General features: G+C 41.0%; 11 protein-coding genes and 1 pseudogene across 19 annotated transcripts in view; 5 read left to right on the forward strand and 7 right to left on the reverse strand.

Annotated features, from left to right (window-relative positions):
- layna (layilin a) overlaps positions 1 to 2,327 on the reverse strand; it is a 4,971-nt gene extending 2,644 nt beyond the window's left edge. For 2 of the 3 annotated variants that reach the window (XM_030437244.1, XM_030437242.1), the window contains exons 1-3: positions 1,349 to 1,660; positions 1,204 to 1,224; positions 771 to 1,068 (exon numbers count right to left, since the gene is read on the reverse strand). In XM_030437244.1, the coding sequence (XP_030293104.1) occupies positions 771 to 1,068; positions 1,204 to 1,224; positions 1,349 to 1,427 (398 nt within the window). In that variant the 5' untranslated portion in view covers positions 1,428 to 1,660. Of the gene's footprint in view, positions 1 to 770; positions 1,069 to 1,203; positions 1,225 to 1,348; positions 1,661 to 2,137 lie in introns of those variants that run through there. The other variant, XM_030437243.1, reaches the window with a different exon arrangement.
- A 6,475-nt stretch (positions 2,328 to 8,802) lies between these two features.
- On the reverse strand, positions 8,803 to 19,445 carry LOC115594248 (complement factor B-like). The gene is made up of 18 exons (XM_030438189.1): positions 19,308 to 19,445; positions 17,987 to 18,193; positions 17,714 to 17,899; positions 17,431 to 17,607; positions 15,786 to 15,872; positions 15,392 to 15,531; positions 14,201 to 14,345; positions 13,950 to 14,078; positions 13,516 to 13,608; positions 13,219 to 13,353; positions 12,173 to 12,279; positions 11,791 to 11,923; positions 11,542 to 11,680; positions 11,250 to 11,326; positions 9,961 to 10,061; positions 9,713 to 9,842; positions 9,216 to 9,265; positions 8,803 to 9,138 (listed from the first exon to the last, which is right to left on the reverse strand). The coding sequence occupies exons 1-18, from the start codon at positions 19,363 to 19,365 to the stop codon at positions 8,962 to 8,964; spliced, it is 2,271 nt and encodes a 756-aa protein (XP_030294049.1). The 5' UTR covers positions 19,366 to 19,445; the 3' UTR covers positions 8,803 to 8,961.
- Positions 19,446 to 21,831: 2,386 nt separating this feature from the next.
- On the forward strand, positions 21,832 to 29,078 carry chek1 (checkpoint kinase 1). The gene is made up of 14 exons (XM_030438190.1): positions 21,832 to 21,992; positions 22,278 to 22,343; positions 22,776 to 22,890; positions 23,751 to 23,859; positions 24,369 to 24,433; positions 24,513 to 24,582; positions 24,676 to 24,864; positions 26,106 to 26,210; positions 26,298 to 26,381; positions 26,465 to 26,543; positions 26,638 to 26,806; positions 26,981 to 27,112; positions 27,199 to 27,300; positions 28,641 to 29,078. Exons 2-14 carry the CDS (start codon positions 22,279 to 22,281, stop codon positions 28,722 to 28,724), a joined length of 1,368 nt encoding a protein of 455 aa, XP_030294050.1. The 5' UTR covers positions 21,832 to 21,992; position 22,278; the 3' UTR covers positions 28,725 to 29,078.
- Positions 29,079 to 29,924: 846 nt separating this feature from the next.
- LOC115594247 (complement factor B-like) lies at positions 29,925 to 39,346 on the reverse strand (annotated as a pseudogene). The gene is made up of 18 exons (XR_003986444.1): positions 39,225 to 39,346; positions 38,567 to 38,773; positions 38,294 to 38,479; positions 38,011 to 38,187; positions 37,331 to 37,417; positions 36,690 to 36,829; positions 35,235 to 35,379; positions 34,982 to 35,112; positions 34,180 to 34,287; positions 33,869 to 34,003; positions 33,018 to 33,124; positions 32,634 to 32,766; positions 32,385 to 32,523; positions 32,103 to 32,179; positions 31,055 to 31,155; positions 30,811 to 30,940; positions 30,440 to 30,489; positions 29,925 to 30,291 (listed from the first exon to the last, which is right to left on the reverse strand). The product of XR_003986444.1 is annotated as a complement factor B-like (transcript).
- Positions 39,347 to 41,606: 2,260 nt separating this feature from the next.
- On the reverse strand, positions 41,607 to 52,009 carry vsig10l2 (V-set and immunoglobulin domain containing 10 like 2). The gene is made up of 12 exons (XM_030437301.1): positions 51,928 to 52,009; positions 50,243 to 50,596; positions 49,136 to 49,411; positions 48,134 to 48,409; positions 46,774 to 47,061; positions 46,439 to 46,696; positions 46,071 to 46,361; positions 44,673 to 45,023; positions 43,831 to 43,953; positions 43,720 to 43,744; positions 43,511 to 43,611; positions 41,607 to 42,311 (listed from the first exon to the last, which is right to left on the reverse strand). Exons 1-12 carry the CDS (start codon positions 51,995 to 51,997, stop codon positions 42,166 to 42,168), a joined length of 2,559 nt encoding a protein of 852 aa, XP_030293161.1. The 5' UTR covers positions 51,998 to 52,009; the 3' UTR covers positions 41,607 to 42,165.
- A 2,234-nt stretch (positions 52,010 to 54,243) lies between these two features.
- On the reverse strand, positions 54,244 to 71,363 carry nectin1a (nectin cell adhesion molecule 1a). Its single transcript, XM_030437227.1, has 10 exons — positions 70,810 to 71,363; positions 59,771 to 59,883; positions 58,231 to 58,489; positions 57,787 to 57,904; positions 57,509 to 57,690; positions 57,277 to 57,394; positions 56,719 to 56,870; positions 56,464 to 56,596; positions 56,094 to 56,154; positions 54,244 to 55,389 (listed from the first exon to the last, which is right to left on the reverse strand). The coding sequence occupies exons 1-10, from the start codon at positions 70,859 to 70,861 to the stop codon at positions 55,081 to 55,083; spliced, it is 1,497 nt and encodes a 498-aa protein (XP_030293087.1). The 5' UTR covers positions 70,862 to 71,363; the 3' UTR covers positions 54,244 to 55,080.
- Positions 71,364 to 75,036: 3,673 nt separating this feature from the next.
- On the forward strand, positions 75,037 to 76,844 carry LOC115593539 (uncharacterized). The gene is made up of 4 exons (XM_030437080.1): positions 75,037 to 75,188; positions 75,789 to 75,846; positions 75,952 to 76,278; positions 76,390 to 76,844. Exons 2-4 carry the CDS (start codon positions 75,810 to 75,812, stop codon positions 76,488 to 76,490), a joined length of 465 nt encoding a protein of 154 aa, XP_030292940.1. The 5' UTR covers positions 75,037 to 75,188; positions 75,789 to 75,809; the 3' UTR covers positions 76,491 to 76,844.
- A 1,243-nt stretch (positions 76,845 to 78,087) lies between these two features.
- Positions 78,088 to 81,856, forward strand: bud13 (BUD13 homolog). Its single transcript, XM_030436937.1, has 10 exons — positions 78,088 to 78,282; positions 78,451 to 78,538; positions 79,039 to 79,123; positions 79,212 to 79,577; positions 79,933 to 80,228; positions 80,342 to 80,450; positions 80,615 to 80,753; positions 80,865 to 81,046; positions 81,148 to 81,229; positions 81,477 to 81,856. Exons 1-10 carry the CDS (start codon positions 78,143 to 78,145, stop codon positions 81,568 to 81,570), a joined length of 1,581 nt encoding a protein of 526 aa, XP_030292797.1. The 5' UTR covers positions 78,088 to 78,142; the 3' UTR covers positions 81,571 to 81,856.
- Positions 81,857 to 82,815: 959 nt separating this feature from the next.
- Positions 82,816 to 84,526, forward strand: snrnp35 (small nuclear ribonucleoprotein 35 (U11/U12)). The gene has a single exon (XM_030438475.1). The coding sequence runs from the start codon at positions 82,984 to 82,986 to the stop codon at positions 83,734 to 83,736; it is 753 nt and encodes a 250-aa protein (XP_030294335.1). The 5' UTR covers positions 82,816 to 82,983; the 3' UTR covers positions 83,737 to 84,526.
- Positions 84,527 to 85,617: 1,091 nt separating this feature from the next.
- Positions 85,618 to 87,991, reverse strand: LOC115594410 (uncharacterized). 3 transcript variants are annotated; one of them, XM_030438478.1, is made up of 5 exons: positions 87,168 to 87,985; positions 86,899 to 87,042; positions 86,583 to 86,678; positions 85,945 to 86,227; positions 85,618 to 85,862 (listed from the first exon to the last, which is right to left on the reverse strand). In XM_030438478.1, the coding sequence occupies exons 2-5, from the start codon at positions 86,993 to 86,995 to the stop codon at positions 85,745 to 85,747; spliced, it is 594 nt and encodes a 197-aa protein (XP_030294338.1). In that variant the 5' UTR covers positions 86,996 to 87,042; positions 87,168 to 87,985; the 3' UTR covers positions 85,618 to 85,744. The 3 variants fall into 3 exon arrangements, with proteins under 3 accessions (XP_030294338.1, XP_030294336.1, XP_030294337.1); XM_030438476.1 differs by having other exon boundaries at positions 85,618 to 86,227; positions 87,168 to 87,991; XM_030438477.1 differs by having other exon boundaries at positions 85,618 to 86,227; positions 86,899 to 87,057; positions 87,168 to 87,991.
- A 1,019-nt stretch (positions 87,992 to 89,010) lies between these two features.
- Positions 89,011 to 107,388, forward strand: arhgap42a (Rho GTPase activating protein 42a). Its single transcript, XM_030438474.1, has 24 exons — positions 89,011 to 89,604; positions 92,468 to 92,563; positions 92,672 to 92,733; positions 96,163 to 96,234; positions 98,721 to 98,822; positions 98,917 to 99,027; positions 99,630 to 99,734; positions 100,937 to 101,066; positions 101,176 to 101,276; positions 101,612 to 101,721; positions 101,805 to 101,883; positions 102,022 to 102,061; positions 102,148 to 102,210; positions 102,314 to 102,388; positions 102,522 to 102,606; positions 102,686 to 102,744; positions 102,880 to 102,985; positions 103,492 to 103,651; positions 103,745 to 103,895; positions 104,191 to 104,883; positions 104,963 to 105,119; positions 105,328 to 105,399; positions 105,489 to 105,568; positions 106,796 to 107,388. The coding sequence occupies exons 1-24, from the start codon at positions 89,451 to 89,453 to the stop codon at positions 106,882 to 106,884; spliced, it is 2,952 nt and encodes a 983-aa protein (XP_030294334.1). The 5' UTR covers positions 89,011 to 89,450; the 3' UTR covers positions 106,885 to 107,388.
- A 503-nt stretch (positions 107,389 to 107,891) lies between these two features.
- trpc6a (transient receptor potential cation channel, subfamily C, member 6a) lies at positions 107,892 to 120,745 on the reverse strand. 4 transcript variants are annotated; one of them, XM_030436960.1, is made up of 14 exons: positions 120,475 to 120,703; positions 117,343 to 117,671; positions 115,635 to 115,767; positions 114,946 to 115,246; positions 113,615 to 113,800; positions 113,047 to 113,211; positions 112,717 to 112,954; positions 112,412 to 112,639; positions 111,891 to 112,155; positions 110,291 to 110,486; positions 108,945 to 109,145; positions 108,686 to 108,745; positions 108,309 to 108,381; positions 107,892 to 108,182 (listed from the first exon to the last, which is right to left on the reverse strand). In XM_030436960.1, exons 1-14 carry the CDS (start codon positions 120,597 to 120,599, stop codon positions 108,055 to 108,057), a joined length of 2,628 nt encoding a protein of 875 aa, XP_030292820.1. In that variant the 5' UTR covers positions 120,600 to 120,703; the 3' UTR covers positions 107,892 to 108,054. The 4 variants fall into 4 exon arrangements, 2 of the variants coding, with proteins under 2 accessions (XP_030292820.1, XP_030292819.1); XM_030436959.1 differs by having other exon boundaries at positions 108,309 to 108,384; positions 120,475 to 120,700; XR_003986314.1 differs by having other exon boundaries at positions 108,164 to 108,182; positions 108,309 to 108,422; positions 120,475 to 120,730.
- Between the last annotated feature and the right edge of the window lie 1,151 nt (positions 120,746 to 121,896).

The following is a 121,896-nucleotide window of genomic DNA, read 5'->3' on the forward strand; positions in this document are numbered from 1 at the left end:
AGAAAATATCACAGCATACAATATTATGTAATTATTATTTTTTTCAGTTACAGGTGTTTGATTTTGGTTGAACAAACACTTGAATAAATATTTGGTCCTGACAGACATGAAACTTAATATAAACTTGCGATTTTTCACATATACATTTAAAGGGGCTCTATATGACCATCTGAAGCAGTGCACATGTATTAATCACTTTTTTTATTGGACACGTGTGAGCGGATTGTAATGTGATGTGTTTGATTAGACCTTCCCCGTCTCTCTTATTCAAGCCTGTGGACGATTTATTTAGGTTGTTTAATGCTGCTGGATTGTGGATTTCTTTGTGAAGGATTTTTTCCAAAGGATGTGACTTTTATCCATGTCCCGAGGGCCTCTTCTCAAAGTCTCTCTCGGAGTCTGCTAACATGAACTCACGACCGACTTTGAGCACGTCACAGAAGTTTCACGGGCCCTTTTAATAGAAGGATACTTTTGGTGGCACCTTTGGTTTCCCCTTCAGGAAATGTCCTTCAGAATCTTTTCTGATTATTGTCTCGCAAAAATCCACCCTCGCAATAAGTAATTAGGAAGTGCGTTAGAGATTAAAAAAAAAAAAAAAATGACGGAAGAAAAGACACCCGATATATCATGAATTTCTTTTTGAACTCACTTAATCAGTGTTATAGGCTGATGTTCATAGCATTTTTCTCAACAGAATTCTCTTTGTTGGTGAAACTGCTCGAAAATACTAATTTGACCTCTTGACCTTCTGAATAACTCCCACCCACCTGAATGTGGACCTGCTGCCGTCCAGCCAGTAGTACTGTGGGGAGCAGTCCGAGCTGCTGTCCTCGTTTCCATGGTTCCGGCGGAGACCGATCCAGAAGTCTCCATCGGTTGGGCGGAGCTCCGTGATGAGCTGCTCTATGATCTTCTGCTCCGAAGCCGACTCCACGCTCAGCAGCTGACCTCCGTCCCGTCTGCAGGCAAGCTCTGCCTCGGCGAAGTTCAGCCTCCGCCGCAGCTCAGAGAAGTAGGCAAGCTTGTAGCACGGCTTCCCTTTTCCTGCCTTGCACACACGTTGACCTGCAACCACACACACACACACACACACACACACACAAACACATCACAAGTGCCAGATATGCACTGATCACCTTCAGATGCCCCTTCACATGAGTAATTGTGGAAGACTTTTATAAAGCTGTAAGTGTTGCCTACCTCTGGCTTCGAATATATCCGCTTCAAGAGCCAAGCATCCAGCATAGAATCGGGAAGGCAGACCGTGAGGAAACCAAAGATGGATCCACAATTGAAACAAGAGTTCATGTCATTGTGCTGTTGGGCTTTCTGTGTGTCAGCTTACCTGTAATGAGGCTTGTGGCTGCAGACGGATCAAGACATAAAAGCAGAAGTAGGACTGTGAGCAGGTCCATCGTTGTCATCCGTGGTCAGTTCCTCACCGCCCCTTGTGTTTCAGTTTACTCTCGCATTCCGCTCATCTGCTCATCAGGGGAGCTCAGGTGGCATCAGATCAACTCTGAGCTGTTGCTTCAGGTGGAAGTGCTCTAAAAGGGTCCTAAAGAGCGGAATCTCCTGCTTTGTCTGCTGAAAGAGAGAGTGTGTGAGACATGAAGGAGGAGCAGGAAGAGGAGGAGGAGAAAAGGCTGTGCGTGTTTGGGAGGGGGCTGTAATCTGTTAAGAGCAGTCTTAATGATTGGGAGAAGAGGCTGCATCGATTGCAAGACATCTAATCATGCAAGTGCTTCTCATCGTAAACGCTGACAAGAGGCAGATTTCACTCCTTCCTTTATTACTTAAGCTTCGGTATTATCATTACAAAAGTGTTACATGAAAATGATCTCCTCTAACTCGATCAGGGATATTTCACAATATTCGGATTGCAGCGTTTCTCCCTCATTGTGTTTCAATACAAAACAAAGTAGATGGCCAACACAGCTGACATCTCCAAGAGGAGGAGGGAGGTGTTCTCTTTCCTCTATCACATAAAGCCTCTGAAAACTTGGTTTCAAAAGGAATAAATATACCTTTCACTGAAGAACTCAGCTTAACTGCCCCTATCAGGCCTGCTGGGTGTGGTTTGATTTGATTGAAAGTGGCCTGGCTACACAAGCAAACGACCCCATGACCTCACCTTCTTCCAGTTGAGCCCTGCCAACATCAAACCAGCGTAATAAATTCTCGTGTGTTCACGTAGTGCTCTGTAACAAGGTTTTGGAGATGAGGATGTAAAAATTCTGTGAATGAAGGAGTCAACATGTTTTTTGTGAACACACAAAAACTCACTGCCATTTCTACAGTGCACAAGACAACCATGCAACATCCCTATAGTTTTTAAAAAAAACATTTATTGTTTGTTTTTAATCAATATAAAGCTACAGAAAGCAACTGGTGAGCTTAGCACAAAGACTGGAAGTGGGAAATCAACTAATAGCAGTTAGCTAGCTAGATAATAAGTAACACCTTTGAGTTGCTGGTAGGTGGATTTTCATACCTTTCTTACCAAGCCTGCTAACTGTCTCTTGCTGCTCCTAGTTTTTGAGCTAATCTAAGCTAATTGTCTGCTCACTGTAGATTCATACTACTAGCTATGAAGACATACAGATAGAGGTGTTGTTCCGCTCATCTAACTCTTGTCAAGAAAGTGTATAAGCTTACTCCCGTGCTAAAATACTTATTTAACTGTTAAACGAGCTCATTCACAAACAATCTACATCGAACTATGAGGCAGGTAATCTTTGTCTGTTTGTCTGTCTGTTACTCGCATATCTCCAGAACCTTTCATCTGATCTACTTCACAATCTGATGGTGTGTTGCTGAGGACAGTGGCTTTTTTGGTGCAATTTGGACATTTTGCTCTAGTTTCAAGGCTCTGCAGACTGAAGCTGGGCTCACACTATACAGGACTTCTGAAATCCAAACTGATTTTGAAATCAGGATGTGTCACACACAGAAGGAGAAATGCCACAGATTTTCTTCTCTCTACTCCTCACTTCACACAATCCCTCTCACATGATCTCATGGGGAAGCAGACATACACAAAATGGACATTAGTGTTGTTTCAACAACTTGCTGTGGTTATGCGTTGCAGTGTGAAAAGAGAACAGGAGAAGGTGAAACGCATATAACTGAGTGGGGAGAGGAGGTCAACATGCTTTAACTATTCTTCAGCGAGAACTGGAGGTGGGACTTTAAATTTCTGTCACAGTAGTATGCTAGCTAACGTAAGCCTCAAGGGCTAGGGATGCCTATATTATTGGTTGCTGTGGTCTGGCACACAAACTACTGATGTAATCATCTAGGTTCTAAACTGAAAATACTTGATATTTCTAAGAAGACAATGTAGTTCCACTGATGTTATTTTGTCATAAAGGCTGTGAAATCTAAGCTTCTAGAGGAGAGGAAGCTCTACCAAGGACGAGTATAATTTGATTCACGTTCCATGAATATACTTCCTTGGGAAGAACTCAGAACAACAAAACCGGAAGGACATTTGTTTATATTTTCACCACAGTGGTATGCCGATGTTTTACATGTCCATCCCAAATAAAGATTTAATAAAAAAAAAAAGAAAAGAAAAAATACTTGATATTATTATTTGGGGGTCCAATAAGTCTGTGTGCACTTCAGGAGCTTAACACTGGATCTGTAAACCCCTCACCTTTAGAGACAATCTGCACTGAATAGCGTGTTTTGAATGGGCAAGGCACTTGTACTTATCATTAACAGAAGGCAAAACAGCAGAGAGGAAGTTGGTTAGCAGGCTACACTTAGCATGGCTCTGTCCAGTGTAACAAAATCTGCCTACCAGCACCTCTAAAGTGCAATGATAATGATAACATGATAACACAGCTTGTTATTTACTGAGCGTGAGAGATGTTGGAGGCTTTTTTCTTTCTTCTTTTTTTTACATTTGGATAACTTTTTGCTTGTGATGGCTTCATATTTATCTACAAACATAGTAATGGTATCAGCCTTCTGTTGGGACCCACAGATGAAGTCATTCATTGTGGATTTCAAAATGGACTCTGAAATGAACTCAGTGTCCCAGAATTCCCCATTCTTCACACCTAGGTGCAGAATTCAGGTATGAGCTACTATTGGTCAGGGTGACAGACCCCCTGCTGATCAGGTAGTCAAAACCCCAGAGCATTCAATGTTCTCTCTCTCACTCAACGCGCTCTACTCCTTTAACTTTGGATCTTCAAGGGCTCCTCTCCACCTCCCCCCACGGGGCTGCCTGCCTTCTAGATCCCTTCTTCTGGGCCCAACAAGCTGTGGAGAGCTGCAAGCTGCATTGGCAGCAGGCCCAAAGAACTTCTCCTCACTGCAGCGACACGAGGTCCTGCCAATCTGAGGATCTAAGGAACACCAAGCAGGTTAGCACCGAGCTGCTATCCTTACAAAGTAAAGGAGCGACCAGTTTCCTCCTCTGCCGACTTTCATCAAACCTTGCACAGCAAGAGCAGCTTGTTCAACCTTGGAGCCCCAACTTTCTCCTGCAACCACCAGCACCTTCTCCTCAAAGACTGGTAACGTTGAACTGGGCTTAGATAGCAAACCATAGCACGGCTAAGCACAGGACTTTAAACTCTGGTTGATGTAATGTGTTCAATTGATGTGTTTGTTCAATGTTTTGGTGTTATGGTGACCTCGAGTCAAGTTATTGGTAGTTTGCTTTCCTAGACGGCTAATTCGACATTAGTTGAATTATGCTTCACACAGACTCAGGGTCTCTGCATGCAACTAACCATCTTCTATAACCTGGCACCACGTCACACGCACATACATACTCACAGACACACACATTCCTTGAGGCTAGAGCATATCACACCCACATGTGATATCATTGACCGCCATTGTTCCTTTGTTCTGCCAGGCACTCGCACACACACACACACACACACACACACACACACACACACACACACACACACACACACTGGTATAGTACATGTTAGTTAGATTGTGTGTTTCCATTTTGTGTTAAATAAAAGATCTTGAACCTTCTTGCTGTCTATTTAATATTGTACATGAGTGAATGTTGCCAACCTCTACACTGTCAAGAACTCCAAAATCCTTCAACCATTACTAGCTGTTATGGTGAATTTGGTTGTAGTCATTAAGTTAATTATTAACCAGAGTTATAAACAGTTCAGTACGTTTTTATGAGACTGATTTAGTAAAATTGCTATCTTTTTCCCTTCTTCAAGGGTGGTGCCCCGAGGTGATCTAATGCAAATTGGATCATATTATTTATCATAATTAATAATTATCCCAAATAATCATTAATTATTATTGATAGCCAAATTTAACCTAAATCCCCCTTTTATTGTTGTTAAACACACCTTAACCGGGCCTTGTGTAAGGTGAGGCCCAACACTTCTAATTAACTATCTGTAAGAAATTGAATAAACATAGCTAGTCCTGTTTCATATAAGTTAGAACTTTTCCTTCAAAGGTGCACTATGTAGTTTTGGGGAAGAAATTTTAATCAGAAGAGAAAGATCTGCATTGACTGACTTTTATTTTTACTGATTTTTATGCCTAAACAAACCAAATAAACAAAGTCTCTCCATTTTCATGACTTTCATGACCACCTTTCTAGCTTCAGACAGTGTTCTGGGGACCTTATTTTCCACTGAGAACAGCTTGTCTATTCAGTTATGGAAACAATTATATTTCTGTATATTTGTTTCATTACCTCTTAAAATTGAAAATAGAGTTTGAATCTCTACTCCAATATTACATACTGCCCCTTTAAGGTTTCTTGTCTAGATTCTGGAAAAGACTGGGATATTCCTGTGTCCTTGCAAGTATCCTCAATTCTGAAAATCCAAAACCACATAGTGGCCCTTTGAGATCGGTAAATATGAGTTAACAGAACTAACAGACTTTGGTAAGGGGAATTTTTGAAACTCAGCTTGTCAAATTATTCTGATGAATATGTGACATTACAGGTTAATAGCAAGGGAGCGTTACATAATTACATCTATAAAAAAAAAAAAATCATATTGATGCCTCAGCACCAGCAGAAGCCATGGATGCATGTGAGCATGACCCGCTTTTCTTAGCACAAATGGCAGAAAAGTGTATGCATGCAGTTCTTAATGGTAGTAATTTCTAAAATGGCCTATAAGGTTGATTTAGGGCTCGCAGAGAGACAGATCAGCCAGAGTTTAAACAGCAGGATGCTTCATCAGGAATATGCTGTGTGTGTGTGTGTGTGTGTGTGTGTGTGCTGGCGTTGAATGGGGGAGTGTGGGTGAGAGGGTGGGGGTGAGACTTCCCTGAATACAATGTCCGCTTGCATGCTGCTCTCTCCAAGCCCTGCTAATCAGTTTAGGTGTACCAGATGGATTTCGGGCAAAGGGCTTCTGCTTCGTTTAAACTGGAGGCAGGGTACAGGACGTTGGCATTAGCAGGTGATGTTCTGAAAAGACGAGACAGAGATGTAACTGACTCTTCCTGAGGGACTGAATAAGGGATGGTCCTTGTTTTAAATTTCCTTCTTGTTTACAGCCTCTGAGAGGGTTTCATTCAATTAAGCCGCTCCCATTCGTCCCTCCTCTCACGCAGTCTGTCTCCCTCCATCCCTGCCTCCTCCTCTCATCCCACTGACCTCCTCCCTCTCTCCCAATTAGTTAAAGGGAAACCAGATGAATGTTCCCATGGGAGGCCAGTACATCACTGGCCACACACACACACACACACACACACACACACACACACACACACACACACAGAAGGTAGGCGTTTCACCATGTCAGAGATACCTTATGTTGATGCTGAGAATTCACCACTGTTCTTTCATGTTTGGACATTTGACCAGTATGCATTAATAAAGAGAACTGCTTAATGTTTATTTTCACCGAGGCAATGCCTGACAGCATAATGGTCTACAGATCATAGTTACACAGTAAAACAGCCTGACTTGAAGCCATAAACTCGATCTGACCACAACAAATTAATCGTAATGCAATGGCTCTGTTTGTTTGTGGGCTGTAAAGACACAGCAATGGATGACAAACTCAATACATTTCCATTTTAAAGCCAGAAAGAGAGGGAAACAAATTCAATTACTCACCAAAAAAAAAAATAACTTAACTTTCCACTAAATTCAATTTGAATGATCCCAGTTGGAATGGTGCCAGACTGAGAGTCCGCATTGCGTAGGCCTGCACAGAGAGCTGGAAACGAGCCCTGAGTCACTGACCTGAGAGGGAAGCTGGACGGCTAAATCAGCAGAGCTGATCCATAAAAGACTTTTGATGAAACCTTTTAAGTGCTCTAGTAATTCTTTAAGTCATTTCTCTTTTAAGCAGTTTTGGAAAAGGCCTGAGAGCAGGAAATTGTTAACAGCCTCTGATTGCAATTGCATAAACCTGTAATGCAACATTTTTCTTCGAATTATATAAGAAATCACTTTTCTATCTGAATTAAAGGTCCTTCTTCCTGTCCTGCAGCTCACAAAATAGATAGGTCTTTATTAGTCTGTTATAGGAGACCTATTATGAGACCTTTCCTCATATGTTTTATATATCGGTTCTTGTGCATGTAAAAGATCTTGCACCAGCAGAACCCCCTTTCTCCCACAGAAAACTCCTGAAACGCCTCTCCAGCAGGAAAGAATTGATTTAGCACAGCTGCTCTGTTGTTGTTAGCGGAGCTGGCATAGGTGTGTGTGAGCTCACCAATCAGAGCAGACTGGATATTTGGGGTATACTGGGTAATATACAATATACTTATATTATATTGTATATTGATTTGATTTCACTTTGGCAGAATCTGCCTCTAAAATATGTCTTTCATCCCAAAGACATACATTATTTCACATAAATAACAAAACACGTTTAACCTGGCAACACACACAACATGAAAACAACCAAGAAACAAGACATTTAACCAAACAACAAGACCAACACTACAACATATACAGTCTCATTACTAAAAACTGGTTGCAATGCAATCATTGTAATCTCTTCATCCAAGTTATTTGCTTTATAAAGCCAAGCTAGCAATGGAGCAGCTCCAATAGGGGACACCACACCGCACTCACCTATCAGCACCATATATTTTCGCACTGACTCATACCCAAACATGTGCAAGTTCTTGTGAGAATTGTGACATCGGTGGGCATCATTTACAGGAGCTGATGTTTGGTTTGTTTGTTTGGCCAAGTTGTGAAATGTGCTTTGGTCACAATGATACATTAAATCTGTCTGAATGCTGTTCAGCTTTAACCATGCATTTTGAGAAGGTAAGTGCGTGTGTGTGAGAGGAAAATGTATCCGGAAATTGTTTCCTTTAGGATTGAAACTCATAGTCTGAGTTTCGACCGAGTTCCCAGTAGTTCGATGCTGTTGTGAAGTAGCGTTAGATCATGAGAGTTGCTTTTTTTTTGTTCAGTCACAGCTGCTATTGCTGATGAAAATCAGTCTAACATGACTCAGGCAGAGATGTTTGTGGATGGGGTGCCCTGGTATCTCAGCTGGTAGACCTTACGCCCCATATTTAGAGGCTGGGTCCTCAGCAGTGGCCTGTTGTATATTATCCCCAGTCTCTCTCCCCTATTTCATGCCAGTGTTTTAACTGTCCTATCTGACTACAGGCTAAAAGCTTAAAATAAATAATCACGACAAAAAACAAAACAAAGAAAATAGGTTACGACTTTTAATCTTTCGTCTTCATGTATCTTCTGTTGTTTTTTAGTGCAAAAGTCAACAAAATCAATATGTTTAGTATTTTTCTGGGTTTGTGCCTTTTGGGATGATGTAAGTACACAACTCAACGCAAACATTTATACGACAAGAGCCTTGTCATCTTCAGACATTTTAATGTGGAAATGTTACAAATCGTATCTTTAATGAGTGATCGGATGAATTCAGTAATACAACATACAGCATACAAAAATCACACACCTGAAATTGCAAAACATAGTACAGTATGTAAATGAATTTAGCTCTCCAAAAACTCAAGCGGCGCGTAATCGTTATTGTCGTTTCCAAGGATCAATTTGAGAAAAGGGACAACTTTGAAAAGATTAATATGGAAATCTCTGGAGGTGTCATCTGACTCGACGAGACCTGAACTTGTTTTGCACAGATCCTTGTTTCCCCAGCTGACCAGTGCGACCTGCGAAAGGAATCATTGCTTATACTCACAGGGAATACTCTATTATAATGCACTGTTGGATGAGAATGGCTGTTTACCTGTATTGTGCGACTCTCATAGTTCTTGAACACAGCACCTCCAGAGTCACCTGTCCCAACACACACGCACATTTAAATCAGATTGGGTCACTTTATTTGACATGGTGTGAATAAGACTGACATGACCTTACATTATCTCCATAACATCACACCATTGAGAGTAAACGCTTCAGACTGGTGTCATTAAAGGTGCACTACGTAGTTTTGGGAATACATTTTGATCAGAGGAGAATAGATCTTCACTGACAGATTTATTCATTTTTTTGCAGCAAACTGTATAAACGCCCTCGCTTCTGTTGAATTAGCCGAATAAACAAACCAACCTTAAAGGACATACCGTTGTTAGTTTAGTTTGTATTTAAGTCCAGTCTTACATTCAATGTTGCTGTGTTTTGGTAAAATTAGTTTAGCTTAATTCAGGGATGTTTATGTGAGAACCAGTAGCTCCTCTAGAAGTTGTGTGTTCAACTTGTATACACATATTACAGGGACCATACCTTTACATGCTATATGATCTCTTTGAGGATTTCGACCACCAGTGCACAGGAAGTTTTCAGTCACAGCGACCTCTGGGTTATCCGTATCTACGCCTTCTGCATCTAGTGCGTGTCTGATGCATTCACCTCTCTGCATAAGTAAGTAAGAAGACCCATAGATCAAAGTACCTTTATACAAGGAAAAAAAAAATCAATAAAGCAGGCACAAAAACACAAGGCACAACATAGTTCGATAATTTAAGACTCACATTATCGCCAAGCTTAGCTTGGACAGTTTTTTCATCTACCAAGTTGGACGTTCTGGTCAGGAAACTGAGGCTTTCGAGATGATTCTTTAGCAGAAGCTTCTCTGTATTGAGAGAACACAAACATACAGTAAATGATGTGTGAGGGTGTGGGGATATTTTATTCAAATTGCGGGCCACTAAATTGACAGAGGAAAATTTGGTATCGGCTTCCTCATTATGCATTTATAAGCAACATCAACAATTAATACATGGTTTAAAACTCACAGAGACCCTCTTTAAAGTAATTATGAGTGGACATGAGTGAAGTGTTTATGTATCTGTCACTATAACGCATCAGTAAGCATCTGTAACAGATAGTGAATGATTGACAATATGACAGTTGACATTTCATGAATATGATACATTATGCATTTATGTCTTATTTTGTGAATTGTCTTGTTAATTTTTTATTATATGTGTTAATGATGCACTGATTAAAACATAATTATTGAAGAAATTAGTATTTATTGTTTTTTTAATCTTGTGGCAAACTTAACTGATATAGGTCACATGGTATGCAGCAAAATGCTCTGGAAACCCGCCAGTGTATGATTTTCTTATATCTATAAACAACTAATAAATGTTCTATGGTTTATGACAATCTTTGAGAATTTGTTTATGGATATGATTCCCTGCTGTCATCGTTAATGAATGAATGAATTAAATACATATTTTTTTTATACACAGTTAAGAATGTTCATACTAGAAGTTATAATTGTTGACAAATACATAAACACCAAAAGGTATTTTGTATACACATTATAAAATGTTCTAAACAATATAAAGTGATAATATAGTGCTTATAAAGGCTTAACAGTGGGAATCAAAGTGTTTCTGTTTAAATCTGACAATACACTAATTACTGAGACTGTCAAAAGATATTTACACTCAAGAAATGTCAAAATAAAAGTCCAGAAAAATATTTGGCTGTTCATTAATGGGCACTTGGATTTCTCCACGTATTAAAACAGTGTGTGTGACAGGCCCAGCGCCAGGATTTCATTTCTGGATGGGCCGAAATAACTTTGGCTGGGTCTTATAATTGCAGACGTTACCACTCCTTGCCTTCTTATGACTGTTTTCCAATGTCCCATGCTCTTGAAGGTAATTAGAGTTGCCAAGAACGTTTATTATCTAAACATGAAAGTTTATATTTCCAATGAGTGGCAAACTTGGGAATATTGCTGTATGCATATATATGTATAATATATTATGTCATGTATGTTTTCAGCTAGGACTACATCACCCACCTTGTTGCTCGCAGGTGGAAGCGCCAACCAGTTTTAGAGCCTGACTGGTCTCCTTGGTGCAAGGTATGCAAATAGGTCTGTATGAGACACCAAAAACAATGGAGCCGATGATGTTTCAAGTAAATAACTTTAAACACAGCATATCTATTTATAAAAATGCAGTATTACAAATATAACATTGTCCCATGGACACATGAGTTTGTAACAAATCTAATGTATCCATTTATGGCTTTTAGCATGTCTGTGTGTGTGTGTGTGTGTGTGTGTGTGTGTGTGTGTGTGTGTTTCTCACCGAGCGGCAGCAGAAATTTCAACAGGTTTCGCCAGTTGAATGAGGGCAACATCATAGTCGTAGAACTCACTGACTTTTTCGTGAACTTTAGCGGTGACATTGTACCGTTCGTGTATTTTGAACATTTTAACTTTTTTCACTGTGAAACACAATGGGAAGTGTTAGTGCTGTTGCTGTTGGATAGCCGAAAAATAAAGCTTAACTAATGTTTGAGGCATAAGAAAGCACTGAATACATTTTTGTAAATACCTTTGCCCTGTCCATCATCAATCTCAACTGTGACGTGCTCATGTAAAGTTCCAAACGGAAGGCAGTGAGCGGCAGTCAAGACGAAGTCGGGGCTCACCAGAGAGCCGAGGCATTTCTTTGAGATTCCGTCTTTCTGAAGTTTGAAATGGTTAATACATTTATAATACAGTGTAGTAGTTACACTATAATACACAGAAGCAGGGCACAATTGGCTGTTTTCACATTTACATCATGTGACTCATTTGGCACCAATTAAAAGAAAGAAAATGTTTTTTTAACCATTCTCGTGCCTGAATCATCATATAAAGCATTGCAAGAATCAGATTGTCAGTTCACAACTTTCTCACAGATATATTATCAAGTTAAATAATGAAACCTTCACCTGGACGATAACGAATGCCACCCATGGATACTTTTTCTGCCTGCTATCTTTGGTACCCGTGTCATAGTCCTTGTGAAGACCGCACAGACCCTTAACATCTTCCTCATCTGCACAAAAAATCCAACAAGTTCAATGTTGCTCATGTTCATTATGGCAAATCCATTCATTGTAATATCAGTATAGCGTGATAGCTCAATGTCTAGCTAAACATTATAATAATTTTGTTAAATGCTTTTTTCAAAAGGCTTGGGAACAATGTTGGGTTTTGTGTTGTGAACCTATAACATTATAGAAAACTATTGAAACCTGATTTAGCAGACCTTTTTTTAAATTTATCTATTCATTTATTTATTTTTATCCAAATCAACACACAAGTTAGGTGCATTAAACCTAAATCAGTACATGAGCTAGATGTCATCAAAAACGTTAAGTGCAATATATATTGTCAGATATAATTTAAAGCTGGGAATGTTTTGTTAAATTCTTTTTATTTCCACTTTTTCTACTTTGCTAGCATGCTAGCTGATGTGTGACGTCGCACTTATGCCCAGCTGGGCTTTGAACTAAATGTAACGTTAGCATGGCAAAGAACAGTGGAAATGCTAACAAGCAGATGTTTAGCAGATACGATGTTTGACATGTTCACCATCATAGTGTGGCATGACAACATTTGCTTTAAAGCATTAAAAGTAAATGTACTTATAGTCAAGTACATTTACATATAAATATATTCAATCCCTGGTCAAAATACTGGACAAATCCTAATCCTAAAGTGGCAATGTCTGAACCAAATCTCAATAATCAGCGGGTAATCTCAGAAAAACCATTATCCTCTGGGAACATTAATATCTGTGTACATTCTTGTTACAATCCATTGAAGCAGATGCAGAGATATTTTGGTGGGATTCATCCTCTGGGAACTATGAACATCTGTACAAAATTTCATGGCAACGTTTTTTCAAAACATTTCAGATTGCAGCTTTTTCTGTTAAAATGTTTTTTCAGTACTTCCTAATGGTCTGTTCTCTTAGGAAAGATTTACTTACTTATTATGTCATCAAAAGTCTCTTGTAAATTTGTAATGTCCTTCATCCTGAAGTAGTGCTTGCCATCCTCCCCTGCTGTGAGGGGCTTCAGATCATCATCAAAGAGTTCTTCTCCGATGGCAAAAATATAAATATCTATAACAGAGCGAATTGTAGATATGATATATTTGTCTCTCTTTTGCGTTAAAAACATTCTTTTGCCCAAGCATGCAAATCTGACAGCAACAAGGCGGAACTATGGAAAATCAGGATAGCAACAGAAATTTGCACAACAAATAGATAGTAGGTAAAACTAACCAAGATATTCATCTCTTAATGGGTCATTGTTGTATACCATGTCCTTTATTCTTTTCACAGCGAAAGCAGGTGAACCGCCCATGTTATAAGCGCCTACAATGAAAGAAACATGCCTTGAAATAATGTACAACATACACATTTGATTGCGCATGATGAGTAAATCAAGCAGTAATAGGAACACAGTTAAAGAGTGAAATGATGCCTTCATATGTTGAACGAATTTGGGAAATGTATTCATTTCCTTTCTTGCTGAGAAGGTAGGAAAGGTATCAATCTTTCTTATTTAAGTCCATGAGAAAAGCAAATTAGCGCATTTTCAAAATGTCATCCTATTTCTTCAATTAGTTGCTGCATGAATAGTCTGAGCCACAATTTCCCAGCAGTGAATGAAACTGGCAGTGAGTCTGTTGAATATACCAAGTGGCTTGAGTTACCGTCCGTAAAAACGATGATGACGTGACGATGTTCCTTGAAAGCCTCATCTCCTACTCGTCTTTTTATAAGACCCATGCGCTCTTCGAAGGTCTTAAAGACGAGGTTCAGATTTGTTCCTGTGTTTTTGTCTTTTGAGTGCAAACACACACACACACACACACACACACACACACATGCACAGAGTTAAACATAAATCAAGCAGTACATTTAAGCAGTATTTCCAAAAGTTTCTCTGACCTGCTCGACTCACCGCCTACTACAAAATTTTTCACTCCATTCGTGACATTCATTAGTTTCACTTCCTTATCCCAAAAATCCATAATGTTGACAACTTCATACAATTCAGAGGAAAAAAAGAGGATTTCATAGTTTGGAGTCACGGTAAAGCTTGAAATCTGTGGAAACAGGAAGCAAATCAGTTAAATACAGGGTGGATGGTCTTCAGTGTTGTATGAACTTTGACACAACTTTTGTAAACATGTGCAAACTCCTGCGAAAATATTTTGTTAATGCAACACCTCCTTATGCATCAGTCTGCTTATGGTTGTTATTTTGTTGAGTAATTGATTCATTTATCAGCAGAAAGAGAATCCCGTAGTGTGCATTGACAACAAGCCAAAGGACTCGTGCCAAGACGGATCGGTCAAGATTATGATTCATAATGAAATTTACGTCTAATGGGCCGTTGTGCCGGCAGCCAAGTGGGATGGAGATATGCTTGTACATGTTACGTGCACAGCCTGCCAAATGTGCTTCTAAAAGTGTGTCAAACAACATTAAAGTCTTCACATGTCAGCCCGCACCAAATATGTATGAGTGAAATCAACTACTCCCACTGGGATTAATATTTTCACAGTTACCTTACAGCCATATTTGATAGCTGCCTCAAGGGGTGACATGTTTTAGAAATTAATTATTCTGCAAGAATAAATGGTAACAAGTTGTGAGCTGGCTGACATTCAGTGGCTTTACTCTCCAGATGTCACCTGCTTCAAGTGTCTCAATATCGACATTGCATTACTGACCCGCACGTTATTCTGTGGCTTCTGACGCCCAATAAAACTCTAAACATGTCATTTCATTCCTTACGCAGAAAGATCAGTTGATTGATCAAGTGTCCAGACGAGTCACACCAGCTACTTTATTTGATCTTTTTTATGTGCTATGCAGCATATTTATTGCCAGCATCCATCCACCATAGTCTGTACTTTCATCCCCATGTGCATCCTTTCAACTGACCCCACAATCAGCAAAAAAACAATCTCAGATCTCCAGTACCGGCACGATGTTGCTGACTCTTTGCAAACTCAGCATCTCTCCATAAAAAAGAAAAAACACGCTGTAAAACTTGTACCATATATACTGTTCTATCATTTTGGATGACTTGCCTTCGGTGTTATAAATCCCTTTTTAATCAGGAGGAAAGGTGTGTGTTTCTTACCTTGTTGATAAGTGTTGTGATAGCATTCTTTGAGCTGTTGATGTGATGCTCCTCAATGCTCTCAGAAATATCCACTGCGATGTAGATGTTAAGTGTCCCATTTTTTGAAACCCTGATTTTCCTCCCCTCTTGTATGTCACCTGAGCAATCAACAACAAATACTGTTAGTGTCGGACACATTGCAGGCTGTATTCCTATTTTTCTATAAAGTGAAGTACAATGAAAGAGAATAGGGTCCTCTGAACACACCAGCGCATTTTCCTTTGAGATAAATACATAAAGAACCAAGGTGTTATGTCATTTTGCGGAGGAGGGAGTCATCTGAAAACTAGGTTGAATTGAGCAGCATGGCTGTTAAATAATGCTAATAATCAGATCAGTTGCAGGAACTTACCAACTGGCTCTAAAGTGGTGAGGCTGCTTTTTATCGCGCTGCCAAATTCCTCTGAAACCTCCAAGGAAGTGTCGTAGGTATGTTTGTCTGCAAGAAGCAAAAAGCCACATGAACAAAGGTTTTTAATCAGTGTGACAAGGTGGTGTGATACTATAGAGACAGCGACCATCACCACAGAGACTATGGTTCAATTCTCAGTAGACTCGTGCAGCGTTCTCAGGTGGGAAGCTGGTGAGGGATCCTATCTCTGTCCCCGGAATAGTGACTCTCACCGCTTGTTTCCACTACTTCATATCCCGCTGGGAGTGTTTCTGAAGCCGAGCATCAAGCCTGCCTGATATTGCTGACTTGCTCAGACTGTTTTTATCATGTTTTTTCTCCTATATGTTGGTGCTTCTACTGTGGTTGAGTAGGCTAAGTGGTTAAATCCTTTCTAAGTATGTTTAATATTGATATTTCTGACTCTGTTGTGATGCAGATTGGGTGCACAGGGTGTTTATTTATTTATTTTTTTTGCCATTTCATTATCTGATTTCCTGTCTGGCTTGATTCGTTTTGTGTGGCGAAATGCAATCGCAGTCCGCTTCTGTCAAAACTGACTCACTTGTATTCTCCGCATAGAATCCCAGAGCGGAGAGCCGCAACTGGAAAAACAAACGAGCAGTTGTCTCATACTTAAAGGACACTGTGATGAAGGTGGACCTGGTGAAATCCGGGGGGGTTACTAGTAGTATGATCCCTTACTGGCTTCCCACAGGTGGCTGCATTTTTGAAAGGGCAAAGCAACCATCACAAAGTCAGAACTTGTTGGAAAGGTTTATACCACTGGTAAGATAACCCAGCGCCATGTCATATATTACAACCTTGACGGAAATCAAGTATTTAAATCAATTGTTTCCGAAATTGCGAAACTTGAAAGCGGACTGAAAAGCTGGCTGTCGGACAGAGGAGAGACACGATATCATTCAGGGAGATCAATGCACGTTTTCCAGTCTCTGACGGACGACATTCATAGTGTTGCACTCTGTTATTTATATGATAAGTGACAGAAATTTAGAGTGCTCTACCATCAGGGACTGGGGCCGTTTGACTGGTGGTGTACTGTACTCGGGCATGGTTCCTGATCTGTACCCGAGTCCGCATGAGACGGTGGTCTCCAGAACAGTTTAAGTGTACCGGGGTATGTTTGCATTAAGGGCGAAAAGCAACTGTATCAAAACATGGAAGTGGAAGGTTATGCTTCGAGTTGATGACGCAAGTGTTCGCCTCTTCTTTAGGGATATTGGCTGATTGCAAACCAGCTTGTATACATACGCAAGTATACTCGAGTAGGGAGCGATATATTTAAATGATCTGTCACCTGGTCCACCACAGACTCATCCGTGTCAGTCACACTGACGTTTTCTGACTTACTGATAAAGGGGTTACATAAAAACTGATGGATTAGTGGATGAAAAGAAAAATGAACGTTGCTGGACATTAGTTCTGGTGGTGGAGAAGTAGTAAGTTCATTTCTCATTGCTTCTGAATGTGGCAGCATCCAGCATTCCAGGGTTTAAATACTGAGCACTGTTTATCATTATATCAGCAGAGCTCTGGTCATATGGCACAGGACGTAATCAGGATTTGTAGGTATCAGTCTTACAGTAGCACGCTGGCTCATTGCCACTCCACTGGCCGTTCTCCTGACACACCCTTTCCTTCGACCCCACCAAAATGAGGTTGCCATTGCAGCTGTATCTCACTGTGTCGTCAATTCCAAAAATGTTTCCCGTTCTCGAGGCACCAGCTGGGATACCAGGATCAGCACAATGATCTCCTGCTGCGGTAATAAAAAGGACAAAAGTCATGAAACAGCCATGAGTGAGGGTGTATCGCCAAAGGGACAGAGGAGGGAGAGAGGGGGTAAATTGCTGTTCAGGACTTACAGTCGCGGCTACAGATGGGAGTGGAGCCGCTCCACTTTCCACTTGGTAAGCAAACACGACTGGTTGAGCCTCGCATTGTGTACCCAGAGTAGCACTCATACGTGGTCTCATTATCCACAAAGTACTTCTCCTGAGGAGGGGAGACGTTGCCGTACTCCAGCACACTTGGGTCAGGGCATTCAACAACTGCAAAGCAAAACAAAAGGATCTGAGTTACAGTGTGGAGCAGGCAGCCTGAGGCAAAGTGAGAAACATCAGCTTCATATTACTCACGCCTGCATCTCTGAGGTAAAAATCTTTTGGGTGCCGGTTTCCATGTGCCATTGGGCTGGCACAGGCGGATCATAGCCGGGTATGGGTAGTAGCTCTCGGGACAGTTGTAGACCAACATGCTGCCTGCCCTCAGCTGCTTGGTCAATTTGTAATGACCTCCTTCAATTTGGATATTTGTCTCTGTGCAATTACAGCGCACTTCCCCTCCTGAAAAAAAGAACAGTTTGGAGTCATGGAGGTTTAGTAATGCACACAGAGTTTAGAGAGCTTTTCTACAGGGTCAAAGAAGGGCATTAGCGTAATGAATTAACACATATCATCATCATTAGAAACAAATCATAGAGTGCCCCTTTAAAACAGCAACCCAGTTGCTAAATTGTTCAAAAGTTAGTATACGTTTTGTATTTATTAATTTCATCATGCTAGTCATATCTAACAATGATGATGTGTCAGTTAAAACACAATTTATAGTGTTGACGCTGGAAGTCAGTCACACTTGGGGGTGCAGAGCGGTCAGTCTATATAATGGCGCCACAGTAAATGGTGTGCCGGATTAAATGTTTTTGAATCAATTTGGATGGCCAGGATTCAAGCATGTTTTGCACTACAGGAGACCGAAACAAGGACAGAGAAATTCCCCGGACTCCGTTATAAAATCGCTCAATTTTGTGAGTTGTTGAGTTCGGAGAAATTTTATGAACTTTGTGAAATGTCATCTATGACAAACTATTCATTCTTTGACCCTTCTCGTCAGTTTGGAATCTGTTCTACATTTATTTCATTCTTTCCTTGAGTAAAAATCCTTGACTTAGTGAGTAGTTTTAGTTTAGTATGTATTTATTCGCATATGGTGCAGGGGAGTTTGATCCGATCACAAGTGGTATCTCAAGACACATGTGAGGATGCATTTTATGTGAATATAGTTGTGAACGGATGGACTTTGAGCTGCACATTGTCATTAGATCACCAAAGATGCATTTTAATGCCAGGGATAAACAGCCTCATAGTTGGGATGCTGTAGCCTCCGTAGCACCCTAAACCCCGCAGCCGCTGCAGTGTCCATAAAGTCCCACCTCCTCCACTAGTAAATTAACTTAGATGCCTTTTTGCTTAACACAAAGTTCACAAGCCTTGTTATATTTCTCTTTTTATATATATATCTGAAATTATATGCCCCCAATATTGTACCATTTTCCGTCTGTGGTTTCAAATATCGACATTGACTTATGCAGTAAATGTAAACAGGTAGAGAAATACATGACAGTTAGTGTGAAAGTCAAAATTACAAAAATAATACACCATCAAAATAAAAGTAGCTTACCCATGCAGAGGAGACATGAAAGTACAGCAAGCCAACTCCAGTGGACAGTAAACCCCATGTTGAACCTTAAACTGAGGAGAAAAAAAATGTGTGGATTGTGCAGGAACACTTATTTCAAAGTGATGTTCAGAAGGAGGGACATGATGACCACAGGCTAACCTGGTACTCATTAACTTTAAGACAAATATAAAGAGATCAATAATGTGTGTCAACATGCAAACAATTTATTTTTTCTTTATAATTCAGTGATGATCATCTTGACTAATGTAGTAGTCCCATAAAACAAAGTCTACTTCCTACTCCCAATACTTGACCCCTTTCCCGTTTAAATACATTTAAACATTTAAATAAACTCAATACACTACCAAACAGTAGCTTTTCATTTTGACCGACTCTGTTTCTTGTGTTTTGACCTTGATTAGGAAACAGCTTCTCCTTTTTAGGTTCCTGGATTTTCCCGTCATGGGTACACACACGGTCACATGTCACGTATAAAAAAGTAGATATTGTGACACCAAGACAAATAACAAACATTTGCTGCATCATTTCCCAAAACCTGTTGCCACTGTTGAACGTTACTTATTGACATGTTGATACAAGTATTGATTGAACAGCCAGACATAGCAGGCTGGTCCCGCTGTAGCTTTCTCTGATCCTCACAGTCATTGGACTGACTCAGTCTTCCAAAATGTTTAAAATGTTTTCATCTGCAGACTTTGCAAATACTCTTTAAGTTTCATTAAAATTTGCAAAAGACTGAATTCCAAAGATTTCTTTGACGTTAGTCAAGAGGACACCATGTACGAAGTTCTTCGCAGTTGTTTTGTGTGTCTTTGTAATCATTTTGTGACTCATCTTGTCGTTCATTTGCTTCTCATTATTGTCATTTGGTGTCTCTTTGAAACTGTTCTGTGTCCCTGTCTGTTCTGTGTTTGTTTATCATCTCTTTATGGATGTTTTGTGTCTCTTCATATTTGCTTAGTGCCACTAAGAGGTCATTTTCTGTCTCTTTGTAGTAATTATTCGACTTTTTACAGTCCGTAGATTAACTTGTTAGAAATTATAACAGTAATTCATCCACAACTGAACTTAATGACAATTATTCGTGACCGTTAACTTCTGATTCTAATGCTTGAGTTGTCAGTTCAGTTTTGAATCATGGATTGCATAATTGTTTTATTAAATGTATTTTAATTCATAACTTATTGAGTACACTCACTTCTAGAGGAAAACATTTGTTTTCACTTTGAACAATTGCATTTAATAGACTGACTACTATGGCATTTACTGAACATAGGCATAGCTTCCAACCCATTGATCACATTGCCTCTCCTTTAGCGACACCCTCTGGAGAAACTATACTACTGGTCAGGCTTTATTCAAAGTCGACAGTATTTGTATTTTAACAGATTTCAATATATACTGTAGAGGCAATAATAGACCATAGATTTTTTTTTCTTGTCATTACAAGACCGGACAAGTTTGTGCATATGAATCATTGCACTCATTTAAAGGGGGAGAAAGAAAAAATCCAAAGCTTGCATTGTAATTCCATCAGCTGCTATAGTTTCTGATCCTGACAGTGATGGACTCAAAAAGAAGCAGCTACTGAGAGACCAGCTACCCTGGATAGACTGAGATTGTTTTATATTACGACTCAGAGTTTAAATATTACGTGTCTAATAAACACACATTGGAAACTATGAACTATTGAACCATCAGAGGTGCATAAAGGATATACAATTTTTTCTATCTAGCACAGGGGTCGTCAGTGTTTTTCAGGCCTAGGTTCCTTTAGCAGATACAGAGACAGAGCAGGGACCTATTACTACATAAATTGGAAAGAAAATCAACAATAACATGCAGTGGTGGAGGATATTTCAGAGTCTCTTGCTCAGTAAGTTACAAAACAATTCACAATGGGTCCCAAGAACGTCCATACACTTGGGAGAATAAAACAGCCGGCCAACCTTGTAAGCACACAGGTTCACCATTATCTGTTTTGTGTAAATTAAATGTTTGTTTTTCTTGTTTGTTTGTTTTTTATAAACTAATAAGTCTTTGCTGATAATATGTTAGAATTATGTACATGTATACATTCAGACACATTTAAATTTTGAAAAACAAAAATAAAAACCAGCCGACATATGTAAGGATTCGAAAAACATTTTAAAAAATCTACTGAAATTATAAACATAATGCGAAGAAATTGCATTTTTGACATGACTCACAACACTCCCCTTTATTTGAGTATAAATTTGACATTTGGACAAGAGCATTTTTCTATTTTATTATGATTACAAATTTGAAAAACTGAGTTTGTATTTATTAGTATTCGATTTGTATTCCATTATGTATACTAGTGAGGCACCATTAGATCATGCATTTCTATTATATGGTGAGCATTCATTATGATTAAAATGTGGCTAGGAGGAGTAAACAGCTGTAAGATAAAGGCTATGTGGAGCATGTTTGGTAGGAGGTCGTTGCACACAAACAACGGGTGGCCGGGCGACGCCAGTAAAACACACGAAGAAGAAGTGGAGGCGGAAGTGACGACCAAGGCGGAAGTTGTCGCTGGAGAAAACAACAACGCGCCAAATTTGTGGCAAATTCAGTGCAGTGACACATGGAGAAGTTGGTCTAAACGTTGCGGAAACATTTGACAACAGGAGGTCTGTGCAGGTAAGAAAGCCGTTTAACTACGAGTTGATAACAGTTTTCTTTTCAACGTGTTTATCCGGTGTCGTTTAGCAACTGAGTGCGTCATGTTAGACATTTAACAGCTACTGCGTCATCCTCCAACATTACAGAGTCATGATAACGTTTTACAAAAAAACTGTAACTGTAATTATCCACCGAGCAGACATCGCGTAGAAGAAGCAGCGTTTGCCTGGAGTTAAGTACGAGAATAAACATGGAAAAAATATGAGTTATAAGTAAATGCGTGGTGTGTGTTTCTGTTTTTAGCATGGCTGTGCCTTTCGTGCAGGACTGGGACCTCGTTCAGACACTGGGGGAAGGAGCCTATGGAGAGTATGATTCCTCCTCTATTTTTACCATTAACAACCATTTTCACACACACAAGGGTCCAGTATCCACTCTAAACCACACGATCCCGAGTTGATGTGCCAGCAATGTTCATGTTTGGAGCAAAAGGACTAGTCACAATAGACAGCATATTTCTGCAACTTGCTCACAACAGGACTGTCTGGGAGAGATAGAGTAGGAAAACTAGTAAAGCAAACTTTTGGTTTGAATGCATCAAAGGCTAAGAAGGGATAAATATAAACATTATAAACAGGGGATAAAGATGAGACATTCAACTGAATTTATTTACCGTAAACATCCTGGTTTTGTTTATTAGCGAAGTCGGCCCTGATCTTCTTCACAGCCTCAATTCTTCCTTTCACTTTCCTCCGAAGTGTGCTCTCTTTCATCCATATTTGGGGGGGTTTGTGGATGCAGGGTGAGGCTGCTGGTGAACAGACAGACGGAGGAGGCGGTGGCAGTGAAGGTGATTGATACCTCTCAGGCTAAAGAGTGTGCTGAAAATGTCAAGAAGGAGATCTGCGTGCACAAGGTAGGCCAGTCACCCACAGTACAGTCAGTATGAGTTGAAGTGTGAAAGGGGTAACGAGCTATAATCTATTAATGACTAACGGCTACATTCAGTATGTTAGGACTCACAGAATTTTTCCTTTTTAGTTTTTAAAATACATTTTTGTGTCAAACTATATTTATCCAATAGTCACATGGGGTTGCTCATTTCATCATTAAAAAAAAAGAAAAAATGAGTGAAATTACAGGTCCCTGTAATCCGTTCTGACTGTCAATTGATATGTGCTGAGCTTAGCTAGTACTTTAAAGGTGCACTAGGTAGTTTGGAGAAAACATTTTAATCACAAGAGATCAGTCTTCATTGACTGATTTCCATATAAACAAACTCTTTTTGTTTTCATGACTGAATAAGCAAACTGAACTTGAAGGACAATTTCATACGTTTTTACTTTGTTTATATGTGGCGGACCCTGCCATCTTTCTAGCTTCAAACAGTGTTCTGGGGACCTTATTTTACTCTGAGAATAGTTTGTTTATTAATGGTGAAAAAATGATCATGAGTTTGTATTATTACCTAATTAATACTGTAAAAATGAGAAATCTGAGTTTGAGTTTCTTCTCCAAAAATACCCAGTGCCCTTTTTAAGTACAGTAAAGGAAGTAAAATTTCACTCTGGACATTAATTGGTTAATGGCACAGGATTTGCATTTGTTACTAAGGCTAGTAAATCTTAAACATAACAGTTTTTTCTCAGCCTGCCAGTGCAACAAACAATATATGATGTATGTTTTCACATGTCAGATGTAGATTGTGTTCAGCTGCAGGTATGAGAAACTAAAATAATTTAAGCTTTAAAAGTGACATTTTCTTTTGTTTGGTAGACACTCAATCATACCAACATCGTGCGCTTCTTTGGCCATCGGAAGGAAGGTCCGACTGTCTACCTCTTCCTGGAGTACTGCACCGGAGGAGAGCTGTTCGACCGAATTGGTGAGGCAGATTAATGCAGGATGCACATATAGTGCTATTTTGGAGGGTGTGCCCAATTATGGTTTAAAAATTGATGATTCGAGTGTTAGATTGAACCAATTTATTTACAACTTCATCATTCACTCATACGATTCATCTGTCCTAGGAAGAAGTATTAACTTGAGACTGTCAAAAATACTGCAACTCTCCGGTGATTTTATTTACTTGGTTTAATTTGAAGGTGAATTTGAGGGGGCAGACAGCCCTAATAATTATTTTTAGATGTTTTTTCTCTTGTTTTTATCATGAACAAAAGGAAATGCATTTTGAGGTAACACTTTAAATGGATATTCCGGTGTAAGTTGAATCCATGTTCTAACACACCGTGACACCGAGTAGGAACCCCCCTCGAGAGATAAAGTTTGCGGCCTCCTGTGTATTTCTGTTCAAATGCTTCATATTTATATGTTGCTGTTTATTTCAATGGTGGCAGTTCACATTCTTAAATTGTTCTCTTACTTGTCTTTCAGAGCCTGATGTGGGGATGGCAGAGAAAGATGCTCACAGATTTTTCCTGCAGCTAATAGCAGCAGTGGTGAGTGAAGCAAACTTGTGTGTTGATGTTACCTTCTGCACGTGTTTCTTTTGTTAATTTCACAGTTGCACTTTTGCAGGAATACCTCCACAGTGTTGGCATCACCCACAGGGATATAAAGCCAGAGAACATTTTGCTGGATGACAAAGGTGAGGAAAATCTAATTTGTATCGATGTGTTGCTGGAATAACTTTGGTCCGCATATATTAAAACCAGCATCTACTGTTCTCCTTTGCCTTTAGACAACCTGAAGCTGACAGATTTTGGACTGGCCACCATGTTTCGCTTCAAAGGACGAGAGCGTCTTCTGAATCGACTGTGTGGGACTCTTCCTTACGTGGCTCCGGAGCTTCTCAGCCAAACAGAGTACAAAGCTCAGCCTGCAGATATTTGGGCCTGTGGTATAGTCCTCACTGCCATGCTGGCAGGAGGTAAGATCTCAAAATCTGTTTTTACAGGGAGAGATGACGGTGACTGTCTTGCAAGATTTCTGCAGAAATTTGATTGGATTAAGATCCAGGCTTTGTTTATCGTTCTACATTATTGATATAGTTAATATACAGTAAAACAACCCAGTTTCAAATCATCTCCATGCCATTTCACTACAATGCTGCAACTAACAATCATTTTCACTGTCGATTAATCTGTCAGTTATTTTGCTCTGGTGCATTATGTAAGAATTGACCACCTTCATGAACCCAAAACAAAAAGAGGGCTGCAGTGCAGCTACAATCCTATTAGCTGACTCGGGTCTGGACACTCAGACCGCTGGAGGATTGATGGTGTTTATACCACTAGTACAGGAGCTTTGGACCTCCAGAAGGAAGAGGTTTTCAGGCCGAGAGCTGGTTAGCATGCTTAGTTCATAGACTTCCTTGAAAATAAACTTCATATTCCATTGATCATTTTAGATAACTTTTGAACGTTTTAAACTAAATTTCGAACATATTGCACCTTTCAATCAAGAAAGCTGTTTGCTTCATAATATGTCAGAAAATGGTGAAAAATATCCGTCAGGGTTGCCACAAGCCCAAGATGGTGATGATTCACAACCCAAAGATATTCCATTTCATGTCAGAGAGGAGGAATGAAAACAGAACATTTTCTCTTTTTAGAATCTGGAATCAGAAAAGTTCCTGCTCGACCTTTGGTCTTTAGACTTTGTCTAAGGTTGGGTTTTCACTGTCAGTAACGTAACGTAACACAACTCATGAAACAGATGCAGGCGAACATGATGCAGGTACAGCTCAGGACACTGTAGAGAAACTAAAGAGATTCAATTAGAAGCCACAAAATAACGAAGAATGAACTCGCAGCATCTTTTAATATTGCTTTCCTCTCAGGTTTCCTGCGTAGACATGAGTTAAGCATATTAACACAGGCTTGTTTGAGGACAGTCAGGGAGTCGTCACAGGTTGGCTGCGGTTGTTAGACGGCAATGCAGCCCGCTTGGAGGCAGGATCGGCATGCTTTGGCCCCACTCTAGAGAAAGTCCAACCTTGGCGCGGCTTGGCTCATCTAGGTGCGATTACACGAATTTCTAGCTGCAGTACAACAGGTTGCCACTGGGCAAAATTGCCATTTGTTCTCCCTGCGCCTTCAGCAGCATTGTCTGTATGCAGTAAAAGTGCAGAAGCCTTTTGTCACTCTCTTTGTGTTGCTTCTTTTTCAGAGTTGCCTTGGGATCAGCCCACTGAGAGCTGTCAGGAGTATTCAGATTGGCTTCAAAAGAAAACATACCTACCTCCTTGGAAGAAAATACAGCCAGTACCTCTAAGTGAGTCCCAAGTTGTAAGAGTTTAAATAGTACATGTATAGAATACTCTTGGAAATGTATGTCATTCACAATAAATTTTTCCTTCAGGTTTGTTGTCCAAATTACTGCTGGCCAGTCCAGATGCACGCATCACCATTGCAGATATACAGAAAGACCGGTGGTTTACTCAAGGTAAGTCTCAATATCAGCATGACCGAATCAAATTGACTTTAAATGTAATGTTCACTTTTACTAATGTCTGTGTGTCTGTACAGGTGTAAAGCAGCCACCTCTGAGCTCAGGAGGAAACAAACGTCCTCGGTCAGATACAGGACTGATATCCCGGGCCAACAGGTCAGAGCTTTGTGTCTTTTATTTTTATGTTAACTCAAAGGTGTATTTTTTTCTGTGACTTTCATTTTTTAGAATGCACTCTGTCCTCTGGTAGTGATGACAGGATGCAGTTTTCCAGCTCTCAGCCTGATTTTGCACCAGGTGGCTGGGAGGCCATGTTGCTAATCAGCCAAACCGAAGGTCAAGTCAGTTTCTCTCAGCCGACCAAGCCAGAGCACATGTTGCTGGGTAGTCAGCTGCTGGGCACACCAGGAGCCAGTCAGGTAATTCTTATACTCGGTTCTGCATCATTTCATTTCTTAACACAGACTCGCCTTTTTCACAGAAGAGCAGACATGTTTTTTTGGTTTTTGTCCTTTTCCTCTTTTCAATAATTTCACATTTACTGATACATTAATGCTCACGTGTCCTGACTTCTCCTCACTGTCTGTATGTAGTCGCAATGGCAGAGATTAGTGCGGAGAATGACGCGTTTCTTCACCACCGTGAGTGCTGACGCCTCCATCACAGCCCTGAACGTTGCCTGCGACGGCCTGGCACTTGGCTTCAAACTTACCTGCAACAAACAGGTACATCTGCGCTCAAATATACAGGATTGAAAAATGTACAGAGGTTAAATGCTCTCTTTGATCCTGAACCTCTCTCTGCTTTTCAGGTGACGGTAAGTACGCTGGACAAACGCAATAACAAACTGATCTTCAAAGTCCATTTGCTTGAGATGAATCAGAGAGTTCTGCTGGACTTCAGACTGTCTAAGGTGGGTTTTAGCATTTCAAAATTGTTGATTCTAGTCTTTCAAACATGGATCATCTACTACCACATTCAAGTTAAGACAGTCTGACCTGACACAGTCACTTTCTGTCTAGTGGGATAAATAAAGATGCAGCAACATCCTGTTTTTGAGAAAAAAACTACAGGGTTAACCATCCATTCATACTTCCTATTATTGTGAACGCATTATCTCAAACGCCTTGAATTTCTTCAAATTTGGCATAAATGTCTACTTGGAGTCAAGTATGAACTGATTAGCTTTGGTGGGCAGTTATGACAAAATTCCATATCAATGTATGATAAGATTAAATGGTGAAGTGGTGACATTTTATATCCAAAAGGTCATATTGTTTGCTAATTATTCTATGCTTATAACTCAGGAACAGAACCGTAGATTGTGACCACATTTGGTCACATACTGAATTGGTGACAGTAATGTTGGGCACCCACCTCAAAACTGTGATGATTGTAGAGATCCTCTGCGCTGCTGGGTTGATTTAAAAAACAGTTAACAGTTTATATTTTCCTAATCCAGGTTTCTGGCCTTCCTATGTATGTGAACACATACAAGGAAGTTGACTGTTTTTTATGTCACTAAACTTTTACACTAAAACACATAATATAGTAGTACTCTGCTAAAGGGGCACTGTGTAGTTTTGGTGAAGGAATTCAAACTCAGAATTTTAATATTTACAATATTAGTAAGGTAATAAACAAGTTTTTCTTTCCAAGGAATATAAGGTCCCAAGAACTGTGATTGATCTAGAAATGTGGCAGAATCCCCAAATTATAGGCAAAGTAAAACAGTATGACATTGTGTTGTCCTTTAAGGTCAGTTTGTTTATGTAGTTTATTCAATTATGAAAACGAAGAATGTTTATTAAGCTTAAAAAAGGCATTAAAAAAATAAAAAAAATCTTTCTCTTCTGATCAAAATATTTTCCACAAAACTACATAATGCACCTTTTAAGGCAATTGAATTATATTTATAGAAGATAAAATAGCTGTACAAAAAGACGATCTCCGAAGCAGCAGAAGTATGCTTTTATATTTTCAAATCCCTCTTTTGAATTTTTTCCTGTAGTTCCTTGTAGTGGTACCAACACTGCACAGTCAATGATTTACCTGTCAGTACATATGAGTTCATGTTTACAACACTTGGTTCATATGGGTTCACAGCAACCAAATACATTTTCTTTTCTTTCGACCAAAATAAAATAAATAAATTTCCTTTGGTCGAAACCAACTGAAGTAAACTAAGCTCAGGTAGACAGAAACAACCGGGATCTAATCAGCTGACGAGTGTTTGTGTCTTTGTGTTTCCAGGGCGACGGTCTGGAGTTTAAACGTCTCTTTGTGAAAATAAAACAGAAGCTCGGCGACATCATCAGCACGCAGAAGATAGCATAAGCAGCCTCTAAAAACAAGTGCACACTGCCGTGGACATGCTGTGCTGAGGACCTGTATATATTTAGCTGTTCTACTGATATTTTAAATGTATTCTTCTGTTCTCTTCAAGTGTGTTTGTTTGTTTTCTTGCACTTCTTTTCTTGTGGGAACCAGTTCAGTGTTCGATGTCAGGAGGGCGGACATTTTATAAAAACTCTCAGTCGTCGCTTTTATAAGGGGTTAGTTATTAGGTTTGTCTGTTATGTAGAGAAATTGTGTGTGTCTGTCCTTGTTCAGCCTTTGAGAAGACTAATTTGTTCTGATTATGTTTACCATGATACAGTCTGAAGTCTTGAATAAATTATTAAAAGAGCAGCTTTGTCAGATAAATGATCACTGACTCAGAAACAAATACATTTAGGGTTCGCTGTGAGGTGAGCCCAGTTTTGGATGGTATCAATCAGACCGAGCAATGAAGGGGTAGATAATGTTTTATCAAATCAATGTGGGTCCTCAGGGGCTTCTGGAGACTTGGATTACGCCGCAAAAGCTGTATGGAGCCATTTTATGTACTATTTTCAGCTTATTATTTTTTTTTAACATTTTAAAACGGGTCCCCATCTACTTCAGTTGTTTAGGAAAAGGTGAGGTGCTCAATATAGATTGTTTATAATCATCCCGACACAATTGGTAGTCACAGATCACAGCAAGTTTCTTTTTATCATGAAGCCCATCGGATGCTCTTTCTTCCTGTTTGGCAGTTTGGACCAATGACCAGCACGTAGTATGGATAGGAGTCCATTAATGAACATTTTGGTTACTTCTACTTGACCTATAAACACCACATGAAATTGCATGAAATGAAAATGAGATTTGTTTGTTGAGCAAGATTCATCTGCCTCATTGTGTTGTAATGAGCCGAGATCGTGATGTGTATAGCTGCGATTTGAATTTATTGCATTCAAATGTGGATAGTTGAGTTTCAACTATCTGACATATGCATCCACTTGTGCGTCGATAAAGCACGCTTTCCTATTTTTGTGTGTTTAATGTGAGCGGCCATTTAAATGCTTGGGGTGTGTGAGAGTGAGGCTAGGTCCTCCCTTTGACAATGCGTGACTGATTCTGTGATTGTGTTCGACAAAGCGACGGTCATGCAGCGAGACGACGGACACAGACGTATAATGAAAAACCTAGAATGTATGATACATGAACATATGATGTGGTATATGTATGTATACTTTAATGACAGCATTTTGTGTGAAAACTTTTTTTTTCTAGCTTTTTTCATCGTCAACTCATCATTCATTGTTTATCAATCTGCAAATAATTAGCTGATGTTTTAAAACACTGTATATATCAATCATATAACTGAAACACCAAAGCAAAGTACAGTATGTAAATGAATTTAGCTCTCCAAAAACTGAAGTGGTGCATACTCATCCTGGTTGTCGTTTCCAAGGACAGATTTCAGAAAAGGGACAACTTTGAAAAGATTAATATGGAAATCTCTGGAGGTGTCATCTGACTCGACGAGACCTGAAGTTGTTTTGCACAGATCCTTGTTTCCCCAGCTGACCAGTGCGACCTGTGAAAGGAATATTTTTTGAATTTACAACGTCGACAAGAACTTCAAAATGCCTACATGTGTTTCAAAAACATGTTATTTTCCTGTGGAGAGATATTTACCACAACTCTTTTGAGGTATACTGTTGAATACGTAATCCGCTGTTTACCTGTATTGTGCGTAGCGCGTAGTTCTTGAACACAGCACCTCCAGCATCACCTGTCCCAAGAAATACATACACAGACATGGTGTCCACCCAAAATAATGGCCCTCAATTACTTATCTGAATAAAAAAATTCAAAAACACTGAAATTGAAAAAGAAGAAAACAGAAGAAGACACATATTTGTGTATTTGCACAGTTGTTTTACCATTTTCCTCACTTGCCTCCGATCGGACAAAGATACGGATGCCTCTCTCTTTGTTTCAAGTTACTGTGTGTTGGTGTAATTACCCTTATTCAAGCATGTTCATGGGAGAACTAGCTGCTCCTTTTGAAAGTATAGGATTCATGTTTATACATATATTACAGGGACCATACCTCTACATGCTATATGATCTCTTTGAGGATTTCGACCACCAGTGCACAGGAAGTTTTCAGTCACAGCGACCTCTGGGTCATCCGTATCTATGCCTTCTGCATCTAGTGCGTGGCTGATGCATTCACCTCTCTGCATTAGTAAGTAAGAAGAAGAACCATAGATCAAAGTATATATACTCAAGAAAAGAAAATAAATAAAGCAGGCGCAAAAACACAAGGCACAACATAGTAATTTAAGACTCACATTATCGCCAAGCTTAGCAAGGACAGTTTTTTCATCTACCAAGTTGGACGTTCTGGTCAGGAAACTGAGGCTTTCGAGATGATTCTTTAGCAGAAGCTTCTCTGTATTAAGAGAACACAAACATACAGTAAATGGTGTGTGAGAGTACATCAACAATTAATACATGGTTTAAAACTCACAGAGACCCTCTTTAATGTAATTAAGGACATTTTAAGTGTTATTGTATCTGTCACAACTATAACTCATCAGTAAGCCTCTGTAACAGATAGTGAATGATTGACAATATGACACAGTTGACATTTCATATGAATATGACCTGTCATGCATTTGTGTTTTATTTTGTGATGTATTGTTTATTTTTTACAACATGTATTAATGATGCACCAATTAAAATTATTATATATATTATTGAAGAAATGTGTATGTATTCTACTTTTGTGACAAATATAGGTCACAAGGTATGCAGCAGAAAGCTCTGGAAACCTGCCTGTGTATGATTTTCTTATAGCTGTAAACAATTAATACATGTTGTATGTTTTATGAAAAACTGAGAATTTGTTTGTGGATATGATTCCCTGCAGTCGCCATTAATAAATGAATGAATTAAAAACATATTTTTTATACACAGTTAAGAATGTTTCATATGAGAGGAATTGTTGACAAATACAAAAACATGCAAAAGTACCTTGTATACACATTATAATATGTTCTTAACAATATAAAGTGATAATATAGTGCTTATAAAGGCTTAATAGTGGGAATCAAAGTTTTCTGTTTAAATCTTTAATATTTGGCTGTTCATTGATGGGCACTAGGATTTCTCCACATATTAGAACAGTGAGTGTGACAGGCCCGGTGCCAGGATTTCATTTCTGGATGGGCCAAAATAACTTTGGCAGGGTCTCATAATTGCAGACGTTATTACTTCTTGCCTTCTTTTCCAATCTCCCATGCTCTTGGAGGTAACTAGCGTCGCCAAGAACATTTATTATTTACACTTATTATTTATTATGCCACGTATGTTTTCAGCTAGGACTACATCACCCACCTTGTTGCTCGCAGGTGGAAGCACCAACCAGTTTTAGAGCCTGACTGGTCTCCTTGGTGCAAGGTATGCAAATAGGTCTGCATGAGACACCAAAAACAATGGAGCCGATGATGTTTCAAGTTAATAACTTTGAACACAGCATATCTATTTATAAAAATGCAGTATTACAAATATAACATTGTTCCATGGGCACATGAGTTTGTAACAAATCTAATTTATCCATTTATAGCTTTTAGCATGTGTGTGTGTGTGTGTGTGTGTGTGTGTGTGTGTGTTTCTCACCGAGCGGCAGCAGAGATTTCAACAGGTTTCGCCAGTTGAATGAGGGCAACATCATAGTCGTAGAACTCACTGACTCTTTCGTGAACTTTAGCGTTGACATTGTACCGTTCGTGTATTTTGAACATTTTAACTTTTTTCACTGTGAAACACAATGGGAAGTGTTAGTGCTGTTGCTGTTGGATAGCCGAAAAATAAAGCTTACCTAATGTTTGAGGCATAAGAACGCACTGAATACATTTTTGTAAATACCTCTGCCCTGTCCATCATCAATCTCAACTGTGACGTGCTCAGGTATAGTTCCAAACGGAAGGCAGTGAGCGGCAGTCAAGACGAAGTCGGGGCTCACCAGAGAGCCGAGGCATTTCTTTGAGATTCCGTCTTTCTGAAGTTTGAAATGGTTAATACATTTATAATACAGTGTAGTAGTGACACTATAATACACAGAAGCAGGGCACAATTGGTTGTTTTCACATTTACATCATGTTACTCATTTGGCACCAATTAAAAGAAAGTAAATGTTTTTTAACCATTCTTGTGCCTGAATCATCATATAAAGCATTGCAAGAATCAGATTGTCAGTTGTTCAAAACTCTCTCACAGATATATTATCAAGTTAAATAATGAAACCTTCACCTGGACGATAACGAATGCCACCCATGGATACCTTTTCCGCTTGCTGTCTTTGGTACCCATGTCATAGTCCTTGTGAAGACCACACAGACCCTTAACATCTTCCTCATCTGCGTAAAAAAAAAAAGTAAAAATCAATGTGAGCACATGGCTATAAATGCGGAAAACTCTGTTGCATGTGGTTACGGGTCAGTATAGGGAACAAGCTCAATGATTAAACTGAGCATTATAATAATCTTTTAAATTCTTTTTCCAAAGTGACTCAGTTTTTCCAAACACAGTTGGAGCAATTTGGAGTTCAGTGTCTTTAAGCAGTTACCAGAATCAGAATCAGAATTCCTGTATTTGTCCCGCAAACGGGGAACCTTCTTTGTCACAGCAGCCGAAGGACAGTAATATTGCAATACACATTAACATTAGTTAAAAATAAACCAAATAATAAAAAAAAAAGTAAAAGATAGAAATGTAATGCATTAAATGAAATTACTCTTAAGTCAGCAGTTGTTGTTTTTTAGGTGTCATCAACATTATAAGTGCAAGACATACTTTCAGACATATTGTAAAGCTGTTAATGATTTGTGCCATGTATTTTGTTTGTTCGTGTTGTTCATCATCGAAAATGTTGAAATCTCACTTGAAGAGAAAACAACAGGGTAACATGACTCAGCCTTTATGCCACATTGTGCTAAAAGTACGAATGTCGCATACAGTGTGCAGTATGCAAACAGCGGCTAGATCTGCAGAAGGCCTAAAATACCGGCGACTGCAGGGTTAGCTAGCCAGCCAGCCAATCCCAGCCAATCCTGATGAATGCTAAGTTAGATACTAGCACACAAATGCAAAGATTGACTTACTAATTATGTCATCAAAAGTCTCATGTAAATCTGTAATGTCCTTCATCCTGAAGTAGTGCTTGCCATCCTCCCCTGCTGTGAGGGGCCTCAGATCTTCATCAAAGATTTCTTCTCCGATGGCAAAAATATAAATGTCTGTAAAATAAATGTGGCATGACAAATTATTCTCTTTTTGTTGTGTTAAAAAACATTACATTGCCCCGGCTGGTGACTAGGTGAGAATTAAATCTCAATTACAAAAGATGTAGCTGGAAGGTGGATGTCAACAACAAAACAACTCACACACACAACAAATCGAAAATAACACTCACCAAGATATTCTTCTCTTGACTGAGTCTCCGCTCCACCAGTGCCACCATGGTATACAATATCCTTTATTTTTGCCACTGTAGGTGCAGGTTCGCCCATATTATAAGCACCTAAAAATGAAAGAAAGCAGTGTGTTACAGTAAAATGTGAAGGAAGGGAAGGGTTGGCTCATGGAGATACCGACCATACCATTGCGCTTTTATCGATACACCAACGCTTCCACCTCAACCAATCGTCAAAGGATTTGTGCAATATTTTATCTTTTTATTTTCCCTCAGGTCATTTTTGTGTGCAAATCTAAAATATGCCTATCAAACAAGTGGATGGAAACGCACCTTCTGGCAACTTTATTGACAAATATTCGCACAGCGGTCATTTTCCACTGACATCACACTGAGGGTGGAAAGCTTTTAAACACCAGGATAATGTTATACTGCTGGTCTTGTTGTCATTTCACCATTCCAGGTTGACCAGCAACAAAAAGGATGATGGACAGTGAAAGTCTGGAGGAACAATGGGCTACTTATTTCAAGGTAAAACAACATATTTGATAACCAATTAGCTAAGGTTAGCATCCAACCGCTTCCTAGCTAGTCACAGGTTCACATAAATGTGTCCATCAGGAAGCAGTGACATGACAACAACAACGTGTCATGACATGACTTGCAACCTGGAACAGCAGTACGACATTTGAGCTTCCCACCCTGACCGTGACGTAAGAGGAAAATGGCCGCTGTGTGAGTGTGGTCTATTGCTAGATTAAGTTAAAAAAATATGAAATATGTACAGAATGACTTCAATTACCATCTGTAAAAACGATAAGGACGTGACGATGTTCCTTAAAATCCTCCTCTCCAACCCGCATCTTTATCATCGTCATTCTCTCCAAGAAGGTCTCAAATCAAGGTTCAGATCCGATCCAACAGTTGTTTTGTCTGTGAGTCAAAACACACACACACACACATACACACACACACACACACACACACAGAGTAAAACATAAATCACACTGTAAACTAAAAAAGTATTTCCACATCTCTGATTCCGTTTGACTCACCGCCTACTGCAAAGTTTTCCAGAACACGCACGACGCTGCTCAGTGGCACTGTGCCATCCCAAAAATCAAGAATGTTGACGACTTCATATATGTCGCAGTTGTAAAAGAGGATTTCATAGTTTGGAGCCACGGTGAAGCTTGAAATCTGAGGAAACATAAAATGTCACATTTTGCCCCTTCTGTCCCTCCCTCAGCCATTATCTTCACATCCTCAGGCCATTCTCTGCCCGTCCACCCTGTTCCCTCAGACTTCTCCACCTGTTTCCATGTTCCTTCATCAGCCCTTCGCTACCCTGAAACGTGTTCCTGCCTGCCTGCGTGACCCTCTGCCTGATCCACTAATTGATTATTTTATGCCTTACTGATTTGCATGTTGTTTGCCTCATCAGGCTGCCTTCCCTGAAAGTCTGGCTGTATGTAAGCCTATGAGAAAAATTATGATGTTGTGTTGCTGTGTGCTAGGTTGTATGAACGTTGGGAATCTGACAAAATCATTACAATTTCACAACTGCCCGCAACTGAAAAGATAATAGTGTGTGAAAATGTGGAGGGACATGGGGCCATATTTCACGGTCAAATAACAAAATCGATTGTAGTTAGCTAGCATTAGCATTCAACCACTTTCTATCAACCATCACCATCAACACTTTTTGAAGATAACAGGTTATCAAAGACCTTGAAATATGGCCTAGTTACCCGCTGGATGTTCACTATCCACTGTCTTTGACTTGCTGATCGATCAGGTTGTGGGAAATGATAACAATTTGTCAGATTATCTATGTTTATGGGACTTGAAACCTGGAACAGTTGTCTTTACAGTTGTCTGATCATTTGAGCTTGCAAATCCATCTTTTCAGGCACACAATGGTTGAATCAATCAATGTCCTTCTAAGAACTACTGGCAGCTTGAGGTAGCAGCTATGATTCTCGTGGTTTAAATGTGTCAATGAGCAAGAGAATCAACAGTGGTACAACCTGCTTCACTGCGTCACCTATGATGAACTCTTTGGATGACAGCTCTGTGAGCAACCCAGCAGGAGAGATGGTCTTTGGTGCACTGGAATTTTATAACACTGACTTCCTTTGACTGTGTGGGAAGCTGATGTTTTCACACCATCGATGACTAAGAAAGGCATTCAAATGAGCACGAGACTTGGGAAGGCTGATATTGATTGGCAGATAGTCGAGGCCTTTACGGAAAAAACTAAAAACGAAAACAGAGCAAATAGTCGAATCTTGTATCAAACGGCCACAAAGTGATTGATCTAATTTCCAGACTAGACACACTGACTAAGGATCCATCAACCGCAGTCTATACTTTCATCCAATGTGCAACCTTTAAAATTACCCCACAATCAGCACAACACAACTTCACATCTCCAGTCCCACTCCAGGGTGGCTGTTTGCAAACTCAGCATTCCTTTTTAATGAAGAAGAAAGTTGTTTGTTTCTTACCTTTGTAATAAGTGTTTTAATAGCCGCTCTTGAGGAATTGATGTGGTGCTCTTCAATGCTCTCAGAAATATCCACTGCGATATAGATGTTAAGTGACCCATTTTTTGAGACAGCAATTTTCCTTCCCGCTTCTATGCCGCCTGAACAGTCAACAACAAACACTATCAATTGCATGTACATTAAAAATCATCACAGCGAGTACAGAAACTCATATACTCACCAGTCCGTTTCTTAAAGGCAAAATTTTGTTAGGTATATTCATACTCTAGAACTTGTAGATTGATCAGTTAATAGAAACCGTGTATTGTAGTAGACACTTAGTGGTGGTGACGTCGAGGTCACGCGACTGCAGCGTAGCTTGTTTATAGCCTCACATTAGCCAGTTACTGCTGGTGATTTAATTTTCACTCTAAAAATCATTCATGTTCACCTGTGTTTGCCGCTGATATTATTGTATGTTCTGCAATAATCCACAATACAATGGAAAATCCCATGGGCATTTTGACAAGGGGACCAGGGCAATGGTAGCCTATGGTTTAGCCTACAAAAACATGTCATCCCTACACCAGTGCATAGCCAAAATTATCATAAATCATCGCTGTTAAATGATACGTATAATCAGACCAGTTACAAGAACTTACCAGTTGGCTCTAAAATGGTGAGGGTGTTTTTTATTGAGCTGCCGAATTCCTCTGAAACCTCCAAGGAAGTGTCGTAGGTGTGTTTGTCTGCAAGAAGCAAAGCCACATGAACAGAAGTCTTCAACTGTGTTAAGTGATATTAAAGAGAAAGCAAGTAAGATTATTCGACCTTCACCACAAAGACTATTGTTGAATTCACAGTGGTCCTGTAAACTGATGTGACCGGAAGCTGGATGGCTAACTAGTGAAGCAACAAGTCGCGCTAAGTCGCCTGTCAACCAGGAACATATGTAGCTTAATCTCCAAGTAATTTCTTCTGTACAGTGTGATCAACCAAAATCAGAGGTTATATTCATAAATATGTGTTGCTCGAGTTAAGATGTGAAGCTATACAGTTGTATGTTGTGCAGTAATCAGTGAGTTGATAACACACGCTTCGCTAACTGGTAGTAGTCGAACAGTCATGATCTCTCTCAGGCCTCCCAACAATGAAGGATTAATAAATACAAATGAAGCAGTATTGCAAATTAATTGTCCCTTTTAAGAGTTACGCTAACAATGACTCCTGTTAATTAACATCCCATTATTCAGCACTGTTTCAGTTACGCTCCCAGCAGGCTTTATCACAGCAGAGCTCTGATCACATGGCACAGGACGTAATTTGTCAGTATCAGTCTTACAGTAGCATGCTGGCTCATTGCCACTCCACTGGCCGTTCTCCTGACACACCCTTTCCTTCGACCCCATCAAAAACAGGTTGCCATTGCAGCTGTATCTCACTGTGCCGCCATTTCCAAACATGTTTCCCGTTCTCGAGGCACCAGCTGGGATACCAGGATCAGCACAATGATCTCCTGCTGAGGTAATAAAAAGAACAAAAGACAAGAAACAGCCATGAGTGAGGGTGTATCGCCAAAGGGACAGAGGAGGGAGAGAGGAGGTAGATTGCTGTTCAGGACTTACAGTCGCGACTACAGATGGGAGTGGAGCCACTCCACTTTCCACTTGGTAAGCAAATACGTTTGGTTGAGCCTCGCATTGTGTACCCAGAGTAGCACTCATATGTGGTCTCATTATCCACAAAGTACTTCTCCTGAGGAGGGGAGACGTTGCCGTACTCCAGCACACTTGGGTCAGGGCATTCAACAACTGCAAAGCAAAACAAAAGGATCTGAGTTACAGTGTGGAGCAGGAAGCCTGAGGCAAAGTGAGAAACATCTGTCTCATTTCACTCACGCCTGCATCTTTGAGGTGAAAATCTTTTGGGTGCCGGTTTCCAGCTGCCATTGGGCTGGCACAGGCTGGTCATAGCCGGGTGTGGGTAGTAACCCACGGGACAGTTGTAGACCAACATGCTGCCTGCCCTCAGCTGCTTGGTCAATTTGTAATGACCTCCTTCAATTTGCATATTTGTCTCTGTGCAATCACAGCGCACTTCCCCTCCTGAAAAAGAACAGTCATGGAGGTTTAGTAATGCACTCAGAGTTTAGAAAGCTTTCCTACAGGGTCAAAGAAGACATTATATAATATTTTCACAAGCTGATTAGTGGGACTCTGTAGGTTTTATGATTTGTTGCTACGTTGTTTACAAAGCTTATACCCATGTTGTGTGTTTCATATTTGATGGCACTATTCATAATGACGATGTAGATGTGTTAGTTAAAACAAAATTGAAATGGTTGGCAGCAGAGTCTCTTTTCAAGCCGAGAAAACAAATATTCAGACTGTATGTAAAATATTGGATGATTTCATAACTTTTTCAGCAGCAGAAAGTCACTAATGAATTTTCTTTTGTGGATTTTTTTCTATCAACAAGTCTAACAATTTCAGAAAAACTCAAATACAGTAAATATGTGGACATTTGAAAAAAAAAAGTCAAGTAAATATAGCTCACCCATACAGAGGAGGAATGAAAGTGCAATAAGCCAACTCCAGGGGACAGAAAATCCCATGTTGAACCTTTCACTGAGGAACAACATCAAAATGAGAGGATTGAGCAGGAACACTTATTTCAAAAGGTACAGTGATGGACAGAAAGAGGGACTGGGTGGGCATAGACCAACCTGGAACTTATTAACTTTAAGACAAATAAAAGGGGATCTTTACTACTGCATTGGTTCCAAATAACGAGGAGAAGCGAATAACCCACCTCCGATCGAGCTGGTCTTTTGATTGTCTGTGTTTTGTAATTAAATAACGATAACTGGTCATACTTTTTAAGTATCATAAGAAAAAGTCTTACGTTCCTACACCCAATACTTCAATTAGATACAATCCATGTTACCTGCTCATTTTGACTGTTGTGACCACATTTGTGTGTTCTGACCTTAAAGGGCGACTTCACCAGTTTTACACCCTTAATGTGTGTTTACAGGACTCGGGGAGCATTACTGCATATGTGAAAAAAGTAGTACAAAGCCTTTTGTGGCTCAAGAGGAAGCTGCATGTAATCTGATCAACTGCGTCTAGTGATGTCACTTGATGGCTAAGTTGCATTGTGGGTAATGTAGGTTTTAAAAAGCTGTCAGCATTCTTCTTCCTTCTCAAGACCAGGCATCTACATTACACATAATGCAACTTACAGCACGGTCAAACAAGCACATTTGACCCACAGAGTCCACTTTGTTCAACTAGTAGGAGCGCTCCATACCGTGCTCAAGCGTGGTACACTTTGTTGGCCCTGGCGCAGTTGGAGGAGGTGTGCTTTGGCACGGTTCCAGCGGCTCATGCACGAGCACAAGCATGGGTGCACAACGTGGACATGAAGTGTAATCATGCTATAACGCTGCCTTGCAAAATCAAGAAATCCAGGAATGTGAGAGGCTGGGGAGGAGGGACATGGTACGGAGCAACTGGGCCAAGTGTGAGTGTGCCCTTACTTAGTTACTGAGTATCATTACTGGGGGCAGTATTCAGATTACATGCAGCTTCCTTTTGGAGCCACAGAAGGCTTTACAATCCTTTTACAGGTCTTTGGGAGTAGTACTCCCAAATACGTAGGCCATAGCGTTCCTTTTTTTGGCCGTCGATTTCGCACCATGTGTACACAGACAGTCACATGTTGCATAAAAAAACAAAGTAATTGTGAAACGAAGACAAAGTACACACATGCTGCATCATTTCCCAAAAACTGTAGGTACTGGTGAGCATTGCTTATTGACATGGTGATGCAGTTACTGATTGAACGGCCAGTAAATACCAGCCTGGTTTGACTGTAACTGTCTGCGACCCTTCAGCAGAATTATTTGCTAATAGTCTTTACGACCTGGTCTGTGACAGATGCTAAAACCACTGAGGAGTAAAAAAATAAATATGTTTTAAAACTGAAGGGCCAGCAAATTGTGCATATGTTTTTTTTTTTTATTGTTGTTTTGTGTCTGTTTAGTCTTTCTCTTTACTTTTCCTTTCAGAGCCTGATGTAGGGATGGCGGAGAAGGATTCTTATAGATTTTTCCAGCAGCTAAAAGCAGCTGTGGTGAATGAAGCAAATCTGTGTTGATGTGACCTTTTGCACCCGTTTCTGTTGTTATGAAATTCTCTGTTGCACTTTTGAAGAAATAACTCCACAGTGTTGGCATCATCCACAGAGATAAAAAGCCAGAGAATATTTGCATGGATGACAGAGGTGAGGAAACATATATAATAGTGTTGAAGAAATAACTTTGTCTTGCATTAATTATAACCATCATCTGCTGTTCTCCAGCCCCAGAAAGGCCTATTATTATCTTTTCGCGACTTTACAGGTTCGGTACCTTTGCCCTTAGTTAACCTGGAGCTGACAGATTTTTGACAACCCAGCATGTTTCATTTTAAAGGAGCTTCTCAGGAGTCTGATTCGTCCCTGTGGAACGTCAGTCAGCAGATGCAGCTGTGACACACGGCTCATGGAGGCCAATAAGGTACCTTAAATCCACAATGACATAGTCCCACAAGTGTTTTTTAGATTCTGCGAGACCTACACCTCAAGGCGTCGCCTGGGAATCTTCAAGTTTTTTAGTTTTCATCAGTATCAAGGTAATCCAGTAATAGTTGTCTGTATATTCACGTGTACATTGGCAAAACAAGCTGGGAAAAGCAAACTTTTAATGGTACCATTTTGCCCACATGTAAACATAACTCGGCTATAAAACAAGGGGCGCAATTGTCCCAGCTGTTTCCAAGGGGCGAAACTTGGAGACCTTGAGATCCCCTTAATCAATGAAGGAGAAATAATTTTCCTAAAAAGGCAATTTCAGAATTGAGAGAAGAAAAGCAATCAATGCCAGTTCACTACAACTTCCTGTGAGTCAGCAGAAATGTACTTCCACTTTATAATATTCTTTATTTTATTTTCCTTTGGTGGATTCATGTAGTGCTGAAGATGCAGGTTCAGTCACCAAAGCTGTACAGTCAATGATTTACCATCATCAGTCCATATGAGCTCTTGTTTACACCACTTAGCTCATGTGTAAAAAGTATTAGTTTCAACACAAAATGTACCAAGTGTAGTAAACTAAACAAAAAAAAAACTGTATAAATCATCTGGACCTAATCATCTGCTGGGTACTTACTAAGAGCATATTAGGTTGTTGTGAAGGTAGCCTGCTAAAACAAAAGGTTTTTCATGTTCAAAAAACGGTATACATGCATATCATTTTGTCTAGAAATGAATTGATCCCTTGTGTCTGTGCTTTACATTACTTTATGCCAAAGTTTTGCAGAGAAAGTTGGGACAGGATTGTAACTGCTAATGTAGTCGAGATATGATCCAAGTCAGTGACTGCACAAACTGTCCGCTGTCTACAAAAACATTATTTCCACGTTCATCTACAACCGAAGGAGTCTGTGACATGTGACTATGAGCCTGTAGCCTTGACGGTGATGGTGACGCTGACAGGTTCGTTGTCGTCTCCAGGGGGAGGCGCTTGGCTCGTGGTGGGGGTGGCACTCAGGGGTGAGGTGGTGAGGGGTGAAGACGCCCGGGGTAGAGCCAAGGTTGGACCTGGAAGAAGCCCGGAGCAAAGGTTCAGCATCAGTTAGACACAGACTTCTGAGACACAGATGGTAATGAATTCAAAGTAAGATTATATATGCAGAGCTGGCTAGTAATGAGTTACGTTTACTCCAGTTTACTCGATTACATGTACTTGAGCAACTTTTTTGAGTGAATTGTACTTTTCATAGTAATTAAACGAAGCATTTTTCTTACCCAGTAAGATCTTTCAAGAAGGATTTTTACTTTTACTGTTTTACATTTAGATACATTCATCGCGCTACTTGTATTTATTATTCTATTGCATTCATGCACATTATGTTAACAGGCAGGTAGTCAGTGAACAGTTCTTTGCATTTCAAAAGCCAAAGAACGGGCTCTTAGCCAGGAAAACTGGTTCCAGAGTGGCACCAACACTGTGCTGGTAAAAATCACTTCCATCAGGGGCTGGGTGCTGGGTTATTGTGACCAAGGGCCAACTGAAACCGCTTATGACCGCCATTTTTAACAAACCAGAGCTAGTATAGTGTGTTCTGACTTATCCACAGGAGAATCAACACAGTCTTTTCGCTATCGACAACAAATTGAAGCAGCAGTGCTCAGAGGACCAGTCATGTTTGGATGCCAGTGTAGGCATTCAAAGCCAGGAGCAGCACTTGTAAAGAGTCAGTGTAGTCTGCCACAGTTGCTTCTAGCAATGCTGGGGAATTTGGCGATGTATACAGTGACTGAATGATGTGACTCTCATGGCCGTTGAAAAGCAAACAGGTGCTTATAAGGGTCCCGGATTAGGGTTTCACTTTGGTCGAAAAGGGGTACGTGAGGCCGAAGATATACCTGCTTTTGACAACGCGTTGGTGTATGCATGGCAGCTGCCTTTCGTATTCTGCTTCTGTTTGGAGCGTTGGCAGTGCACATCCTCTGAAATTAACACTACTCATCTAATGAAATACGTACATAAACAGTGGGGCCAGTAAGGGGATGTGACAGAGTCAAGGATCAGTAAGCAAAGCACAGTGGTTTTAACATCTGACCTTTTGGTTATGAAATGTAAGAACTTCACCTTCATAAGCATGGGATGGACTGTCACTGGCATAAACCTTGGATTTCTTCTTCTATATTGTTTTACAAATGCATGTGGTAACCCTGACATGTACAGTCTAGCTTTAGCTTTGCTTCAGAATGTGTTTGATGTGGGTTCATCTTGCCTGGACTGGCTAATCCACCGATCTCCTCTATTCCTCCCTCAGACCCGCCAACCACTTCATCCTCCGGCAAGTTGATGTTTTCCCTTGACTGGCTGTGCTGCCTGGAGACACCAGAGGACAAAACAGTTTTAATTGCATATCTTGGCATAGATAACTGCACATTGTTAAATGCTGGTAGTATTTCTTTAGACAGAAACACAGGTACTTACGACCCAAACAGCATATCATGTAGTCCTGGGGGAAGGAACATAGAACATTAATGAAACATGGCAGGGCATTGATTATATTAAGGGATGTTCGTGCTTGGGTACGTGACTCACGAGGATTGTTGTTGCGGTTGCGGATTATGAACAGGAGCAGCAGCGCCGTGACGATGGCTGCGAAGAGCATCCCACCTATAGCTGCTCCAATCACAGCAGGGTACACGTTGTAGCGTGGTTCCGCTGCAACACATCACAGTTACACATTGCAAAATAGTACACCTCTGACAGTTGCTGCAATAGGTGTCTGACATTGTTTTTTCTATCGTGTTTCATCTCCCCCTAGTGGTTCTCAACCCATGTCAGAGTTGTTTTTGTACCGTGAAATAAACCAAATGTATGACTGTTTAGAAAACATTGCTTCACTTTAAAAAAGCAGGGGTTGAAAACCACTGGCCTAACCTACCCTGACACCTGAACTACAAGCCTTCCTATCACTAAACAATCACCAGGGCATGGTTAGAGCAGTCAGAGCCTACTTTACATGATACAATAAACACAAACAATTTACAAGAGGCACACAGAGACAGTTAGAGGAAAGGTAAAGAGCAGGGCAGGGAAGGAGTCAAGGAGGGAGTGTGTAGAAGGTGTATAGACATGAGGTGTGTGTTATTGTCTGTATGTGTGTCTTGTTTGTGTTTTCACCTAAGTGGGTAACAACAAAAAAAAAAAAAGAAAAAAAATGTTAGACTGTCATTGAAACAGCAATCACAGCAAGACACCAGCATCGACAATGTTCAAATAATCACCTAACTCACCTGTCAACTTTTAAATGTTCACATTTATACTTGTTTTGCTCTTGTTTTCATGACAGCCCTAACTCAAGCCCCTGCCTTTGCTCAGTGCTGTGCCAACATCCCTACAACTGACCACACCTTCCTCAATCTGATCACCTCATATACCTGGAGTCTTTGGTGCAGAAGGGTGTCCTAGGGTGCGGTGGTTGACAGGTGTGATGCGGAACTGGTAGGTAACGGTTGGCGTCAGTCTTCCTACTGTATGACTCCTGACTTCTGGGTCCTGGATGATGCTAGGGTACCAGACTGGGGGGCCGATTCTATCATCTGTGTCCTCCTTTGTATCATTCCTGCCTCTCCTTCCTGGTCGCTCTGGCACCCAGATGTGCTCCAGGATGAAACCCGTCCAACCTCTTTCTTCTTCGCTCTCTACCTGCCACTCAAGCTCCACCTCGTTCCGCTTTCGGCTGTTGTACATCACTTTGACTAGGGTCGCATTGGGCGGCATGGGGTGCCCTGACAGAGACACAAAATGCAGTTAGTTGATTGATGCACTACTTTGGTCGACACTGAAATATCTCAACAGGATGGATTGCTATTGAATTTTGTAGGTATTTGTCGTCCAAATATGATGAATCCTTCCTATAGTACTGCCATGAAGTTCACATTAAAGGTTCAATACATGTGTAAGTTAAATTATAAACAGAATGTCTGCAACTAACAATATCAATATTGTGTCAAAGATGTGTACTGTGAGGCAGAGATAGCTAGTGAAGTTCGCATGCTAACCAGCTAGCCAGACTTGTTCCATATCCTAATACCACTTTCAGAAGGTGAATTTCCAATAGTATAGCTCAGACGACCATCGGTGTTGTAAACACCAACAAGACCCATGTTCCCAGTTCACTAGTCCAGACAGGTCACAACATGCTATTTATTGTTTGTTCGATCTGTTCAAAAAACACTTTTTATATGTGGTTATACAGATAATATATATTATACTTTGATTCTCATCAGCCTCATCTGTACATTGAGTCTAAGCTAAAAAAGCTATTTTTAGCATGTTAACGCATGTCACAAAGACACTAGCATAGCTTCAGACTCTTGGCATCGTTGGGAAATATGCACATCCACGTTCTTGCTTAGAGTTAGATGAGAGGATTGACGCCACCTTCAGCTTTATGCAGTAAATATGAAAACTAATGCTAGCAGCCGGTTAGCTTAGTTAGTAGGGGAAACAGCTAGCCTGTCTAGCTCACCATATGCTCGCTACTTAGCATGTTACTTCTTGTTTGGTTGATAAGTACGAAAAAAAAAGTGCAAGTCCAGGTTTTACAGATGGTTATGTCTCAGACTAAAACTACCACTTGGTCTTTCTACATTTTTGTTTTGTACACCAGACTGGTTTCAAGTCTTTAATGCGAAGGTAAGCTACCTGCTGACTGTAACTTCATATTTTCCCATACAGATATACGTGTATCATTTAATTAGCCTTTTTCACACAATTTTTGACTATTCAATTAAAATGTGTACAGATCAAAGCAACAGAAAAGAATGTCTTACTCTTGACCAGTAAGGTGACATTGACTTCCGTTCCTCCCACTGCGTTGGAGGTGGTGCACCTGTACTCGCCGCTGTCTTGAGCCTCATGTGTGTCTCTCACAGTCAGATTGGCCCATGCAGATGTTCGCAGCAGTGTGTACTTCGATGTGCCTTTGACGTCCAAGCCACGATTGTTAAACCAGGTGATTTGATTGGTGGGAAGGTAGTTGGATCTCAGGTTGCAGGTGAGCTGGACATCACTTCCCTCATACACAGACACAACTCTGCGCTGTGTCAGCAACACAGGAGCCTCTACAGGTGACAGTATACACATGAATTAATACACAAATCCTACCTGCTCCTTGTTGTAAGGTGTGTCTGATACTGACCCAGAGTGAGCCTGCAGGTTTTGGTTTGGATCAGAAGGGGATGCTTAGCGTGGCAGGTGTAGGGTTTCCCACCGCGGGCGGTGCCGTAACGAAGGACTAGGACGTTGGAGCTTTCTTTCCCAACTTTGCCCTGGTCACCCGGGCCCTCCCACCACACCAAGGCGTTTGGAGATCCTCCATCCCAGGAGCAGGACAGCATCAGATACTGTTTGTTGTTAGTCACATAGGCTAAACACACTGGTTCGGCAGGGGGGATATCTGGTGGAAGAGAAGAGGTTTAAGTGAAACTTGAGAGGTTTGAAGAGCTGTTAAGAAAACAGTTTGTTTTCCCTTACATGTTCGCGTGCTGCACACTCTTGATTGTGTCAGTGCCAGGTGTGAGCCCATGCATGAAAACGAGCTGTCGTTGGAGGCCATGCCTTCAGTCGACAGCAAGACAGTAGTGTTGGTTAGTTGATTTGTCTGCGTCCCTGTGTCAGCCTCCGTGTGTCCCAATGTTTTCAGGTCTCCGGTCCAGTGGAGGGAGGGGGAGGGGAATCCACCGGTCCAGGAGCAGAGCAGTTTCAGAGAGGTGTGATTCAGAGCCGGCTCCACAGAACAGGAGGGGGAACCATCAGGTGGGTCTGTGGGGATAGGATACAGCGTAACGAGGCAGGGATGTGCAAAGTGGGGGTTACATGAGGTCATCAGGGCCAGGGAAAGTGCCTGTGGGGCTACAGTATTCAGGATGTACGGTAGGGGTGTCACGATCCAATGATCTGGATTGATATATATCGATTCAGTGATCAACAATCCAATATAATCGATGCAAATTCGCGAAAGGGAAAACATCGATTCTATCATTCGCCTTTATTTTCACATTCCCATGGCATGTCTAAATCACCAGTCCAAGCCATTTAATTTCTATGACCGCTGCTCAGCGTCACTTGAGGCCAAAAAAAAAAACTGTTGTTACTGGACATAACCGGTCAACCATATTTATGTGTTTTGTTAATTTATGAACAAAAATAGAAAAGAAAGTGGTGGCAGCTTCTGTTACTGTGTTCAAACGACATATGATATATATAGTATCATCGATTTTGATCATCAAATATCGTATCGTTGTCCACAGAATCGATATAATATGGTATCATGATGAACTCTAAAAGCAAAACCAAACAGAGGAGCAGAATGACAAGCACCCGGGCTTCCAGCCAACCAACACTTGCCATGGCTGTGACATCACAGCGAGGTACCTGCCAGAGTGTCCCGTCAACTTCCCTGACGTTCCTGAACGGGAGAAACGGGTCGCAGCACTTCCACACTCTGCCGTGGTGTGTTGGCGTGTAAGTGTATTCATAATAAAGAGCTTGAAAAGTGAAAGGTGATGTGGTGAATGGAGGGAGAAGAAGTGAAGAAGGTTTGTGTGTAACATTGAAAACAGGAGAGGTTTAGCTGGAAGTGAAACAGTGACGGAGTTGTATCTAAGAAGGACGTTGAGGCCTGATAAAGATGGAAATCAGAGGGGATTCAGACCCTGATTTGAGTTCTTTTAGTCTTGTGCTATGAATGTAAAATCTGGGTGATTTAATCACATCTCAGTCTTTAACAATCATTTGCAGCAACAAGATAGAAGAACACGTTGCACTGAGTGGAGAGGTTCACAGAGGAGCAGGGGGACTGATGGGATGGTCCGAGGTCAGAGGTCAGACTCACAGTAGACAGTCAGGCTGATGGTTTTTTTGGAGCGGGTGTTGAGGTAGGTGTTCTGCGCCAAGCAGGCATAGTCGCCAGTGTGCATGCGGAGGATCTTGGTGATGGTGAACTGCGGCCCCGTGTAGACCTGGGAGTTGTTGTAGAACCAGACGTACTGACTTGCCGGGTTGGACTGGGCTTGACACAGTAAAGAAACAGTCTCTCTCTCCAGGGCTGAATATCCTCGCTCTGTTATACTGAACGGAGTCACGTCTATCTGAGGAATGTCCGGGCCAACTGAAGAGAGAGGACACCAAGATGCTTAAGGTATGAAGGACATTAACCACAGCTGAGCAACATCGTGTTACACTGTTCAGAACTAAAATTCAAAGTGAGACACCTTCTGTTTCGTCTTTAAACTGCAATAATTAATAATATTGTCAGTTAATGCTCTACAGTTCAGTCACACCCATAAAAAACTGTATTGTATTGTCAGTAAATCTTTATGTACACATCCAGCTGTCAAACATCATCATTTGGAGTTGTGTTTCTGGCCATCTGATGAATATAAGTCTGGTATTCACTTTCTTTTCACTCCATTTTTGGTCTCCACCAACTTGAGCTTTTAAAGGAGACATAATATTCTCATTTCCAGGTTAATGATTTTATATTTTCGGTATTTTGGATGACTACTAGAATAGCTTTATTTGCTTTAATGGTCAAAAAATGCGGTTGTGATGTTTTCTCATGCTGTCCAGTGTAGCAGGGCTCTGAAACGCTCTGTTTTTGCCCCTGTCTCTTTTCTTTTTTAACATACAAGCTAAAGAAGAAACAACACATGTTCTTAAAATACCAAGAGAAAAGAAAAGAATGAATATAAGTAACACAACAGTTGTAAGTGTAATAATGATTTATTAAACAAATGCTGAAGATTCATGTCCTCTCAATGTAAAAGAAAAGAAAAGACGCCAAAGCAGAAAGAATCATGTATGCTTATGGCCAAAACACCCTCAAAATACTCACAGATAGTGTCTAGCCATAGCCGGTTAGAGCTCTCGCTGTTGACGGCGTTGCTGGCCACACAGCGGTACCAGCCGGTGTGGTTGCGGTTAACATCAGTCACATTGATAATGCTGCTGGTGCCCTGTGCAACTACTGAGATGGTGCCGTTACGGGTTTCATGTTTCCACACATACTGGATTGGCCCAGTCCCATTATCCAAGTTGCAGCGCATCCACATCGTAGATCCTTCCACCGGAGATGCATCGCTCATGAGGAGGTAAGGCTTAGTGACGGGAACTGCATTCAAGATAAAGTCACACATGTAGATATGTTTACTGTATCTAAAGCATGGAAATTATTGTTCAGTAAGTATATACATGTATTATATATCTATCATAAAACATTTAAAGACACTTTTTTAGCACACAGTTGTTGTTGTTGTTGTTGTTGTTGTTGTAAAATACAAGATGGCCAACAAAAAGTAAAGATATCATGTTAAGATATTCAGTAAAAGTGAAGTGAAAGTCACCCATACAGATTGTACAACGTGTATATATGTGTGTATTTATAAGTAAAAGTAACTAAAACGTGTAGTCATGATTGTACATATTGTATACTGTATGTCATCTGATTTTTGATTATTGTATCAGAAAATCAGCATTTTTCTGATTATTGCCATGTGTGTTTTTTTCGGCAATAAAATACACTATTTAGGAATTTAGTACTTAATGAGTAAAAAGTAAAATAGTTGCATCCAAATTGCAGAGGAGTGGAGGTATAAAGTAGCAGAAAATTGAAATACTCAAGTAAAGTAGGAGTACCTCTAAAATGTACTTACAGTACAGCTGTAAGTAAGTTGTTGCTCAAAGCAACTGAAAACCATCGTTCAGGCACTTAGACTGCTCAATTAGAGAGCGTTGAGTAGAGCAACCGATACATTGGTGAGTCAGTGTTACCGTCCAGGTTGAGGTCATCGCAGATATATCAGTATTGGCGTATGTTAGTTTTGCGCACTAGAGAGCACTGGCATTGTTTGATCTTTACTCTTTAGGTGCGTTTGAGTAGCATGTGGATGAACCATCGTGGTATTCAAGAGAAAAGATGGATCCAGTGTGCATGAAGTCTTACCTCGGACAGTGAGGTGCACGTAGTAGTAGTACACTTTGGGATCTTTGTCTATGTCATAGAAGGCCTGGCAGGTAAACAGGCCGTGTGCAGCCAGAGGCAGTTTCTCGATGCTTACAGATGCACTGTTTGAGATGACCGTCAGCTGTCCGAGCGTCTCGGCCAGCTTCTGGATCCTCGTTCCTTTCCCCAAATTGTACACCACAGCTTTTATAGCCTCAGTGCCGGGCTTGGTGAAGCTCCATATGTACATGTCAGGTATGGTGGGACCGCACTCAAGGATCACCGCTTTGCCCACCACCCCGTACACACGGGTGTCCCGGTAAACCACCTCCCAGTTGGGATTGATCTCAACCGCTGGAGGAGGGAGAGGATACATGGACATGCATTAAAGGTGTGTGTATGTGTGTGTGTGTGTGTGTGTGGAGGAAAAGGAGATGGCCGTGTCATGTGCTCTCCCAGTGTTCAGTTACGGGATTGATTACGCGGTAATTTTCAGACACACTGTAATAGTTTGATAAGGGATTAACCCGATTAGTGCATAATGGGCAGACAGAAGGAAAAAAGGTTAAACCTGCCATTTAATTTCTCTTCTTGCGCTGACTCTGAGAGAGTATAACTACAGCTTCAGTTAGAAACATGTCACTAATCTGGACACTTGGACTGATGTACTATAAAGCCCTGGTTTGGTGAGCAACTGCTCAAGTAACTTTGTTTGTGTTTGGCCCGTTACATATAGTTTAACTCTCATTTAAATTAATTCTTTATCTCTACTCTCCTTCCTTCAGCCAGTCAAAGCAGATGGCCACCCAACATGAGTTTGGGTCTGCTTCGAGGTTTCTGCCCATTTAAAGGCCGTTTTTTCTCATCACTGTCACCAAGTGGTTGCTCATAGGGGAATGTTGTCTCTGTAAATTAATTGAGTAAAGAATATAATCTGGACCTGCTCAACCTGAAAAGTGTCATGACACATCTTTGTTGTGAATAGAGTGGTGTAGCCATGACGTATCTTTGTAGAATAAGCCGGAAGTTAGCATCACCCTGCTTTCCTCAACAAAAAGAGAGTTGCAACTAACGTCGGCTTGTAAAGACGGAGTAGTGAATTCATGAGTCTTTGTGTTTGGCGCGATTAAGTTTAATGTCCCTGACAACTTCCTTCGTCTCATTTAGCCATTTCTAAGTTCCTCCTTATTAGGACAGGGCATATGAAAAGTTTAACGTCAGATTCTTAACTGGCAACTACGTGACAATGCATCTCAGGAAACATTGAGGAGTAAAAAAATCTTTGAGTGGTGTACTGTATCACTTTTCCGAGGGAGTAAATAAGTAAAGTAATAAGTAATACAATACTTTTTTTTTTTAGTGATGACACTGTGTCGACCGGAGACCACCGGAGACCAAATTGTTGCATGTTGTGGTCCTAAATTTTAAATATCCATATCAACCATTTTTGTTATGTGTTTTTTATATACATACACTTATACAGTTTGAACATACAGTATCAAATATCAATATCAGCTTCCAGTATCGAGCATCTGTCGTGCTAAACTCGAAGTCTGAACTCTACGCTGAAAACTAGAATCACAACAAAATATGATGATATATCAAACAATTCAAATCCTGTGACATAGATATATATTTACCACAACTCAGATAATTGTAAGTGAATCCAAAGACACTGGACTCACCATGTGTGGTAGAGGTGACCAGACTGGTTGGTAGAAACAGAAAGGCCAGCCCTAGCAGTTGGGCCACCATGGTATCATGATGATCCTGAGTCCAACAGCCTCTTTACTCCAAAAAGTAAAGTGGCAGAGCGGATCAAAAGGCAAAGCTCTCGGACCACGAATTACACGGCTGTCATCGGCTTCCCTCAGACGCCCGCGTTCCTTTCGTCTCCCCGATCCAGAAGTTTCTCGGAGAATCCAGTTGCAGGCACTGACTTCATTAGACTGAGAGTAGGAAGGGACGGACGGTCACTAAACTGATTTGGGCTCAATTATTCATGTGTTTTTCCTTTCTCTGTATCCCTCTATCCCTCTTTCTTTCTCATGCAGGGTTAGAATGACATGGTGATACGGAGCTCATCTATTATACACAACAGATGCACGGGTGGACAGGTTAGACTCCCTCACACACACACACACACACACACCATACACATTAACTACATCCAGGGGTCTTAACAGGAACATTCCTCCACACTGGCGTTTCATGATAATCTGCGCTTAAATCAGCAGTTAACATTGAAAATAATATAGTTTTTAATACAAGTGGAAAAGGCACATAGAAGCGGTCATCGTTTCAGCCAGCCCTCCACTAAACACACACAAAAAAGATGGATGGTGAACAGGGATTTGACAGGATTTATGGCTTCTTAGATTTCCTTTGCCCTTTGTACGTTGCAGTGCAAGCCTCAGAACAAAAAGTTCTCAGGGGCCAAACAAACAACAAGGGTTTTAAGTAGATTTCCGGAGGCGATGAGCTCAGCAAAAACGTTCCTTTATTGCTTGCAGTAAGATCGGACTGCATTTCTCCCTCTGTTTCTGGTCATCTCGGGCAAGTTGTATCATTAAAGGCCCCGAAATTGTAATTTCAGAGGTCACACGAGGACCAGGGAGCAGAGTAAACTCTGCTGATGGGATTAGGATTAGAATAGATTTAGAGATCCGACATGTCACAACGATGGTCTACGTCTCCCGCTGTGCTTGACTCCAAAATTCAAGAATGTCACGTCCGGCCGAATGAGCTGCTGATCAATTATCCCTTATTTGTTGTTTTTAAAGAATGTTAATGTGTTTACAAAAGACAAAGAGAAGGGGAGAAAATGTTAAGTGGAACCACGAGCGTGTAATGCGAGACATCTGTGTCATGAATGAATGCAGGACGGAGATCGGTTTACCGCGCTTGGCAGAGACTGAGAGGCAGCAGAACTGAAACAGACAGTGAGGGAGCCACAGTGCAAGAAAGAGTTTAGTTCATCAGCTATAACCAAATAAAGAATAACGCGTAAAGTCAAATATCATAAAAGGTTGGAAGATCAATGTGGTTTATTTGTATTTATTTCACTTTTATAACCAATATTTCACACACATGAATGCACCCATTTACACTGGACTCTCTTGCTTGTGCTCTCTACTTCTACTCTCTGTTTTTTTTGAATGTCAGAAAATGTAGTGAACTAAACGTTACGATGAAAAAGACAATAAGATGCTGAGAGAAATTAAAGCTCCGGCTTGCTGAGCCATGCAGCTCGAGCCAAAGCTGAACATCAAGGCCGGATGGTCTGTGAAGGCCCCATGAGAGCCGGACACAGTGGATCTGTGGCTGTTAGTCTGCTCGGGGAGCTGGGAATTCTTTGTTCGGGGTTTTCATCAGCACACAAAAGGCAGCTTTAGAAACTCTGAGAGACACTATAAATGAGCACACGTGATAGATACCATGTCATATTTCTATGTGTGGATGCGGAAATGGGTGCTAAACAGAACCCAAAACGAACACGCTACATGTTACCCGGGTTTGTGGAAATGCAGTCGCTGCCGGATCTCTTAATAAAACTCACTGTCATTTTAAACCTGCAGTAACTGATTTTATTTTTTCCACTTAGGGGCTGTAGAAGTAAGCTGACATTTAACAGCCCAGGATAAATGAAAACTTTTGACTTCTGCAATTGCTAGATGAAAAGTTAGGGCCTGTCTTCTGATCCCTCTGCCGATCATGAACATAAGTAGAGAGGGGCATATTCACTCCTCTTCCGATATCTATCTAATGGACGAAAAATGTTAAAAACACTATATACAAAAATGAACAGTAAAATGTTAACAGTATATACAAAGCGAAATGTGAAAAGTGAAGTATTTTAATTAAGTCCGGGGATGAAAAACCCCTGTAGAGTATACTGTAGTGTTGGCACCGAAGGCAATATAACGTGCTGTTCGTGAAGCAGATATACGTCACAGTACATCGTGCAGGTTTGAGAATAACTCAGTATTGAGAGGAGTGCGCAGGCTTGAAGATTTTTATTGAAATGCTAAAAATTCAAGGCTCATCCAACAACCAGTGTCAATGAATACTAAAACCCACAGATACCACGAATAAAAACATCGACAGTTTCATAAATCGACAAAATGTCTTCAGTAGATAAAAATTTTCTCTTTTTTTTCCTTTGCAAAGAAAAACACAAACGATAGAAAATACACGCACGGTAAAAGTCTTACATCAGATCAGGAGGTAAACTCAAAAGGTCAGATCCGCTGTTCCTCAGTAAAGGGATTGTCAGTGCGGACGACACGGGATAAAGAGAGTGGGCATTGCTGATACAGTAGCACAGTACAATACTTTTTTTGTTTTCTCTCTCTTTTTTTTTTTTTTTTTTTTACAAAATTATAACATAGAGGATAAAGTAAGGGGTCAACCACATTGGACATCAAGAGATAATCCTATCCATTCAGTAGGAAGCATTTTTCCAATCAAATGTAATACATCCATGCAATACAAATATTTCCTATGACAGTCAAATCATCTTTAACTTGACCTTCCTCCATCCTAAAACTAAAACTCGCTGGCAAACATCTGAAATGTGGTTCAACAATTTTCCCTTTTTTTTCAAAGAACAGATAACACAATTAAAGACCGGACACAAGAGAGAAAGTGTTTTTAAAAACTGGACATCAAGTCCAAAAACAAGAGCTGCATGTCCTTTGACTTCCAGAGTCGTCCACAACGGTGCAGACAGTGCAGAGACACCGCCTGATAGTCCACGGTTTAACAACAACCTCCTCTTGGGTAAGGGTTCTGGTTCGAATTGGGTTCTGAGTTCACTGGAGAGTTTGTAACAAGGTTCAGACGTACTGCTCTTTGGGAAAAGTGTACGCCGCCACTCCTGGGGGAGGAGAAGACAGGCCCTGTACCGATGGGTATTTAAAGATGGCCGTGGTGTGTGACGGAGGAGAGAAGGTGTTTTTTGACGTGGTGGTGGTGCTGCTGCCGCTGGTTGGCTGTGAGGAGGGGTATGGGTGTTGGGGCAGAAATGAGAGAGGAGGGTTGATGGGAGGGGAGTAGGGCTCCGGGTAGTCCTCCTTGTTGCAGGCCAGTCTGTAGCTCACGTAGTCCGCTGTGTTCGGAAGCTCTTCGTAAAAGCGTCCTGAATGCTGTGGAGAAATGAGAGACATATATCAGAGTCCATGTGTGTATGAGGTTTTTATGAGGGGGTCCTTGCGCACAACCATGAGGAAGCACATTATTCCACCGATCAACAGGTGGCAGTAATGTGCCAAGAAAGGCAGCATTGCATCAAATAGAATGAGAAGAAGACGGCTATAAGGAAATACATTTTTATGACCTCAAAGATACAATAAACACAATGGACTTTTGTGAGTAACAATGAATGTAGAGCTGTACCAATTAGCCTATTTTGATAATGGATGAATCAGTCTGAAGAATTCTTTATGAAGCAAACATTAAAAACTCTGGCAGTAAACTGAATATCACTGGGTTGTGGACAAAACAAGACATCTGAGGACAAGATCACCCGACTGACCACCATTTTCTGACATTTCATACACTAAACGAAGCCTCGTGTGGCTCCAGAGGAAGCTGCACGTAATCTGATGAATTGCCATTCTGCCCCAAGTCACTGCCCCACTCGGGCCACCCTGGTCAAAGAACTCTGAACACGCCATTGACTAAACATTCCTTAAGCATTTTCTCTTAAGAGCTACTCAAAGCTGCAAAGAACTGTTAGCAAGTAAAACAGAGAACTGACCTGAATCAACTGAGACCATCGACCACTAAATCTGAGGAAAACCCCTTTGAACATGTCATATGTAAAAGTACAAGCACGTCAATATGTTACCTGGATATCATCTCCTGGTCTTTTCCTTACGGGCTGGGACAGTTTTCTGGACGGAGAGTCACTTCGGATCAGAGAGGATAAAAATGGTCAAAACAAGCAGTTCTCAGATGAAAATAAGGTCCCCAGAAGACTGTTTGCAGCTAGAAAGGTGGCAGGGTCCGCCACATATAAACAAAGTAAACGGTATGAAAATGTCTTTATTCAATTTATTCATTCATGAGACTGAAGAGAGTTTGTTTATTTAGTTTGTTTAGGCATTAAAAAAATCAGTCAATGAAGATATTAATAGTCTTCCCCCAAAACTACATTGTGCACCTTTAACAAGCACAGCAAACAAAAGAGAAGGAGGGATACTGGACTGTTTACGTACGAGGAGTCGTCTTTTCTGCTTCTTATTTTGAGCACCAGGACCGTGATAGTGATGCCCATGAGCACTCCAGCAGCAAGCAGTAAGGCAACTACGCTGATGACATCACCTGTTGCGATCTGTGGTAGTGGCTTTTCTAGAGGGAAAATACACACATGCACGCACACACAATCAATAAGAAATTCCAGCCCAATCGTTCCTTTCCTTCCACTTTGCGCTTATTCTCATGAAATGAGGCCAGACTCCAGGTAGACGTACCTATAATGCTGACCTCCACAGAGGCTGACCGTGTCCCGATGCTGTTGGTTGCATCACACACATAGGTGCCCTGCACGTCATATGTGACCGGCCCTTTGAAGGTAAGGACGTTGTCTCGGATCTCAGCGCTGTTTGGTATGGAGCCATTAACCCTGCAGCATGAACATAAAATGAAAGTTAGCTTGTTGACTTGTCTGAGGGACAATCTCCACAAAAAAGAAACTTTAGTTGTATTTGTTTTGGGAGAAATTCTCTGAATTTAGGATGACCTGGGTTACACCAGCATTGTGTTTTCACCCCATCTTCTTCAGTTGTTTAATGCTGCAACGCTGTTTTGCTGTGAAACTCCATGTTTTGTGGACTTTGAAACATCAGCCAACTTTCCCTTTATTAGTTGTTTGGTGAATTTATCCCTTGATACAATGATGTGTTGTGTAAAGATATATGTGTATGTTGGAAAGGATAGACTCTCCACATAATTCATGAGCAGAAACCAGATGTTGTCCGATTTTGTGACGTGAATCACACAAGGCGAAACACACGCAGAGTTGCACTCACAGTTTCCACTGATACAGAGAGACGGCCGGGTTGGCATCAGCTTGGCAGCTCAGCTGGACGTTCTCTCGGTTCAGGTACCAGTTTCCATCAAACCCATCCACAGAAACATCTGGCTCATCTGGTGCACACACGGGCAAGTAGAAAAAAAATAACATAAAAATTAGCTTCCAATTGAACTTATTTACCTTATTTTACATTTATAGTTATGTACTTGCGTGTGAGACAGACTTACACTGAATATCGAGGGTGACACTGTCAGTGAAGACTTCCTCATTGTAGCTGGTGACACAGGTGAGTGTCTCCTTGTGTGTGTCTTTGTTGGGAACCAAAATGTAGTCACTCTGAACGGTGAACGTCCCGTCTGAGTTTCTGTATTCTCGAGTGGTCACTTCTCCCGGCACCCTCGTCTCCCACCTGCGCACATCAAACGAGGAATCAGTCTCGCGGCAAAGAGATGCATCGGCTGATTTGTGGTTAAGCACATATAAAACCGCACACACACATACACACCTGATGGTGCCGGGTGGTTTTCCATTAGCAGAGATGCAGGTGGCCACCGGTGTTTTCAGATTGGATGAACGAGCCACCAGCGTTGGCGTGGACAGGCTCATCTGAGTCGTCGGGCGAACTGAGAGAGTGAAAATTGAAAATCAAAAGCACTGAGTTGATCTGGAGTTGTTTTTAAAGGCGCACTCTGTAATTTCACTCAGCAGGGGGTGCTCAATCAAAATGAGATACAGGTAGTGTAGTGATGCAAATCTTTCAATGTCACTCAAGCACAAATGTTAAAGTTCAAAGGTACAAAATGTGCCATCAGACACTTCTCAAGCTCATTAATGACGCTGTTATATCACTTTTGTTTCATTTGCATTAAAATTAAAATGTAAACACTCAGAGCTTTTGGTTATGTGTGTGGCTCACAGCTGCAACTTCACATTCACACATCTGTCTTACCGTAGACAGTGAGGTTTACGGTGTTTTCCCGGTTCCCTGCGGGGAACGTGGTGTATTCGCAGATGTAGGTGGACTCGTCAGACAGGCGGAGGGAGGAGAAGGTGATGGTGGTGTCCTCAAGAGTCGGAGTCCGTCGCCTCACTGCTGCATTCTTGAAAGTGACACGGTCCCTGTAGGGCGGGGCCACGGACACACCGAGGGAGGGATTGGCGATCGCCACGTTCTGCTTTGTGCCGTTAACCAGTTTCTGCCATGTTACCTTGAGAAAGAATGATGTATCTGAGTATCTGTCATAAGTGATTCATGGTTGTAGAAGTCCTAAATGTGAAATGTAGATGTCAGGTTAAGGCAGAATATGTTAATATGCTCTGAAATAACTTTCAGAACCCAAGCTTGATTCTAATGACTGTTTTAATGACGCTGACACAACTTCAGTGTTTTAAGTTTACACATCCAGGAGTCACAAAGCGACATATATTTATTTTGGAGTTGTGTTAGTGATCAATTGGCGAACGCAGGTCCATTCACTCTCTTTTAGCTCTGTTTTTGGTCTCAACCAGCTCCTGTGGGAAATGTCTGCTGTTTTAGCATTGATGGTTCTTGTGCCTGGCGATGGACTCTGAGGTGAGGCAACAAATGTGTGGTGTTGCCCTGTTTAGTTTATTGCTTAGTGCAAAGATGACATCACCTCATTCGACGCCCTCGCTCTGTTTCAGCTCAACAACGAGCTGAAACTCACAATAAAGCTTAGTAAAGAGATGAGATTTGGTTGATAATTCTCTTTACCTTCATCACCACGAGCAACTCTTTCACATGTGTCAAATTGGAAAGAGTCATTAGATACATTATCATGATTAAAACATTAGCTATAGCTGCTTTGCATTTTAGTGCGGCTTTGGATTGGATATAGACACATTGAGTAATTGTCCCTTCATTCCTCCTCATTGCATTGCTTATTCTATTAGAAACCCACGTCACACATGTAAAGGCGAATCTGGTTTCTCCTGCAAATATCTGCTGGTGTTCTCTTGGTTTCTCCTACTTTGTAAAAAGTGCGAACACTTTCTTTATTTGGCCAGCTGGGGGCAGCAGAAACAAGTTCAGTATTCACTCTCATCTAAAAAAAAATATTTTGTCTCTGCGTTTTGATCTCCACAGACTCCTGAGGGAAATATCCGTCTCTTTAGCTGCTTAATGCTCCAGTATGCTCACCAGCTCTTTGCTAACTGTCTCTCTGCTTTTTGGTGCTGAGCAGGTGGTGTACGCAGAGTTTTAGAGCTTTTTTAACCTGAAAATAGCCGCCTGCTGTGGCCAAAAAATGATCCTAAAGCTCTGGCAAGCCGAGGGGAGCTGCAGATTTGGGTGATAATTCTGTTGCCCCCTCCTTCCGTCTCAGATTGTTTTTCATCTTTTAGAAGACTTGGTTCATCGTTGGTTGTTTGATATCATCTACCTTGTATTTGGAAGATGGGTTTTGGGTATGAACGGTATTTGCTTTTGCAATTTTGATGTATTTCATGTTTGGCGGACGACTGAATACCTGGGAGATTTTGACAGGCGGGGAGCTGTTGATGAACCGACAGCGGAGATCCACCTTTGAGCCAACATAACCCGACTTCCCGTCATCCATTTCCACCGTCTGGCCATTTATACCTGGAGGAGAAACACAAGACATTGAAAAAAAAAAAGATGTTACTACATATTCAGCTATCCTGGGCGGGCACGCACACACCCACAAATTCGCACTTGTTGGCAGCGTCAGACTGGCATAGTCTAAGCGGTTCACAGTCAGCACAGCATGCTGAGCTGATAAAGTGAGCTGAGCTGTCAAAGGTATTTGAGCAGCGTGAGAGGTGAGCAGGGGTCAAAGGTTTGGATTAGAGTGAGGTATAAATAAGCACGATTTGTTTGGTTACTGTTCCCACTGACTTACTGATCCCCTTTAACAAATCCACAGCAGACACACACCCACTTCCAAGTCACGTTTGTTTCCTTGTGTGTGTCAGACAGACAGAAGTTTACATTCACTACTTGTGCTGTCCCTTTATTCTTACTTACTTACTAACTTACTTTCTTGAACAGTTATTTGACAGCTTTAGTTACTTGTTTACAAGTTAAGACATTTGAATAAAAAAACATACAAACTTTTACAATTCAGCTGAAATAATTAGTTCATTAAATTGCTGCTTTTTCTGTTGTATTATTTTAAATAGTTTTTTCTTTTTATAATTTTGAGGTCTGGACTAATGGCTGGACAAAAACGAGCATTGTGAAGATGCCTTGTTGGGTTCAGTGTTATTGTGACTGCACATCGATTGATGGAAGTAATAATCAAATAGGGTTGTTAAAGTTACCAAAAAGTCATACTTGAGTAAAAGTAAACATATTGTGATAAGAATCTAATGTTATTTTCAAGCATTAAATGTACTCAATGAAATGAAGTTACTAAAAAGTAACTAGTAACTAAAGTTATGAAATAAATGTAGTTGAGTATTTGCCTCCAAAATGTACTGGAGTGGAAGCAAAGTACAAATACCACAAAACTGTTCATAAGCACAGTACTTGAGTAAATGTACTTCAATACACTCCCTCATTCAATTAGATTAGATTAATCATTAGCTGCAGTCCAAAATAGTACATATATTTTGGAGGCAAATTATGTACTTTTAATCCACAACGTTTCAGTTAATCTTTGAATCTTAGTTTCTTTTTATTTTGCAAATTACTGGCTGAATTAAAGCCAAAGTAGCACATTTGAAAAAAAATCATTTTATTGGCAAAAATGCATTCTAATAATCAGAAAATTCATATTATTTGATCCAAGTATCGTCCGACCTTTAAAGTACACTACATAGATACAAATAAGAGATTTGCATTTATGTGTATTTTTATTAAAGTACTACTCATATGGGTGACTTTCACTTTCACTAAAGTTATATCCTAACACGGTATCTTTACTTTTACTCAAATATGATTTTAAGGTACCTTTTTTGTGATGTGACATGTATCTGCGTGAATACTTTTACTTTTAATATGTAAAGACATTTCCCTACTCAAACCTGCATACTTTAACTTAAAGGTGCGATATGTAACGATTTTAATTCAAAGCATTACAAAATTAACACAAATGATCAACAGAAAGTGAAGAAGGAACGGTGTTGACGTTGTATAAAAAAAACATCTATGTGAGAAGAGATATCTACTGCAGTTAGCATGCTAACCAGCTAGCCTCTGGACCAAAGAGATTTTTACCCCAGCACACCAAAGCTTGTGTGCAAGTGGTGGAAATACCGACACTACCCTGGTAGTCCCGCTAGCTGCACAGTGAAATGAGCTAACAAGCTAAAAATAGCTGCAGGCATGGAGTTATATACAGAATACAGTTAGCAGCAGTTTTCAGTTACTCTGGTGATATACTGCCCCCATGGGAGTACGAAATCAAGGAGGCCAATTCTTATGTATTGCACCTTTAAGTAAGATTTTCAAGGCAGGACTTTTACTGTTAATTTTTTTACAGCGTGTTATTAGCACTTAAGTAAAGGATCTGAATACGTTACTCCCACTATATTTGGCAGGTTCCTGAAGAGTGAAACCTCTCATTGTTCTTTATTCATGATGCAGAATAAAGAACAATGATGCTACGCTAAACAAAACAGCTCAAACAATGGCTGCTCTCATTCTCATGCACACATAGTTACACACACGCAAAACACACCTCATTCTACCTCAGTCAGTATCTATCAGCCATCCTTGATTAAAATGTCAAATGACTTACCATCAAAATTTCTTTATCACTGCAAACTTGAATGAATCAATCCTTTTATATTTTACCGGTAACCCCTTTAAAATCCTTTCTTCCTCTTACCGTGGCAGAAGTTCAATAGCGTAAGTGCTGAAGAGATGGAAATGCACTCAAACATTCCATCCATTGCCAAATATCCCTTTTAATGATGCTTTTTCCACAGGACTTTAACTTGAAACCTTGTAAATACGCCCTCGTGATGCCAAAATAAAAGCTTTGCTGCATACAATCGACTTTACACGTTAGCCTCACAAACAAAATGCAGCTTCCTCTTTAACTAAAAATTGTCAGGTCACACAAAAAGAGCTTCGTATCTGTTGCAAATATAGAGTTATATGTGTGTGACAAAGAACCAAACCTTTCTAATGAAATGTCATAATGCAAACAGCCATATCAGACACTACTAAAGTCATCATCAGCTGGTTATCTTTAACTCTTTCAAACACTGAAGGCCAAATTGAAATTTTTTTAAATATGAATATGATGCTGAATTGCAGTGTGACTGTAACCCATGCATAACCAGGGGGGATTTCCATCCATTACATATTGTATTGTATTTTTTTTTAAAAAAAGAGATGTTATGAGGTGACATCGTTCATGGTTCATCATGTTCTCCAATATTTCCACGTTATTAATGGAGAAATATTGATCGGTCCATCTGTGTTCTGGTTTAGTCTCCATCACAGAGGCAACAAATGAAAAGCACCCTGGGCTGACAGCGCTGACTCCATGAAGTAATGCTTTGACCCACAGTGTTTGAGCGTCTGAAAATGTCCGCCGCAGCTGTGTAAGAGCTTCCCCGGGCAAACATGACGTTTCCTGCAGGGTTACAATAACAACACTGGACAATAGCTTCCAGTTGTGCCATTTGAATAGGTCTGACAGAACTGTTTCAGGGCAGGATGTGTGATAAATATTGCAATGTATGGTGATATGTCACACACTGATGTTTCACTAAAAATGAACTGAAAACTAAACTCTGACAGGAGAGATCGCTGGTCAGAGTTTTGGTTTCATTTTAACCAAAACCGTTACTGAACTGTCAAAGGTCGTGTTACATTGTGGGTAATGTAGGCGCCAGGAGGGAAGAGCAATGCGTGAAATAAAAAATATGCTTTTAAAATAGGCTTGTATGTTTTGTTCTGGAGGGAATTACAAATGATGATATTTTTAACACCATCAGCCCTCCTTTAACAAGTTATCTATATCGAACTAGACTATCCATAAGAACTGTCTGTACATCCTATAGCTGCTTTACTGATAGGCTTAGACAAAGCTTAATGTGCGGTGCCCACGGGGGTAAATGTCAGGTCCAATCCTCTTTTTTGCATAGCTGTTATCCCTGGATCAATTGTTACCTGTTGGGTTTAAGTCCATTGGATTGTCTATGCGTTGGTTGGTTGGTTTGAACGAAACATTCGAAGTGTTTCCACGATGGAGGAGACTCAGGGCCTCCGCCCAGAATTGACCCCACTAAGTTTTGGTGTGGATCCAGATGAAGGGACGGATTCAGGAATTCGTTTCTGACAGAATCATCCAAACTTGATTTGTCCCCTCACTCAAAATTATAAATCTACTGATAAAGAAACTTACCATAACATTAGTATTTTGAACATGATGGGACGTCATTGCTTAATCCCAGCTTCTTTTAAGCCAATTAACGTCAAAAGACAAAACATTTTCAAACTAGATCTTTGAAGAGAGCCAACCATGCTGTAGCCACAGCTTGACTGCAGTAACACCTGGTTCACCTGCTGGTCGACTCCAACAGAGCTCTGCAGCAAGTCTTCTAACAGAGCTAAGACATATATCTTCTTTTGCAGGAGACGTCTGCTAAAAAGTTGGACAATTCAACAACAGACCAATATTAGAGATACAACAGTTTTCTATAACTTTACGCTCAATCAAATTTATTTAGATTCTGATCTGTAGAGCTCGGGAGGGCGGGAGGAGAGACTTGGTTCTCATGTGAGAATCTTTAAAGAGTGAGCCGAATAAAGGTCAACCACAGGCTTAGCCTGTCCGAGAACTGAAGGCCAAACAGTTCTCAAACACAGTGAAGAATCAAGGTCTCTGCAAATTCTCAAATCTCTCTAAGCACTGAGCAAGCAGATGTGTTCATATGCTCATCCCATAAATCAGACTAAGACTGTTCTTATAAATGAGATACAGACGGAACACTTGAGACAGGACTGTGAATTCTGACAATTTTTAAAAAATATGTTGAGCTTCTGATCCTCACCAAGAAGAAGAACTCACAAGAATTCAAATTCAACAGATGGCAGACTGAGTCTTATGAGACACAGAAAAAAGACACAGCCTGTTAGTGTTGATGAAGGTTCTCAGTCATCCAGCTCATGGTAAAACTGTATTGGAGGCAACTGGACGTGTTTCAGTTTCTCGAAGAAGCCTCTTGGACAAGAGGTGAAACGTCTTCAAGAAGCTAAAACACGTCCAGTTGCCTACGATAGAGCACTTAGCCTGTTAGCGCTTACCATAACCGGAAAGATTGGAAAACAAGGCCTCGATCAAATTATGATGATGAGAGAGTGCACTAATTCCCTACTTAAACAGATTTGTTTGGTCTTGCCTTTTCATATAAATGTACATAAAAGCAATTTAATATGTATATGGCACATTTGTGCATGTCCCCTGCACGCAAACATGCACAGAACAGCTTGGAAATACGGACAGATCTGCCCCGCTGACATCAGTCATCAAAAATATGACCAACATCCTCACATGATGTCACTAAGACCTGGGCCATATGTGTGTTTTGTTATATTATTGAGTTTAATAGATTTGTATAGGGGCACGAGTTCAGTGTGCCTCAACGCCCACTTTTATAAATCATGTGTGTGTGTGTGTGTGTGTGGTGGTGGTGGGGTGTGTCCGTGGGGGCGGGTCATTGGGAGGGAAGAAGGCCAGCAGAGCGAGGAGATTACAGCATTTAGGATATTAAAGTGCATCCGCATCAGATCAGTCATGGTTCATTTCCGGTGCTGATGTATGGGCAGCTCACAATTACAACCTGTTTTCGCTGAATTATTGTGGATTCAGTCCTTACAAATGTGTGTGTGCATGTCTATTTTGAACCTCAGTGCCTATGAGAAAGTAGGAAGGTGCAGAGAAAAATGTCCTTTTCTTGTGATGGTGTATAATTTTAGACCAACATAATTATTTTGTTTATCTCTGTGTAAGGTTGCTGATGGTTAAATTTAATCCATGGTCTAACACACCGTGAAACTTTGTTAGACTCCCTCTCCAGAGATCAAGTTAGCAGACCGCTAATTTACGGAGTTTTATCAACCTCAGAAACGACCGCACGACAACAATACACTGCAATAAACGGATCCAAATAGAAACTGCCACCAAAAAGCCACAAATAATGCTCAGAGCACCAGCACCAAACTTCAGCAACAGTACAACTAGGGTCTCAGCACATAGTCCGGGGCATTAAAACTCTGCTAGCTTTGCTGGATTTCTACTGAAAAGCTGACAAAATGTACCACTCTTCTGCAGCAGCTTCCTGTTGACGGGAAGTCCCGACGAGTCGATTACCGAGTGCAGTAGAGTTCCGCGGCTCATGGATGAAAATGTATGATTATGACTCCATGGAAAAGCAATCAAAGTTTATATGTGTCTTACCTGCCAGTTTGTAACAGTTATTATCGAGAGCGGACAGGGAAAAGAACGGAATTGAGCATTTCTAACCGCCCTCGGTAATCGTCGCGTTGGGACTTCCCCGACCCGGAAGCTGATGGAGGAGAGTTGAAATCTGTTTTGTAGCTTCCCAATAGCTTCCCTAGCTAATCTAGCAGAGGTTAGATGCCCCGGACTATGTGCTGAGACCCTATTTGTACTGTTGCTGAAGTTTGGTGCTGTTCTGAGCATTATTTGTGGCTTTTTGGTGGCGGTTTATATTTGGATCCATTTACTGCAGTGTATTGTTGTCGTGCGGTCGTTTCTGATCCCGTATACCATCCCAACCCTTAAAAAACAAGTCGTAAAGGAAAAGTTTACCCAAACATGAACATTCAGTCATTATCTACTCACCTCCCCACGCTGATGGAAAGTCAAGTGAAGTTTTGTAATACACAAAACATTTCTGGAGCTTCATCGGGCAATTTCACTTGTTTTATTACATTTTAAAACAAATCCCCATTTACTTCTACTTGCTGTTCATGAGAATGCTGCAACGCTGTTTTGCTTGCGAAGCTCCAGAAATGTTTTGTGGACAACCAACTTCACCTGACTTCCAATCGACATAGGGGCGAGTGGATACTGACGGAATTCACACTTTTGGATGAACTGTTCCTTTAAACCTCAAACAGCCCTTTGAAGTTAAGAGGATCGGCCAATTTGTCCTCACTCACCAAAAATGTTTTGTTTGGTAAAAAAAAAAATTCTGGTTCCTCACTGTGTAATAATTACAAAGAAACACACACACACACACCCCCGAGCTCTGTGGCTGAACTGATTAGTGGCTTTAGGTGTGTGTAAAAGAAAAAAAAAAGAGTGCCTACCTCTCTGCTACAAACACACACACACACACACACACACACACACACTTTCACATCGCGTCAGCTCCACATCTTTCCCACCATGTGTCCATTCACATTCTTCTTTTGTTCAAACTATGGGAAATGACCTCACCAGTCCACATGACAATGATCCATAAACAGCAGCAGCACACAGGCAAGAGAGGACCATGGGAATGTTATAAAAACAATAGAAATATCGTTTCACACTTCAATGAACAGCAAGAGCATGGCAGTGTGGTGTGGGGCTTTTTCTTTATATCCTGTGAGGATATCCTCCTTCTTTCTGCCTCATACTCATTATGTGACAAGCCGCTTTTTTTTTCTTTCTTTTTTTTACTTTTCCCGTGTGTGTTCGTCAGAGAGACGGTGGAAGGTTTGGCTGCAATCCAGAAAAGAGACGGGAGAATTTACAGAAGGCATCATTATATGATCAAATCCCTTTTGATAAAGAGTTTACAGATTTTTTTTTGGTCATATGCTAAAACAAATAGAAATTATCATTTTATTTATTTTAACCTTTATTTAAACAGGGATGCCTTTTGAATTGTGTCCACTGTAATGCAGTCATGTAAACGCTTTCATCCTCGGAACAACCTCCTTGAATGGCACCTTATAATATATCAAGAGCTGTGTAACAGCTATCTAGTTGCTCTGTGAAGCTGTACGAGCTTTTAGCTAAATGCTCATACTGTCATATTAACATGCCTACAATGATAATGCCAACACGCTTTTGGCTGCCATGTTCAGCAGGTATAAGCAAGCCTCCAGGAAGAGTGCTAGGCCTCGAGGCCAATTTGAATTTGAATTTAGTCCCCTATAGGCTTCCATAAAAAGTCCAAACCTTTATTTATAAAGTCCCTGCTTCGCCACACTTTTATAGAAAATTGGAAAAGAAAGCAGAGAAAAGATCAAAGAGCGGTCCTCCATATTGGCACATAGTCAGTATTTCAGGTATTTATAAGCCTGTGTCTAAGATTAAAAACACGAGGCTGACTTCATTATGTGCAGTGGTGCTGTTAGGAACGATCATCACATTGAACTGCAACATCTCAAGGCTGAACAAACTATGTCTACCTTCAGCCTCGCTCACTTAGCTACCAGAAGGCCACAGGCACAAAAAAAAACAAACTGAAGTACTGCGACAGATGAGAAAATGAAGCACAGAGAGAGGGAGAGAAAGAGGAGTGGACAGATTAACTGTTTAATCTTTAGGCCATCAAATCTGTGATTGATCGGGGATTACACACTGTGTTTGTGTCTTTGGCCTTGTGACTTACAATGCAGGGGGCACCAGAGTTAAGACCAACTGACACACGCGCAAAAAACACACACAATGCTCAAACTAAAGCTTAACCACATGTTGCCTGAAAGTGACAGAGGTTTGTGAAACGATTATATACCCGACTAGGCTGTTATTTCACATTGAATCGCTCAGAATCAAAAGATTGTAGTGCGTGACAGCAAAGAACAACTTCACCAACAACAGAAACAGACATTAGGACATCCACTTTGCCAGATTATGTGCGCTCCTTTCCGTTTCTGCCTGATTGAAATGGAGAAGACACTTCACCTCTTCTCATTTCCCCCCTGAATCAATTGTAATCTCTCATTGTTGCTGATTGAGATCTGTGCGCACACACACTCGGGTACAAGTGTGCGTGTTTGTGTGGGTGTGTAATCTCTGTTGCACTGCAGGAACGTGGAGTGTGCACTTGGCCGGTGTTCAGCGGGCAGCTCACAGGATTATGATGACTGTCGCTGCTGCATCTGTGTTTTGGGGACATGAGAGGAGACCGAAAAAACCCCAAGAGAGAGAGAGACAGGAGACGGAGAGAAATTAAGAAAATGTCCGTGGAGGAAGATGAACGGACTGAGAGACAAACAAAAATGCTTCCGGGGGGTTGGGGGGGCTGACTCTGAAGAGGTGGGTGCAGAAAGAGCAACAAACAAAAGAGGGAGAGGACAGAAGGGCTGTGTGTTTGTGCTGGATTATTTCTGTGGGGTCGTGTCTGTGTGTTCCAGCTGTGGACTGTGGATTATGCAAAAATTCAAGAGAACGCCGGCCTGTCTGTCGGTCTCTGTCAGCCTTTTTAGTGTCTTTCGGCAGTGGTGGATGGCAAACTTTTATTTGTGTGAGGTGGGGAAAAAAATGACATCAGTGGCTTCCAGTGACAGCACTGCTGGGGCAGACCGGCAGAGGCTGACAGACCTGCGGAGGCTGTCTGAGTCTACACCAGCCAGGAGAAGACAGATACACTGCAACAACAGGCAGCAGACTGGGACTTGGCAGCGATCATGTTGTTGCACCCTTCCTGCTCCCTGTGCAGCTCTAATCCACTGCCCTGTCCTTCAACATGACAATCCTACACACATGGCATGGCCTCACACTCGGCAATAACACATACACACATGTATGTACACCAGGAAATTAATGCTCAACATGCGGGGGGGGGGGAGGGCGGGTGGGGTTATCACTCACCGAGTGAAAAAAGCAATCACAGCAGATGTCACAGCGGCTCAACACATCCATATGTTGCCACAATCGCTTTTGTCATTACGTAGTATGAACACCATCAACACCCCCCACCCCCCTTACCAGGCATAAAGCTGATGCCAGCTGTACGTATGGCGGCAGCTTAGTGTGATCACACAGCTGCACCTGTTACAATGAGGCAAGAGTTATGCCATTCATTCAAACACACACACACACACACACACACACACACACACACACAATCCCCCACACACACACACGCAAGACTGTAAGATGCGGGGATGCCATCTGCAAGAGGCAGCCACATCTTAGCGTGATTACACTGATGCACCTGCTGAAAACAGGCGAGTTTAGTTCCACACTCTGAATGAAATTCATCTGATCTGAGTTCTGCTCTGATGAGAAGTAAAGTAGTGTAGTTTCAGAGATTTAATCATTTGGATATGAAGATGAGAGGAGTTTGACGCTCTAAGCTGCACTGAATAGGCAAAACTTGCACTGATGCCCAATACGCTTTCCCCATCCGTACAAATGTGCAAGGGTCAGTGCAGGGTCAGTTTGTTAGAATTGGCCACCGGTCAAATTCAAAACAAACCACCAGAGTAACCGCTCACTGCTAACTGCTGTTAACCAGAGTAACCGCTAACCAGAGTAATCACTAACTGCTGCTAACTTGCACAGTTAGCCGTGCAGCTAGCAGTTTGATCTGGGAGCTTGGGGCACCGAGGAAGTGCCGCTAGCACAGGAACATTGGACCGGGTCGGAATAGGGATAGCAGGTTAGCATTCTAACTTCAGTAGATATCTCTACAACCCAATACATGGACGTCATAATGTCAAAACTGCTAAAATTCGTATATAATGCACCTTCACGATGTTTATTCTAACATCAACAGGAGGACAATTAATGAACCAACAGACTACAGTACATTGAGAATCAACTTAATTTTGATCAATTACTGATGCTTCATATTGGTTAGCTGCTATTATCGGCCGATATTGGCCTATCACATGCATATCAGTATCTCTATTTAGGCTGTCCGATATTTTCGACGTGAAAATCTTTAGTGGTAGTCAGCCAGAAAAAGATGCTTGAGCTAACTTAGTAAAGTTTACCATTTCACTGGTGTCATTTTAGACAATTAAGTTAATTGTTAAACTATACAAAATCCTGCCACCACTAAATATCCTTGTCACAAGTGTTTGATAGCCACATTCCGCTTCATTGATCAGTTGTAAACGTGTTCTAAGTAAAAACTCTTGGGTTGCCAGGTTGTGAAAAAAAATTAGACTATACTTATATCACAACCTGGCAACTCGAAATTCTATAACAGATATACACAATGATGCACATTATTTTTTCATCAATAACAATAACTACTAAACCACCTCAAGTGGTAAACCTTTAATAAGTGTATTATTATGATAATTAATTAGGGTCATTTAAATGAACACTTATATGACACTAAAATGTAAAAATGGAGTGAAGAACATCCGTCTGTTTATTTGTATGACGCAAAATCATTTATGTCAGACTGAGTTTAGATCAGTTTAATCTGTACACTTAATGTGCAATGCATATGCCACAATATTGTTCTTTTTGCACCCTCCTCCTTTGTGACTGGCATAGATTTCCCACAGAGAAATCAATCATGTCTTTCCTCTGGATTCATGTCACCCAGTGTCTCATCACCATCACGACTATTGAACCAGGTGCTAAAATAAAGCAGAGCAGCCTACCTGGAAAGAGACAAGTTGTTATCAGGAATATCCAAAATCCAGTGTTGTCCATGCCCAGACCTCCAGTGCCAGCTTCTCGCTGTGGTGAAATTCCCGGTGTGCACTTTGTTCTGTGGCTCCTGCCTCCCACACTGAACGCACGGCGGCAGGTTGGGCTTCAGGTTTGCGCGTCAGGGTCCAGTCAGGTCTCCATGCGTGCTGCACACCGAGCGCGCGCTAACACACACACACACACACACACACACGCACACACACTCCCCCTCGCCCTGAAAAGATTTCTCAAACTTGTCCCCCGCAGCCTGTTTCACTTTTTCTCTCTCCCACTGTGATGCCGACCTCAGTCTGAGCTGTAGCGGAGCTGCAGCAGTGTCTGTCCGGCAGAGGCTTGGCGGGGATAAAGCAGCTTAACGCGTGGGCAGATTATTTCGGAGATAGCCTACCCCCAGTCCGACAGCTCTCTGACAGTGTGTGAGGGCTGAGCTGAGCACTGCGCCCTGGGTGCACAGTTAGAAAAAAAACAAGGTGCAGTCTGGCTATTTTAAATAAGCAGACTCAATAGACGCAATTAGGGGCCCCAGACAGGGGCGTGGCTACAGGAATCAGCTCCCGTGATTGCCACCCACCCACCAACCCACACACACACACACACACACACACACACTGCGCCTGATGCCTGATGCCAATACCTGCTAATTGCAGTGGTGGAGGAAGTATTCAGATATAATGTCATAATGAGAATATTTTTTTATGTAGACGATTCATTCAAAAAAACTATTCATCCCTATAAACTACCCCGATCTGCCGTGTCGAGGGGCCCATAGAGCGTGCGCACTGGAGACTTCCGCCGACTAAACTTCCAGTTTAGCGGCGGGCTAACTTGAATGAAATGATTTAGTCTTGCGTCTCATCTAGACTTCGCAAATTTTATCGGACCGAATGAGTCAAACGAGTCATTTCGCGAAGATAGATAGATGTCCCCTGTGACTGTCGGACTGTTATGTATCATCAGATTAAAGAGTGCCGCAGGAATTAGTCCCAAAACCCAGAAATAACTTCCATTCCATTTGGCTAGAAGTCAATGACGGCCGCTAAGATGTGGCTAAATGAGACCACAGAGGGACATTACAGTACACAAGTCCATCTTTACACGCAGACTATTCCAACTCTGACTTTTCAACTTTTAGAGTGACACATCTTTAAGTCATTTTCAATCATTTGTAAGGGAATAATGCATGGATCTTGATGGGAAAAAAACCAAATCGAGTTTATTCAGGTGACTGGGTACAGTTCGATATCTGTCTGATTTAAATATGTTTTTATAGTCGTGTCTATACGGTAACAAACAGGAAAATGTAGCCGAGACAATGGGGATTCAGAGAGGTACTAACAGTTTTAATGCATCTCTCGCAGATTTAAAGTGTATCCAAACAGCTGTGACAGATTTTGGTGGGATCCAAAAACAAGACTATGCTCAGCACTTAATTTCTCCTTACCAAGCTATTATTCTGCCACAGCACTATGGAGGTATGATTCCACTTGCATTGTTTTGTTATCCCACCTCTATAGTGGTTGGCTGGCACAGATCTGAGGAGTTTAAATCATGGTTAAGCAGTTCTGGGCGGTTTAAACCCTAGAGTGATACAGCAGGGCTGTCGATTTTGATATTGGAGTAGGCTTTGTTGAATTAAAGGGCACTGTTGGTAAGCGCTCTGCATACCATTCTGGTTATTACTCGCATTAATCTATAAGAAGGATTGTATTGTTTTCGTTTATGTCTAACTATAAGGACTGCAACTGATGATTATGGACTAATCTGCTGATTTTTTTTTTCTCCACTGATAAGTTTACTGATTGGTTTGTAACTGACACCTTCACAAAGATTCCAGATTATATAATAAACCAGATAATAAAGACCAGATAATAAACACAATTAAACCTGTAGCCCTGTATGGCCTAATTGGTGAAATATGTTGAGATATCCACCACGGTTGCATACAGACTTACATGTTCGTCTGACAGTTAAGTGCAGATAAGAGTTTGATCTCCACACACTGAAAGCCACTGGAGATAAGACGCGTTGTGCAAAACAAGGAGAGAAGTTCAGTGGAGGCATCCACTGTAGGCGGGCGAGAAAAAACGACAGAAACTGAAACTGGAAAATTGTGTGACACACGGGGAGAAGGAAGAAAGAGCCTGGTGGCGTCAGAATGTGCCTGAAGATGAGAGAGAAGGGAAGATGTAGGAGGCATCATGGCACATCTGAAAAGCTTCAAAGAAAAGTTCCCCCGGAAATGAAAATACTGTCATTATATACTCATTTCCATGCCGATGGAGAGTCGGGTGAGGTTTTCGTAGTCCAAAAAAACTTTTCTGGATTTTCACAGCAAAGCAGTGTTGCAGCATTCTCCCAACCGAAGTAGATGTGGCTCCATAAAACTTGTCTGGCATAATCCTAGATTGATTTGAAAAGGATTTTATTTGTGCCCTCGATGCGCATTTAGGCTCTTTGTACCCACTTCAGAGGCTTTCAGCTCAGCAGCTACAGTGAAGATTTCGTCTCACTAGAAAGGGTGTGAATAAAGTCTTTTCAAAAAATCTTCAGGTGGACGAGCTGTATGGAGCCATTTCATTTATTTTATTTCCCCATCCCCAAGTCCCCGTCTACTTCAGCTGTTGAGGAGAATGCTGCAACACTGTTTTGCTGTGAAGCCCCAGAAATATTTCGTGGACCATAAAACTTTAAACCCCTCTCTGCCATGAGGGTGAGAAACCAAAACAGAGAAAACGTGATAAAGTGTCCCCTAGGGTGCCCTTCCATTAAGGCCTTCATCGGGATAAGTACCCTGATGGAGGCCTTAATGGTTCCTCCTTCCTGCTGACATTCCTATTATGATTCAATAGCATGATGAGTGTCGGGGTAAGTGGTGTTATTTTAGGAAGCCACACAAAATCTCAATAATTAACATCTTTGTAATTAATATTTTAGCTATATTTTGTTTGCCCCACATTTTCAAGAGAAATTGGAATAGCCATTTGTTCACTCTTCTTGCAAAAAAACTCCTTATTCATGTGTTTCTATAGTGTCTACTTAGTGTGAAGTACTTTGAGCTCACGCGGTCTACGCTCCTTCAGGCCAAAAGTCAGGTCGACCCGAAACTCTAGCAGTATGAATGTTATCCTCCAGATGCAAGTGTAACCTGTCCAGGTGTTTTCCTGTCTCTATGATCGTAAAGAGGGTAATAGGAGTGAATAGAAGCGTTGTAGTACTCAAAAAACAGTCTCGGTCTCAAGACCACTTTTTGAGGTAACGCTTAGAATCTATTTCGAGACCAGTCGAGAGTGCCTTTATCTGCTTCATCCACATTTTATTGTGAGTGTCTCGTCGCAGTGTGGGACTCACACTGGTCTTGGTCTTGACTTGGTCTCAACCCCTCAAAGTCTTGAGGTGTCTCTCTCTCGATACACTCCGGTCCTTTGTCATCACTTGATCTCGGTCTAGGCGGTCTTGACTGCAACACTGGTGAACATGTAATGTTGAACTCGACTGAGACGGTTTGTAGATTTATAAATTTTTTTCATCTGTGTTGTCGAAGCATTTCCTTGCGGTGGAGGCTGTGAATCTGCATCCAAGTTACTATGTGAACTTCCTGCTACTGGCCATGGGGTGGAGACGGTGAGCCGATGTGCATGAGTCTGTTGGTATGACGGTGCTAGAAATTTCTAGGGGCTCACAAATCCACCCTGAGATGATGATGAGGTTGGTCAGCATTTATACTGTGCAGACTTGATGTCAGTAACACAAAAATGAGAATAAAATGAATCATCTATGGATTTTCTCTTAAAAAATCATTCAAGCTACACGTTTTTACATAAGAGCACAGCTATATGCTTGTGATAGATTGCAAGAATCACTCTGAGCTCTGCGACAGGCATTTATAATACATAAGAGTAGCTTTTAAAGTGGAAATCAGTGGAAGTGGAGTGCCACATAGAGGGACATGAAGGACAAACTAGGACAGGAGTGGAACCCAGGAAACGAGACAGAGGTGAGGAGAGGGCCAGAGAGGGAAGGAGACAAGGTCATAACGGGACAAAAACAATGATGCTGACCGAGTTTCGCCCCAGCCCTGCCTGCCAACCTTCCCGCCCCGTGTCCTCCGTCAGGCACTGCAGAGGAGACAGACCAATCAGCGCTCTCTGGTTCACCCTTGTCCCTCCCACTCTCTCCCCACCTCTCTGTATCACTCCCACCTCACCTCAGAAGTGTGATGCTTTGCAGTGCTGCACACTGAGGAGACTACAAGCCAGCAGCTGCTCATTCCTCAGCCAGACAAGAGCACGCAGGCAGGAGCTGCTACATCATCCGGCCCTGACAGGAGGTAAGACTGCTCAGAGATGTTCAGCTGCAGCTCAGGGGGATCGACGCGGGGACTACGGTCACATCATGGACAAGTGAAAGATGCTAGAAGGTGTAGGTATGTAGGTATGTAGGGAATGATGACAGAAAATACCTACATGCAGAGATATGTAAACATCAGACATTTATCACATGATAGGTGCAAACGTGTGTCAAACACATTGGAAAAATGTGAGGAATAGTGTAACAAACAGGCGTTGAAACAGAAGAGAGAAAACATTTGTGTCATCCCTCGCTCTGAATTATTATCTATTATCTAATTATTATCATTAGATTTGGCCACAGGCGGGAAAGTTATGGAGGCAACTAGAGGACATTTACAGTCATTTAGATCGTCCAAAACTAGAACATCGTGTTTGTTTATCAGAGGATTGATTACAGGCTTCCTTGAGTTTGTTTCCTGTGCTGTGACCTCACCCAAAAAAATGACCTCATCATCGCGTCGAGAGCCAACGTTTGAGAGGACTTGATTCAAACGGATCATAACTCAGTTCGCCGAGTGTTCGCGTCTTGATTGTTCCAGATTTACTTTCTCACATTCCCTCTTTTTTTCTCTTCAAAGTTGGATGGGTGCTTTTCCATCATGCTCAAGTCTCTGTTTGTGTATGGAGTGCTGGGAGGTGAGACTTTTTTGTAAAGTATATTTTTTCTACACTGGTCTGCTCTTCATTTGCCCTCATCCCCTCTGTGCTCCTCTCACGTCCTTCTGTGCGCTTTCTCCCCAGTGTTGCTGATCCCAGCAGAGTGCAATCAGATCACCGTGTGCATTGAGGAAGACAATGACCTGAGGGTGGACTGCCTGATCGAGTCCCAGCCGAACAAGATCAACAGCTATGAGTTCTCTTGGTCCTCCGGAACCAAAGAGTCCCTCATTAACACCAATGTGTCCGGTTCCGCAGCCGAGGCCAAGTTCAGAGACAAAAGTGAAGTACAGGAGCTGGAGCCTCATGGCTACAGAATGACCCTGAGCGACTTCACAGACAAACTCCCACACAACACCACCTACATGTGCAAAATAACTGGGGTGGGTGCCAGTGTCAATGTGGAGAAAGGTAGGCGTATCAGCTGCGTGTGAGGGAGTGAGCATGAGAATAAGTGAGTGGGAGACCAACTGAAGAGGATTTTGTTCAGCTCTTTTCATCCCACTTTTTCTTCCTCTGCAGATCAACTTGCCACGTGTTCAGCTGTGAGCGTGTTTCTGAAGACCTCCTGTTCATGGATCGCTTGCCTTCTGCTCTTCGTCTTCTATCAAACTCATCGCTAAAAGCAAAAAAACCCCCAAAAAACCCCAAAACAAACATGCAGGCTTGTTCTGGCACACACACACACACACATCTAACCACACCCACGCTTCTGTCCGCATTCCCACAATAACACCCACATGTTAAGATGTTGTCAATCGCTTGCAAATGTCTCTCCTTCCTTTGTGCATGGAAATGTTTTCACAAGTGTGACACCACAGATTCAAGATGATCCTGAAGAAAGGTTCATAGACGTGCTTTTTTTTTGCTGCAGAGGCACACACAGCTGCGTAACTAGACTGAGTAACTTGCCTTGTAAATATTACTCTGGAAGGTGTCTGTTTTCAATAAAGGGATGCTCTTGAAAGCCGGATAAAGATTTGTGTGTCAATTCACTGCTCATAGCTTCGGAATAGAAAGGGGTGAAAAATACAAGGTTGTTTTTGAAGCCGTGTCATGCACATAAGCTCTATCGTGTTGGTGAAAAGTGATGACAGCGAATGTTTATATCATTATAATGACAAAATATGTATTTGAAGTTTACATGTAGGGGGGTCTACCGTGCATGTAAAAAGTATACACACTATACAACACGTGCGAATGTTGTTGTTTTTTGACATTGAAACAGAGTAGATTTATTCGACCTTTTCTGACACAGATCAACGGAATAGGACCCACTAATGTCCAAAATGTGACTAAAAAGTGCCAGTCAGGGGGAGGATGCATTTCCAGATCACTGAATGTCCTTTGGCGTATAGTTACATCAATCATGACCGTGACACAGCACTAAAACTGAGTGAGAGACAGACAAACAGACTGCAGGCTGAAACTGTTCCCAAATGTCCATCCACTAACTGCTGATTTGAGTACTTACGCAATATAGTATATTGCATTTTATATTTGTATTCAATTCAGATCACTTTGCATATATTTGTTTTTAGCTTGAAATTAAAGGGAATTTTTCCCGTTGAGCTTCATCCAAAAAAGGAACATTAGATGTACTTTGATTCAATGCTTTAAAACAGTAAGGTGGGGAAAGAAATAAACTTCCAAAAGAAAGTGAATACTTTTTTTTTTCTTTTTTTTTTTTTTACAGGCTTTCAATTTGACTTCAAACTAACTTCGAATTTGACTTTGGCTTCAAAAGTCTGAAGAGCCAGACAGTCCACCAAGACATATTAATATCGGTGCCCCACAAACAGACCAGCCTGTAATCTAATTAGTTTTGTGTTGGACCTCATGGTATCCCAAGTGTTCGGCATTTAATATAAATAAGACGTTTAGGAATATACTGTGTATATTCATGTACTGTGAATATAAATAAAATGGGTTCAGAAACTTATTCATACTAGCACAGTAGTAAAATATGAATCGTTAAAATCATCACAATCAATAAAAGGCAACACAAGCAATGCCAATAATGATCAAAATAAAATTATGAAATACTCATGAAATGTATTATAATAAACAATGCTTATAAAATACATAATATTAATAACAATGATGATAAACAGTAAAATGTTGACAAAACGCCTGTCTGTCGCAGATATTCTCATAACCTTCAATGCTGTATGGTGACGTGAGACTGTCAGCAGAGTTTCTCACATGCATCTGTGGTTTCGCCTACGGGCGCTCTTGACCCTCGGTGCTTTCCGTAGTTTCCGACAACAACACGATGGCCGCTACAACTGATTGCAGCAAGAAACCAGAGCTATCTAAAGCTGAGTACCTTAAACGTTATTTATCCGCTGACGAAGATGTCAAGAAGTCCAAGGGGAAGCTTAAAAAGAAAAGGCGAAAAGTTGCCGAGAAAGGGTGAGTCTGTGGGAGCGTTTTAATTCAGCTGTCCGTCATGTTGTGTGTGCGTGTTAGCCGTTAAGCTATCTGAGGTCGCTATTGCTGTTTATCGACGTTAAACTTGTTGGTTTTTGATGGAAAGTTTATATATCTTAACACAACTCAATTTTACCTCTCCTATTCAAGGCTTAAAATAGTAGACGACGACATAGACTGGAAACAGATGGTCATAGAGGAGGAGGAGAATGATGAGGACGAAGAGGAGGCTCCAGTGGTAAGTATTTGCTAGCTAGCTAAGCTAACGTGTGTCAATTCATTTACCTGAAGCGATTAGCCCGCCGACTTCATCATTTACAGCGCACTTTAAAACACCATTCATTGGATGAGTATATGTTTTGAAATGAAGCAGTGATTTGGTTGTTTCATATTGTTTTAGGTATAGAGAACTATCACGGTATCAAAAATATGCCACACAAAAATTTATTTAGAATCACGTGAATAAAGTAGAACAGCAAATCTCAATATTTGTCAATTTATCAATATATTTGTTATTGTTACTCGTCTAGCAAGTATGGTCATCATCATTTGAATCCAAAAAAACAAAAAGCAGTCCTGCTCATTGATAGACTGTAATACTGTAATGCTCTAATGCAAGCGGAGGTATTAAGGAGACAGCTACCATGCTAGAATTATCACAGAAAATCTGTTTTCAAATATTTTGTCATATTGTTCAGTCATTTCATGAAACTTAATCTCTTGTGTTTGTTTACTAAGATTGCAGAGTTTATTGATGAGAGACCAGATGATGTGAAACAGCTGGAAGCCTTCAGAACCAGCAATAGATGGAAAGTGATCGGAGGTAATTGATTTTTGTGGACAAAGTAAAAAGAAGCTTTTTCTGTGTAATGAAATTAAGTGTATTTATACCTAGTCTCCTCTTCCAATAGCTGATGAAATGGAAGACGCAGAAGAGGGTGAAGTAAGAGAAGATCAACCTCTGGAGCCGGTGGCATCAAACAGGAATCGCCATGATTCGCCAGAGCTGTCATCAGAGAGAGGGAGACATGATTCCCCTGTTAGAAAGACCCGACATGACTCCCCAGATGTATCCCCTCCCAGAGGAGGTCGCCATGGTTCTCCAGACGTATCCCCCCCAAAAAAAGGTCGCCATGACTCTCCCGACATATCCCCCAAAAGACGAGGTCGCCATGATTCTCCAGACATATCCCCTCCCAGAAGAAGCCGCCATGACTCTCCAGACTTGTCCCAACCAAGGCAACATTCAGGGAAATCAGGGAAGGCACAAAGTAAAGGTGAGTGATCAGGAGTAATTATATAGGCTGAATCCAAACAAGAAACAGCACAGCAAACAAAAGATCTCCCAACATCAGCGAAGGGAAACGCTGTTTATGTAAATTACACAAAAAACGAGACAAAAAACATTGTCTTAATTTTGCTTAAACCCTTTTAAAATCGAATAGTTTTACTCTGAAATGTCATGAATGATAAATCAATATATATCCATGTACTGAGTGGCCTTATCCCTTCCCTAGGTTTTTCACTTTCATCCCCTCTCAGTCCAGCTGGTCTAATGACTCCTTGCACATGAGCACTTTGTTGAAGTGTTAAGTTATATAAACAAGTCACTTAACAGTTATTTTTTGTTAGATTCATCCCCCACCAGAAGAAAGCCCGGCTCATCATCAAATAAAAATTCTGATCGTCATCGATCACCACTGGCAAAGAGGGCTCAGAACAGGCATGATTCAGAATCTGACCAGTCACCTCCTCGGAAAAAGACGCTAAAGGGAGGCGCTTCAGATTCTGACCAATCACCTCCACGGATGCGCTCAAAAACAAGACAAGGCTCTGATTCTGACCAGTCACCACCCAGGAGGCGGCAGCATGGCGGAAAGGACTCAGATGAAGACCTGTCACCGCCTCGTAGGCCTGGCCAATCACAGGTGAGCAAATTAAAAGTTTATGCAGTATTATATGATTTTATGTGCTTCACACTGCTATATATGTGCTGTGTGAAATCAATCAGACACATGCAGTTTTTTTTTTTTCTTCTCAGGGTCCAAGGATGCTTTCTGGTGGGAAAGCAGGTCTAGTTCCTTTAGATATTTTAAGGAAGGAGCAGGAGGAGAACCGTCGCAGAGACAGAAACAACCAGCCATTAGAAGGTTGGCTCATCTTCCCCCTTTTAAGATACTCGTCTTTCACAGTTAGAACTCACAGGATTTTCTATCTCATATCAGATATCAGATATCTTTGGTCAGTTGTGATTAGTTGAATGATGCAGTCCTCACTTAGGTGACATTTTTAACCTATTTTCTCGTCATTAAAGATGAATCCCGCAACGCCCAGACGGTGTTCCGAGACAAGAGTGGTAAAAGGAGGGACTTGGAGTCAGAGAGAGAAGAACAGAAGAGGAAAGCTGGAGAAAAAGCAGCAAAGGATGAGAAATATGCTCAGTGGGGGAGAGGGTAGGTCTGCATACAAGTTTCACACATGAGAAAGTGAGATTATGATTACACAAAGAAGTAGAATGTTTGATGTGATGACTGCTGTTGGTTAAAGTCAGCTCATGTTTATAGGTTGGCCCAAGGCCAGATGCAACAGCAGAAACTTGAGGATGCGGTGCATGAGGCCCAGAAGCCGCTGGCACGTCGCTGCGATGATGAGGATCTGGACCGTATGTTGAGAGAGCAGGAAAGGGAGGGAGATCCAATGGCGGCGATGCTCAGGCGGAAGAAGGAACGCAATCCAAAGACAAAAGGTTTTAAAAGACATATTTGTACCTTGATCTAAGTTGACTGGTGTAAATGTTTGTTTACCACTCATAGAATACATTGTAAACAGTCTTATTTTTGTTTGCAGAGAAACCTCGATATAAAGGCCCAGCCCCACCACCAAACCGTTTCAATCTTCTACCAGGCTATCGCTGGGATGGAGTTGACAGGTACAGTGTAGTGTAATGTAATGACAATGAATGGGACTTTACATCCTTCTTTATCAAATGTAACACGTCTTTAGTTATTCTGTTTCTTCACATACATCTATCCGCACAGTCATCGCAATCTCAGTTTTGGCTCTTTTTTTTTTACCTGATGGGGAGCTTTATCAACTCAACGATTAAATTAAACGCAGAATTAACAGTTTGATTGTTAGAATTTGATTGAATTTGATTTGTGTCCTTGTCTCTTTAGGTCAAATGGTTTTGAGAAGAAACGCTACATGCGGATGGCAGATAAAAAAGCCGTCCAGGAGGCAGCATATAAATGGAGCGTGGAGGACATGTAGTGACAGCTGGACTCTGATGGATCAGGGGACAGGATATCTAATTCATGCTGTTAAAACCAGATTAGAAACATCTACTCAACAGTACCGACATTTTGAGTATAAAGATTCAAAGCAGTTTGATACTGTACAAGGGACATTGTATTATTACAAACTGATGATCTACAAACAAAACTGTACATAGCAGTGAAGTGACAGCATCTTTATTATTTTGTAATAAGTGAATCAATGTAGAGCCAAAAAAAGGATGTGTTTTTCACTGTTTTATTAAATAATGTTTTTTGTAAAATGTTGTGTCACAAGTGTTTACACAGCTATGGACTTTGATCTCACATGAATGGAGGTGATGGTTAGTTATTTAAATTATAGAGTTGTATTTTACTGAAACAAATATACTATTATTGTGATATTTTGTAAGTATTTTGTGTTTTTAGGGCCATTTAATTATGTTCTTGTTTTACTTGAAGGGGCAGCACTGATTTTAACTTTGTGAAGTACAGATGTTAGGACCTTTAAAAAAAACCAAAAAAAAAACCAACAACAGTTGGTTGACATTTAGGTGCTCCAGAGCCAAGAGGTGCATGCCAGATCACAGGTGTGGCTTACTGGCACACCTAAAAAATAGGAAAACGCCTATCATTAATGTTATTGGCTTCATTTGTGTCTTCTCATGAAAAGGAGGTATTCTTTGGACATTTCATTTTTATTGCCTTCTTGTGACGTCTGAATGGCCATTCATTCCCAACAGAAAGCTATCGGGCTCCCACTGTCATCACGAATGAGACAGAAAATGCGGCTTTTGTATACACATTTTTCTCACAGGACATTTTTACATGCCATTGTATGAAAAGCACAGATATAGTTAATGACATTGATGATGGCCATTTAAGTGTCTTTGCCAACATTGAGTAACAACAAGTTTAACAGTATGAAAGTGTGCTGTCTTTTAGGGTCAGTTTGTTTTGACTACCGTTTCTTCAGTCATGAAAATGAGTAGAATTTGTTTATTTAGTTTGTTTAGGCATAAAATATCAAGTCAATGAAGATCTTCTAATTAACATTTCTTCCTTTCTTTTAAGCGATTTTTCAAATCCGAGTACATTAACCGACATTATCAGTAACTATAGCTGTCTTTATATACATAGAAAAAAATATGATCTCGAGGGCACTAGTTTCCGTCCTGTAAATATAGCCGTGTAAGTAGGAACCTTTAAATTGACATAGTATTACTCGTTTCACTACGGAATGTTTTTTGTTGATGCACGGGTCTCTATGAGTGCATTAAGTTGGAGTAAGTCGAAGGAGCTGAAGCTTTTAATAGAAATGAAGGGCTTCTGTAGCTACTGACGATTTGTGTAGCGAAAAACACGGCACAGAATACTGAAGGAGACCTCCGTGGCCTCGTTTTGGATAAAAATGGTTGACTGGAGTCCGATAGCGAAGGTGTACGACCCGCTGAAAGCTGGCAGCATCGACGGCACGGACGTGGAGCCCCATGACCGGGCGGTGTGGAGGGCTATGGGTGCCCGCTATAAGCCCAACAAAGGTGTTGTGGGAGACCCACTGCTGACCCTATTTGTGTCCCGTCTGAACCCCCAGACAACAGAGGAAAAACTCCACCTAGTCTTCTCCAAGTACGGAGACATCCAGCGGCTGAGGCTGGTCCGGGACATCGTCACTGGCTTCTCCAAAAGATACGCCTTCATTGAATACAAGGAGGAGCGGTCTGTTGTCCGGGCCCGCCGGGACGCCAACAAGCTGGTGGTGGACCAACAGGAGGTGTTTGTGGACTTTGAACAGGAGAGGACCCTCAAAGGATGGGTCCCCCGGCGGCTCGGCGGAGGGCAGGGAGGGAAGAAAGAGTCCGGACAGCTGCGGTTCGGTGGCAGGGACAGGCCTTTCCGGAAGCCCATTAACCTCGGGGTCGGTCCGGTACAAGAACGCGGAGGAGGAGGAGGTGGTGGTGGAGGAGGAGGCGGAGGAAGGGAGTGGGAGAGACAAGGTGGGAGAGACAGGGAGGACCGGGACCGACACAGAGAGCCCGAGTGGGGCAGCAGGGGGTGGAGAGACGACCGGGACAGAGGCAGAGAGAGGGATGACCGCAGGCACGGAGACAGGAGCAGACACCGGGACAGGAGTCGAAGCCCGCGATCACAGAACTGGAGATGAATCCAAAGAACTGAGCTCACCGGTCAGGAGGAAGTCTGTGACAGATGTTTAGATACACAGTCCAGCTGTTTGCCTCAAGTGGAGGAGTTGGGCAGTGAAGGGGAGTGTGACTGTAAGGGGAATGATGAGCATTTCAATGAACAGATCACCTTCTTATAGTATCTTGATATCGTCCTGAGTGTGAAATGGCAAGTTTTCTGGTCGATGTCTCATCAAACTTGTTGTATGGTGATGTGATGTCAGTCTGGAGCAGCCACTTTAGGACTGGCACTCTAGAGTATTTCAGTATTTCTCAGGGGGATCTGGCATACACATGCTTTTGTAATGTGCATAGATCAGGAAAAGCAGTGTAATAATTCATCACATTAAGACCATATTAATTGGACATTACGGTGATGGACAGTTTTTACATTATTGATGTTGTCCAGCGCAAGAAGTCAGTAACACGAGCTTTAAAAGCACCACCTGCAGCTAACTGGACAAAATGCCTTTAACATTTGTTATTATACAGCCACATATAAAGCACATGTCCGATTGCGCCAGTTACATGTTTTCTGTCATAAGTGAGACAATTCATCACCTGTTCTGAAATCTGAGACGTGTATGTAGTGTTGAAACGCTAGTACTGTATGTAGCCTCTACATGTCATCCTTGTTTCCATTTTTTTTTTTTACTGGTAAAGATTTTTGGGGTCATACTTGGTCAAAAAGAGACTGATGACGCTTTGTGCAACATTCACTCGATAAATTGGGGAAGAAAACCAAATAAACCAAAAACGACTATAACACAATGGCAATGGTGTCATTTTCCTCCTTTCTTGTGCAGAAGTTAGAAAGATTTTTCTCTATTGTTGTTTTGGGTTGCATTTTGCTAGTGGAAGAGACATTTTTTTTTTCAATGTCATATGCATCTCTCCCACTTGCAAGTTTGCCCTGTAATTGTAATAGATAGAAAATACAGCTTCGACTAAATGTAAAGTTCACCAAACGCTGCATTAGTCACCAACAAAACGTTGTATGTTTTTGTTGTTGTTGGAAGTCAATAGAGTTGGATTCTTGATATTTTAATGCTGTGTTTAAAATAAAAACGGTGCAAAATGCACAAAATCATATGGACGAGCATAGGAATTAGAACGCGCAGCAAGTGGTCTTTTAAAGCAAAAAAAAAAAAAATAAGTGACATAATGTGGCTTCACTATGCATAGTTTGATTGAACAGTTATCCAGCTGTTAGAGCCCTTGTCCTGCTCGTCGAAGCAGATGATGTTTTAGTAATGAGTCACAGGGTGGAATGTTTTCTCTCAAGCTGACCGCATGTCTGATGTCAGCATTATTAAATGTTAATGGTCTGGTGTTAGCATCAGTCTGTTGAGCCCATGTGCTGCACACATCATCAGTCCATTAGCTCATCACGTTGGTCTGCTGCTGGGATATTCATCACTTCTCACCAGAGGATAGGCTAAAACTGAGAAAAAAAAGCTTTTGGTGCGGCTGAAAAACAACTGCAAACAAACGCAATGAAAGAACGCTGATCAAAACACTTGTGTGCCATTAAGTGGTCCACACTGGATTAAAGAATTTCCAGCACACAGACACACTTTGTGTTGGGTGTGGTCGGAGAAGGAGAATTCATCACCACCTCTGACGCAAACGTCTTTTTCACTGCAATTCTGTGTAAACTGAAGAGTCAGATTAAAAATCGTGTGCAGTTTGAAAGACGATGTCATCCATAAAAGCCTACAAAAATAGCATATTTTACCATAGTTTATCAGATTATGTTCATTAATGTCATTGTATTGTATGATTATAGCAAACTAGGACTGACAGACATAATGGAATTAGTCATTTGGGCAGACAAAATATTTTGACCATTACTTTGACAATTTCTTTTATATTTCTTTATTTATAATGTTATTAAATTGCCAAGTTTTACAGATAAAGGTGAACCGTGTTACAACAGTCAAAACACTTTTTTCTGGTAAGAGCACATGCTGATTTTTTTTTGGAGCATCACTCAGACGCCATGTGTGGTTGTCTGGACGAGGCCGCTCTCAGCCGGCCGGCATACCTGGGATTCATGATGGGCCATCCAGGGTAAGTCTCTCTCTGGACTGTGCAGAACTCGAACCTGTGAATCAAAAAGACAGAGACACTGGTGAGCTGCTCTACGTCGATCTACAGCAGAGAGACACTGACAAACTGGCTCTAACCCGAAGGCAGGGTTGATGCCGATGTTGTCTGGCTGTGGGTGGGCAGGTGTTCGCCTCCTGCGGCAGGAGGACGGAGGAGGGAAGTCCTTCTGATACTGGGACTTCATTTCTGTTGTGCCATGTTCATTTTCCCCCGCTGTCGACCCCGTCCGATCACGCTGGCTTTCTATCCCGACCTCGTCTGCTTCTCTGTCCCTGCTGCTGATTCCTCTTCCTGTTTGTCTCGAGGATGTGAGATGAGAGCAGTGGGACTCCTGCTGTGTGTTCTCGGCGACATGGCCTCCTGAAGGTAAAACAGAATTTATAATAACTTACGGCATTTTTTATATTGTAACTACATCTGGATGTCCTTTCTTTTCTATGTGGAGTGTTAATGACTGCATTCGTACTTCAGTCTGATGCATTTATCTGAATAAATGAATAAATGACATTAAAAAAATCATAAATCTCTTGTCTTATCTCAGCCCTAACACACACACACACACACACACACACACACACAGACACACACACATCCATTCAGTAAACACAACACAGCCTGGCACTAAACACTCACATGTCCACACTAACACAACTCATGGCTTATCTTCAAAACAGATAAGATGAGTTTACTCTCTGGGTTAGATAAGACTGCAGACCTTTGCCTCTGTCTGGTTGTGGGACGGGTCGAAAGCAGAAAGCTTCTCGTGACGTGGTCTCCATCTTAGCAGGAGTGTCTGGGTAGAGGAGAAATCCTGTGGAAGTCAAACAGGGTGAAAAGTGATCTTTAAAATAGCCAAATATTGGACAAACAAAGACCTTTCCCTTTAAATATATGTAGTATGTACTTTAAAAAGTTTCACTACTCGGAGTAGCTTCTTTGGAGCAATTCCAGTTAAAATATCACAGCTGGACTAAGTGCACTTAACATCTCATCAAGCAACTCTAACTCTGTCTGATGCTGACAACCTGTACCTGCCACTGACGGCGGCTCTCCCCTGAAAGGTCGACTGGGCAGAAACAGTTCAGCGTGACGCCTGGGGTGTCGTAGGTTGGTATTTTTGATGAACATATCGTCTGTCTGCTCACTGGCATCACCGGCAAAGCCACCCTGTCTCTCTGGTACAACAAATACTATTAAAATTAGCACAACTTTCTGTTAGTAGATATTAGAAACTGTTTTTGCAAGCCTTAAAACAACAGCCATGAAGTTCGTGAAGAGAGTAATTTACTGTATTGCTCACCTTGTATGTAGAAAAAAAAAGCACAAGATGTGAAAAAAATGCTGCAGTGTTTCCCCTATACAGACCACAATTCTCTGTTCTGTGTATGTGTGTGTGTTATAAGGCTATACGCAGAGCTACTTAAAGCTTGTTTACTGCAGTAGTCATGGTGCTGTATTCTTCTCCAGTGATTGACAGATACAGTAGTTACCAACTGAGACAATAAAGCTGCTGGAACTTTGCAGTGGCAGTATGAAGTAGGGACGATTTGACACATAGACAGCTAGAAGTGTCTGAAATGTCAAGTCGTGCTTCAGCAACTCATGCATAAAGATGATAAGATACATTTGAGTGAAGTTGTGTTACGACACACACTATGCTGTCGAAAAAAAAGAAAAACAGAAAACATGTTGTCTTTTCAGTGGTTGCCCTGGAGCATTTGGCCAGCACTCAGCAATGCACTGTGCCTCCCAGTGTTCAGCTGGCATAAACCCCAACTGTATTTCTCTCACATTAGAGGGCCTGTTCCAGCCTGTAACTTTTCAGGAGGGAACATTATACTTGTACATAAATCATTTTACCTAATGCATTTTACAGGTATTCTGCGGTGGCTATGTTCCTGCAAACTCTGCAAATCCCCTTTCATTCATAATTTAGTCTATAGTTTCATTGTGTTGTGGGCTGGAGGAGGTAAGTCGTCATATTGATCTTATCTGTGATGTACTTTCAGTATTGTGTCTGCTTTTTTCACTTGAGTATCTACAATGAACTCATAACAAGATAACAGATAAGATTCATATCTTTTAAAAACACAATTTAAGTATCCCATATAAAAGATCTCTACACAAGACGCTGGTCTCGAGTGAACACACACATTGTGTATCGAGATTATTGAGATGTATTGAGATGTATTGAGAATTTCTCTTCTTTTTGTAGTTTTGATTGTTGGAAATGTTGTTGTTTTCATTATAGTGTATATTGTAATTTTGATTAGTGTACATGTAGTTTTGATTGCAGTGTATTATGTAGTTTTGATTACAGTGTATTTTGTAGTTCTCATTATAGTGTATATTGTAATTTTGGCCAGCGTATTTTGTAGTTTTGATTAATGTACTTTATAGTTTTGACAACAGTATATTTTGTAATTTTGATTAGTGTATTTCATAGCTTTGATTACCATGTATTTCATAGATTTGATTAAAGTGTATTTGTAGTTTTGATTACAGTGTATTCTGTAGTTTTGATTAGTGTATTTTGTTGCATTCATTACATTGTAGTTGGTTTAAATAAAGTGTAGTTATACACATCACAGTCTTTCATAATTTTCTCATGTCCTTTCTTGTATATTTTATTTATTTTATTTATTTCTGAGGTAATCCAAAAGTAACACAGAGCACTTTAACATTGTGATACCTGGATTAAATTGCAAACAACATGGTAATTACTAGTAGCTAGAAGCCTAACTGTATTGGAATACATATTTAAACACTTCAATTGCCTTCAGCTCTCATTTTGTGCTCTAGCTAATTCTTGAGCTTCGGTCTGACACGTCCTGCTTCTTTTACCACTCACAAGTCAACTGGTATTTCAGTTATTTCCAGTTTTTGAGAATCACTTCCTTTCAGCACTTTCACCTCAACCACACTTTCATGCAAAACTAGCACTCGCACTTTGACTGAAAAGCTGCCACTTAGGCCCCTCTCGGTGCTGCCACTTCAGCCTCCCCAGTGCCTCAACTTCATTTCCCTCAGTACCTTCCCCATCAACTCTTACTGCCGTCTGAAGACATTTCAAGAGCTCCACAGACATTTTTTTGGCCAACTTTGCACTGATTTCAGCACGCGCCAGCAGGAGTCTCTCGTTCCCATAGTAACAAGCCTTCATTCAGAGTAGTATGTAGACAGAGTTAGCAACACAGCCTCCGCCGACAACTTTCACACGTCCAACATTGAGCTCTTCGGCGGTGTTTTCGCGACCGGTAGTGTTTCCTGAGACAATTAGAAAGCCGCTAAGAGTTGCAGTCGAATAGTTAGTTTTAAAAAGGCGAGAGAAGCAGCGTAGAGCTCGTCGTGTAGCCTAGCTAAACTCTCTGTGTCAGAAACTCTGCTGTGCTCCAGTGTCCGGAAGTTCTGAGGGAAAAAAGCAAGAGAAAGGCATGAAAAAGGGGGAGCTGGGAGAAACTTCTGAAGAAACTTTCTCCGAGGACGTTGAAACGCTATTTTCTCACTTGAATTTCACTGTTTTGGAGCGATAAAGACTCTTACTTTAGTTTTCTAACAATCGACTGTGTGCATTCATTTATCGATGGGTCTGCCGACGCTGGAATTTAGTGATTCTTTCCTGGACAGTCCGGAGTTCAGAGAGCGACTGCAGTGCCATGAGATAGAGCTGGAGCGCACCAACAGGTTTATAAAAGACCTCATCAAAGATGGAAACATGCTCGTATCTGCACTCAGAAGTAAGTACACGCTGATCAATAACTTGTTTTGACTGTGAAAGTGCGTGTTTCATTAAGCTACTCAGCTGGTTGCACGGTCTGCTGCCTGATAAAAGAGGGCAGCCAAAGGCCATCAGTTAAGAAAGAGCCAGTGTTTTATCAGAATCAGAAATACTTTAATAATTTGTTAAGCCTACATTAATAGCTTATTACATTGGATTGTGTTTGGATGATATGAGCAGCACAGTTAGGTAGGTAGATACAGTGTTGTGTAAAGGCTATTGTGTATAATACAAATATAGATATTTCACCCATCTTCATAGGTTAGACCTTACATGTCTTTGTCTGGTTTTGCATTCTTTTTTGCAGTTTTTCAACTGCATTGTATCCAACAGGGCTGCAAGTAACAGTGATTTTCATTACGAATTAATCCGTAAGTTATTTTTCTGTAGGCTTTATGTCAAAAACAATTCACCAAGGTCACTCAGATTGCTTATTTTGTCTGACTGATACCCCAAAACCCAAATATACTCCATTCACAATTATGTAACATGGACAGAAGTGACATGTGATCATTTTAGCCCGATTGTCCTCTGACATGATAAGCTCCATAGAGAGGTTAGGCTTTATCGCCTGATATTGAGTGCCTGTCCAGACTATCTTTCTACACCTAACTGCCTAACTTTTACATGTAGGCACCCAAGCACATAATTTAGGTGCACCCATTTATGCATTTTAATCTAATTTCTTAACGTATTATGTAAATGATTGTTAACAGCAATACATGTGCAGATACATATTTTTCTCGATTTGAATCACAGCACACGCAAGAAGAAACAGTAGCCTAATTGTTTAAAGAAGTGCTGATATTCAAAGTGCTTGGCAAACTGAAATAAAAAGCTAAATCAAACTCAAATGTTGTTGGGATTTTATAAAAACCCTTAAAAGATGTAAACATTTACAAAATAATCTAAAGGAAATATGTTTATAGGCTAATGTTTGTTTAAAGGCAACCGTTTACACACCCAGTCGTTTTTTTTTAAAATAATATACTCAATTTTTTTATTTGACCTGCCGGATATCAGGCCCACCAGTGTGATCAGTGAAAATGTTTCACCGTATTTGACAGATTTTTGGGTGCATGTGTCACCAAAACAGTCACACTGTGTAGCCTTGCCCCACATCCTCCTTTGAACACACTAACCATGAATAGAGTTGAGCTAATAGATGATAAGGAACAGATCTGGACATTAAAGGTTCACAGCATTGTAATGACTATACTACGAATGGAGACTGACATTTGATTTACCCCTATAAAACCAAAAAAAGGGTAAAACAGGCACACAATAAACAAACATTTGGATGACAGGTAATCTTTCATATTTTGTGTGTTAGTTAGAAAGTTGTACGTTTAACATGGTTTGATGGTGGCTGTAATATTCACATTCAATATTCATGTAATATTCACATGTTATCAGCTGATCAAGATTTTCTTAAAGCAGGTACCCCAGCTGGTTTGAGTTTATTTTAATCACTGTAGACACACCTACGCTTAGTGGCTGCCTGTGGTTGACTCACCTGCTGGTTGAGGTCACTGGTATAAATCCTGCTACAGCCTGCCATAAACACATCAGATGCTGAGTATGTTCGACTGTTCTGAGACCACACGACATGATCACTGCATTGTTTACAATACCAGGTTTACAGAACTGCTTACAGGGCACTGGCATGTCAGCCACCAGAACCACCACAATATGATATGACCATCATACAATGCTGTTGCTATTTGTGACATGCTAACATTTATAACCTGTACTAACAGGAAAGTCTCTTTTCAAGAGATATCCTTTTGAAATGCATCACACATCAGTCTTTTTAATGTAGCAAAGAGCATTTTTCAATAAGACTGAATGTCATAAGTAAGAAAAAAATGTTTTGCCAGCATATGACCACAAACTGTGTGCACTGACATCACTAAACAGAAACATACACATTTTTAAAAGTTGAGAATTATGCACTCAATTAGTGATGCACAATATGGATTTTTTTTTCCAGCTGATATAGATAACCAACAATTATCTGCTTCTCCTGGCTGATGCCAATAAGATAACTGATAATTTCATATGTTTATATTTAATAAGAAGTGTATGACCTGTATTTTATTCACACATGATGGTAGGAAATGCTTAGATGTAGTGAGCAAAGATGGATTTTTTTGTGTTAAACCAAACTTTTTTCCTTCTCTCAGAACCTTTGTGGAACATGTATGCCAAATTGCAATCGTGTCTTGGTCTTTATTGAACCTCGCAGTTCCTTTTGCATATCTCCATGCAGTAATGCCATAAACTGCTACTGAAGGACATTTTAATGGTTTTACTCTCCATGTGTAAGGCAGTGGTGAGATTAAAGTAATGCCTTACAATGCCAGTCATGCAGAGCATTGCTATGGGTGTGTGAGTGAGAGAATGCAGTTATGTCGCGCTCGAGTGTTCATGCAACCCTCGAGACTCAAAGGTGGTATTAAACTCTGTTATTGGTGCGTTGTTTGGACATGTAAACACTGTCGTCTGAGGCTAAGGGTGTAAAGTAGAGTTTGTTGCAGGGTGTGGCGGTTTGTTTACATCAGACTTTGACAGCAAAGTTGATGATGGCAGTGGATGATATGCAAGTCTCATGGAAAATACATTATTAGTTTATTACATGAGAGAATAAATTATGCTTGTAGGGGAATGGCTGATTTTATATTGTGTTGGACCGATAACAGGCAGTATGCAAACTCATGCCAAGAGCAATCTTGTGCATCTTGTGAAAAAAATTGAATTCTATTATAAATAAGAGCTGATAATAATGACATTATTAAATGAACTTCTCTCTCTTTCCTCAGGTCTTTCTCTTGCTGTTCAGCGGTTCTCTCAGTCCCTACAGGAGTTCCAGTTTGAATGTATCGGAGACGCAGAGACTGATGATGAAATCAGTATTGGTGAGATGACAGTGTCCCTAATGATTTACAAAACTAAGAGAGTTTAAACTGCAGCATGTGTAAGATATGAGTGTTTCCACATCAGAGGTGTGTGATTTATTTTTACAGCTCAGTCTTTAAAGGAGTTCTCTCAGCTGTTGAGCACCATGGAGGAGGAGAGAAAACGACTGGTAAGAAAATATGTTTTCTGTATGTGTATGTGTGAGATTTCCGCCTTACTGGGGCAGATGGCAAAATGTTGTTAGGAAGTCAATTATTCTGATAACCATATATTCTGATATCCATATATATATGTGATATCTGATATATATATATATATATATATATATTCACACATAGATATACACATTTTAAGGGATGATCAAATGTAAATATCAGACGCTTGTGACAAACATATGTCATGGAGACATATCTTACAGTATTACAATTATTTTATTGTCTTAAATGACATCAGTGCACTGACAGTAAACTTCACTATAATTTAACAAATGGAAATTATCCTACACATCTTTTTCTGCATTCCATTCTTTAACAAACTTTCATATTTCTTATTGGCTCATACTGGGCAGCATAAACACAGATACCACATATCTGTGACAGGCAACATTTTGTCCAATGTGACCTTGAAAAGAAGACATTTTAAGAAGTGAAGCACAGATTAAGAGCTAGTGGTTTACAGTAAATAGGTCAACTACTCTAAGTATTTAGAATTACATTGTAATTCCCACTTAATTACATTTAGGGGTTAACTTATTAAACCTATTTAAAAGACAACAACTTTGAATTCGATATAAAATTTGGCCTTTCACAGATGTAACAGTATCAACGTATGTATTGTCTGATATGCGCATAAATGAAAACTTTATATTTTTTTATAGCACATGACTCAGAAAAAGATGCTTGGGATAATTTATTATCATTCAGTTCTCAGTGAAGTTCATCATTTCAGTGCCCTTGTGTTATTTTGGACAATCCAGTTGAAACTATAAAATATGCTGCCTCCATTATATACTTACCTTTGACACAAGTGTTCGGCCAGACATATCGATACTGACATTTCTTTACTCTCTAAAGTCAATTTTGGCATTGGCCCTAAAGATCCAGTATCAGTTGAGCTGTATTTTGAATAGATATTGAAAAACGTTGTTTTTCTATGTACTGTATACATTTTTAACATATTCAAACTTTTCCTTGTCCTTTGACACCTTCCTTCTCTTTTAATTGACACAAATGAAACAGTTAAGAATCATATATATTTATACTATCACGAACTGGAAACCAAAACAATTCCCCTTGTTCAGGGCATGTTGCTCTGAATTACATTGTTGATCTGATTATGCCATTAGACCAATGGCCACTTCTTAACCAAAGTCGGAACAGTTTCTTTTTGTCTGCTGTCCACCAGTTGTGTTGCAACTCTATTCTCTATTTCTTTGTCAATTCACATGTGCATCAGACTTAGCAGATGTCAACAAGGTTTCAGATCGAAACTTAGACTCTTTGTCTAGGGACTTGATTCATCACTTTGACGTCCTCAAGCTCTTGCCCTAATCTGGTTTTCCCGCAAGCCTGATTCACACAATTGTTGTGAAAACGTAGTCGCAGTGGCAGTAAGTGCTCCATGGCGATTTGGAAAAGTGTCTCTGACTCACAGTCAGACCCTCCATCAACTGGAGGCCTTTGTGTTGGAGTGACTGGAATCTGTGTGTAGGCAAACCTCTGCGCATGTGCAATGTATGTGCAGAGTAAGTTACCTGACACATAGCCCTCTCTGTGCACGCGTGTTTGTGTGTGTGTGTGTGTGTGTGTGCCCTTGTGGCTGTGTGCATGGTCTGGTTACAGAGGAACCATGTGGAACCTATTCTGCCAATTCCCCCGTGAGACTGTGAGCAGAGCCCTGACTGCCTGGGAAAGTCCATAAAAGGGTCCTGTGTGTGTATTTGTCTGCTTTCGTTCTCTTTCTTTTTCCCGTGTGTGTGTGTGTGTGTGTGTGTGTGTGTGTGTGTGTGAGCGGATTTTGTGTGCTTTTCCACTGCAACACTGCTCATAGTTCTGAACCTCTAATAATACCATCATTATTGAGTTGAAGGGCAATTCCAGCAAATGGGAAATACCACCGGTACCTGTTAAACCTGAAAGAACTACTATTGTGATCTGGCAATGCCCTTTAGCCTTTTTGTGTTTTGTTTCATCCTGCACGTTGTTGTATGGTGGAAAAAAGCAGGGTACAAAGAAAGCAGACCTTTTTTTGGGCACTTGCTTGGTAGTGAGCTGAAGTGAGCCCTGATAACCTCCCTGTAGCTCTCTCTACTGCTTGACTCAAGTCTCCGCCACAAGTTTGTCATAATGCTGTACGGTCTGCTGCAAAAACATTCCCACAATTGTACTGTAATAAATTTAGGGTTAGAGGTTTTCTAGCAGCGTGATTTCACAGAGAGCACATTCTACAATAGTCCTGGCTAATGCCTCAGTCTTACTGAAATGCTTTGCATCAGCTCTACCTAGTATGTAGCCTTGAACTCACGGCATAGGAGCTGCAACAATTAGTTAAGTTATTGTTCATAAGTTTAATAGAAAATTAATTGCCAAGTATTTGATAATAAATTAATCGTTTTACAAAATGACAAACTTTTGCCAATTGAAGCTTCTTAGATTTGAGTATTTGCCACTTTTATTTGTAATTAATGGTAGTAAATGAGGAGTCATTTAGAGTTAATTAGTAATGAATTAACCACCAAAATAAGCTTAGGTTGTTAGAAATTTCCATAGCCCAAACAAAGATGTCCACATGGTTGACAAACCTTCTCAACATAAGCATGTCAGCATTTTCAATGTGAGCCTGTTAGCCTTTAGCTCTTAGGTACATGAAAACAAGCTGTGCTGTTCCTCAGTACAGCCTCACAGAGTACCTGTCATGGCTGTAAACTCTTTATCTTTTTTTTTTTTCTTTTTTACTGCAGCTTGAATTGGAACTACGAGCAATTACCATAAAACGATCATCGTGCTCATGTTGGATAAGAGCCATAAATTCATAAACTGACTGACTGTTACCAGTTATTTGCATAACTGGACAGTTCTATAAGGTGTTCAAGCTGGAGCTGTTTTTGGTTAGAAACAGGAAGTGAATAAATCACAAGGTGAGAGATATATTTATTCCTGAGGTCAGCTGTTTCAGTTTGGACCCTGTTCTCTTCCTGCACAAACATTTAAATACTTTGACTGCTCCATTCTAATCAATGAATAATCTTGGCTTCCAGTCAAGCAGAATACTCGATGAGATCATCATCCAAAAGATAGATCAAATCTTAGCCTTACATTTGCTCTCATATCACATGTTTGAGAAGCTTTTTCTAAGCGTCCAATGTCTAATAACATATGCTGCCAAAAGAAGCAATAATATCAATAATTTTCTATCTTTAAGACATAATTGTTAGGAAAATAAAAGACAAGCATCTATTGATTAATCAGATTTGACAAAAAACTGTTTTAACAGGCAGCAGCAGCCCTCATGGAGCAATGACTGAGCTGTTTTTGTTGCCGGTCTTGCCATTTACCGTTATGACGCACTGAGCTGACTGCTGTGTTTTTTCCTCTCTCAGATCCAGAACGCCGATGACGTGTTGATCTCACCGCTTGAGAGGTTTCGAAAGGAGCAGATTGGAGCTGTTAAGGTATATCTGAGTTAAATTTTGAGCACAAACTAGCTCAGCAGTTTACTTTTACTTAACTTTACACATAGAAGAACAACAAGTTATATTCAAAACATCACAGCCTTTGCGCAGGCCAGCAGAGTTTAGTTCATTAAGCTTGATGTTGAAGCTACAGCTTTCGGACACTGTGGGTGGTGAATCAGACAGATTGTCCTGCTCTGCTCTGGTCTCAGTCGGTCCCTTGGTCAGTGGTCAGAGAATTCAATTTGTTCAGATAAACGATGGATCACAGTCCAGTGTCAGTAACAAGGTCATGGGAACGGACGCTGAGAGGGAAGACAGGGAGCGCGTCACAGACAGCGAGATATTTGAACTCAGTGAGGCAGTATAAATACGAAGTGAGTCTGGTGTCTGGTTTCAGCAGCTGTCTCAAGTCTTATAATTCTATCTGCTTTGTCTTAAAATATATTTCCCCCCTCTGGAAATGACTGAAATAACAGCACAGATAGCAGTTCCGTGCAATAGGTGAAAAAAAAAAGAACTGGTCGTCACTCTTGTGACTAACCCTGAAAGTGAAATCACAGCTCACTTCTCGGTGTTGAACGAAGCAACTTCTCAGCCTGTAGAATGTAGCAGGAGTGTGTGAGCAGAACATCCTCACACTGGTGTTGTTGAGCCAGAAAATGTGGCTCGACATGTGGAGTTTGGAGCTGCAGCTGCTTTGGAAAATAGCTGTTGTACAAAATATTTTGGCAGTGTCTCTTCATTTAGATTATTAATGGTCCCACTGCACTTCCTCGTAGCTTTTTCATCCCCCAAGGCTTGTTAACTCATCCCAAAAGCCATCTCAGCTTGTATCACTTGAGATCAGATATAGAGACACTGTGCAGGTATTTATAGAGTTGCAGCAGCTTCAGTGTAGATTTCTGGCATTTCGTTATTCGCAACAGTAGCAGCAGGGCTCTAGAGAGGGAGTCGGTCAGACCATCAATTTGGTCCCCACATGATAAATCATACTTACTTTGGTGAAGGGATGTTAATGATTAATGATTAATCACCATTAAGAATGTAACTGATTAAAAATGTATTCATTGACGACAAACAAATACATCTACAAGAACTTTGAATAAATTAATGAATGAATAAATGCGAATTTATTTGGGACTGTTGAAAACAAAAAAAAACGGGGGGGAAAAGTTAGATTAGTTCCACAAACAAGCATAATCAAATGAAAAGCACGTTACAAAGTATATTCCATTACAAGCACTGACATGGCTGAAAAGGAGTAGGAAGAAATATACACTTATATATATATATATATAATTCTTCACTTTCTCCACAACTCATTAGTTAATCATAATCAATTTACTTCCATTTTTGAACCTGTGTACCTTCGTATGCTCCCATCTAACTATATACAATTTGATATGCTATATGTTAGCAATTAATAAATCACATATAATACATATATTTACATACACACCTATATATGCATATATACATATGTGCTGAACACACATACATATACATACATACACGCATAGCATGGTCTGATTTTACGTCAACATTTTTTTTTTATGGAAAAAAACATCCAACATATTTGATCTATTATTAGTGATTAACTGACTAGCGATTAAAGAGATTGACAAATATTTGCATCCCTTGTTTGGTGATACCTTAGAGTTAGAAGTCCTAACAATTACTGGATGGATATCTGGGATTTTTGCTACGTATATTCAAGGTCAAGTTACTTTGGTTTATGACCAACCTGCAAAACAAATGACATCAGCTTCAGTTGTACTTTGTGTATACTAACAGACAAAACTAAGATGGTAAACATGAGGAATACTTGCTTAATACCAGCTTTTTAGAAAAGCTTTAGTGAACGTTAGCATACATTACTGATAACAATGGAAGTACAGCCTAAAACAGATGCTAGTAAAGGGTAAAATAAAGGCTGGGCTGTTTCATATTAGATTTTTCCAAAAAGACACAAAACAGTTTTACTCTTTTTTTTTATCTATTTTCTCTGTACATATTTATGTTTGTCTTTATTTGATTTGTAAAAATAACTCAGGGACTTCAGACACTTAAGAATTTCCAGTGTTTCCCACACATTGACTAATTTGTAGCATTGCTCAACAGAATAAACACCAACCGCCACATATTGCATTTCGTTTTGTTTTAAACGCTACTTCAAAACGCAGCGTATTCATTTGGCTGCATTTCCTTTCTCCACTCTCCCTCCGTCTCACTGTCACTAAAGCGTGTCACATACACAGCCCCTCCCCTCAGTGCACATTGCGTGGGAAACACTGAATTTCACTATACCTTGTGACAATAAAACTTGGTTTGATTTGTTTGAAATTAAGATATATTCAAGTAGTGTTATGTGATAATCTAGCTTTGTTATGATAGAAAAATGATTTTACACACCTTTATAGGCTGATATAAAAGTTCCGTTTGCTTTTATTAATCACTCATTTCCACATCCCCGTTTTCCTTAGGAGGGAAAGAAGCAGTTTGACAAGGAGACGGAGAGGTACTACTCTGTCCTGGAGAAACACCTCAGCGTCTCGTCCAAAAAGAAGGAATCACAGCTACATGAGGTAGTCCGGTCAATAAAAATGCACACAAGCCTTCCTCCCACATATGATAGGTAACTTAAAGAACTGTATGTGTGTGTTGTTGTTTTTGATGTAGGCTGATTCACAGATGAGTAAGGACAGGCAGGTGTTTTATGATGCATCGCTGCAGTATGTCTTCAAGATCCAAGAAGTGCAGGAGAGAAAGAAGTTTGAATTTGTGGAGCCGGTGAGTTCATACACATACATTATGATCATGTTTATGTGCAACTTTAGCATGATTCAGGTGTGTATTTTGTGGCTGGGACACACCTTTTGAGTTGTCATTAGATTTTTCTGAGCTGCTAAGCTTTTACGGGGAAAACACAGTCACCAGTACACAACGACTAACCACCGGAAAATATGACGGACAAGTCTGTTTTGTAAACAGTGATGTAAACATAGAGTCATAACTCCAGCCAAGCAAGTAATGACCATGTGTGTACATGTAGACATGATCATGGAAAGACAGCTAAGCCCGGTTCTGGAAAAAACACATTACACACACTGTTTGGCTGTTGATAAAAATGTTTTAATGATGGATATCAGTAGAGCCCACTTCCTGTTGCTGTAGCAGCGCTTCCTGCATGGATATCTCTTCCGCCTGACAGAGAGGGAAACCCTTTGTTGTAAAGTAAACAAGGGCAGCAAAGTTCGGGGATTTTTGTCCTATAGAGGCTATTTTGATTGATTGAGCAGACGACTGATGATCATTCTTTTGTAATCCTCTCATTACACTCACAAGCCCCTGAGCTGACATGTTTCCAACATTTTTCCCCCTCTGCTCTTCAGTTATTAGCCTTCCTGCAGGGGTTGTTTACATTCTACCATGAAGGCTACGAGCTGGCCAGCGAGTTTGAACCCTACAAGCAGCAGCTTCAGTTCAATCTGCAGAATGTAAGTGTTTATATTTACTGGAAAATCTGGACCTGATATCACTTATGAATAGTTTGTTCTACTGCTCTACTTGCCTATTAAGCCATGAAGAAAATAATTTCAAAGTCAGTGTCAGCTGGAAACCTCACTCACCTGACACTCCTGGCATGTTGAAACACACAATGTGAGCTGCCTCCGGCCGCAGTTTGAAGAAGTCCTCGTCTAGTACAGAAGTCAGTGTATGTTACTTAAAGGAGTCAGCACCCGGAAATCGCAATTTCTCTCGTTAAATCAAGCATATTGGTGTTGGACCTCTGTTGAAACTTGCCTGAAAAGCTGGAGTTTGAAAGTGGCTTATTTTTTTCGCTTTGGCTCTTTTTCCGAACAGGAATAGCGCACAGTAGTGCGCGTTCCTAAAGCACGAGATTTTGACTCTGCTCCTGTGGTGACGTTACCACAGGAGGCTACTTGCATAAACATCAGCTCACAGCCGTCCTCAGCCAGACTTTCTGAGTGAGCACGCCGAATCTGCTTATTTCTCTGTCATTTTCACGCCATACATCGTGACCGCCAGCATTAAAACTCAGGTCTTACATGTAAAACACGAGTGTGAAAAGTAAGAAGGAAAAAAAAAGAATTTACCATTCGGAGACATCCTGCTGTAAACGTGTCTCTTCCACCGTCTCTGCCTCTTCACTCTACCGTTCGGTTTCCGACTCCGGCTCGTACATAAATGCCTGAATTCCGTAAGGTTCGTCATTTAGTGTGTGCGCCATGACAGGGGGCTGTTTATGTTTTGGAGTCTGTGTGTGCATTCAGGCTCGCCCCCCATTCCGGCTCTGTCCTTCCTGCGGCCAATCAACGCGCGCCTCATTACATATTAATACAATGCACATCCAGACCGGTCAAAACCTCGCGCATAATCTCGCATGAGAAAGTCGCGGTATGAAAAAGTGTCAGAACAAGCTCTATGTTTGATTTTTTTTAATTTATTTTTTTTCTAATAAGTTTTAAGAATTGATCCAAAGCGATCCAAGAGGGACTGGATATGTAAAAAACCAGGTGATGACTCCTTTAAACAAAAAGAGGGCTCTGATAAGCTTTATTGCAAAAACTACCTGCATTTTGTATTTTATTTGGTAGCTATAGTTAGTTACTTTTCAAACACATCGTATGTTTCATATAAATAATAGTAGTTCCTAACACTTGTGTACGTTGATAAGGCTCGCAACAACTTTGAAAGTACGCGTGCTGAGGTTGAGAGGCTGATGAAGAGGATCCGCTCTGCAGAGGAAGACTTCAAAGCCCCCAGTTGCTTTACAATGGAGGGATATCTGTACATACAGGAGAAACGTGAGACGCACAAAGAAACACTCTCTCTCACATATACTGTGAGAAAAATCAAAATGCCAGATTTACACTGGCAGAAATAAGAAATGAAAATGCCTGTCATGTATTACAGGTCCACTGGGCAGTGTGTGGACAAGATACTACTGTACTTATCAAAAAAGCTCCAAGATGTTCACCATGAGCAACACAGAGTCCAGACCAGCCAGCAGACAGGTGAGCTGGTAGCACAGATGAGCAACCACAAAGATTTTTGACGCGTTTCATCAGTGCTAACCATTTTCATATTCAGGCCAGACATTTGTTTCTGTTTTAGTATTAAGCAGAAATATTATTATCACACAGTTGATTAGGTTTAAGCAGGGGCTTTATTTTGTTGATGGTTTTGATGCTAATTGAAAAGTAAGAGGTGTTTCCTTGAGGGGCCAAAACTAAATATTTTGAGCAGCACTTCTCCCTTGCTACAATAACAGAAGCTCAGATTTTGTGAAAATACTCGCCAAAACCCTAAATGTTGAGTGCATATTGCAAACACATCTCTGTGTTGCCAGAACGGCGTGGTGAATGGCACTCCTGAGATGTTCAGGCTGCGCTCATGTGTCAGAAGGAAGAGGGATTCAATCGACAAACGCTTCTGCTTCGACATCGAGGTGGTGGAGAGGTGAGGGACATCTTAATTACCAAACGTGAGATATGGCTCATTTTGGATTGTACTCGGGTAAAATGATCTCTCTTTCTCTGCAGACATGGCGTCATCACCCTGCAGGCGCTCTCTGAGGCCAACAGGCGGCTGTGGATGGAGGCAATGGATGGAAAAGAACCTGTATGAATATATCCTCCGTTAAATAAAAACTACCACAGAGTAGCAAGGCTAGCCTGTACATATTGTTGTCCTACAGTATATTAGATGTTATTATTATCAGAAATCATACTAAAACTACATTTTTCTTTCTTTATTCAGATTTACACTCTGCCTTCTTTGCTCAGTAAAAAGGAGGAGAGTAAGTATAATGATTAATGCTAATTGATCATTATGTCTTGCTATGTAGAAGGAATTTAATTAAAAGTGTGGCTTTTTGTTTAACAGCATTTCTCAACGAAGCTGGCCTCAACTTTGTTAAGAAGTGTATCGAGCTGGTTGAAACAAGAGGTATTACTCCTCCTTGAATTGCTCATCTGGGAAAAATGATTCTTATATATATTTAATTGTTGATTTGTAACATTTGGTAAAACATGTCTGCATGTTTGTGTAGGCCTCACTACGCTGGGACTGTACAGAACTGGAGGAGTCAACTCCAAAGTGCAGCGGTTGATGACGAGTGTGTTTGGTAAGAAACGCCCTGCTTTCCTCTGTGCGGCGTTATTTTTCCGCATCAGGAAGTTTTATTCCAGCTCACTGACTATGGTGCATTTATAAATCCATCAGTGCGGTTAAATCATTTGTTATCTATTTTACTGTAGCATCCACAGCTCCGGCTGACATGCAGCTGGACGCAGACATCTGGGACAACAAGACAATCACCAGTGGCTTAAAGAACTATTTCAGGTAACAAACAGTACAAAGTGTTCCTTTTGAATAACACTTTTCACGAGTTATGAACTAATGATTTGTAATGTGCATACAGGTGTCTGGCAGAACCACTACTGACCTACAGACTACATAAAGAATTCATCAGGGCTGCAAGTAAGATATAGTCACAATCTGTGGTTATTTCGACACTGTTTGGACTGAATTAATTTTATGCCTCATGTCGTACAAACAGAGGCACATTCTCTCACCACTGAATCCCTGCCTCTGTACTCTTTCCTTATTCCACAGAGTATGATGACCAGACGTATAGAGTGAGAGCTATCCACGCTCTTGTACACAAACTACCAGAAAAGAACAGATCAATGCTAGACCTCTTAACCAACCACCTTCACAAGTATGCACACTTTAGCACACACAGTGGTTTTATTGTGCCTTGAGGATTTCTGTTTTGCTTTGAGAATTCTCCAACCAGGGACATTTTTCTAGATTTGTGCGAGTACTGTTTTTGCAGAGGGGTATCTGCAGTGAGATCTTCTTGTTTACAACTTTATGACAGGAACTTCAGCCTCACAACATAAAACCTTTGCTGGCTTCTTTATAGAGGTCTGGCAGCCGATTTGTCTGACAGGAAGTCAAATTAAAAAAAAATAAATAAATAAATGAAAATTGTAGACTAAAACATGCTATGAAGCGATGTAGATTAAAATCTATACACTGGATGATTGCAAAGCTGAAAACTGAATACTACAAATTGACAACTATTTTCACCCTTGCCTCTTATTTCTCTGTTAGATTATATTAAAAATGCATCTCTAATTGTGTGTGTGTGTGTGTGTGTGTGTGTGTGTGTGTGTGTGTGTGTGTGTGTGTGTGTGTGTGTGTGTGTGTGTGTGCGTGCAGGGTGTCCTCTCACAGTGACCAGAACCTGATGACCGTGTCCAACCTCGGAATGATCTTTGGCCCCACGCTGATGAGGTCACAGGAAGAGACGGTGGCTGCCATGATGAACATCAAGTTTCAGAACATTGTGGTGGAGATCATCATTGAAAACCACCACAAGGTGTGTTTACTAGTACACACACACACACACACACACACATACATCCACATAAACACACGCCTAACAGATGTGTACATTGTTTGTCCCTGGCAGATTTTCGGTGAAGCCCCTGACCTGTCCGTGCCGCTACCTCAGGCTCCGTCCACGCGGTCGACTCCTCGGAGGAGCAAGGCCATTTGTCTTTCGTCTGGAAAGAGGAAAGCCCGTCTCTACCCTCCTGCTCTCTGCCTGGCAGACAACGACAGTGAGTCTTTCTGCAGTTTGCCGCTCCGTGAATATGGTTTTACTCAACAACAGTTATTTGACAGCTATAGTTAGTTTCATTTAGTTATTGAAACCCAAAGATAATAAAAGATAATATTATAATAATACAGATTACACATATAATGCAATATAGTCTCACGACACCTCAGATTTATCTTGAGACCCTTTGGATGGCCGCCCACCACGGTAGGGAATAACTAGGCTGTTAAACCTTCGATGCTGTCATTGTCATTCAGTCTCTTTATCATCTGACTTGCTTCCATTTCTCCTTCCAGGTGACACATTCAGTAGCAGCCCTGGCACTACTCCAATGGGCAGCCAGGAGTCTTTGTCCTCACACTCGTCCGAAAAGAACGGATTGTCTCTGACCTCTCCTCCGTCCTCTCCTGCCAAGGAGCCCAGCTCGTCTTCGACTGCACAGGTGTCTCCTCCTGAAGCTCCCTCCTGCTCCCCGTCCCACAACTCCTCAAACGGGAATAATCAAAGCCACCGGACAGACACCGCTGCCTCTCCTAACCTCACTCCTTCCTCTTCCTGGACTTCCTCCCAGCTCACTCCGGCCCAGCAGCCTTCCTCTGTGTCCTCCTCCACGTCCTCTTTACTCTCTTCAGAGAGGACTCTGTCTGCTAAAGGAAACTCCACCGCCTCCCTGTCATCTGTAAAAGAGTCAAGATCTCCCTCCATAGCCTCCTCATCCATCCTCTCTTCAGTGGAGCGCGCCTGCTCGCTCAGGGAGACTCGACCTGTTCAGAGAGTGTCGTCTGTCTCCTCTCTGAAGAGCACTCAGTCAGTGGATCAAAAAACCGCATCGTCCACTGTCACAGACACCAGAGTGATGGACTCTACCTCTCCTCAGCAACACAGAAAAACTTACAGGACTGCCTCCTCCTCCTCTTCCTCCTCCTCTTCATTGTTTCCCTACCATCTTTCTGAATCTTCCTCACTCACCTCCCTACACATCTCCGAGGGTGCGTACATTTCTATAGGGTAATTATCTGTCACTTGGCTTTTTCATGTCCAGTTCTGATTTCTTGTGTTCTATCACAGATTACAAAAGCTGTCATGGATCGGTACAGAGTCTCATGTCGCTGGACCCACATGAAGCAACCCACGTGCGGAAACACGTCCGCTGTGGCTCTGATCTGACCACCAGACACTCTGCAGCCACCGCATCCAGCAACGGTTACCAGAAGCCTGGATCAGTGTGAGTGTCTGTGAAGTCTCTGTGCATAGTTTAGTCCAGGAGTTTGTGCATAGTTTAGTCCAAACAACGAGCACATGGCGGACTAAAGAAAGTGCCCTTCGCTCGGGTTTTCTCTTGGCCTCATCGAGACATGAATGAAATAATTCAACTTTGAATACCACTTGTTCAGAAATGCATTAAAAGTAAATTTTGTGTCTGCGTGTTACAGATTACCAGTCCGACTACCACATCGTGAGAGCTCAGTATTCTCCTCAGCATTAGACATCTGCTCTTCAGGAAAGTAAGTTCAGTTTGAGGTTTACTGTGACACAATCCTCCTTCATTAACCTCATAAGTCATTTTACTGATGGTTTCTCTTCTTTCTCTCAGGGACGCAAAAGCTCTTTACTCCTGTGAGGCAGAGCACAGCCATGAGCTCAGTTTTCCACAGGGTGCACTGTTCTCAAATGGTAAGAAAACTATTCACAGTGCAATTTTTCATTTCCCTACTTAACGCCTCTTAATGACACATGATCTGTATCTGGACACATTATGTGGACAGTGACATCTGATCCATGGGTCTTTGCATTTACACCTGCTATTGAGGTGTTTTCTCATTATTTTGATTGTTCCAGCATTGTGATTGTGTCTCGATGTACAAATTAGTTAGGCAGGGTTAGCTTACTTGTCTATAATGTTGCTGCTGTATGGACAAAAGTTACTGTTTTCTGAGCCTGGATCTAGTTAGCAGGAAGCAGTTGCATTAGGTCACCTTTCACTTTCAGCCAGTGGGATTGTAACCACACCTTACTGAGATCCAAGGTAGGTCAATTTTATTTTTATAGCACTGAATGAAAAATCACAGTTTGCCTCAAAAATCCTCAGGCCTCAGACACTCAATAGTGATCGGATCACATTGCTAGACCAACCCCCTCTAAATGTAGTCTGGCTACTTCGATCACACCCAGATCACAATGCGTCCTGCAGGCATTTACACAGTACTAACGTATGTTTTTTCGTTATGCACATAATTGATCCAGATTGCATTTTTTGTCAGGTGTAAATGGCGTTCTAGGTGCCACATTAAGTTTGTTCTGATTTATTTTGAATATAACTTGATGGATCATTCTCAATGTAATCTATACGTTTTGGTTATAAAATCTCATCCAAATTGTCACTGAACTGTTGTCTGATCAACTTAATTTGAACTAAAAGGCAGCAAACCATCTCTTTTAGTGCTACATTTCATATAATCTATATTGATTCCATCATAATTATTTATTTTAATCTCACTTATTTCTTAACTTTCAGTGTTCTCTGTCTCTCCTGCGTTTTTTTGTTGTTGTTGTTTTTTTTTTACCCCTTTCAAGTCAATAAATTGAAATCACAATTTCCTGTGATTCATTGTTAAATCATTTTTTATGTTTTGGAAGCCGTATTACCTCGTCTGAACCAGGAATGGTTATAAAGTTCTGTGTGCCAGAATGATGCTTGGTTGCTCATTTTTATAAAGAAAATATTAATAATGGCAGGACAGTTGCAGTTATCATATATTTTGATTATTCAGGGATGTGCAGTCCATTGTTAAGCTGTTGATCGTTACATAACCAGCAGGAAATTCTCTGAAATCAGCTGTAAGTCATTGTATAGGATGAAACTTTATATATGACGGCTGACTGAGTTGTCTGTGTCTGCAGTGTACCCGTCTGTGGAACCAGGTTGGCTTCAGGCGACGTACAACGGCAAAACGGGCCTCATACCCGAAAACTACATCACATACCTGTGACAGAGCCGATGATGTCATCACCGCGTCACAGAGCAACACAAAGATGTAATGTAGACTTTAGAGATCTACAGTGCAGTAAAACAGTAATATTCTGCTGCTGATCAGATATAATATATTGATCATGTAACTGTGACTGTTATCACTGACGCACTGGGGCTGGATATGAACGATGTGTGTACTGTGTGTATATCAGACTACTGTATGTGAACCGTGTTATTAACCAGCTTAAAACCAGTAGATGATAAAGACTGTCCTTTTCATTTAATCCAAGTTGTCAGCTCCTCGTACGTGTTTGCGTTCGCTGCAATCATGAGAACGCTGTTAGGTGAAATGTGTCTGTAAGGCAAACAGTATTTTTTCTGTCAATGTTGGTAATTTATGTGTTTAGAACTGATCATATTAATGTTGTAGATACTTGGAGCAGCATAAGACTGAATCCACCTTTCTTCTGTCATCTGTCAGTTTTCATGCTGTGTAAATAAATACTGTCCTTATATAACAGCAGTTTGTGTACGAAGATTCAGTATGTTTATTATGATCTGGTGTGTCAATTTTGCTTTTTTTCAAGATATGCCCGTTACACCGAACATCACTGAGCAAAACAATCTCACTGATTTGTTTAATCATTTGTTATATTCAAAATATAAGCACCCCTGCCAGTCCTTTCTTGTAACATGACTCCAAGCTCCAAGCAGCTGCAGTTAGTAGTAGTTAGTGGTTACTTTGGTGATATGCTGCCCCCTGTATGTTTGCAGTGTGACTTCAAGAGGTGGTCAGTTCTTACATATTGCACCTTTAAATTGCAGTGGGAAAGTAATCTGTGGTCACATTTAGTCGTTTTAACCTGTAAACGTTTGTCCAAATTAAATAATTATAATGAATCTTTAAAAGATTCATTGGAAGTTATCCACATCATATGGGTTAGTTCTTGCTGCATTCCATTTCTCATGAATTCCAAAAACTGCACCATGTGCGCATTATAAACATATAAATGAGACATAATCATCTAATCAGCTCTCAAAATTTTAATTGTATATTCACAAATATACATTGTCATTTTATCATAATATCAGCGTTTGTACTATATCTACAATCAGTGGTGGAGAACAGGCACTTAAAACTCTGTGGCTGTACATTGTTATGTACAAGTCATGGCAACTGGCAGCGCTACTACAAAGGTGTGCTGATCTGCCCCAGCCTCCTCAGCAGTCCGTCCAGTGTCTCCAGGTTCTGTGCTTTCTCCTCCAGCAGCTCGTATCGCAGACTGGAGATGTCCTGCTTGATCTCCTTCAGCTCACCTGAAGAAAAACAGACACAAACATTTATTCATTCTAATCATTTTTGACTGGAAACGGGCTTCGACTAAAAATTCAGGTATAGCAGTTAAAACTGCTAAGTTCAGTCTCAGCGTCAGATAATTTTACCTTCAGTGATATCGTCGCTCTCTCTGTCCGTTTGGGCTTTGATGATGTAACGCTTTATCAGGCGCTTCATGATCTTCTTCAACCAGTGAATGAAAATCAGTAGAGTTAACAATACTATAATAGAAAATAAATATGTTCAAAAAGAATAGTCACCATATTCAAATTATTATTTAGATAAAGTGATCCAGATTTGACTGACTCCTTCAGAAATGACAATATTGTTACAACCTGCAGAGAAACTCACTTTGCATGTAAAACCTTATTTTGAAGAATAATAAGGAACTCCATCTGTCATGCAAATAAAATATAGAGAAAAAGGTAGGCTGAAATGTGAATCACACACCCACACACACACACACACACACACAAATACATACCCTATATCTGGTTGGGCTGGTAGAAGCGCCAAATGAACGGGAGTTTTTGCTCTCTCCGAGCTGGAAGATGAAGCTGAGATTAACTTGGTTGAACAGAACAGTGTTTATAACATTGTCTTCAGTCTGAGGTGGAGCCTGTGGAGCTTGTGGTGCGGCAGATAAACCACTGGGAGGTGCTCAGTCGCTGTCTTTACTCTCTGCTCCACTGAGTATCATGGTTTTATGATTAATAGTGAATAAACAACTCTTATTTTAATACCTCATCGAGCGGTGTCTCGGTTTTCTTCTCACTCTGTCCTGCCACATGCTGCAGCAGCAGGGACTTGATAGCTGTGGCCAGTCCCAGCATAGTTTTCGGACTGGGGACCAGGTTAAAGGGCACGGGGAGCGTCCGGCCCTCCTCAAAGTAGGAGAACCAGAGTTTGGCACGAGCAAACTTCCACTCAACATCGGCATCATCCTAAAGAGAAGAGGGAAACAAGGTGTAGGAAACAGGGCTAATGAAGGTGCTTGAGTTTGATACACAGTCAAAATCAAATACACCAGATTCACTTAAACTGTTAGCTTCAAAATGTTTTGAACTGTTGCGCTAACAGTGACATCAGAGGACTGACACCACCGGCTACTAGCACAAAGAATTACCTTGATAAAGGTGCACTATGTAGTCATGGAGAAGAAAGTTAAATTCAGACTTTTAATATTTACAATAGTATTGAGGTAATAATACAAACTCAGAAATATTTATTTTTTCCATTATTGAATAAACAAGCTGTTCCCAGGGGAAAATAAGGTCCCAGAACACTGTTTGAAGCTAGAAAGGTGGCAGGGTCCGCCAAATAGAAACAAAATAAAACAGTATGAAATCGAGTTGTCCTTCACGGTCAGTTTGTTCATTCAGTTTATCAAGTCATGAAAACAAATAAATGTTGTTTATTTAGTCATTTAAAAAAGGATTCTCTAAGGATCAAGATTTCTTCCCCAAAACTACATAGCGCACCTTTAAATAAAAATGCTTTGTTTTGATGAGATAAAAAGGTAATTAACCCGATGCCACAAGAGAAATAAAGGTTTTCTCTTATTACTTACAATATTGAATATGGATCAAGAGTGCCAACCCAGCACACAAAGGCCTCCTGGCGAATGTGCAGTAGCAATTTACTTACTCTGTAAATGTCAGATTAAGAAGTACCTGCTATTGAGCAAATACTTCTTACAACAAACAGCACAATTCAGAAAAAGTTGACATGGTTTAATTACAGTGTCCCACACCCACTTCACAGTGCCTTATTTGTATGTCATCGTTCCTCTTGTAATAAAATGCCTGGTTTTCACGAGAAATCTGCAGTTTGTTTTCTCAAGATAAACTAAAACCCATTATCAAGAAAAAAAAAAAATGTTTGTAAACTCAAGACGAAGGCATTAAAATAATAACTGCACACTTGGCCGTACTTGGCTTCCACAAAGAAGACTATCTGAGTTTTTCCCACAAAAAAAAGGAAAAAAATTTAAACTTCGTGCGACATGTGAGGGGAGGCAAAGCCCTCTCAGTCCATAAATGTGCGCTTGTGTCTGAAGCGCATGATAATTCAGTATTTGCGGACGGACCTCAATCTCCTGGAAGGAACTGTTGATCATGGCGATGAGCATGTTGAGCAGCACTATCACCATGGTGACGTTGTAGACCCCGTACAGCACGTAGCCAATGTTCTCAATGAATTTGTGTCCGTTATTGATAATGACGGACTTGACCTCGGACAGTCCAAATATGGCCCAGAACAGCGTCTTGAAGCTCTCCTCCAGGCTGGACAGATGGACGCACATAGGAGGAAATGGGGGGGATGGGGGGGAGACAAGAGGAAAGTTATTTTTGGCTTCAAGCAAACCATTAATCAAGACGCTCTGTGAGAGAAAAGCAACTGAAGAGAAAAAAACAAGCATTTTTACCGCGTTTAACTTTGTGTTTATATTACTGCTGCAACTTCAAAGCATATCATACATTTTCAGATGGATTTACAAGCTTCCGTGGCAGTTCCTCGATATCCATTTGTTTTGCTTGAGTATGAAAATCAAACTTGCTTAAGACAGGTAATCCATCAAATCATATTTATTTTCCTTCTTGTTCACACTTCTGTGTGAAAATGCAGCTGCTGGCTTTTATAAAGCAGCGGTTCCCCCTTAAATCTTAGGGATGACAATGTGAATAAAAGGGAGGGAAAAATCTGACAAGCAATTTCTATTTTAATTTTATTTTTTACTTGACTTTAATAGTGACATTGATTTCGCTGGCTATACTGTATTTTAACAATCGAGTTGCAATAATAAATGTTGGAATTGTACCTTTCTCCTTCAGCGTGGTTAGGTTTAGGCACAAACAACACTTGGTTGGGGTCAGGAGAAGACCCTGTTTGTACAAAGACGGCCTCAAAATCTTTTGTTGTATTCGTCACCTAAGAATAAGTCTTTCATATCTGCATAGCGCTTTCTTCAGATATGTTTCTACAGTAGCTCACGATGGACAAACCAAACACCGCTTCTAGAGAGGGGAATTTTGGGGCTTTTTGTGGCCACTCTGGATGAGGGTGAGACGAGGGCTATTTAGCTGGTTGCAGCACTGCAAGATAGCACTACATTTTACATGCTGGACCTTAAAATGCTCCTTTATTTATTTATTTTCCCTACTTTCTAGGCTAATAAAGAAGAGGTGTACATATGATTGGATTATCAGGTTGATTTCTGTCTTTTGGGGGCAATTTTTCCAAACATACAGCTAGTGACTGCAGCTTTTTATGGCATCTGACTCTTGCGAGACTCTCAAATCTTGGCTAATAATACAGATGATTCAAAACTTTGGCTGGATTAGCTTTAAAGCTACATTTTGGTGTATGTTCAAGATGGGATGTATGACCAAGCTGTAAGTTAAATTGGGGTTAATGTATACTTATATTGTGCTTTTATGTGTCTTAATGTGCTTTAGCAGAGCAGGTTTCCAAACAAAGTTATCATTTATAATGTGCCAATAACTTTGCTTGTTCAGTAGTATTGATCCACAAAATGTTCAAACAATGGATTAACCTTTGAGTCTCAATCAATCTTTAAGTAATAGTCTCATATTGAAGTCTATGTAAGCTAAAACACTCACGGTGATGCAAAATACAGAGCCAGTTAAAGGTCAGAAAATCTAAAACAGTTAACGTGCACATCTCACGTGGTGAAGGCGTCGTTCTGCTTCGCCCCCAGGTAATAGGAGTACAGGTTGAACATGCCGATCATGAACGCTAGAAACACCAAGATGAAGATGACCATGAACTTGAAGATGTCCTTGACAGTCCTGCCTAAAGAGATCTGCAGCGGGCCAAAGCTCTCGTTGGCCGGGAGGATGTAGGCAATCCGGGAGAAGCTCAGCACCACCGCGACGGCGTACAGGCCCTCCGACACCAGCTGGGGGTCTGACGGCAGCCAGAAGATGCGTGCTACAGAAACAGAGCACAGGAAACTTCAGTAATTCTAATTTATTTGTACACAACTTCTTCTTACAAAGAAGACCGCATTGTTACTCGGATTTGCCTTCAAAAAATGCAATTTTTGTAAATTTGATTAGTCAGAAATTCATCTGTTTAATCCCATTTTTATTGAACTGTCAAGTAAAAACAGGAAAATCCAGGCTCAGACAACTGGTGTCTGTCTGTGGTGATCTGTTACTCTGTGCAGGTGTGTGAACATGCTCACCCTTTGTAAAGTATTCTATCTCAGGAGGCAGCTGGATATTATTCAGTGTTGTGTAGCGTGCGTGTACAAAGGTCTGGGCTAAGTTAGCCTGTCTCAGGATGGAGAAGCGGCAGCTGAAGGAGGCGAGGAAGATCGCCAGCATCCCAAAGTCCAGGAAGTTCCACGGCTCGAGCAGGTACTCCCCCGGCCCCTGACTCCAGATCTCCTTCACCTCGGCCCAGATCATACCTGCAAGCGGGTCAGATGATGAAACACACGCAGGGTGACAGGATGTTTTTCACTGGGACTTCATGTCTAACGCTCACCCATGACCCATGAGATGATGAGAATCTCCATCCACGTGAACGGTGTGGTGGTCATGCGGTAGAGCAGCAAAGGGTCATATCGGGGCCCGCCCGGGTGGTGAAGGTGAGTCATGTTCGGCAGCAGGGTGGTGCCCGCGAAACGGTCCGCAGCATTCAGGATCAGAAGACCAAGAAAAATAGTGAAGGATGAGGCGTGGGCCACAAACTTCATGAAGGGGCTCCGCATCACTCTCCCCACCTGAGCAAGAGATGAGAGATGAGCCGACAGGAGGATGAGGGGCGGTTACATGTCTGGTGTGAGTGAGATTAGAGAGCGTAAGTGTTACATACTCTGCTGCACGGAGCGATCCAGTAAGCCAGGGCCAGTCCGGGCAGCCCTATAGCCACCGCCAGCACCACCAGCAGTTTGATAGCAGTGGTCTGTTGTCTGAGGCCGGGGAGATTCTCGTACCAGATGCTCAGCAGCTGCTGCTGGCAGTTAGGATGAGCCACAAACTGAAGGGGGCACAGACATCACAGAGGGTGGGTGAGAGCATTTTTAAGCCAAAATGTTTATAGCCTCTCCAAAGCATGAACATATAGTTACTAGTCTGCTGCCTAAATTATAATTTGATCCGTCCATGTATTATTGTGAAGTACGCGATATCCCTCTGAGAACATCACTGCGTTCTTCCGGCTAGTTCTCTGGGATGGATCTTCTAACCACACTGTCAAAGCACCGGAGACCTTCACATCTTAAATCTCAGGCTCTCCTTGAATAGCTCCAGGAGGTAAGGATTGTGTTGATGTCGACTGGCATTCTTTACTTTGAATGACAAGATTGTGAAGCAAGTGGCTTTCCAAAAGGTTGGACGTCAATCTCAAAGCACGATGTGAATCTGTTTTCCGGTACACTGACCTTTTTGAGCTCGTACTTGATGGCTAATTTGAGCCGCGTGAGAGACGGGCGACCAGGTTGATCGTAACTGTCGTCGGAGTCGGTGTCTCCGCTCAGTATGGCCTCCACCTCCTCGGTGCTGCGACACAGATCCAGGAGGCCCACCACGTAGTCCTTACACTGGCTCGACAGACAGCAGTACTCGTTCTACGATACACGATGGGGAAAATAATATGCATCGGTTGGTGAAAACATTTGAGACGTGTTGCAGGAGGTGTGGTAGCCCGCCAAGGGGGTTTGTTTGCAATTCTGTAAGAACAACTAGATTTGTAGACTTTTTTCTTGCGACAACATATCGCCACACAGAAGGAAGTGCGCAGAGCTTAAACTTTAACTTTGTTAGTTAGCTTTGTCAGTTAGCCTCTTGTACGGGAGCAGTTGCGTGCCTCCATCTGCACAATGACACAGAAAGAAATAGTTTCCATTCAGGTCGTGATTTCTGGAAAGAGACATGGCTGTTGAGCTTTCCACATGTATTTTTTGGCGTTCTGAGCACCACGAGCCACATGCCCTCTAGTTTCATTACATTTGAGGGAGGGCCAACGTCTCTGCTGCCGATATCTCCAAAACTCAGAAACTCAAGCTGAAATAATCTTGACGGATAAATAGCACCACAGGTAAAAGTGTTCAGTTTTGGGGTGAACTGTCGCTTTAACATTAATAACATCATTTGTAATAACTTCTTAGAACAAACAAGGATTTTATGGGAAAAGGTAAATATGGTTGGTGGTCATTTTAAGGATCAATTCCACCGACACTGGTGTAAAATAAAGGTTGTCAGCCATGTTCTCTCTCCTTACCATGATTTCACAACTAGATAGACAACGGTAACTGACATCAAAACGTGTTAAGTCACAATCGGGAGACATATTCCAACTGTACAAAGAAAAGTAGCGCACACGTATTGTTTGTGTGAGGACGGCTTTGAATTGTGACATTCATTTATTGCCCGTAGTAGAGTGTACTGTCCTACTGTAAGCATAGTAATGATGTGTGTCGGAGCGGCAATGTCAACAGTGACTGCAAAACATGACCCTCATCTGTTTCTGCTTCATCTCTTAAAGGCTCATTAAATGTCCTTGTGATTACTGGAAGCTTTTACTGGCATCCGGTTGGCAGCGACGTGGCTAAATCACTTTTTGTGTACTTGACAATGAGCTGGATTTCACGGCACGAGCACAGTAGCACCACCAGGATGTGACGAGTGATTATGATAGCTGAACAAAGTTGTGTGCCGGGCAGGTCCAGTGTTTGTGGTGGTGATCCTGTACGATCTTTAATAACATTTGCACCTTGAATTCTTTCTCGATGTCAGCCAGCACCGCCAGCTCGTTGCTGAGCTCCAGGGCGGCCAGCACGGGGTCTTCATTGGACAGGGAGAGGTAAGCAGGACTGGCGAGTCCTCTGTAAGCATTGATCCGTGATCGCGAGTGGCTGAAGGAGTCAAACTGCTGCTGGTAGTTGCAGGAGTCGCAGCCGCAGAAGTAATCGTGAGGGGGTTCGATGCGAGCCCCTTTACTCAGCAGGGTGTGGACTATCTCGTATTCCTGGCAGTGCGCCGCAAGGATCACTGGCGTCACGTCGTGAGAGAACCTGCGGGGATGCACACATAAAAACATGGAGATCTTTTTATAGGCGTTTTATTGTTGGTAGTAACCGCCGTTGTTTTACTGTTTTACTCTCACTCCCTTCATCAAACAGGAGCCACAGTTTCAGTGAACTATTAAAAATGACATCAGTCCTAGCTAAATGTAGCAGCTGCAGACTGATATGAAACAATCCAACACACACCCTTAGAGTTTGTTAATGTGTTGTGTTGAAATGCTGACGAATTTAATCTAATTTAAACCTAGAACCTGTTGCATGCAGCAGGCACCAAAAAGCCCTATAAACACACAGGAGGCCTGTTTAAGGCAGGGTTTTTATTGCACCACTTGTCGGAGGGCACTTTTTTTTTTCTCATGCATTTTAACTGTCCTACCTCGTCCCGTCCTCATCATAAGCGTAGAAGTCATCCAACATGTCTGCTTGAGCAGGGCTGGCTGTCAGACGACGGGCATCTCTAAACTCTGGGTGACTCAACAGGGCCTCTGTGATGCGAACATATCCTTTACCTGCAACACAAACACAGAGCTGGGCTGATGATGCGGTTTGGCGGCGGGTTCCTGTGACAGCCTTACCTCAGTGCTCTGTACACATAAAGAAGGTAACTGCATTAAGCAAACAATGCCTTAATACAAACTCACCAAACTCATGCTGCTCACCAGCCACTTACAGACAAACACAAGATGTATAATGTTTACCCCTGCATTGTTTCAACCGGGAACTGTGTTTTTACTGCTGACAAATCTGATCGATTTTATCTGTAGAAAGTTGTGTTGGCCGTGTGGAGGTTATCACTCAACACAACTTTTGTAAACACAAATGTCTTCTAATTTTAATTTATTGAAAATAAAACAGAGTAGGAGAAATACAGAAGATGTGTGTAACCATGTGTTTACAGTTCTGCTTAGCTGGTCTGGATTTTTAATAAGATACATTTTTTTATATTCGACTTAGCCTACTCAACCTCATAGAAATTATACCAAAACTATCTGCCTGTCTAAGTGTGGAGAAGTTTCACATGAAATGGCATAAAGCAGCTGCATGCTAGTGATGGTATAGTAGTTATCTGTTTCGTAAATTAGCTTGTTGGCTATTTAGCTTGCTAACAAAGCCAAAACCATGAAAACCCAGCATTTATGCTCAGGACAGGTTGCACAAACTGCATTAAGTTAGATTCTAGACAATACAAGCATGATTTAGAGAATTTGTAGGCATTGCTCACATTATCAGACTATTCTTATGCTTTCACAGAGTGCTGCAGGAATGAGTCCTTAAACTAAATACGTTAGCATTTTGCAGTCAGCTAAATAAAACTACAAAAGTTGTCGGGGACATTATAAGTCATGATGCTGCACACAGAATCTTGACTCACTAACATGTCTTTACAGAGTTTAGTTATAAACTCAACAGTATAGTTGAGTAAGACACTCAGTGTTTAAGTCATGCAACCGCAGTGCAGTGCGCTCAAAGTTGGCTTTAGATTTTTACTTCTGCTGATTGCATTCATGCTTCAAAAATCACAAAAGTAAACTTGTGTTTGCCACATTTTTTTTCTTTTTTCGCAACAATTCAAAATGGAAATAATCTCAAAAAGCTTTTTATTAAGGGAACCAGGCCGATGCTAATTTACAGGTTAGTCAACACCAATTAGCTCTCTGTAAGCCTTTAGGACATGACAGGCTAGGGCTAGCTGGTTAGCTTTAAGCTCTAACTTCAGTAAACATCTCTGCAACACAGTTTATTGACGTCTCTGACATAATGCTATTGTTTCTTCACATTTTGTTGAAAATGTTAGTTCATTTTTTAAATATTTCAAACTTAAATTCTGGCTACGTGTATATCTCCCTTTTGGTTACACTGTGGCCAAAATAAGGATAATATACTGTGTCACAAATTTGAAGTCACAGCTCACATTATATGGTTTTACCATACATAGCTACATGTAGGCAATGGCACTCTCTTTCATGTGTGTTCATTTTTACTTTTTCGATTACTCCTAACTCCCATGAGGCTTTATGAGATTTGAGGACGACCCCGTTAAATCAGCAAAACGTATTTTTCATACACAAATGCATTGATCTTACTGATGGCTAACAGGAGGGCGTCCCCCACCCTGGACATATCCGCCCTTGCCAGCAGCAGCTCCGTCACCTCCAGATGTTCGTTGGCTACAGCTAGCTGCAATGCATTCTGGCCCATGTAGTCCACAGCGTTGACATTCAAGTTGGGCACGTGTAGCAGCATGCGCCGCACCTCTGGTATGTTGCCATACTCAGCTGCCTCGAGGAACCGCTGCTCCACCTCTGACAGGCTGACCGAGGGGCCACAGAACATGTAGGATGGACCACGGAGGGCCTGGCGTCGTTTAACAGCGGTGATACGAGCCAAGAGCTGTCTGTCAGAGCTGCTGTGGCTGCCAGAGAGACAGGACACATAAACACATTGTATATATTGTCCACTTGGTAACTTGTGCCTTTTGGAAAGCACTCCGGTTATTTTTATCTTGATATCACATTCCGGAACAAAGACATTTGCATTTCATCGGCTCAAGTTGTTAATCATTACGAACAAACACTTCAATCTTTCAGCTCTTTTAAAGGCATCACAGGCGATCTGGTGTCAGGTTTTATTTGGTTTAGTTTGGGAATACTTACAACCCAACACAAGTTCTCTGAAAAGACATGAAAATGTGCCGTTTTTATGAAGTGATATACTGGCAGTGAGAGATTAATAGTGACTACAGTACGTATCAAACTACACACTGCAGTCGAACACACCATTAGTCAAAATCAAACGAGGGCCTTTATAGTTGTAGTCCAGGATCAGAAACTTATTTCCCTCTTTATACTTTAAATGTTGCTATAATTAACCATGTTTGGATAAGTGGACAGGCTGAAGTTAAAATAGGAATGTTTTGCTTTCGACCCTGATTTCACATTGATGCAAACAAACTGACTGACGCGCTGTATTAGATCATCTCTCGCTGACGTGACTAAAAATGTATTACAAACAGTAGAAAACATCATTTTATTAACTGACAAATTCAGAATGACTGTACGCTGCAAATATCCACATGTGCTAAAACTTTATAAAAGCCATCATTAATAAATGCTGAATTTATAGTTACTGTCACTGTGAACAAACAATGGAATGCTCTATAAACCATCTATTAAGCAATTGTTTATTGTACTATAATATTTTGTAAATGGTTTTTAAATTCCGTGTAGCTCATCTATAAACATTATTTGGGTGGCCACTCTAAAATTGCAACTGATGTTTATCAACGCTTATACTCACTTAATAGATGGTTTATAATTCATTTAATCGTTTGTTAAGAGTGAAGTGAACTGCTGTGGAATTTCGTCTCGCTTGACCATTCAGGAGAGATGAAGACAACTCAGAGACACCGAAGACTTACGTTGAAGTAGTTTATACAAGCTCGATCGAGGAGGAATGAAATGATTGCACAACTATATGCACAGTGCATTGCCGTGTTAATCCTCCCAAGACTGCCCAATGTTCAGATTATATCTACAGTTCAGGAAGCACCCCTCCCATACATGGTTATCTGTTTAACAAAAGAATTAGTGGAAAGATACTGCGGAGCTTGTCACGTCTGACCTAGTGAAGAATGGAAAAAATATGCGTAGAACACAGTAAGTCTACACAGATAGATCGAAGGCCATCCTGTGAGTTTGAGCTATGAACTCAGACGTCAGATCAGACGTCACTATGCACTCATCCATACCATAACCTTTATACAGGGTCTGTGCGACATCTTTTCCTGTGAGGCCATAGTGCTTCGGGCTGAAAATGTTTCTCCTGGTAAATATTAACTGAAGTTTACTTAACTATAATTCACCATTTATTACTGATGGTTAAGATACAGTTTTAGCTTTAATTGGATTACTTGAACTCTTTTTCTTATAAGTGTATAACAAGCTTTTATTATCAATTTTCTCTGCCATACAAAAATGGTGCAACATTTCCCGGTCATAGTATTTGTTTATGTCCTGTAATTACACTGGTGGAAAGTTACTAAGTTACTCAAGTACCTGTACTTTATTCGAGTTTTCTAATTTTAGGCTACTTTTCTTCATCTACTCCACTACACCTCAGGGGGAAATACTGCACTTTTTACATCACGCCATTGATTTGATTACTGGAACTGCAAGTTACTTTGTAGATTACCTACAATGCATTTTTACACAGTAAGTCAAACCATCCAACAGTATTAAAGAATTAGAGAATTAGCCCTATTGCAACCAGCTACAGCAATAGACTTAATCTCACTCCATCAATACTTATAATATGATATCCTAACTACATGTATATATACAATAATGTAACAAATAATCAAAACTTTAACTTTTATACTTTAAGCACTTTTTCTCAATCATACTTACACACTTTTAATGAACTAAGATTTTGAATGCAGGACTTGAAAGAAAGTGTGTTTTAGGACTCTTACTTAAAGGGAAACTTCACCAATCTTAGACACTGAAGTGTGTTTACAGGTCGCGGAGAGTATTAATGCATATATGAAAAAAGTAGCATAAAGCCTTTTGTGGCTCCAGAAGAAGCTTCGTGTAATCTGATCATCTTGCCCCCAGTGATGTCACTTAGTGGGAAGGCTGCATCATGGGTAATGTAGGCGCCAGGTTTTGAAAAGCAGTCCATTATTCTGCATTGCAATCATTGACATTTTTAAAACAAATGATCTTAATCAATACAGCAGAACCAGAAAAATGGCCGTTTTTATTCCACATATCCTTCTTCCTTTACAAAAACCTAGCGTCTACATTAACCACAGTGCAATTCAGCCGCTGAGTGACAGCACTGAGGGCAATTTATAAGATTTCATACAGATTCCTCTGGAGCCACAAAAGGCTTTAAACTACATTTTCCACACATGCAGCAGTACTCCCCAAAACCTGTAAACACACTGTAATGTGTAAAATTGGTGGAGTTTACCCTTTAAGTGAAAGATCGTACTACTTCTTCTAACACTGTGTAAGTGTACAATGTTAATTCAAAATCTAAATTTAACTTTAAAAAAGATCTAATAGCTAGATCTATAACTTACGTGATAATCAAACATGGTGTCTTAAAGTAGGAGCTATAGAAAATAATATCCCCTCAGAGAGCACATAGAACACACCTGGCCACTTCATGCACACCTGGCTGAGTATAAAGGATGTAAATGAAAGACTCACCCGAGGCACCGCCCCGAGCAGCAGTTCTCCTCTCCGAAGTCATCGTTCATCAGCAGGTTGTCGCGGCTCCGGCCCCTGGGGCTGTCGGTGTAACCGGCAGGTCTGGGTGGCAGCCTGTGGTTCATCCCGGAGGCGATCTACGACAGAGGCTCCAGGTTCATATGGAGGAGAAATCAAGTGCCTGTCGCATGACTCTCTCCCTCTCCCTCCCTCTCTTTGAATCCCTCCCCTGCTGTCCTTCTGTGTGCTTGAGAAAGAATGCATCCTTCTGGGTCCCAGTATACTTCTGTATACAAGACACATTGAGCTTAATAGATGTGCAGGGCCAGCTCAGTGTTATGACTGCACACGCTGAGTCCGATTGGTGATATACGGCCAAGCTGTTTGAGCGGAATCAAATCAAAATTAAGTAGCTAAACAAAAGCAGAATATTCTCGAGATATTGCCAAAAGTTTTAATGCTCAGGCTGTAAAAAGCTATTTTGGACCGCAGTGTTTGGAAAGCATGGAGAGTTTTGTCAGCATGTGTGTGTGTGTGCGTGTGTGTGAACTTGCATGCAGGAGTAACTGATGGCTGATGAACAGCAGATGAGATTCTTCAGGGTTTAAATTCCCAGCAGACTTTTCTTCCTGTGTGCTCCCACTCACCAATGATCCCTGACCAGTGTGGGAAAGCGACTTTCCACTCTACAGACATGCACGCACACACACACATATACATACATACGTGTGTGTGTGTGTGTGTGTGTGTGTGTGTGTTAATGCATGTCTGTCATTTTAAGTCCGCAAACAAGTGTTTCTTCATCAGCAGGTCAAAGGTGAATCTCCATGGCCAGTGTTTCTCTTTGGTGTTGCCGTGAGCAAAACCCACATACACACACTTGAATGCATTATTTTTAGACCTTATTTATAATGGTACATTGTGTTATTCATTGCCCTGAGTTAGCTTTTTCACTTATGAAGTAATTCTCCACCATTGTTTTCACACTAATCCCCCCCGTTACATCCTCACGACCACGTCAACGTAGAAAAATCTGATAGTCTCTGATGTACGATTGTAGCACTGGGAACTGCCTTTTAAGGCCCTGATTGCAGAAGATTACTCACTTTGGCCATTTTGTGACTTAACAGCGCCACATTTTACGGGGGCCTGGCAGGGTGAAAGAGGGTAAACTCTGACAAATGTCACTAGCCCGAGTTTTTGTTAAGGCTTCCTCCTCAGAACAGAACAGACCAAAGATCTGCATGTAAACACTGTCAGCTCAGACATACACACTCTCATTAGGGGGTCACCGAGTGGGTAAGCACCTGGATAGACCCCTGTCTATCTGTGTGTGTGTGTGTGTGTGTGTGTGTGTGTGTGTGTGTGTGGAGTCATTAACCCTGTCAATATACACATACCGGACCACACAAAGAGCCAGAG

This window comes from Sparus aurata, chromosome 13, assembly GCF_900880675.1.
Source record: "Sparus aurata chromosome 13, fSpaAur1.1, whole genome shotgun sequence".
In the NCBI taxonomy this organism is placed as follows: domain Eukaryota; kingdom Metazoa; phylum Chordata; class Actinopteri; order Spariformes; family Sparidae; genus Sparus; species Sparus aurata.

Excerpts from the sequence above, each read along its gene's own strand:
- LOC115594410 (XM_030438476.1), bottom strand. The coding sequence starts at position 86,995 with ATGTTCATCAAAAATACCAACCTACGACACCCCAGGCGTCACGCTGAA. Across the intron at positions 86,679-86,898 it reads AGAGCCGCCGTCAGTGGCAG|GATTTCTCCTCTACCCAGAC; the intron begins GTACAGGTTGTC and ends TGACTTCCACAG. Across the intron at positions 86,228-86,582 it reads ACAACCAGACAGAGGCAAAG|GAGGCCATGTCGCCGAGAAC; the intron begins GTCTGCAGTCTT and ends TTTTACCTTCAG.
- LOC115593539 (XM_030437080.1), top strand. The coding sequence starts at position 75,810 with ATGCTCAAGTCTCTGTTTGTGTATGGAGTGCTGGGAG. Across the intron at positions 75,847-75,951 it reads TGTGTATGGAGTGCTGGGAG|TGTTGCTGATCCCAGCAGAG; the intron begins GTGAGACTTTTT and ends CTTTCTCCCCAG. Across the intron at positions 76,279-76,389 it reads CAGTGTCAATGTGGAGAAAG|ATCAACTTGCCACGTGTTCA; the intron begins GTAGGCGTATCA and ends CTTCCTCTGCAG.
- chek1 (XM_030438190.1), top strand. The coding sequence starts at position 22,279 with ATGGCTGTGCCTTTCGTGCAGGACTGGGACCTCGTTCAGACACTGGGG. Across the intron at positions 24,434-24,512 it reads TGCAGCTAATAGCAGCAGTG|GAATACCTCCACAGTGTTGG; the intron begins GTGAGTGAAGCA and ends GCACTTTTGCAG. Across the intron at positions 26,211-26,297 it reads AATACAGCCAGTACCTCTAA|GTTTGTTGTCCAAATTACTG; the intron begins GTGAGTCCCAAG and ends TTTTTCCTTCAG.
- trpc6a (XM_030436959.1), bottom strand. The coding sequence starts at position 120,599 with ATGAACCACAGGCTGCCACCCAGACCTGCCGGTTACACCGACAGCCCC. Across the intron at positions 112,955-113,046 it reads GGATCGCTCCGTGCAGCAGA|GTGGGGAGAGTGATGCGGAG; the intron begins GTATGTAACACT and ends TCTCTTGCTCAG. Across the intron at positions 109,146-110,290 it reads GTTCCTTCCAGGAGATTGAG|GATGATGCCGATGTTGAGTG; the intron begins GTCCGTCCGCAA and ends TCTTCTCTTTAG.
- arhgap42a (XM_030438474.1), top strand. The coding sequence starts at position 89,451 with ATGGGTCTGCCGACGCTGGAATTTAGTGATTCTTTCCTGGACAGTCCG. Across the intron at positions 99,735-100,936 it reads TTCAGTTCAATCTGCAGAAT|GCTCGCAACAACTTTGAAAG; the intron begins GTAAGTGTTTAT and ends TACGTTGATAAG. Across the intron at positions 102,986-103,491 it reads TTAACCAACCACCTTCACAA|GGTGTCCTCTCACAGTGACC; the intron begins GTATGCACACTT and ends GTGTGCGTGCAG.
- snrnp35 (XM_030438475.1), top strand. The coding sequence starts at position 82,984 with ATGGTTGACTGGAGTCCGATAGCGAAGGTGTACGACCCGCTGAAAGCT.
- vsig10l2 (XM_030437301.1), bottom strand. The coding sequence starts at position 51,997 with ATGGTGGCCCAACTGCTAGGGCTGGCCTTTCTGTTTCTACCAACCAGT. Across the intron at positions 48,410-49,135 it reads GCTATGGCTAGACACTATCT|TTGGCCCGGACATTCCTCAG; the intron begins GTGAGTATTTTG and ends CTCTCTCTTCAG. Across the intron at positions 43,954-44,672 it reads TTCTGCACCAAAGACTCCAG|CGGAACCACGCTACAACGTG; the intron begins GTATATGAGGTG and ends GATGTGTTGCAG.
- nectin1a (XM_030437227.1), bottom strand. The coding sequence starts at position 70,861 with ATGGACAACACTGGATTTTGGATATTCCTGATAACAACTTGTCTCTTT. Across the intron at positions 59,884-70,809 it reads AACAACTTGTCTCTTTCCAG|GTATAAATGGCCAGACGGTG; the intron begins GTAGGCTGCTCT and ends TTTCTCCTCCAG. Across the intron at positions 56,871-57,276 it reads TCTCTGTATCAGTGGAAACT|GGTTAATGGCTCCATACCAA; the intron begins GTGAGTGCAACT and ends TTCATGCTGCAG.
- bud13 (XM_030436937.1), top strand. The coding sequence starts at position 78,143 with ATGGCCGCTACAACTGATTGCAGCAAGAAACCAGAGCTATCTAAAGCT. Across the intron at positions 78,539-79,038 it reads ACGAAGAGGAGGCTCCAGTG|ATTGCAGAGTTTATTGATGA; the intron begins GTAAGTATTTGC and ends TTGTTTACTAAG. Across the intron at positions 79,578-79,932 it reads AGGGAAGGCACAAAGTAAAG|ATTCATCCCCCACCAGAAGA; the intron begins GTGAGTGATCAG and ends ATTTTTTGTTAG.
- LOC115594248 (XM_030438189.1), bottom strand. The coding sequence starts at position 19,365 with ATGGGGTTTACTGTCCACTGGAGTTGGCTTGCTGTACTTTCATGTCTC. Across the intron at positions 17,900-17,986 it reads TTTACCTCAGAGATGCAGGC|TTGTTGAATGCCCTGACCCA; the intron begins GTGAGTAATATG and ends TTTGCTTTGCAG. Across the intron at positions 14,346-15,391 it reads TCACAACACTTATCAACAAG|ATTTCAAGCTTTACCGTGAC; the intron begins GTAAGAAACACA and ends CTGTTTCCACAG.